At 39.7% G+C, this 144,179-nt stretch overlaps 2 protein-coding genes and 1 long non-coding RNA gene across 4 annotated transcripts in view; 2 read left to right on the top strand and 1 right to left on the bottom strand.

Annotated features, from left to right (window-relative positions):
* The window catches only part of LOC135460147 (uncharacterized), a 7,749-nt gene extending 3,074 nt beyond the window's left edge, over positions 1-4,675 (top strand). Inside the window, exons 2-3 of the long non-coding RNA XR_010443166.1 lie at positions 1,864-2,652; positions 4,516-4,675. This is a non-coding gene — a long non-coding RNA (uncharacterized LOC135460147). The remainder of the gene's footprint in view (positions 1-1,863; positions 2,653-4,515) is intronic.
* A 43,156-nt stretch (positions 4,676-47,831) lies between these two features.
* CHD1 (chromodomain helicase DNA binding protein 1) lies at positions 47,832-102,584 on the top strand. Of its 2 annotated transcripts, XM_064735272.1 has the most exons (37): positions 47,832-48,188; positions 49,989-50,198; positions 64,215-64,419; positions 65,407-65,508; positions 66,786-66,853; positions 69,043-69,192; positions 69,496-69,767; positions 73,404-73,629; positions 74,506-74,606; positions 74,858-75,036; positions 76,066-76,193; positions 76,766-76,982; positions 77,624-77,713; positions 78,563-78,753; positions 79,784-79,972; positions 80,288-80,450; positions 80,862-81,014; positions 81,496-81,567; positions 83,219-83,368; positions 83,944-84,092; positions 84,328-84,424; positions 84,518-84,613; positions 85,547-85,723; positions 85,889-86,049; positions 87,368-87,409; positions 88,125-88,255; positions 88,643-88,781; positions 89,494-89,644; positions 90,554-90,676; positions 91,046-91,183; positions 93,404-93,667; positions 94,055-94,195; positions 96,934-97,112; positions 98,982-99,078; positions 99,308-99,365; positions 100,297-100,507; positions 100,707-102,584. In XM_064735272.1, exons 2-37 carry the CDS (start codon positions 50,146-50,148, stop codon positions 101,065-101,067), a joined length of 5,424 nt encoding a protein of 1,807 aa, XP_064591342.1. In that variant the 5' UTR covers positions 47,832-48,188; positions 49,989-50,145; the 3' UTR covers positions 101,068-102,584. The 2 variants fall into 2 exon arrangements, with proteins under 2 accessions (XP_064591342.1, XP_064591343.1); XM_064735273.1 differs by lacking the exon at positions 93,404-93,667.
* A 29,078-nt stretch (positions 102,585-131,662) lies between these two features.
* Positions 131,663-144,179, bottom strand: part of RGMB (repulsive guidance molecule BMP co-receptor b) — a 14,618-nt gene continuing 2,101 nt past the window's right edge. The window contains exons 2-3 of the mRNA XM_064736006.1: positions 143,373-143,884; positions 131,663-135,123 (exon numbers count right to left, since the gene is read on the bottom strand). Of these exons, the coding sequence (XP_064592076.1) occupies positions 134,425-135,123; positions 143,373-143,884 (1,211 nt within the window). The 3' untranslated portion in view covers positions 131,663-134,424. The remainder of the gene's footprint in view (positions 135,124-143,372; positions 143,885-144,179) is intronic.

Consider the following 144,179-nt stretch of genomic DNA (forward strand, 5'->3'; position numbering starts at 1 on the left):
GGTACCAATACCATTTGACTGGATAAAAGACTGTAAGGAGGTACCACTATTTGTGTAGAGGCACGATGGCAATATGAGCTCTTTTTTGAGTTTAACTGTTAAACTTTTTGAGTTTAACATTCAAATTGTGAATGACAGTACTTAGCAAGATGCTTCCCTTTCCTACATGGAGGGCAAATAGAAAGTTATTTAGGTTGGATTGCTGTTGCAGGGCAATCCCTTTTCATGTGTCCTAGTTTACCACAAGCAAAGCAATAAGACTTTTCATCAGAGTCCAACTGCACAAATTTTTCAAAAATGTTTGTTTTATCAAGCTTTTCCATTTTTTTGTCCCACATTTTCTCCCAAAGTTTTTCCCAAATTATCTCCCAATGTTTTTCTCAACTTTTCTTAAGATTCATCAATCTGCTTTCCAAAAGCATTGACTTGCACATTAGCAATATTGTATGGAGAGGTGAGCTTACTGCAAGTTGCTAGCGTCTGTGTTACAGTGGGAGGCTGATCAGGTAAAGTTAAAATAATTTTTTTAATGTTTAAACTTCCTCTAAGTTCTTTGAGAAAGAATTTCGTATTGTGGATTTACATCATTACGACAATATCTTACAGGTAAAGCAAGGAATTGTTCATTTGAATCCAATTTTTTTTATAAATTTCAATCAATTTAGACCAATGAATTAGTGGAAACTGAGGGTTTACCTCTGCTTTGGACTAGTTTTTGTTCTCTCTCACCATTGCTGTACCTGACACAGAAGAACAGGGAGTGTTTTCAAAGTAACCAGCTGTCCCGGAAGCTCTGCCAAGAAGGTGGGGGAGCAGAGCTCCACATTCTTCATAGCCTCTCTCCTGCTGTGAGGGAGCAGCTGTGGAATGTATTGCCTCAGAAAGGGGAAGAAAGCCAGAGCCCGCTAATTCGTGTCTCAATTCACTAGATTGACTCTTTTCAGAATTATTTTCCAACTTGCACAATTTGGGCTGTTCGCGTGCCACAAAGCCCGAATTTGTGGCACTTCACAGTGAAGTGTTACAAGTTCCACACCATGCCCTTGCCCACAGGGACTCAGCTGGAAAACTCTCAGGTGTGAGCTGCGATCTCGGCATGCTTCCTCTGCCCCCCCCCCCCCCCCCCACCCCCCAACAACGTATGAGACAGGCTTCAAGGCCTCTAAATGAACTGTCTATTGAAATAAACAGGGCCAGGAGACTTCTTCCCCTTTTTAATGCCTTTATTAAAAGTGATCAGCTCAGGATTGGGCGGCTCGGCAGGGCTGCAGTCCCCGTCGCATCTCCCAGGGTGACTCAGAGGAGGAGGATATGCGCAGCTCTGTCCACTAGGGGCAGAGCCGGGGGATCCAGTCCTTGTGGTAGCCTTTAGGGCGTGATGTCCCCGTCAGATGTTGGTCCTTTGAGCTTCTCAGCTGGTTGGTCCCGGCGTTGGGACGACTCTCTGCTCAGGGCGAGAGGGGCTCCGCATCTCTGCAGGCTCAGCAACCGGCTCCTCATGTCCAGACACCACTTTAGTCTCTCAATTCTTATTTGGCTCGTTGTTTTGGGGGTTTTCTTGTTGCATTTTGGAGTCGAGGTCTCAAAGCATGCTGGTCTTGGAGTCACTTTGCATAACCCCCCCCACCCTCTCAGGTGTCTTCCCTATGTTGGAAGAGTGCACTGCCTCGGGGAAGGGCCATCCACCCCACCCAGCCAGGCCTTTTACTAATACAAAAGAGGAGATAAGCCTCAACGACCCGGTATTACAATAACAAAGCACTAAGAACTCTGGCAGAGACAGATCTGGCTGCGTCCCTGTAACTCTTTCTCACAAAAAAAATATTAACCGAATTTTTGTTCATAACATCTATGTCTCTACAGAAACTCGCCTTCTTGACCTCTGGCTGCTGCCCACTGCCTCTGTCCACCCCCTTGACCACTTTCCACAGGCAGAAACAAATCCAACCCCCCTCCCCCACCAGCTGTAATCGGAGGCTGAGGAGCTAAAAGTGGCAAAAACCCTGGAAGAGGCTTGGCAGAGGAATGTATTATGAAGAAAGTCCTCAGAACTGCAAAGCAAACTGCCAGTCTGAGTGCACTCTGAAGGAGTGGCTTCCCATGAAGGGGAAACCGTGGCAGGGGTGACCCCCACAGCCCCTTGGCCCGGCAGAATGGATCCAGAGCCCCCAGGCAGACCCTGCCGACACAGTTTCAGAACATGATCTAGTCTCAACACCAGCAGGAGTAAAGGAGCAGGACAAAGGAACAACAACTCCTGTTATCCAAAACTTCCCCAAATTCTCATCTCCAAGACCCATTTGACTCCCAGCCTGCCCAGAATGCAACTGCTGACCCCCCAGATTCTTGGAACGCAACAAAAATCCCAATTCTGCTTTCCCAGAAACGCTATGGGTAGATGATTCTGCAGAGGAATGGGAAGATGCCCTGTAGCAGCACCAGTGACACAGGCTATCCCAGAAGAAACCAAGGACATAACCAAAGATGGAAGTTGATTTGATTTCCTCTTTTTGGGAACTGGGGCATTGTTTACACTGCCTGGGGAAACCTCAGATATGCCAGGACAAGGGAAGGAACCCTGAACAAAACCCAAAATCCCCTCAGAGGAGGATGAAGGCTTTGTACCACTCTGAATTCGAGTCCCAGAACTAGGTACCTTGTTTCAATGTTCTAGAAAGTCTCTGTTGCAATCATTCTGTTTAAAGCTGTCCTCTAAAACTCTGGAGACAGGCATTAGTTTGACGAAAGTCTCTTCCTATTTAAGAGAGACTAGATTGTAAGTTTTCACGTTTATCTGGTCCCAGAAATCAAAGGCAAAAGGAGACTTCAAGTCTTAATTTGAGAATTCACTTTTACCCAGATTAATAAGTCTTTTAGTTCATGTTTTGAGATGTCTGAATGTCTTTCATCCTGTAAAACTGTCCCAAGCCAACAAAAGACCTCCCATTCTGCTTTAGATAAATTGTTTCCCATCTCATTACCCAGGAGCCCCCAAAGTTACTATTTATTACTTGCAAGTTATATCAGCTACAGAGGATGAGGAGGATAGTTCATTCCCCCTTTTAACAGCCTTGGCCTCTGGCACTGGAACTGTCCATGGTCTTCTTTTCCATTTTTTTATATTCCTCTAATCTATAATTCCTAACACACGAGGAGCACCATTTAATGCCAGCCACAGGTTTATATGCATGATCACAAATGGGATGGGACTGCTGTGGAATGGGTCTCGAGCTGTTTATTTTCCAGCATCAGTCTCATTACATGGTTAGCACAGTGGCAAGATGCCAGCAACTCACATCCTCGCCAGCAGCCAAAGAACTCGATGTTACAACTCACTTTAAAAGTCTTTTGACAAATCACACAAAGCAAAAGCATACTGACAGTAGTTTTATCCAGCCACTATAAGCACATGTACCTTTTGTTAAAACAATGCTTGCTTATTTTGAATACAATACCTGCTTGTAAGCCTTAAAATACACAGAGCTCCATTATTAAAATGCACAGAGCTCCATTATTAAGCTTAGAACTTCCTAATATCCTGTTAGATATACTTTTTGGTAGCTTAGGGAGTTATTCTAGACAAGCATTAATACACAGACCATTGTTCTATTTGTTTTTAGTTTCCTTATTAGTCCTTAGAGCTACCTATGATTTAGCTCTAATCACAGTTCTGCTGCTTCTGAAGCCTGCCTTTTGCAGCCTTCCCAAAACCCTCTGATTTGAACGATTCCCACATAAATGTGTGCCCTTCTCTTCATATCTTAGGGGTAGCAGTGTATACTGTTATCAAGGGCCTTATTGAAGGTATCTTATTAGCATGGATTTGTAATATTAAGTATAGTTTTGACTTTGATGAAGTTGTGCCATTATTATTTAGTGCCATTTTGTAAGCACTTTATCAGCTCCTGTACAAGAGAGTAATATTGGCCTTTTTACAACCCAGGTAAATAGCGGGTCAACATTTTTGACTTGCTATTTGCCATGTTTTTGTGTTACTCACTTGTGAGCCCAAGTAATATACAGAGTCTTCAACTGTGAACAACAAATGACTTGTCAACAGATTCAGCAGGAGAGTATCAATTTTGTTTGAAAGTTTGCTTCTTTCACTCTATAATATCTAAAATGGTTCAGCTTGGCAGGTTAAAATTTTCAGTCACTAACAAAAGAGTGGGGAGAAAAAGCTCAGGCATGGTAGTAGGCAATGTGTTTGGGGCAGTGGGAAGCCTTAGATTTCTTTTATTTTACAGCTTTTTCATTCTTTACTGCAGGGCTCAAGGCAAGCAGGAAATATCAAAAATTGTATTTTATTTTGTCATGGTAAATTTTAATGATAAGCATCTGGAATATGCATAAAGTTGCTTCAGAAAGCCCTTTACCGGAAGTAGCAGCTGAGCAGAAGGCTTTCCTGGCAGCTGGAGTTACGAGAAGGGGACTGGGGTGGATTGGTTAATTTCTAAGATGAACCACAAAAAAACTGTCACCTTTTAACCTTTCTTTACTTTCCTTCTATTTTAGTGAAGAAGAAGGAAGAAAATAGGAGGAGGCAAAGAAATCACGACTTTTTTTTTTTTTTATTGCTCATGAAACCATATGGAAGAGGGTGAGGACTGAAAGAACATACTTTCTACACTTTGCTGTATTTGCAGAATGTATTGCCATAACTTGTGTGACAGAAATAAATGCAGCTGAGATAATTCATAGGAAGACTTGTGCTGTACTGAAGGACCTGATGGTTTTTTTCAGGACCATCCTCAGGATTAGCTTCAAGGCTTCCCTTTTCCTTAAACTGTGGCTATGTGAAATATTCACCTTTATTTTTTTCTCTGATTTAATAAACAAGAGCTTTTTATCAGAGTGATATTTGATATCTGGTTAGTGGAAACAGAAAACCAGAAAATTATTAAAAATAATGTTGTATTTACTACTAGCTTTAACATTCCACCTTCTTTTGGAGGTAATGTCTGAATAACTGGGTTGGTAAAAGCAAGAGACTTCTGTGAGAAACTACTCTCAATTTCAAAATTTCAAAGATTTATTAGACTTTAACAAAATACAACAAATAACTGAATAAGGAAAAAGAACAGCACTGGGAGCATAGAACTAAACCACCATGTGCTCACTCATAAAATGGTTGCTCCACCTTTTATACTCCTGGTGTTGCATCAGGTAACCCTAAACTCTCCCAGAGTCTGTCAGTCAACTCTTCTTTGTCATCCAAAGGTGCCTGCTTTCTTGCAATTTGATTGAAGGTAAGGAGTTGACATGCTGTGCCTCCTAATAACAAGCCTGCCCTCCTCCCAAATGCCCCGACTACCAAGGCCATCCAGTGGCAAAAATACAAGGGAGAGGGGAAAGAGGACTTTGGGGAGAACATATCACAATAACATAACTATACAACAGTAAAACTTCTCTTAACGTACACATAAGGTTTGTCCCCTAATTGTGAGAAGCAACCATCACATTACCCATCTACAAACCCCCTTTTCTATAAGTCACTTGGCTTGAGCAATTAATTCTCATTTTCAATTTCTGTGATCCACTCCTACTTCTCTTGAGTCAAAATTTAATTTTGGATGAGTCACAATAGCATCTGTTGGATGTGAGTGAGGACAGTGGCAACAGGAAAAAACCCCTCAGGTTTTCTTAAGCACAATGATTGGTGGAATTGGTGATATGATCTGGTTGGGGAAGACAAAGGAAATCACAGAGGTCTGGTATGGCTTTTTACCCCCATCTACCATGCCCATGAAGTTGTTACACATAGCAAGATGTGTCTTGGTGGTGAACACATGGCAAGATGTGTCTTGGTGGTGAGTACAAAGGACAATTTGGTCTTTTGTATTCTATTTGTGAATTATATCTGTATTGTATTCTGGGGGGAAAAGACAATTGAGGAATGACAGAAGTCTGGTATAGCTTATGCTCCCACCTTACCATGCCTATGGTGTTGCTGCCTGCAGCAGGGCTATATAATCTTCTCGGTGGCAAGCACAGGGGCCAACCTGGTCTTGCCCTCTAGCTCCTGTCTTAGTCCATGTCTTGGTTTAGAAAGACAGTGTCTTCTGAGGAAGCAGGAGCCTCCCCAGAAATGGAAAATGTAAATTGCTATAAATTTTAAATTAAGGGGCTCTCAGGAAATTTAAAAAAAAAAAAAAAAAAAAAAAAAGGAGCAGGAATAACAGTTCTTTTCTAGGGAAGAAAATAAAAAAAAATAATAAACAATGCAGTAAACTAAAACAGCATTGACAGAGTTAGAACATAACCTGACATGCTGTTGGTCAAGGGTGTTGGTAGCAGTCCTATTGGAATTGTGGCTGCAGTACTCCTGTAGTGTCAGGTGTGGTTCTGTTGGAGCAGGGATCCTGTAGAAAGGTGTAATCTTCCTCTGAAGATCCAGTGGAAGAGGCAGCTGTTCCTCTGGGAAATCCAGTGGAGAAAGAAAGCTGTGCTGGTGTTCCAGAATCTCAAGCTATATCTTGGAAATGCTTGGCTCTTCCCTCTGGGCAAAGCATCACACAATGGGATGCTACAGTTCTTATCAGTCATGCAGTGACATTCAGTAGCCTATTATCAGCAGATGTCTCTCCACAGAGGGAAGAGTGGTTATAGAAGAGATAAAGAAAACTGCCCACTTAACAGAAGACAACTGCCATACAGATGGCAAATAGAATACAATTTGCTTGGCAATCCAGGACACTCCACCTGTCAATTCCTAAGTAAACCACCCCAGCATTTCTCACTGCTCTCCCTGTACTTCCCCTCAACAGATACTAGCAATCCTCATCCATTAAAATAGGACAATTACATCAGTAACCAATATGGTTCAAATTCCCCACCCAAAGTGTTACTTAAAACAGTCTTTGAGCAGGCTGGTGGAAGCTCTACTTTTTGGACATCCTGGTGCTTCTCTGATTATCTCTTGGTCTCTGCTTAAGAGCCAATCTTGTCTCACTGGATATGGATGTTATAGTCCATTCTTTGGGTTTTTTTTCCACTGGACTTCTTAATTCTGTCCTGGAGAGTGTTTTGAAGAGGAGAAGCAGCAGGGGTCAGGCAATCTTCCTGCCAGCCTGGCCAGAACTGCAATGCTGGCTTATGAACCATTGCAGGCAGGTGTCTCTTGGCCCTCACATCTGGCAGAGACATTGCAGTTATCTTAGTTGAGCTTACATGGAAAAATAAATCCATCAGCATAAAAAAACCCGAAAATAATAAACAAGTGTGTTTATCCAGGCTCTGATTTTTCATAGCAGCTATGCTTACTAGCATATATACACCGCCCCCCCCTTCCCTTCCCACTGCTCCCAATCTTTGGTTCTCATCTCTAAGATACTCCAGGCTTGTCTGCATTGGCAAGACCTGATTGTCTGCCACTCTAGGCTGTGGAGATGTGCCAATGACATGGGCTTCTCTTGGGACAAAAGAAAATGCTGAGGTTTTGTGCTGGCAAGTGAAAGGCACAAGCAGCAACTGTCACTCATCTGGTTATTGCTGTCACCAATGGGGGCACTGTTACATTTACACCATGGGCTGCATACAGGATGGAAGAGGGTGACTTTGTGAGAAAGGTGACAAAGAGGACTGGCAACTACTTAAAAAGGCAAAAGAGGTCTCCTTTTCAGTCAAGGTAGAGCAGGTCTAGGGAGGAAGAATATCCTCAGCAGTTACGCACCCAACAGCACAGGGACAGTGACTAGAGGAAGACAACACCACATCAGGATTTGCCATCAGCATGCCCTCAAATTTTCTGGCTTTAGCAAAAGATTTTTGGCCAAGCCTTATTTTCCTGTATCCAGCTAGGTCCTCAGCGGTGCTAGGTTGTCAAGACCTTGAGATCACGGAAAGGACAGTTCTCCTAGAGAAAAGGAACAAAAAGACTGGCTGTGCCTAGGATGCCTCTCCGTCTTTCTAGGGCAGGCAGCCTGCCTTTAACAGTTATAAAAGGGAAATGCAGAGGCAAATTCTTCTTTCTATGAGAACAGAGTGTACACAGCAAGAGGCCACTCTAGCCAGCAGAGTTCAGTAATGACACACACACACAGAGACACACACACAGAGACACGTTTTTCTCGAGTGGGACAGCAGCTGGATGCACAGAGCTGTGTATCCAGAGCCGTGTTTCTGGAGCCATGTCCCTGGACATGCCTAGCTTGTGTGTGCCCTGTCATGGTTTGAGAGGAAGTAAGTTTTCTGGGATATGCTGTAGTCACAAATAGGTGTTCAGATTTTAATATTGGCACCTGGTGTGGCCACTGGGGCATGGATACGCCTCTGAGAACACAGGGGTTAAAAGCAGAGCATTCCCAGGAAACCCTCTCTCAGGTTCCGGTGGGGAAAGAGTTTGGATCTCTCCCTCGTTCAGCTGCTACCGGCTGGGTAGGGGAGGGGAAGCCATACGGCCGGATGAGGTAGGCCAGGGCTTGGACAGAGATAGATAGGAGGTGAAGAGGCCCCGAGGATGGAAGAGTGGGAGAAGCACCAGGAGGCATCAGGCAGCCCTCCCCAGGAGTATAGCCTGCGCTTGTGACTGTGTTACCTTGAAACTTGATAACAGGTGTCAGCAGCACAGCTGAGAAGGAGAAGAAAGGGCAGGGGTGCAGCGAGAAGGCATCCGGCCGCTGTGGGAGATTTGGGCGGGCAGAGCCCAAGCTTTTAACCCTCTTTTGGACAATGAAAGCTTTGCAGAACATTAACCTTTCCTAGAAGAGAGATAGAGATGAAATGGAAGAAGGAAATGTGCAAGTATGAAAGTCTGGGCAAGTAGAAGTTGTTGGAAGAGTAGAGAAGAATCCTAGGTAGAGTGGCCTTAGCTGGACTCTTCCTGTTATAGCCATGGACAGAACCATATTCCTTGTGACACAGAGACTGCATCCAGAGGCAGGCAATGGCTCAGAGCCAAGAGGGTTTAGTGTTAGTACCCCTCGACCCCAGGGGGTGAAATTTAGGGGGGACAGGTGTCCCAAAGGTGTTCTCTTTTTGGAACGGGACAAAGCATCCTTAAAAGGACGACCCTAGAAGCAGCTCTGGTCCATGTGCAGTGGTGAGAGCACTGGACATGGAAGGAAGAGGACATGATGGGAGATGTTCTCCAGGTGGGGCCACGAGTGACATGGAAACACACGAGGTTTCAACGGTGTTTCCTGGGGAAACCTCAGGCACAAGAAGGACTCCTCTCCTCTTGATGAACTGAGAACTGATTATCTAAAGGGTGGTGATGGACCAAGGGTTGATGACTGGGGGGATGGATGTATTGGAAATTTGGTGGGGGGGAGGAGGAAATGTTTTTGGAAGGTTTTCCTTTTCCCTGTGTGTTTCTTTTTACTTAGAGTTGTTGTTTAGTTAAAAAAGTTTTCTTTATTTCTAAGTGGGGGCCTGCTTTGCTTATTCCTGGTCACATCTCACAGCAGAAGGCAGGGAGAATGTATTTTCATGGGAGCACTGGCATTGCACTAGAGTCAAACCATGACATGCATCCAGGGACATGTGCAGAGGTAGTGCATACACTCTGGCACCTGCTCACCTGCACAGAGCCCTGGTACTTGCTAGTAGCACACACTTGCACACACGCATGGAGCTGTGCACTCCTAACTTGCACACACCAGCACATGTTCATATAGAGCTGTGCACATCAATGTGTACACATCAACACAACACATATCTCACACAGGGCTATGCTCACATCTGCAGAGCTCGTGTACACTCAAAAGCAAAGAGCTTTGCACAAACCTGCTTACACTTGAGAGTGTGCAATTCAAGACACACGCACACAGCCACCTATACTGACACACGTGCACCTGAGCACCTGTGTGTGCCCACAGAGCCATGCCCACTGTCACACACATGAACAGCACTCCCCTAGAGCTCTCCTGGCCCTGACTTCTCTGTGAGTCTCTCTCTGTGGTATTATGACACAGTGGGGATGGGGGCAGAGGGGGCTATGGGTGGGACATTGTGGCACAGTCTTACAGATAAGAAAGGCCAGGCCAGTCTTGACATGAGATGAATCACATCTACTGCTTGTTATCCTCTGGGCAATATTTAACTGTTTAGACTCATAGACCTATGCTCTAGCACTCCCAGTGCGATTCTGGAAAGCCACCCTCTGTGCCTTTGGGGTGGGAAACAGACAGTGCTGTCCTAAAGAAAAGGTCGAAGAGTGTGGTAGTGTGTTGTTAAGTTTCTTGTGTTATTCCCCCAATTTGTGTGTTGTTCTCCCCTATTATGTGTGGGGTAGTTTCGTTCCCCCAGTTTTTCCCGCCACTGCTGGCCTGTCAGCTAAGTTGCTATAGCAACTGCTATTCATAGTTGCCGATATATAATTGCTTCTCCCCTGGTTTCCCTTATAAGTGAAAGTTGTTTCCTCCCTGTCCAGTCAATCACTCCCTTCCTCCTCCCAGGTTTCGAGAACCTTCTCTTCTCTAGAGATGGTGGTTAGCTGGGATCCCAGGACACCTCCTTTACCTTTTGATTTTTGGTCTCCATAGAGTGTCAGTTCTGTGAAGTTCATCCCCTCACCTTTCCTGATTAGCTCTGTCTGTACCCACCCCCTTGCTTTATAATCCTGTTTTCACCCCCTTTGAAAAAACTTTTTCCCGGATGGTTTCCCGGTGTTTAGATGCGGCATCACCGTCAATAAACCGATGTTTAACCCCCAGGAAATGGTCAGTTCCGTTCCTCTCCTATACTAGCGAGGTACGCCAGTCCGCAGCCAGCACAGCCCGAGGCCATCAGACGCCGAAAGGGGCTGGCCAGGAAATGCAGAGGGGCGTCGGCCTTTCGCCCTCAGCTAGTCGGATTCTAAACTTCGGGCCACATACGCTCTCCTCTGCAGATGGCGCCCACGCGGGGGCTTTACCGTACCCCGCGGACTGGACTTTAAATCTACTAGCCGTCAGACTTCCTCCGGTATCAGTAGACTAATCCGCCTGAACTTTTCGTTTGCAACGCTCTTTGATCAGGTGAACCCCGGACTCGGTTCCTCCCCTGCCTTTTTAATTTTCCCTGGGAGCTCTACGAGGGGGACTGCCGTCTGCCGCTTTTCGCGCTCGAGGTGTCCCGGCACGGTGGTACGGGCCCAGTAGCGGGGCTCTCGGCGCGGCGCTGACTGGTTGCGGCGGCCTCATTCAGCGCGGGGCGGCTTTTCCGCGCGGTTTGCCGCGGTGGGGTCGCTACACCCCCCACGATCATGGGTGTGGGTCAGAGCAAAACCCAAAAAGGAGTTTTTTTTTGTAGTTAAGGGTTTGTTACTTAGACGAAGTTTTACTGCCCCCAAGAAAGAGTTGATAGTGTTGATTAGATGAGTATTTTCACATTTCCCTGAAGTTTCCCCAGAAGTTGCGAAAGAGCCGCGCTTTTGGGCAGCCGTTGTGGCCAAATTAAACCAACAGGTTAACGCTGGGGAACCCCGGTTGTCTAACGTGGCATACTGGGCAAGCAAAGTATTAACTTCGCTGCGCCCAGCCGAGAGTTCAAGAAACGATCTTTCTTCTTCTTGTTTGTTCCCTAGTTCTCCCAGTTCCCGCATCCTTACCCCCCAGCCCTCTCCCTCTTCACACAGGCAGGAGCCCTCGAAAGAGATTTTAAAGGCCAACAAAAAGCAGGGAAACCATTCTGCCCCTGCTCCCTCTCGACCTGCTCAGCCTCCCCGTCTGAAGAGCCCTACCCAAGTTCCTCCATCCTCCCCTTCTACCCCAGTTCCCAAGTCCCCAGTTTCAATCCCTAAGTTTGTTCCGCTTAGTAATGAAATTCCACAAAGTAGCCCCTTTACTGTCCAAGATGGCGGGGACCACGCGGTCTCTGCCGCCAGAGCTCCTTCTTCTTCCGCTAACCCGTTCCTCCCAAGCACCAACCCCTTCCTTCACCCTGACCACACCCCTTGCCCAGTTACTCCTCTCTCATACCCTCCCTCCGTCCCGCTCACTCCTCAGAACTCCGCCCCACCTTCAGCTCCTCCTCAAACCCCTCCCCCGGTTCAGCCCCCCACTCCCTTCCCCCCCGCTCCGGTTTCGTTTTTCCCTCCGCTTCCTAACGCCGTCCGGAGAGCGGAGAAGAGTACTTTGCCGCGCCCACTCCCTTGCCTTACGTCAGCTCCAAACCCCGCCTCAACCTCCTCCAGTTTCGGTTCCCACGCCACCCCCCCCAGCTCTCGCGCTTTGTGTTCAGAGGAGAGGGGGGGGGAAAGCCGGAAACTGGAGCAAGCTCCCCTATTAGAAGCCGCTCCGGTAACATATTATCTAGGGGAAAGGGGAAATGCACGAGCACAGTGAGTGCCTTTAGCACAAGTCCGAATAAAGGAGCTATGCAAAGCTCAGAAAGATTACTCCCGAGAGTCAGAATTCTTCCGGAGTTTGCTACACAATACCCTTGCTCAGGGAGATTTGGTACCGACAGATTTAAGGTCCCTCTTCTCTAGCCTGCTCAGACCCATAGAATTTAGAGTCTGAGTGAAGGAATGGAAGAGGGAAATAGTAGAAGTACTCCCAAGTTTTTGGGAGAACCTTACACTGTCCCATGACGCAGATGGTCAGTTAATTACCCAAGAACATCTTTTGGGTGAAGGACAGTGGGCTGAAAGGGCAAATCAAGCTAAAGCCTTATTCCCATCCCAGCTAGTAGAGACGGCCCGGGCAGCTGAGCGAGCCTTCTTTAAGTTAGAGGTAGTTACCTCCCAATGGGAAGATGCTGAAGTTTTGCAAGGAGCGCAAGAGCCATACATAGAATTTATCGAACGCCTATACAGATATGTGGAAGCGCAAGCGCTCGGAGAAGATGACAGGAAAAAAATGCTTGAGCAGATGGCTTATAGCAATGCCAACGCTGACTGCCGCAAGGCTATAAAAACTCTCCCTCGAAGTCCTAAGCCCACAGTAGAAGCCATGATAGATGTCGTAGTGCGTCAAGTCTCCCTGACCCCAAAGCCTAAGAGAACATCTGTGCATTTTGCTGAATGCCCCGAGCAAGACTTCATAGAGGCTGAAACTTCCCCCGTGGCCGGTCCTTCTACTTCTGAGTCCGGCAGGAAGACATCAGCAACCCATCCCTGCCATCTCTGTGGCAAGGTGGGGCATTAGATGCCTCAGTGTCCCATGCGCCAAGACTACATAGAATGGAGGCAGAAGCAAGATAAGAAGAAAACAGAGGAAAAAGACCATCCAAATGAGTCAGGCCCCTCATCCCGAAGCAGAAGATGCAGAAGGAAGCTGAGTCACAAGTTCAGACGTGCTCGCGGTGACGGAGAAAACCCTCCCAAACACCATCAGTTTCCTCAGATGTTTACTTCCTCCCCAATGCTGAGACTGCTGCTCCTACCCCTCTCATCACTGAACTACCTCTGGTTTATTAATCCCAACCTCCCTCCCCCATTTCTTCTTCTTCTCCCGAACTGGATTTATTATTTGGGGCAGAACCATCTGTTTAAGTATTTTGCATTTAACTGTTCACCTTTTGTCTTTTAGTACATTTCCCCAACTCACTTTTGATTTTCATCCTCCTAATTTGCAAGCTAGTCCGGAGAAAACTGACTGCGCCGAGTGCCACTGTCCCTTGCAATGTTCAGAAGACAAAGACACTCGTCATGACCAGCTGCGAGTTCCTGCATTCTAAGCTTAATTTGGACTTTTCTCTTCATTTTAATTTTTATTTGGTAAAAAACGGGGAGATGTGGTAGTGTGTTGTTAAGTTTCTTGTGTTATTCCCCCAATTTGTGTGTTGTTCTCCCCTATTATGTGTGGGGTGGTTTCGTTCCCCCAGTTTTTCCCGCCACTGCTGGCCTGTCAGCTAAGTTGCTATAGCAACTGCTATTCATAGTTGCCGATATATAATTGCTTCTCCCCTGGTTTCCCTTATAAGTGAAAGTTGTTTCCTCCCTGTCCAGTCAATCACTCCCTTCCTCCTCCCAGGTTTCGAGAACCTTCTCTTCTCTAGAGATGGTGGTTAGCTGGGATCCCAGGACACCTCCTTTACCTTTTGATTATTGGTCTCCATAGAGTGTCAGTTCTGTGAAGTTCATCCCCTCACCTTTCCTGATTAGCTCTGTCTGTACCCACCCCCTTGCTTTATAATCCTGTTTTCACCCCCTTTGAAAAAACTTTTTCCCGGATGGTTTCCCGGTGTTTAGATGCGGCATCACCGTCAATAAACCGATGTTTAACCCCCAGGAAATGGTCAGTTCCGTTCCTCTCCTATACCAGCGAGGTACGCCAGTCCGCAGCCAGCACAGCCCGAAGCCATGAGACGCCGGAAGGGTGCTGGCCAAGAATTGCAGAGGAGCGTCGGCCTTTCGCCCTCAGCTAGTCAGATTCTAAACTTCGGGCCACATACGCTCTCCTCTGCAGAAGAGAGACCATGCTGGATTCTTGCCTCCTGCCTCTTACCTCACAAGAGCAGGAGGGCACAAAACTGAGCAGCTTTTGCTGTCCTGTCTTCTCCAGGGGCTTGACCAGCACGAAGGAGAGGATTAAAGGGATTTATTGAGGACCACTGCTAGTGCATAGCACACATGGCATTCTTTACTCTTTACATCATGAGATGCTGGAGTAGGAACTAAAACCAGCTCTACCTTACTGCTCTACAAGTCAAAATTTCTATGGAAGCATCTAGTTCTGGCCTCTTTAGAAAGTTATATTCGTACCCCAATCTGCTTCTTTGCAGCAGCCAATTTTTACAGAATCTAGCAGAGTAGATGGGGGTTTATGCCTTGGTTGGTTTCCATTCCAGTCTTGCCCTGGAGTTAGCACAGCAGCAGAAGGGCTCTGGTGAACCTCTCCTCCTCCCATGCACATAGTACTGGCTGTAGGACGGGGGGATGTACTCTAAAGGAGGTAGTTCTTAGGCCTAGCTCTCACCATCCCAGTGGAGCTGTTCAGTGGTTTACGAGAGGAAGGGAAGGGGAAAGTGTAGGTGACAGTAGATAAACTGTTGTGTTTTTTTCAAGGGGTACCTCTTACCCCTTAACTGAGGTGGGTGGTGGGGAGTACCTGTGGTCCTTTTTACCTTCTCCCTTCCCCCTCGCCCCTCGCTGAGTGTGCCGTGTCAATCAGGCTAACATACCAGCAAGGCGTCGTGTGATAGGTGTCCCTAGTACCTTGAGACCCTGCCCCTTCACCTGGTTGGTGACGCACCTGTCCCCTCCCCTTCCCCTGTCCTGAGCTTAAAATGTGAATGAGACCATGCGGCCTCCATTCTGTTACCAGCAGTGGCCCAGTGCAGAGACCTCTGTACTCTTGGAATAAACATCTGGCTACCTTCTAGCAGAATCCATTCCCTTTCTCTCTACCATCGCCAGAAGCTCTCTCCTGAGGAGAACGGAGTCCTGTCTTGTGCCCCGCTGCACTCTGCCTCCAGCCAAGGTATCTCTGGGGTAAAACACCACAGTGCTGCCTGTGGCCCAGCAGCGAAGGTCAGAACTGGCCTGGGCACCATCTAACTGGTTATATTGGGATACATATTCCAATAGTCCTTATGTCTGCGGAGGGCAGCTTACAGTCTCTTGGGGATAAGGCAGACACAGTAAGGAAAGCTCCAGGCCACTCCGTAGGGGTGACAGCGACTTTGAAACAGAGTCCACCAAGATATTATCTTGGACTGAAAGAGGGCAAGGCACTGCACACACATGGAAAAATATCTAAGCCTTTGACACCTAAACTTTACTCTTAACTTGAAAGAGAAGTAGCACATGTTAATGTTAAATTTTAGTGGAGAATGACTGTTCTGTTACACACTTGATTAAAAATCAGTGTTCACAGTGAAAGAAAAAAAGGTAGGAGGTGGCATAAGGAAGGAGGAAAGCAAAGCATACTGCAAACCAGTGTTTTTCTCTAATCCAGGATTTTTTTGTTTGGACAGAGTGGGGTGTAGAGTAGCTTTCTTTTGAGATTCAGGACTGAGAGGCTATAGCTAGAAGGGTTGTTCAGTAAGAAGTCCTTTCTCCCTGTTCTATACCAGGGTTGTTCTTTAATTTTTATATGGATACCTTGACACATCTGCTCTTCCTTTGACTCACATCACAGCCAGCATGCCTGGTTGGACTCAATCTCCCTCTCAGTCCAGTCTATTACACAGTACTGCATAACCTTGTCTTCACTCTTGGTGTTGAGGTCACATCGCCACTAGGTTAGTTTACTTCCTGGGGGGCTGTTTATGGGTATACCTGATATCTCTTCACTTCTCCCCTTGGGGATTCCCTACTTGCTCCTAGTCCCATCTTCAGCAGCCAACTACAGGTCCTCCCAGCAAGGTCCACCTGCCCAATAGGCCCTCCTAACAAGGCCTGTCTTCCCAATCAACTAGAAGGAAAAAGAAAGAAAAAGAAAAGAAGGAAAAAGAGCAAGAGAAAGGAAAGGATGGGGGGGAAAAAGCACCTTACCTTATTTCGGGAAAACAAAAATAAACAACCATCTGCAATCCGGGGAATTTTGCACCATCATGTCTGTTCCACCACTCCTCTTGCTGCCGTGGCTCCACGCCCTGGTGCCTTTAGGTGCAGTGCAGGGCAGCTGCCAAAATCCACTCATGTGGTCCCATGCTTGTGCGGCTTTATGCCGGTGAATACCACAAGGAAGCCAGCATGGTCCAGCACCCCGTGCCTTCTGGTGCAGTGCAGGGCAGCTGCTGAAAGCCACTGAGGTGGTCCCATGCTCACATGGCTTTATGCCAGCAGATGGATACTGCAGGGAAACCGCTGCAGTTTCTGAGACCTTCTATGTTGCAGCGTGTTTTTATTTTGCAGGTTATTGTTTATTATTATTATTCTTTGTTTGAGTTGTTCTTTGGTAGTCCTTTCGGGTTTTTTCTCCCCCTGCTTTTAGAGTGACACAGACCTGCCTTTGTTATTCAACTGAGCCAGGTGCCTTATCTGTTGTTACTTAGCAACTTTCCTGCCAAATTTCAAACCCCCTTCCTCCCATATCCAGTTGTTAACCCCTCCTGTCTCAAGCAGTTTTCTCCTTTGTATTCCCTGCCTTGTGTTCCACCCCCAGTTCTCCTGATTAACTGAACATTGCATCCTCCCTTGAGAACTGCCCCCTTTTATAAGCTGTTGTTTGCCCCCAGTCCGTTGCCTCTTAATTGTGCGGGACTCGGGGAGTTTACCATCAAATAAAGTAACCTAGTGCTACCCAGGCCCATGCTGTGCCTTTTTGTTCCGCGCTGAGCCTCCACTGGTAGCTGGTATTCGGCGGAGCCCTGAAAGAGGGGGACTGTTGTCCCCCCACTGTCACCATCTAGTTGGGACGTGCGACACTCCAACGCAACCAATCTAGCCTCTGACCTTCAGCAGCACGGCACGCAAACTGCGTTCAGCACCAGTGCTGCCTCGGTTGGGTTAGCGAGCGCTATGACTTACTGTGCTGGGGTCCTGCTGCCCACTACCCACATGGGCTCCTGCCTGTGGTTTCCAAGACCCCTCCCCCACAACCGAGCTACCCCCTGACCCTCAGCAGCGTCACGTGTGAGCTGCGTTTCAGCACCGCCACCTCCCCAGTTTAGTCAGCAAGTGCTGCGAGCTACTGCGCTGCGTTCCTGCTGGCCACTACCCATGTCAATCCCTGCAGCCCCTGGTCTGGCAACCGCACAAAACTGGGTCAACCCTGCTGGGTGCTACCATACTCGCTGCCTCCCAGTCTCTGCAACACCTAGTGGCAGTCTCTTGCCGCCCGTGGCCCCTCACCACCTTCACTTTTTCTACTCCTCTTTTGTTTGCATCCCACTGTCCACAGTTCTGCCACTTCTCTCTTACTCCACATCCTGCCCACAGCTTCTCCGCCCTCTTTCACTCACGTCCTGCCTTTTGCAGCTCCCCACCTTCCTCTTACTTAATGTCCCACCCTGTATCAGCCCAACCATCCAGTATCCTTAAGCTCCAAAGGACTTAGGTACAGGTCCTGTGCACTACCATCTGGAGCTGGGGTTAATGCACCTGGATTACGGGTAATTAATCTGGCCCAAATAATATGAGAATGGTACTCACCTTCCCCCTCTTCTTTTTTGTTGTTCAGTCTTTAGTTGTCCCCGGGGTGCTGACCTGAAAATCACAGGTCACCCAAGGAGAAGTTGATTGAGCTACTGAACTCGGTGAGGCACATGCCTCCCTTTTAAAAAGGGCCACAGAGACAAGGTGTTTATCCTGAACTGAGCCCCCATTTGTGAGAAATTACTCTCACTTTCAAAATTTCAAACGCTTATTAAACTTTAACAAAATACAACAAATGCCTGAGTAAGGAGAAAGAACAGCGCTGGGAGCATAGAACTAAAACGCCGTGTGCTCAACCACAAAATGGTTGCTCAACCTTTTATACTCTGGTGTTGCACCAGGTAACCTAACCTCTCCCAAAGTCCTTCTTTGCTGTCCACTGGTGAAGACTGCTTTCTTGCAATTTGATTGAAGGTCAGGTGTTGCCATGCCACACCTCCTAGCAACAAACCTGCCCTCCTCCCAAATGCCCTGACTACCAAGGCCATCCAGTGGCAACAATGCAAGAGGGAGGGGAAAGAGGCTTATGGGGACAGCATATTACAATAACATAACATCAATAAAACTTCTCTTAACATATATATAATACTCTTCTCTTAATTGTGAGAGCCAACTATCACATTACCACCTCCAACGATTTGGAATTCTAGGCTGATTTTCCAAGTACTCCCTACTTTTCAGCCACAATCTATATGAAAGGACAGTGGGACTACATTGTAACCTATGTGTGCTTAAGTCCTATTGTTTCACATAGAAATGCATACAGGGATATTGTGGAGGTACAGGATTCTGTGGGAAGCTTTCTCCTTGTCAGTCTTCTGTAGTAGACTTATCAAAAGCCAGTGCATTGTTTTTGCATGGCCTGGTTTTGGTATTTGGGGGGTGGCTTACAGAGGTGGCTTCTGCAAGAAGCTGATAGAAGCTCCAAAGATCAAAGTGCAATGAACCAAGGCTGGGGCAACTAGAAATACCAATAAAACCTCTGAGATAACATATTTAAGAAGAAATGGAAACAAAAGATGTGGATCTGTAATTTAAGCCAGAGAAGAGTGGAGGGAGAACATGTGAGAAGAACAACTGTGCAGACACCAAGGTCAGTGGGGAAGGAGGGGGAGGAGATGCACCTGTCACCAGAACTGAGATACACTTGCAGCTGTGGTGAAGACCATGGTGAAACAGCTGTCCTCCTGCAGACCATGGAAATCCACAGGGATGATCCACAGAGATCTACCCACAGCCCATGGAGGAGCCCCTGCTGGAGCAGGTGGATGCCTAAGAGGAGGCTGTGACTCTTGTGGGAGACCTGTGGAGAGAGGGGTGTCTCTGCAGCAGCCTGTCCTTGAAGGACTGTGGCCTGTGGAAGAGTGACTTGCACTGCAGCAGTTTTGGAAAGACTGTTCCCCATGGGATGGACTCACGTAGCAGCAGTTCCCAGAGAGCTATTGTTTGTGACATTGACTTACACTGGAGATGTCAGTGGAGAACCCCATGAAGTCATAGGTGATGAACTGACCGTACACCCCTATTCTCTGTCTCCTTGCACGGCTAGGAGGTAGGGTTGGAAGGAGGGAGTGGGGGGGGAAGGTGTTTGTAATGGTTTCATTTTACTTCTCATTATCCTGCTCTGATTTTGTTAAACAATTTCATAAGTTTGCCTGTGACAGTATTTGATGATCTCTCCAGGTCCTTACCTCCACCCATGAATCCACTGGTGTATTTTCTCTCCTCTGTCCAGTGCAGGAGTGGCTTTTGTGGGTGCCTGACACTGGGCCAGTATCAACCCAGAACAGCCAGGTTGAACCACATGGACTCTCCAGGCATAAACCACTCACTCCATGCTTATGGCTGACACTGAGGGGAGTGCTGGTCTTCATTTCCTGGTTACTGGCCTCCTGAGAGGCAGCTAATGCTGACTCATAGGAATTCTAGTGCCCCCTCAAACAATGAGAATTCTCCAGTGAATACTGCGCCCTAAGCTCTGAACAATAAAACAGGCTGTTTGTCGCAAGGACCTCTGGAGTGTGTGTCATCTCTGTCTCCAACCCACACCCCCACCATAACACCATTCTGTTCTCACTGCATGTGTGTATGAGCACACACATCTCACTGATGATGCACAAACTTCTGTCTACATGTTCCATAGCTGGGACATTAGATTTTTCCTTAGACAGGCAGTGTTTGCATGATCTAGCCAGAAAAAGCCTGCTTATGAAGACACTGAAAAACAGTCAAGCTGGAATTTCCTGAGAGAGTTTGAAGAAGTGTGGGAATTGGAAAGATAAAAATCTTCACAGATTTAAGAAGGTTTGATTTACAGCCTTAGAAGATGTCTAGATTGATGTGAAAGCAAGGTACACAGGCATTGAACAGAGAAACCATAAACTTCTGTTTGTATAGTTAGAAGTAAAAATGTGCCTTAAGTAAGAAACTTTATTAGATAAGATGATAAAGGGTTATATAGTATAGTAATGTAGTAATGTGACTTTAATAGAATAAGCTGAGTTTAGATATTATAATAGAGCCATATATGTTACCTGTAATAAGACCTTTTTGGACAAAAGTATCCACATTGCAGTAGAAAGAAGTAGAGGTGATAGGTTAGAAAAACAAAACATACTGAGTGGTGGCTGTCCATTGGATTAGAAAGTTATATATTGTCTTGCAACAAAGAACTTGTGACCATCTTGGATTTTGGCCAACTGCTTGCTGTCTTATAAATCTCATGGCCTTTGAGATTGATGTTATCAAAGCAATAAATTGTTCTTAGTCTGATCGTGGTCCCATCCCTTTGATTAATGCCACAGATCCCTATGCCTCTTCCTACCCCTCTGTGGAAATAATTGCGCCTACATTCATGCACTGAGATCCAGAGAGCACAATGGTAGATGCAGCAGAGAATGTACCGGTAATATGTTGTGGCTTACATGTGGCACACGAAAGGTGCAGTCCTGCACTGGCTTTTAATTCTAGAGCCTTTTTCTATCAGAATAGTTGTAGTGTGATTATCACATCATTATTCCCTTCAAAGGGGTGTTTGCCTCAAGTCTCATTTTTGCTGATTTTCTGCTTGTTCATTTTCATGATGGCAACAGGTGTTTTGTAATGGCAAGTGCACCATCCTATAGCTTGCTTTTCTTTTTATTTGGTCTGTCTAGACAAGGGAATGACTGAATATCTCAGACAGGATTTTCTCTCCACAATTAGTTTCGCTTGACAAGCATGGATTTGCATCTGTAAGATCATCTACCTAGACTCTTGGCACTGAAGAAACTAGTGGTTTGTTCTTGCATATAGGTAAACCTTACAAAAGAAAGGTCTTGTAAAACCATGGCTCAGTCATGTTATTTTGGCTGAGCAGAAAGTGACACAGCTGAATTAGAGATGAGTTGTGCAACCATCATGTGTTCAAGTTGGGGTGTATGGTGGTTGTCTGAATTATGTTTGTTATGATTCAAAATTATGTAACCGAGAATGGCCTGACTGCTTTAAAAGCCTGATTTTTGCAATAAATCAGCTCTGCTTTGAACTTGCTTGGCAACTCTGGGTCATTACAGCCCCTCAATCACAGTTTGCCAAGGAGATAGATGATCAGTAGAAATGTTGCAGAGCTGCTATGTGCATATTAACGGAATGGCAAACAGTGAAGTGGCGGACATTTCTGGGGTTTAGTACAATGCTGCTCCATTGATGCCAGTTTAGTCAGTTTTCCATCAGTGGCACTTGGATCTAAAAGTGCGCTGCCCAGAGTCTTTCTAGCATTTGATGCCATTTCCAGTCTGTCATTTTAATACCCTCCTTCAGTTTAAAGGATGATACAATCTTTACATTTTGAAGCTCCTTCTTAGGAAATGCTACGCCAGAGTAGTCTTGCTCCCTTTTCTTTTGCCTGGTTTGTAATTTTCATAGACTCGTTGCAAATTTCTGCTAATGTCAGTAAGAATACTCACACTACATAACAGGGTTGATGCTCTCAGCTGCTTTCCTCTTTCATACTGCTTCATACTGTGTGTGACCTAATGGCTTCTTTTTGTCATCAGCATTTTGCTGTGGTTTGGTAAGAACTAGCTTACACTGCCAACTCACGACATGTGTGTTGGGATTTCAAGGGCTTTGATGGGTTCCTTTCTGAGGCTGCCATGCACTAGACGTTCACATTCACAAAGACTTCATCTTCCATAGGTCGTTTCAGTACTTAAATACTCTTTCCTGGAATGTAGGTAACAGACCAGCAATTAAGAAATTCCCTGCAAGCCCTGTCTTCCCAAAGGACCATTTAAAAAGATTGTTTTTCTCCTCTCACTAATCTGCCAGTATTTTCATAGAGAATTTGGTACCTCAAGTGAACCTCTTAGAAGGGATCTCATCACAGGCAATAGCTCAGGCTTTCCGGAAATAATTGCTCCTCTGGATCCTAATTCTATTCAGAGTAAATGTAAGAGTTTTTTTCACTGAAGCCACTCAACAATGCCTCTTCTCTTACAAAATGTGATGTGCATGACAAAGATGGATCCCCATGAAAGGTTATAGAAGCTAATTTTAAGAATGGTGGCTCCCTCCTGCAGTTACATTTCTAATTGAATTGATATTCCAAATCTAAATATTCCAGGCCTTTGAACACCAAAGGAAGTCTTTGTCTTTAGCAAAATTTAGCCCTAGGAGGATTTGAGTTAATTTTGATTTCTATGGTGTTAGGCCTGCTGCAGAGAAAAAAGTAGGTCGTACTCTCTTCTTGTGTACTCTCTTCTTGCCCTCTCATTCCTCTCTCTTTGCTTTGTGTGCCCTAGTTAATCTACTGGTATGACTCATTTGGTATCATCTCACAGTGCAAATTCTGCATAATTTCATGGATTTACAAATGCTGGTTGCCAAGCAACATAATCATTCAAAGGGGCAAAGAATTGTAGGGCTGGGCAACTTCAGGTGCTGAAACTGTAAGAGGTTGAAATCTTGCCATATTAAAGTGATAGAGCAGATCTAGGACTTTCAGCTGGACACCTCTGAGAATAGCAGCTTGTCAGCAATGACACAGCCATCTTTCTAGCTATAGTAGAGAAAGAGAAAAGGGACACCTTCAGTGATTAAGCTGTTTAGCATGAGAAAACAGCAAGAAATGTACCACAAAATACTTGAGCCAGATAAATTGCATTTTTCTAGTGAGAGTTTTGTACTTGTTCTTTCTTGTCTGTGCCTTTACTTTTCACAGAAAATGGTGGAGGTTTTGATTATTATTTTTCTATCTAGTTTTCTCTGCCTCCCTCTTTCCACACAAAATTAACAATTTTGCCCTTCTTTTCTGGATTCCCTTTCTTTTCTTATAGAAAGTTGCATGAGGTCATCCAACCCTGTCATAAACGTTCTCATACTGTGGGAAAAAGCGTAAGGTACATTTAAAGGGTTAAAACAAACCCAAAAAATAGATATTTTTTACAGTCTTCTGTGAGAACATCAGCACAAAAGACATCTTTGACCTATGTTAAGCTGTATTGATTTAACTTTTAGTCCACTAATTACTATTAGAAGTGTTTGGCCTTTAGTACATAGCCTTTGAAATCAAGCCCAATATTTTGTCTAGTTTTTTTGTTGTTGTTGGTTTGGGTTTTTTTGTTTTTTTTTTTTTCTCCTAGAGAAAAGGCTTTGTTTCTTAAGTAATATACAGGAGCAAGAGCAATCATGGTAGAGTTATGCAGTCATAATCAGAAATGTCATAAATTCTGGTACAATTTGTGCTGGTAATACATCTAGAAATGAAATATTTTCGATCTTTTTTTACTTCTAAATATACCCATTCTTTGAGATATTTAAGAGTTGAGGTTTCCCGCCCCCCCACATAATACCTCTCTCTGAAATATTTCTCAGGATTTACACATAAAAGACCACCCTGTAAAATATGTTGCTGTTACTCTGCAGCAACTGCAGCTGAGCAACTAGTGATGATAATGTGGGTTAAATGACATTACTCCTGCAGTGATGGAAACTCTGAGACTGTCTTCACAGACATACTCAACAAAGATTACAATGGCTCAGCTCCTGTCCTAAAGTTAATGTGCATTTTAAAACTTCCCAAGAAGGTGAATTCAACCTCCTTCATTGCTCTGCGCTGGAGTCCCAAGAGAATTTCAGTGTGCTTTATGTAATTTACGGCTATCATTGCTTAGCTCTTGAACGTGAGACTCCCTCATGACTGATGCAAGTTGTCTAGTTAAGAGTGGGTCAAAGACATGGTCTTGCTCTAGAAGGAGATGAGAAGGTTTCTGCAGTCTTTGTCATCTCTACTGCTTGTGATTTCTATACAAAACCAGTGGGAAGTTTTCTGAAGGCAGTCCAGAAGCTGGCAATATGGACGGCTTAGAATGGAACACTTGCTGCAGTGCTACCATGGTGATAATAGAAAGGACTTAAAAAATTTAAAAGGGCAAACAAAGCAGTTGGAAGGAAAAGAACATTAACCATTATTCCATTCTTCAAATATATCATTCTTTAAATCATCATTTTCCTGAAGTTTCTCAGCTTGAGTTGGTATCCTTGAAAAGGAATCTGAGACAGAGTAGGCTTTTTAATGAAGTAGATGTGATAAATGCAGGCTAAGTCACCTTTTTTTACATAAAATACGAGTCATGCTTGAGCTACTCTTTGCTTAAGGTATTTATCTCATGCTTGCTCAGAATTTTACTGTCATGATTATCATTGAAACTTTTCAAGGAAAGCTCTGATTAGCAATATTTGTGAAAAAAGAGTAATTTATCTCCTGTATTTGTGCAAAGCAGAAGGGTTTTTTGCCATCCACAGTGCTGCTTAACCTTTTAAGGTCGTACCACTCTTCCATATCCTGCTTAAGGGCTATTAATCTACTTCAGAATTGGCATTTTCTTTTTGAAAGCTCATGCGATTTGACCTACTTACTGCAAATATTTCATCAATTTTAAGTCCACAGCTAGCACATTTTATGCACCTTCTAAATAAGTAACAAAAGCACTCTAAAATACTTTACATTTTTAAGCACAAAAAATGCATCCCTCCTTCACAGTTGGCAACTCTAAAATGAACTACATGTCTGCAGTATTTTGCCATGCGCCAAGTAATACACATTAAAACAAATAAAACATAAAACATTCACATAAAACAAATAAAATTTTCAATCTGAAAATATTTTAAAATTATTTTTGAATGCACAAAATACACCCTAACCTTACACATTACCTGCTGATTTTGATCGTCGTGAAAGCAAATCCAATTTTTATGTTTGGATAGCACACTTTTCCACAGTTTTCCACAACTGTTCTTGGCACAGTTTTCTGCTTACATGACTGTTCAGACACTCTAAGGTACTTCTAAGATACTGTAGTAAGCAGAAAAGGTCATGCCTTTTTTCTGACTTCCTTTGGTTTTCTTTTCTTCTGACTTCCTCTTGTTGTTTTTCATGTCACCTTTCTAAATACTGTAATTTAGATTTAGATTTGCAGTTTACTAAACTACATTTTTTGTCTGGAATTCTTGGAAATTTTAAAAGGAACCCAACCTGTAAATACACATCTTTTTAGGATTTGCTACCTAAATATAAAATCTTCCTGCTGCTCAAAATTGCTTTTATTTGATATGCATTTTGTCATCATTCAAATTAAAAGAGAATAGTTCCTACATTCACTGCTTTTGTACTGGATTCAGTTCAACGTGCACTAACAGTGCAAAAAGGTCCTGATGGAAAAAGGATCTGCATACAAATTGACAAACACACATGGTACAAGGGTCTTGTAAAGTTTAGAAGTTTCTTTACCTTTTTGGCAGTATGTCTTCAAAGCAAGATTTGATTAAGTATTTGGCTAGTATTTATTTGACAGAAGATAGCAGCAAAATGTACATTATCCTGTCTGCTATTTATCATTGTCTAATGTCTATCTTGCTGTATTACATAAAGTCTACTTATGACAGCACCGTAAAGATGTTCTTACAAGTTTGTCCACTCAGATGACAGATGCACCTTAGGTCACTTCAACAGACCAGTTTTCATAAATGTCTTTTTACAGATTCTGTTAGAATTTTAAAAGTGGGAATATTGTTGCAGAGGTTTAAAATACATCTCACGCTCTTTATGCCAGTTTTCTGCCAGACACAAAGCATAAATGCCTGCCTGCACTGCCCATCCCAATTCACTGTCTAGTAGTGCCACTAAAACCTGATGATGTTTCCCTCCAATAGATACATACTGACAAATGCTGGGAAGCACTGGGAGTAGTCCTGACAGTCACCAGCCCATAGTCAAGGGGTCAGTCGTTTCTATGGACAGAAATGTGTCACAACTATTCAGAGTTGTTAGCTTTGCCCAGTTAATTACTTGGCCATTACAAAATATTTACTTGGCCATCAATAATATTTGCAATGTTCTTCCCTATTTTTTAAACAGCAGATGTTAATGGAATATACAATTAATTTTCTGAATGAATGGAGAATATATATATGTGGTCAGTGACTAACAATATTCCAGAGAGATCTCCAATTATTACACTGTGCACAAGTACTGTATTTTTTGTTACTCTGTATTGACAATAGTTTTTTGGTTTTTTTTTTTTAATTTCTGAGCTATATTGCCTTTGTTTTTTCTCTTACTAAGTCTACTTTTAGATTCCATAAGAACGTCATAGTCCCTTAATTGCGGACAAAGGGAGATCCAACTGCATCACAAAAGCTTGGAAACAACAGAGAAAAATTATTTTTCTGTAATATTTAGTGGACAATTAGGCATTTTGAGCAATTTGCTTTATTAAAAATTTAAATATAATTACAACAACACATGAGGCTTAAGTAGTTTTAAAATTGACTAGTTTTTACTAGATTATTTACAACCTAGCTGCTATATGTTACACAATTATTTCATCATCTTCCCTGAATACTACGTATTGTGAAAATCTCACCTGTCAGAATAGGCTTCTTCTGTTGCAAGTTTATGATCAAACTCCAACTTGATTTTAGTTTTCAACTTTCTTCTTTTGTATACTACAATTAACAACTTTTGCATACTGCAAAGCAGCAAATGTAAATTAATACTCAAAGTTCCACTTCCCATAACATTAATTTACTTGTATTGAACTCTTTTGTAAACAGAGTCAGGAAAACCTAGCCCAGTCATTCTGTCTCTGAGGAAAACATTGTCAAGTTCCCAAATCTGCTGTCACACCTTTACTTAAATGGGCCAACTTGTTGTGAACAGTTGAGATCTTAACACAAGTTGCAACATTCTTATAAGCCCTTCTCAAGTTCCTAGTAGAAGAATTAATTTTCTCCTTAAACAAAAAAAAATTCAAAAAATTTGCAGCTAAACAGCAGCCATGGACTCTGGACCTTCTCTTGTGCACAGGCAGTTTCCCATGACGAGGCAATCAGTTCTCTGATAAACCCAGACCTAATTTTTTTCTCTGTCCCAAAGAAAATTCCTGCCTAGACATATTTATTTATTCACTCTTACTCTTGTTCAGCAGGTGAAAAAAAAGTACCTTTCCTGGAATTAGTTCGGTGTGTTCTGCAAAAGCCTGTAGGTAAGGCATCACACTAGGAAGATCTGGGCTTTTCTCCTTGATACATGTTTTTGTGGACTTTTATGCCAGCATTCACTTCCTCTTCCTTTCTCCCTTCTCTAAACATTAATGTATACAAATTCAAGGTAGTTTATTACACTCTAATACATGTATGCTACAAAGGAGTTCAAATTAAACAACAATTTACCTGGATAATATACATAAATTTCCACAACCCCAACCATTAAAGAAGAAACAGAGCACCTACCAAGAAAATGACCATGTCCTTCCTACAATTCAAATAATCATCTGTTGAAATTGATACATGCCTTTGGGACAATTAACAGTACATTAAGGAACTGGATTTACTTGACACGCAACTGAAGGAAATTTAAAAGAACATTCAGACCAGCAATGATTTAAGTCCCTCTTCTCACCCTCCTTCTGTTTACTTTAAAATCTATGTTTCTGAATAATACAACAAAAATGTGTTAGAGATGGCTGATCATTGTATTTGAAAAGAAAGCTTTCTTGTGAAACATTAAGCTTGCCTAAAGTCTTCATTTACTAAATTCTGAATATGTTCAATGAAAAAGAACAGAAAACCCAACAGCTTGTTTTTCCTTGTAGAAAATTTGTAGAAAACATTTGTAGAAAACTTGGGAGTGAAGTTTTTCTTTTCCTGTCTTGCCTTGGAAAAAAGAAAATAAAGGAAAGCAGAATTTTTTTAAAATCTTGACAAATTATGGAAAAGAATAGCCTTTTGCTCAAACAAAATTAATGGTACCTTCTTGTGCCTCTGCCAATTTTTATGATCACTTTAATCAGAGCTGTGTCATCTAGGAGAAATAAATAGCTTAAACCACACCAACAGAGCTTGAGATCTATCTGACAAGCTCTTCTTCAGATGAACATTGTTTGACAATGTTATTGTTTTCTTTTATGTTATTTTGCTATATGCCTTAATTTTCTTCTCTCACTTGGCTGTTCTATCCCTCTCTTAAAAAAAAGAAGAAAATAAAGTTGGTCTAAGGCAGCTAGAAACAGTACAGGGACACTGAGTCCACTTCTCTGCAGAATTGGATCTGTTTTTTTTTAATTCTCCCTTCTTTTTCCCACTCCATCTAACTGTCCATGTCTTTTGAATATTTTTATTAATTTGAGTATTCACAAGTATTTTAATGTAAAAGAAATATCTGTTAAAATTTTAAAACAAACAAAATAAGCACAAACACAAAAACAAAACCCAACCCCTCACACCAACAGCTGCCAATCTTATAGCAGCTTTTCCTTCTATATACTTGTACAGCAATAAATTGTTTAAAACTCCTAAGGAAATTGCAGCATGAGAGTTCTTTTAGCTTAATAAAGATTATCCAGTTCTGACACTTTATGTCAGCCAAGTCCTGCACTGATTACCTTGTGTAGCAGAATAGAGGCCCTGCAGTGCCTTAGTCAAACATCCTTCAATGATTTTCTCATTGTATCTGTATGGGTGAGCCAAACTGCCACATTAATATTGATGCCTTTTTTCACTAGAGGGAGCCAAAATCCATCTATATAATTGTAAATATGGTATTTCCAAGTTTTCAATCCAGTCCTTGTGTTAGCAGTTACTGGGTAAAAGATAAATGTGCTACTCCTGGAATATTATTTTTATTATCAAAAATTTTAATATGTTATTGCAACAGAAAAAGGAGCAAATTCAAAAGATACCGGCTTAGTCCTGCTAGTACAAGTTTACAGAATTTTGGCAGCTGAACATAAAAATCTTGGCTATAGCAACAAAATTTGACTTTGCCTCCTAATACTAGTAAGGAAGTCACTTTACAGTTAATCTTCTCACACTAATTCATGCTCAGAACAGGGCTGTCTCAGTGTCTCTGTTTTCACTGACAGACAATAGTCCAGAAGATATGCTAACTTTAAATATGCTAACTAATTGATAATAATTGCTATGGGACAGGAATATCTGAAGCTTAGTTTTCACAAGGCAAAACAAGGGTAGTGATTATATGGAAGAACAAGAAGTATGAAGGACAGCACAAAAGTAAATCACCACTCAACTTTGGCAGTCCTTCTAAGATGAAGATTTTGTACCAGACCTCAGAGCTGAGGAGGAGTTGTAGAACAGGATCAGCAACATTACTGCAGCTTGGCTTCATGACATGTATGTTGGCAGTAACCAAAGGCAGCATTCACCAAGCAAGCACTTGGAGAAACTACACAACTAAACATGGCTTAACCACAAAATCACAGCTGGAGAACACAGTGCTAATTTTGAGTGTAACAAGGAGAATGCTCAAATGGGTTTTCTGGTCAAAAAACTGATCTTCTCCATTGTTTTGATAATGTGAGAAAGGTCAATTTTTTTCATATGTATGATGATTCCAGTGATGTTGCAATACTGTTGCAATTTCTATTTGGCAAAAGGCTGCATACAAAGAATGAAAGAATTGTATTTGGGGACTTCAAAGTTTGGAGTTCTCTTTCAGGTTTTCTTTTTTTTCTCTTTCCTTTTTTCGCCCCAGTTCCTTAATAGCTTCTGAAAACTATGGCCTTAAGTTACTGAAAATCAAATGTACATTTTCTTAGCTATAAATCCTCTTTAAGCCTCTAAAAACATTTGCACAAGACAGTTTAGTTTTCATTTGTTATCTAGATTACTATTATATTTTGATTTATATCTGGTTTTACCTGTTTAAAAAATTTATTTATGACTAACTACAACTCACATAAATGCCATTATATGCACCATGACACATTGCTGTTTCTTTAGATTATTTATTGCATGAAATGGATGTAAGGGAAAAAATGCTGATACTGTTGGAAAAAGACCCCTACCAACCCAAACCATTCTCTGAATCTATGACATTAGAAAAAAAAATTGTTAATAATAATAATAATAATAAAGATAGCATCTGATCACTTGTTAATCTTGAAAGCAACATGTCTTAGTTTCTAATTGAGAAGGAAATCATCATGCTGTTTTCCAGAAAAATTTTTATTGACCACATCAAAATACCTTTAGAAGATCCTCAATAGAGTTCCCTTGTTTTTAATCTTCATAGTCAATTTCAGTCATTTCACTCAATTTTTTTTCCCAGTAAATTTTTTTACCTAGAAAAGTTTTACCTGTTATCCAATCTCATTGTTTTGGAGGGGGAAAACATGCAAGAGAGTAGGGGAAATAATTACCCTTTACCAGGGCAAAGTAACTCTCATAGATTTGCGAATATAGCAGAAGGACAGCAAAGTCATATTTTGATATCTTTATTGCACTGCATTTGTGCTTTTAACTTACAGACATATACTTGCAAAGGTTTGATGAGATTATAGGCTTGTTTTAAGAAATTACATAAATAATTTGGACACAAAAGTGGAAATTTCTACACATGATAGGAATTAAGGAGAGGTAACATTTTTTATTTTAAAACATCATCTAGGTCTAATCAAAAAACAAAGTGAACAAAACTAAAATATAAGAACATAACATTGGCTTCAGAATCTAAAATCTCTTCAATTTCAGTGGACAGTGTCAGATTGTGAATGCATATCTAGTGTCTACATATTAATGACCACTGCAGCTTCAGCTCTCTATGCTAATGACTCATGACAATCAGTCCTGCCCTCCACTGCGTTAGTGAATTTAAGAGCACTTACAGCTGTATCTGTTAATGACACAGTTTCCTTGTCCATAATATCTCTACAAAGCCCAATAGTCTTCTCTCCTTCACCCTTCACCTCTGCACTGTCCAAGTCTGCTTGCAAACACAATGCACCTGGGGATATTTTTTGAGGAAGCTCTCTTGGGGAACCGTAACGGTGTTCAAACCTTACTTTGCATAACAGAACTGTGCTTGAAAGCCCCTTATAGATCTAATAAAGCTCTCTAAGTACAGAAGAAGGAAGTAGCGGCTAAGCAAATAAAGACTGCCTAATAATAATTTGCACTATAGTAACAGAGTTATGCATTAGCATCTGTATACCTGTATTGTCCCTGCTTAGTATATAGTTATGTTTCTTAATTTCATAGAGCAGGCTTTATGGTGCCCCACTCTGCATCTGTGACCAAAATGTTTTAGTTATTGAACCGGGCTTGCAGAGTCCAGGGCCCCTCTCTTTGTCACTCTGTCCCTGCAGCAATCACGCCAGGGGTGAGCAAGAACCTGGCAAGAGAAGCAGCCAGGACAGGTGACCCCAGCTGAAGAAATGCAAATGCCATATGCCATACAATGACATGCTCAGCAGCCAGATGTCGGGGTGTAGTCTTTCCAAAATAGCCAATCCTCAGACACAAACTGGGCACTGATATGCTGTTTGGAGATGGCAAGTCACTGCCATAACAATAATTGCTCTTTTTCCTTCTCTCTTTTTCATTATCTAACTGTTCTTATCTCAACTTATAACTTCCTCTTAATACAAAAAGCAAGAAGTACCTTTTTAATTATTGTGCCTATTCCGTCCATGGATCACCTTGCAGAATTTTCATACAAGAGGAAGAGGAATGTGGGGGTTGATGTAGAAAATGTATTTACTCTATAGGTCAAATTAGTACGTAGCCTCTTCACATTTTCTCTGAAGGAATAAATTAATTACACAGAAAATAATTTTCCCCATCTTTCATCATATTAAAAAGAAAATAAAATTGTTGAGTAACAAATTCAGTTTTGTTAAGACCAGCAGCAATTTCATGGGTCTTTATACTTCAGTATGTTATAAATCATTAATCGAAAGCTAAATTATAAAAAATGCAAAAATATTTATTTATCTTTTTCTGGGACCAAAATACGGTCCTCAAAACTACCAGGGCCAAAGAGACAGCATCAAGCCCAGGATCGGCGCTGGGTGAACCTGGATCCGACCTCTATCGCATCGAAGCCCCCCCCGCCCCGTTCATGAAGGTCGCTTCTAGCGGTGATGTTTTATACAGTTTATTGTGCCTGAGGTGAAGAGTCCCGGTTTCTTTTGTAACTCTTCACATTCATAGTTGGTTCTTTCACTGTGCAGAGCTGGACAGGCCGTCTCCTGGTTGATAACCAGCGTTGATTGAATCCCGGGAAGTCGTGTATTCACATATATCTTTCTGATGACCTCAGCTATCTTGATCGATGTTATCCGCAGGGCAATGATCGCTCTTACGCGGTTGCCGATTACTCGGGATACTGGTGATCATCGCGTTGGGTGCGTCTATTCTTGAGCTAAATGCCGATTGTTATCTGGCCAACTCAGGAATTTCGGAGTTTGAATAGACACCCGCCTCTCAGGCTGCCTGTGGTAGAGACTCATTTGGATTTCACAATCTTTATAAAATACATTCTTTTATAGCACGAATTATTTCTAACATATATTACAAGTACAAGAATGTCAAGAATCTTAAGTTGAAGTTTTGACCTTATTTTAGAGATCTTGGGAATAGAATCATAGAATCACATAATATGCTGACTTGGAAGGGACCTATCATTGAGTCCAACTCTGGGGCTTACACAGGACACCCCAAGAATCCTACTATAGGTCTGAGAGCATTGTCCAAACACTTCTTGAACTATTTCAGGCTATTTGTTGTGACAATTTCCCTGGGGATCCTGCCCCAATGCCCAACTATCCTGTGAGTTAAAAACATTATTCTGATATCCAACCAAAACTTTCCCTCACCCAACTTCATGCCATTTACTCGTCAGGTCACCACAGACAAAAGATCATTGTCCGTTTGTGACAATGATCACAAGCAGACAATGTGCCTCATAAGCAAGTTGTGGAGTCTGATCAGGTGTCTCCTCAGTCAGATCAAGTGACCTCAGCTGCTTCTCATATGGCTTCCCCTCCAGATCCTTCATCATCCTCATGACCCTCCTTTGGATGCTCTCTAATAGTTTAATGTCTTTCTTATATTGCAGTGCCCAAAACTACCCCCAGTGCTCAAGGTGAGGCTGCCCTACTGCAGAGCAGAGTGGGACAATCCCCTCCCTTGCCCGCTGGCAATGCTGGGGCAGGCTATAGTTGGCCACTTGGGCCGCCAAGACACTGCTGACTCATGTTCAACTTGCCATCCACCAAGACCCCCATGTCCCTTTCCATGGGACTGCTGTCCAGCACCTCATTCCCCATTGTATACACACAGCCATGGTTGCCCTGTCCCAGAAGCAGAATCCAGCATTTGTCCTTGTTAAACTTCATAGTAACATATTCTTGACAAATTAGAGGATTAGGCTAATCCCAATCCTCTACTTTGTCAGGAATGCCTTCTTTTATAAGATTTTCCTGCTGGGTTATCACTATTGGATCATATATTTCTCCATAAGCAACAACTTTCACTATCACTGATTTAAAATTTATGATGCAAAAAAACCAGTGACATATCTTATATTCTATTACAATGATTGATATCTGCTTCTAACAAAATCCTTTTTTCCATAGAGGTTTATGTAACAAATTATGTTTCAAAACATTATAATGAAACTCCTTCCTCTATTTCAGACCTTGTAAAGAACATTAGGCATACTGAGATTCTCTATAGATAACTAATGATTGATTAATGTACAGTCCTAATGCATTTTAACATTCTTTACTATAATCAATTTACCCTGCTTAAAGCAGTAACTTGCCAGAGCTATTCATTCAATCAAGAAAGAGCATGACAACACTCTGAAGGATAGAGTCAGTACAATACTTATTCCAAAATTGACTCACCATTATCTCCTCAGTGACAAGGTATCTGCATTTTTTAAAAATCAAGTAATTTTCTAGTTAGTGATCCGACTAGCCATTTCTTTGTCCCTTTCTAGTGTCCATGTTGTCAAATTAGGTATCAAAAAGATCAGCAATGAGAGATGAAAGATAAAGGTCTCAATTATAATTTAGTATTTTTGCTTTAATATTTCTCAATTATCTGTAGACTTCATCCTCCTAGAAAGGAATAAGATCTTCCAGTTTTTGAGTTAATGTAAGTTACCCTTAACAATCTAGGAAAAAAACCAACCCCAAAACAAACCCAGTAAAATCAAAAGGCAAATCAACAGCAGTGGTTTAGAATTAGCAGACCCACATAGCAGTTTGATAAATATCTTCTGGACAACATCATCATGTGAGTTATTACCACTCAACTATGACTACTTCAGGACTATCAGTTCTGATTAAAGTAATACAAAGATATGTAAAACTAACTAACACTTAAAAACTATACTGAAGATTTAATTGAATAGTTCACTAGGGTCTAGCTGGAATTCTCACTGATGCTTCTTCTATTGCATACTGGCAAATTGTACCAAATTTCACCAAGTTTCAGAATACAAACACAAGAACATGTTACATCATGGTTTTTTTCCATTTAGTCTGAATTAAAGTTAAAGTGCCAGTAGCATCTTGCAGCGGTCAGCGGCCTTAAATTAATGTCTGTCCGGCTAGCAGGGCAGCCACTGCCCTACTGCATAAGTGGGGAGCCAATCCCGGTGGCAGGGCCCCAGGATTACTCCTACGGACACCCCTCAGCGGCTAAAGGCTTCGGGCTGTGTCTGTGGGGATAAGATCTCACTGGATCCAATGCTGAGTTGCGAAGAATGGCAAGACCAAGAGCCAGACACTCTCTGGGGTCAAACAGGTTTATTGTGCCTGACAAAAGACAGCCAGGGAGTGACGAAGATACAGAGGTGTGAGGGAGTTATAAAGGGGGAGGAATCCAGGGGAGGGGATTACAAAAGAACCAATCATGGGAGTGAGGGAGTGAACTTAGGATAATACACATTATAGGAAAGCCAATAAATACATAACAAAGGAGGGGCCCCGGTCCCACAGCCAATCATAACTCCCAAAGTAAGGAACATTCTAGAAAAACAGGTGGAGTAGGGAGTGACTGGCAGGGCCAGGGAGGGAGGAGTATGTTCCCATATAGGGCAACAGGGGGAGGAGAACTGGGAGTCAACTTATATAACCAGGGGACTGACAAAACTAAAGGTGGGCGTAACCATGGCAACTAAATGACAGACATTACTTAGGTGGGAAAAGGAATGGAGGACAGAACCATAATACAAAAAATGGGGGAGCAACTGAACAAACTAACCTAACACACTACAACAGTATCTCCCACTGTAACTCATCAATGTTAAAACACAGATGTAAAAATTATTACAAAACCTATTCCCATTATTATTAAGAATTATAAAATAAAATAGGGCAGATACTTTACTAGTATAAACAGTTCCAACATTACAGAACTAGATCAATTCAATAAATTAATGAATAAAAGACTGTCACTGGAGAACATCCACAATTCTAGTTTTTACAAATGCTGATAATCCCACTTAGGTTTTCCAGAGCTTGTTTCATAACAAAATTGTTTATAATGTGGGGGATTCCCTGGAATTTTAGTGTGTGTTATGAAAAGCTAGTATTTCAAACAAATTAAAATTACTAATACTACTAAAACTACTACTACCAATTGTAAACTGACTGTGAAAGGTGTAGTTACATACTTGGGAAAAAAATGTTTAAATACACAGACAAATTACTTACATTAAATTAGTTTCCAAGTAGAATTTCCAATGAAGAACAGTTTACTTCAAGTAAAAGAGACATCTATTATTAAAAGAAAATTTACTGTACTAAAGAATATTTCATTTCAAAAATCACTAATTTTTACTGATGCAGGGAATTAACACCAACTACATCTCAGATTTCAGCCACACACAAGTACTAGAAGGTACTGAATAAAGACTTTTGCACAACAGCTACACATTAACCCAGAATCTCTAAGTGAAGAGCTACAAGTACTAGAAGGTACTGAACAGAGACTTTTGCACAACGGCTACACAATAACCCAGAATCTCTAAGTGAAGAGCTACTATTTTTCATTTACCAACAGCTTTCCAAAGTGGAACAGCTGCACAGCATATTTCTTTTTCATTTTCTTAATGATGGGTAATGTTGGCCACCATAATAATTCCATTTTCTTCTTAAGAATGACCAACAGGATAGTACAAACCTTAGAATTCAATATAATTTATAGTACAAAGAAAGACATGATACGGCTATGGATCCACCCAGATGGAGGCAACTTCATTTGGAAATGAAACTTCAGAAAGTCATGACCCCATACTTAATTAGCACTTTCATGTAAGCATAAAATAGTCAATTCTTAAGATTTTAAATTACAGCACTACTTTTCTTAACATGTCACAGAATGTTGTCAACTCTTTTCAATTGAATTCTTGAACGTGATTCTCAATAACATAAAAGTGATCATCTGTTTCTTACACAAATATTCACTCCAGCTGAAGGCTGAAGTCTTGTAAGTTTCACTATGCTCATTCTTTTATACCATGTTACATCAACACTTTAACCATAGGCTGAAGTATTCACTTGTTTTCCTTCCATGTCCTGACTTTGAGTCATTGAATTTTCTTGGAAGAAAAAAACCTAACTTTTTGGGATTTCATTCTTTATCCAAAATGAGGTTAAAATCTGACTTCATAATGAAAAAGGTTAAATCTTACAAGAAAAACCTACCAGAACTTAGATTCAACAGTTTAGTTACTAGGTTCCAACACAAGAAAAATGCTTGCGCAAAATCTACTACTGGGTCAGAGACAAAAAAAATTAAACCAATGTTCTAAGTGACAGAGGAGGAGCCAAACAATGGATTTACTACCTTTTCTGATTAGTTTTAACTTTTCCTTTCTTAAACATCCTTTGCTCCTCTGCTGGCTGATTCCCAAAGTTACATGTTTGTAAGGAAGAAACTATACAATCTGCTGTTTCCTTTTTGGTAGAAATATGCTTTGTAAATATAAAGGACAAACACTATTAAAATTATAATTTGCAAGCACCTTTCCCAATCTTCCATTTTGGATAATACAACTACTTCTGAGTCCTAGATCCCTTAAATATATGAAATAATCCGTGTGTACTGAAGGAAGCAACACCTGTTCATATTATAATCCAGGCTTTTCTACCAAAGATAGATACTGTGGCTCTCATTTACAAGCTGTACATGGCCCCTAAGTTTGTTTTTGAAGGGCTGATTTTCAAAACTATTTCAAATACAAATAAACAAACAAATAAAGCCCTGAAAACCACATCACTGCAACAGCAAATATTTCTTAGCTAGTAGAAGAATGGCTTTATGACATATTTATTTAGGGACTAACTGATTCAATTCTTTGTTACAAAACCGTATCTTAATTTTCCAATAGAAGAAATCATGTCTTGGAATTTTAAGAAACTTTTTTCAGGTTTGACTTACCTCATGATTGTAACAGTAAAGAAAAAGTTTTAAAATAGATATTATTTTAAAAATCAGTATGACAAATCCTCAACATGATTTGGAAGGTGTATCTCTATTGTCCACTTATTAAGTATAATCCATTCCTGTGTCTAGGAAAGTTTTGCTTAATTGCCAGAATTGTCTCATACAGCTCTGTGATCTCAAGCAATTCACAATTACTATTTATCTTCCCACTTCCATAAATGCACCTCTGAAATTTTTTCATAGCATTAGTATGCATCAAAGCACTCTGCATGAAAAGCATCCTGTATCTTGAAGCACCCTTTCTCACTTGTCTTTACATTTCTCTTATTTTTGGAGCTCAGGAATAAAATTTAGTAATATACAGCCTAAGTAAGTAGCTTTCTCCCTTTGACTGTGAACTTCCTTAATGCCAACATAGATTTTAAATGATTTATCAAACTGTTTGGTAAACAATGTGAAATAAAAATAAACTAAAGACAGCCCTCATTCCTATTCAACACTCCCTTCATATTTAAAATTATGAAAATATTTTCCTATCTGGTATTCTCAGCAAAGTTAAAAGTTAAAAGCACTATCAGATTTATCTTTCCTAGACTTTTAAAACAGAAAGTGCTATTTTATTTTGATCTAGGACTTCTTTCTTCAATTAAAACTCAGAACTTTGTCTATTTCAAATTCAGTAATTGAATTTAGTTTTTCTTTAAGTTTTGACATTGAAAAGGAGGGAGGTGAAAGCAGAATCTCTTTAAGTCTGTGTTTATAGAAAGATGTGGTAGGACTTCTAGTGTATGAAAGTATCTGCAATCAACAACAACAAAAAAGGAAAGCAGCATTTTAGGGGATCAACTAAATTGAGGTGGCAATTTAACTTGAACACTTTTATTACATCTGCAATACTAGTGAGAATCATCATGACTCCATGGATTGATCAGGAGAACTAACTGATCTCTAGAGATTTATTTGAAATAAAGGCACCTGGTATGGTTCATTGATTTGGTCATATTATTGTATTCTCCATGCCTTCAATTAAAAAAAAAAAAAACAACAAAAAACAACAGTTACATCAATAGTGAAGTTTTGGAGATTAGGAGTTTTGGGAGTTTTTTTCTGTTTTAAATGGGTATTCTAAAAACATGTATTGATGTATTTTTGCAGCAAGATTTCTAATTTATGTATCTAGAAATGTATTTCAAACTAAAAAGTTAAATTAAGACTCTCCAGATACACTTGTCTTGGTTTGAAAAGACAAGTGTCTGCTAAGGAAGGCAGGAGCCTCCCCTGAAAATGCAAATCCACTCCCTCCGAATTGTTGTAACTTTGAAATTGAGGAGGCTCTCAGGGAAAGATGCCTGGCAAAGTTGGGAGCAGGAATAACGGTTCTTCATTTGGGAAGGAAATTTCAAAAAAACCAAACATACCAAACAATGCAGTAATACAAAACAACACTGACAGAGTCTGAATATGACCTGACACCCTGTTGGTCAGGGTGTCGGTAGCAGTCCAATTGAAATGGTGGCTTCGGTCCTCCTGGAATGACAGATGGGGTTCTGTTGAAGCAGTGATCCTGCAGAAGGGTGTAATCTTTTGTTGTATTTTGTTCTTATTTGTTTTACTTGCATTAAATTAAATTGTACTTCGGTTCATCCCAGTTCCCCCCTGTTCCTGGTTCTGCTCCTACTGCCTCCCCCCTTCTTTTTAATCTCGCTGCCTCCTCCCCCTGTTCCCCAAATGTGGCTCAATCCTTCCCTTAACCCCTCCCCGGTGTCCTGTCCTTCACTTGGCAGCCCAAACCTCCCTCTAGAAACTTCTACCAAGTGCGTCAAGCGATAGGTTCAAGGTATTGAGGCCCCTTTCTCAGGTGGACCTTATTGGTCCCCCTACCTGCTTGTTTGGCTTATCCCCACACCCTCCTATATCCCCATTGGCAGGTGGGCAAACCCCTCCCTGGTTTACTCCCCCCTTTATAACACCCTGCAGACCCCATTTTGGTTGTCTTTATTTGGCTGGATTCCCTGGGTTAGGGACCTCGTTTGAGTTCCAGAATAAATCTGGACTGTGCCCTCAACTGGAGTCCGCTCTCCTTCTTCTACCTACGTCATGCCACTGTCTCATGTGAAAGGTGAAAGCCTTAGCTGTTCTCCTGAGCTCCTGAGGAACGGGAGAGTGTCCCCCGCTGCTCGCTGTGCCAGAGCAAGCCGGGGTGACTCCCAGCACACACTCAGAGAGGCACTGGGACAGTCTTCCTCTGAAGATCCAGCCCCTTGACCAATATGACCCATCCTCTCCAGCCCCCTTACCCCAACTGGCCCCAGACGCTCATTCCTCCCCTGAGGATTCCCTATTGGTAAGCTGTTGGTATCCACTCCCTGACTTGTATCCGTAGAAGACCCCTTGGGAATACAGCTAGGGGCTTTTTGTCCTGCTCCCTTCAGCTGGAATAAACCATTCCTTGTGGAACCTCAAGACAGGGAGCCTCTTCCTTTCTTCTCTGTCTGGTCTCTGTCATGGCTTGTGTCTAGCATCTTGGAGCAAGTGGCCCTTAAGGTTCTGCCTCTGGTAAATCCTCACACCGAGGCAGTTCCCCATTCCTGGTGTGGCACTGGAGTTCTAAGAGCTAGCCCAGGTTCCAGCAGTCACTTCACAGTCCCACATTCAAATTATATGATACTGTTGCTTTACCAAGTAGTTTGGTATCCATATCACTGAATGTTCTCAGTTTAGAAACACAGAATGGCCAAATACAGTCCTGCCAAGTATTAATTTCCTGTGATGCTTTTCTTTAGGAAACAATATTATTGCATTTTCCTGCTTCATAATAATTTACTAAGTTGAAGAAATATCTCTGACTTACAGCAGTGCTTTTACTTCCTATCTCCACCTAAAGGGCCATACCATTTAAAGTTCAATGCTGCACAGCCGCTGAGAGAGAGGAGTGAGGAATATGTGAAACCAAGATCAGAGAACAAGGGGATGAGGCGCTCCAGGCACTGGTCAAGCGCTTTCCATACAGCCCATGCTGGAGTAAGTTTATCTTGATAAAACTGTGGCCCATGTTCAAGCAGTTTGGGAAGGACTGTATCCACAGAAAGGACCCACTTGGGAGTACTGGAAGAGTGTGATAAGGAAAAAGGGACAGTGAGGAGCTGCTACAGGTTGATCCCAGCAGCCATTTCCTCTGTCCTGGCACCACTCAGGGAGAGGAGTCAGGATTGAAGGACTGAAGCTGGGCCTGAGAAAAAGCAGGAGGATGAAGGGAAGGCAGTATAGATATTTTAAATTTGTTTTTCCCCATCCAGTTCTATTTTAATTGACAATAAATTAAATTATTTCTCCCATGTCTGGTCTGTTTCCCCTGTGATGTTACTTAGTAGGTTTTTTCTCTGTCTTTATCTTGACCCATGAATTTATTCTATATTTCTCTCCATGCTGCTGATGTTCAGGAATGAGAAAACAGCTCTGTGTGTGTCTTGCAGGCAGCCAAAATCAACCCACCTCATGTAGTGGAATTTGTCACAAAGAGGAAAAGGAAAAATCAGACAATTAGTTTCATAATAATAATCAGTTTCATTGACAGACAAGCTATAAGAACAAAAATAACCTGCTCACTTAAAATTGCAAACTGTAGCAGAAACAAAAAGGAAAATGTTAAAACTCACATTAGAATTTCTTGTTACTCATGCTACCTTCTAAGAAAGTCTGACACTTTATAACTTCACAGTTACCAGCTCCCAAGAATTCACAGAACTTTATCTTTTTTGCTCCAGCCCTCGCATACAGCTTCATATTTTCTAGCACATGATCTAAACCCTCTTATATTTCCTTGCCTTGTATGATTGGACAATGGAGTCTTACATGCTAGTCTGACAGCAAAGATATTTCTCCTACATTTCTTTAAGTTTTAGGGTTGACTTAGCTCTCTTCTGTCTCAAGTAACAAATCCCTGTCTCTAAGGTGTTCCTTCCTACTAAACTGAGTTCTCAGCTCTACTTCTAAAGTTAAATCATTAACTTCCTTAATAATCCTTTGGAAGAATTAAGGCTTGGTATCAATAATTTCAGAATTTTTATCCAATCTTGTTGGTAAAACCTGGAGACAGAGATCTATATTTTAATACATTAATGATCAGTCTTAGACAAGACCTCAGAAATCTGAGGCCCCATTGCCCTTCTTTTATTTACATTAGCAGGAAATGAATTTTGTAATTAGTTTAAAAATCAACCTGAGAAAATAGAGACACTGTTACATCTTCAGTGTCTTGCTGTAAAGTACATGCAGTTAACACTTTGTAGCCATTTTTTCTTCCAATGCTATTGTATCCTTTTAATTCTTATTTACTGTGTCTTGCAGGAATATTTTGAGGATTAAATTCTGAATGACAGTACAAACACTTTGAAGGAATAAATATATTCTGCATTTTTGCAACTCTTCTCAGCTTCAAAATCACTGCTTTCCATCACTCTATCAAAGAATTGATTGGTTTTGTTGTACAGAGCAATATAGTGCAGGTCTTTTCCAAACACACCTTCATATTTTATATGTTACATGTTAGGTACAGAAGCACGATTCCTCTTTCAGACAGCACTCCTGCTTATCCTCCATTTAGTAACTGGAATAAACTGTTCACATATGATTCCTTCAAATTCTTAGTATATTTTTCCTAACAGCATTAGGATTAAGTAACAAATCTTAGCTTTGAGCTGAATTCTGCACACTCAAATAGCTCTTCTCAGAAAAAGACTCAGACACTGAAAACTGTTACTCTTTATAAACTTATTTGTACCTAGAAGTACTGAAGTACCAAAAGACTACTCATTACTTCTAGTATGACCTTCCCATTATACCGCCACAACTCAGAGAGAAAAAAAGTCAACTTGCACTAAGTATAATGTAATACATGTTTTCAGTTAGTCCAGTTAGAGAATTGCATTACTCCAGTACAAAGGGCATAGTTTTCAAGGTTTTGGCCAAATGTAACCGATATACCAGTATAAAATATGTTGGTTTGCTAGAACTGATGCCTAAGATTGGCATTCCTGTAGCAGAGCGGAAGCTCCAAACATCTGCATTTGTAAACACTTGCAGTGTAAGCTCTGTCAGATTGGAATATAAGCAGCGGAAGCTTGTGAATGAAACATGCATGCAAATAAAATTTCCAGGTATAAATAGAGTGTTATATATAGTAGCATACAGTTATGCCACTTTATGCTTTTTAACTTCAGTAAATTAGAAAAACTAAGGCTACAGTGACACGTTACAAAAAATTGGCATTATATGCACTAGGCTACATAACAATGCTTATCAAATGAAAAAGAGGTTCCTGCTAACACATGGTCACAGAGGAGGTCCTACAGCACAAGAAATGCCTTATGATAGGAGCTCATTAAGCATGGGTGCAAGTTCCAACAGACCTGCCCAGTATAATGCCTTTTGCTGTGATATTCTACCTGCCAAGTGTACCTGATCAACGCTTTACAAACCAGGCCAGCTGGCCAGCCATGTGAATTTGGGAAGACAAATCATGAATGAGATCTCTACAAGTTCATGATACACCACCAAGCAAACAAGGAAAGAGAGAAAGGTGCCAGATGAACGAGACTTGGATGATATGACTGTTGCAAACCCTGAAAAAGACAGTCTGCCCTAGAAATAGTATAACAGATCTCTAAAGGAGAGTTATGGCATATTAAACCTACCAACATGTAGAACCTGACATATTTTGATTGTTCAGGTTAATATCTAAGAAGAGAAAGAAAAGTACAGTTTACACTCAATTTATACTTTTGTTAGCTAAACATTGAGAAGGAAACAGTAATAGACATAATGCTTATTTGACATCTATGGTCTACACCCTGCAGCTGTTTTTGGAGAGAATTAATGCTTCCAACAAATCTGTGGTGAATTAGACCAAACAAAACAGTACTTCAAAGAAAAGTGTGAACTTTTCTCAGATGTCCTGATGCATATTAACTTTAAAGGCTTATTATAACCATATAAATGCCCCTGTTTATATTAGTCGTTTCAGCTTTTCAGCAAGATATTCAGCCAATGCAGAGATACAATGTTTCTGTAGAGGTCCAATTGTGTACAGATACTCTGTTCAGACAAGGTAGCAATCTGTTAAAACTTTAGTTGATTGCAATGTGCAGTTTTAAGTGAAGCAATAGTCATGCTTGTCCAGCGATCAGTTTGTTGTTCTATTTAATTAAATCCATATAGTTAAGAAATTTTATGCATACATTTGTACCAGCCAAAGGTGTTATTTTAAAACTGAAAATAATTTAAATTATGTACTGACATATTTTTTATGAATCGCACAAATATTGTAAGAAATTTATAATTAAGTAATGAAAAAAAATCTCTGTGGTTAGTTGGTCAAACTTAAGCAATATATCTAACTACTCACTCTTTCTTTTTTCTTCCATAATTCCAGTTTCTGTGCACTGCAGTTGACAAATCTACTTGCACTTTAAGTATTGGCAGATAATTGATATTTAAATTTAACAAGACTTTGCATATTACATAAAATTCTTTTGGAGTAACCACTTCTGATCAACCGTTTGTGAAGACCTAAGCAAGTCACAGATCTAAACTAAACTGATTTCTAACAAGAGTAATCTGAAAGAGGCCCACAGACTAAACTGATAAAAAAATTCAGACTAGCTTTTTCCCTCTAGACCAGAATGCACTGAATCAATTTTTTTTCAACTAATTCTATAAAATAACTGGAGTTTTTGTCACCGTTGTTTTTCTCTAAATCTTATCTCTCTAGTCTTTAGCACTTTGCAGCTGGCTGGTTGGTTAGGCCCAAGTGAGGACAGGATTCTGCGTATTGTAAAAATAAAAGGAGTGTGAGAGGCAAAGAAGGCAAGAAAGACTCAAGTCACAGGATAATGACTGTGTTACTTACATAAATTGCTGCTTAGTAGAGGAGAGAATGTAAAATTAAATGGAGTAACAGTAGGGATACAAAATGAATGAAAATGAAAAGAAGCAAACTAGACTATACCTGCTGCATTTAACAGCTACTCAAGAGAAAGAAAATCTTTGCTACGAAATTATATCTCAAGTTGTGGTCTTTAAGATCTTCAGGACATGTTTTAGAGCTACCTGAAGGGTAGAAGCAGAAGAATCAAAGTAACTAAGTGTGGTGAAGGAGTTGTTTAGAAAGAAGAGAACAAATAGCGAAGAAACTAGAACATAATTTAGTGCATAGTGAAATCTTAAGGCTATTTCTTGCATCTATCTTACCTCACTAAAACTGCTAGGTACAGTATTGAAGGCTTCAGTACTTTAAAAAGAAAAAGCTTCTTTATCCAGAATTTCTAAATGTTAAGAATAGAACAGTGGTAAGTCCTTTCTTAAACAAAAGTTGCTGTGATAAACATGAACCTCTAGCAGTGTTAGAAGGATAAATAATCTGAAAACATAGACTTTGAAAGTGATTCTGTTCATGCATAACAGTGCAGCTGTGTTGTACAGCACATTGATTATCTCTTGTTTATAAGCAAAAATCCAACTCACAAACTGCTGGGGTGGGGTAAATCAGTGACTCCTTAGGCACAATAAATATTCTCACCCACACCCTGGTGAGGTGTCAGAAACTTGCAATACAGCTTCACAAAAAACCAATTTAATTATTTTTTTTATATTTAATTATAATTTATTCCACAGGTGGTAGCTTTCTGTAATAAGAAAAAGCTTTGTCCATATGTCCCTAAAATGTTGTGCATTATGTGTATTTCTTTCTTGATGCAGACTGAAAGATATGTGTACCAGAAGTCAGTTTTACTTACAGTATAAAATGCTGCTAAGATAGCAATGTCATCTATACTTTGCTAAGGCATCTGGGAAAGAAGGAATTGGTTAAAGACGCAAAATGAAGAAAGAAAAGTGAAAGAAAAGTCCTTCTCACATGGAAGTGGAGAAAGATCTCCAGACAATGTTTTGGCAATTTTCAAGCACTCTAAGTAACAACTGCTACTACTATCACACTGCACAGGGATCATTGCATGTGCAGCTGCATGGTGACCTAGTTCAGACAGTTAACTGGATATTTTTTGGCTCGTAGCAGATGAGGTTGGTATCACAGCAGTTCTGACTCCAGTTATTTAAATCATTGTAAAAATATACCTTCAAAAGGGATTTCCAAGGCTCAGAACTGAGAACTCTATAAACATAGAGTTTCTAGGGTAAAGAAAACTGAAAAAGCCAAGAAGATTATTAAGTAAAATACAACAAACATGTAGGTGTGCTAGTTTTGGCTGGGATAAAATTAGTTTTATTTACAATAGCTGGAATGGGGCTATGTTTTGGATTTGCGCTAGAAATAGTGTTGATAAAAGAAGTATGTTTTAATTACTGCTGAGCAGGGGTTATGCAGAGTCAGGGCTTTTCATGCTCCTCATCCCATCCCACCAGTGAGGAGGCTAGAGGTGCACAAGGAGTGGAAGCCAGGACAGTGGAGCCCAAATGACCACAGGGTCAGACTATATGGTGTCATGCTCAGTATATAAAACTGAGGGGAAAAGAAGGATGGTGGGATAGGTGACAGGGCACTGCTCCCCTAGGGATGGCTGAACAACCACCTGCCCATGGGAAGGGGTTAGGTATTTTTTTTAAAATTTACCTTAATTTAAAAGTTATTTTTATTTTGATACTCTTCAATTTAAACTTGAGTCCATTCCTCTTCGCAGCACTCTATCACAAAATATTCTCTGTTAAGATGACTTAGGCAAACTTTAGTGCTTCAGTAAGGAGCATAGTATAATTATCCCCTTGTTGTAAACTTTCAGGCTATTTTCTTGTCCAAGCAATTCCTAAATGCATCTTTTTTAACTCCAGCGGGAAAATTTTTTTCTCTTCCATCCATCACTGAGATTTTGTCGTAATCTCCTATACAGTGCTTGAGAACTGAGACAATGTATGTGCCTCATCTGGCCTCTGCAGTTCCTCAGACAGGGAACTAAGTGTGACAGCCAACACCACATCATGCTTGGCACACTGGAGGTTCCTTGGTAGGCTCCAGGAAACCTAACCAACTCAGCTGCAGGGTGCTGTGTGCAACAGCTGTCCCACACATCAGTGAGCACCAAGGCAGTCAGCATTGCTCACTCTGGAAGAGTAACCATGAGTTAAGGCCTCCAGCTGAGTGACTGTGGCTCACATGTGGGTTCGAGCCAACACAACTCTTCAAGCCTGAATTAATTTGACAGCTGCTGTGACTGTCTTCCTCTCATATACCCACAGCGTGAGTAGCTTCCTTCAAGATCTCCTTCACTGATGACGGAACTGTTTTCCTGCTGATCTGACCTCTTTCACCCTTGCAGGGTGTTCAAAGGTCTGGTGCTAGATGTCAGTTAGTAATGCCCCAACAATCCTCTTGCAGAGTGACAGAGCCTTACAGCGCAGGTGTGCTTGCATGGGGAAGAAGGCAGGTAAGCTGCTTCCACTTTCCAGCGCCGTGTTATGTTTTTTACAGCACTCTCTCACACAGCTGCTACTTTCCTTTGCCACTCACTCTGGGAACATTTGGACACACAAAATACTTTTTTGGTTGTCTGTTGTTTTTTTCGGGGTTGAGTTGTTCGGTTTTTTCCAATAACGAACATGCGTCTCGTTAAACCATACTGATCACTGGCACGGAGCGGATACTTGGATTCAAGGAGTAAGGCCAGCTCCTTGCCTGGGAACAGTCCAAACCTCTTTAAGCATGCTTCATCACCGCTTGTGACCACGTGAAGTGAGAAACGCGGTTACATTTGTCGTCGGGCCGCGATTTTACACCGAAAACCGCAAACAAAACCCCTGCGCCGCGCAGGGCAGTATCAGGCGACCCGCTCCGGGCTGCGGCCGCGGCGCTCAGCTCATGGCGCTCCTCGGGCAGCGTCGGTGCGCCGCACATCGGGATGGGAGTATTCCCAGCGCTAGGCAGAAGCGAGGTAAGGGCAGATGGCGGGCGGGAGCTGCAGCGAGCCCGCCGGCTCCCAGAGCGACCGCACGGCTTCCCTGGGGCAGTGCGAGGCCGGGCTACAGGGCTGCTGCTCATCGTCCCCGCCCGAAGCTCCTCCTCCCGCTGCCGGTCGGTCCCAGGGCGCAGGGCTGACATCACGCCCGGGGTTTCCATCCGACCGCGGGAGGGGGAGGCTGAACGGAGCGACGGCGTGATGGCGGCGGTCGCCAGGACTTAGGAGTCGGCGGCGGAGCAGAGCTGCGCCCACCCCGGTTCTCCCTGCGCCCCTCCCAGCGTGGTCCTGACCCCATTGTTCGAGCGATAGAGCGAGCGAGCCCGCGGCGCGGGCAGCGCGGAGCCAGCAAGAGCAGCGGCGGCCGTCCAGGCCCGGCCGCGGCCGCGGGAGCCGCCCGCGACCCGGGGCTGCGGTACGAGCGGCAGTACGCCCCGCGGGGCGCATCGAGACCTCGGGCCTTGGGGGTCCCGGGGTGGGTTGGGCCGGTCGGGCCCCACGCACTGCAGGTAGGCAAAGGCCGCTATGGCTCCCTTCGCCGGCCGGGAGATGAAAGCCAGAGGGGGGCGGGCGGTGCGGAGGAAATGCGGGCCCGCTGCCGGTCTCGAGGGGGGTCGATGCCCGGCGCCGGGCTGGCTCGTCGGGCCCTCTGCCTGTTCTCTGTGGAGAAGAGGGAGGGATTCTCTGGGACCGAGGTGGGCAGTGTGGCCGAGGTGCTCCCGCGCGCTCCTGCGGGGGGAGCCACTGCGGAGCCACCCGGGCGGCCCGAGAGCGGTTCCGCTCCGGGCTGTGGGGGGCGGCGGGGAAAGCGATCGTGGAGGGCGGCGGCGATGGCCTTGGAAGCGCTGCCAGAGAGCGGCGCCCGTGCAGGCCGCGCCGATTGCGGTGCGAGCGGGCGGCGCTGCCCGCGCTCCCTGTGGGCGGGCAGCGAGAGAGCGGCGCGGGCGGTGGAGGATGAGGGTCGAGATCGGATGAGATCGGATCGGCCCGGGGCAGAGAGCAGGCGGCGGGGAGAAAGTTTTGCCGCCGCCCGCGATGTTTCCTGGGTGCCCAAGGCGCGGCGGTTCGTGCCGTCGCGGGATCTCCCGGCGCCCCCCGACTTCCCCGCGGGGTCCCCAGTTGTTCTTCGCGGCCCCGCTGTGGCTGCGGGTTTCCTTCCGATCTCGCTGCCGTTCCTCATCGCCATTGTTCGCGGTCCGGAGCGGCCCGGTGGTGTCAGCGGAGGGCAGTGTCCGCCTCAGGGCGAGAGTTCCCTCACCACCGCCTCCATGGGCTCGGGTTTGGGCTGTAGCTTGTTCTTGGGGAGCACGCCGGGGCAGGCAAGACCCTAATCGCCTTCACACCACTAAGTCCATGAGGGCGCGAGTTGATCTGATTATCACTGAGCTTGTACTTGCGGCCTATTTACCGTGAGCCTAAACTTTCTCTGGCTTCATCGAATACAGTACGAATACTCCTACACTCCTACGACTGCGTAGTAACCAGGCGTAGGAGACTAATGTATACGGAATAATGGTCATTCCATCTCTGGGACCTTGCTAATTTGATTTTGTGGAAGCTCATGTACAGTCTTTTATCTTCCTGCTCCTGCCCACAGCTGTAAGTGGGTCGCATTACGTGTGTTCCTGGAAATACTTGCACTATGTTTTGTGTATGAAATACATTTTACTAAGAAGATCCTAGCAGAACATTAATATTTACCTACCTCATTTAGTAGGCATTTTTTCTTTAATATTTAGATCTGTTTTGTTCTGCATTCAAAGTTGCAGGACAAAAGTTATGCCCAAAGTTAAGACATGAAGTATGGTGCAGATAGGCAGTAAATTGTTCTCAGCCCACAGTACTAATGCAAATGTAATTTCTGTAATTTTTCTTATTCTGGAGCTAGTAGTTCAGCAGAAATTTCCATCTTTATAGCACCATCAATGAAAAGTTGCATAAAGAAGCATAATGGCAAAAAGAAGTGCACTAGACAAACAAAAAGCAAAACAATTTTCCCCCTGCATTTTGTGTATTTTATTTACATGTTCCAGTTTTTAAAAAATAATTAATATGAAGACCTGTTGTTATCTGGCATTATTTTTTCTTGTTTTCACAGTTAGCAAGAATTTTTTTTTTCCTCAGAAAAGGAAATAGTGATAAAATGATCAGCCATGAACAGGTAACACACGCACAAAAAAAAAGCTTTTTTTGAGTTACAGACATGATGTCAAACATGCCCCTTTCACTGTTAGTGGGAAAAAAAAAGTTTATTTTTTAATTGCAAACATACTTTAAAATTGTGTTAATGTTTTCCTTTCCTGTTTTAGGTGTTTTGAGAGAAATCTTGAATACCTGCTGACAACACTAAAGCAAACCCGTACAGTGTCTGGAAAACATACAGAGTAGCAAGAAGTGGATTCCTGATATCCACCTTGTACCTTGAGTGGACTTCTATTTATTTTTTTAAACTTTTTAATATTTACAATGAATGGGCACAGTGATGAAGAAAGTGTAGGAAACAGCAGTGGAGAGTCAAGGTAAGCACTTGTTTATTTCAGTTATCCTTGGCTATGCATTTTCTTACATTTTATTTACTAAAACTAATTTATATGTGAACTGAATGCTGAAATGTGGTTAGAAGGCAGATCATCTTTAGGAAGACTGGCTTTGCTTTCCTACAGGTGCTTAATCTGCTTATTACATTCACATCATTTCAGCTAAGAATGGGAGTGATCATGTATACGTCTTACATAATAAAGCTGAAGTAGCATTAAAGCCATGTCAGCATCCAGCAGCTTAATATCTCTCTTGAGGAAAAAAAGTGCCTGAAAAAACAAATTCAAAACCACTGGATTAAAGTGTTAAAGCTATCCTCTATAAAGTGCAAGGCACACATGCATAATATATGTTGTATAAAACCCTAATTAGGGTGTCATTAAAAAAGCAGTGGTTCACGTCAATTTTTGATATGAAATACTTCATGATTCTGTCATTCTCAGAGCTGTCAGACTTGTGTAGCTGAAAGTGTTAACTTAGTTTTTGGAAGTGAAAGAACTGTTGTCCAGCTGTGTTCTTAACTAAAACAAAACCTAAAATCAGTTCTGTAATGTCAAATTACAGTCTTCTATGAAGTGCAGAATGTTAAGATGTATGGAGAAGGATTAGAATGTCCTTGTGTTTATGCAGGGTGACAGCCAGTTTGTAGGGTGTGGAATTAAGTTCACTTACTAAAACAGTTCTAAGTTCAAAAAGCCCCTCCTGTGCTACAAAGTTCAGATTTCTAAAACTGGAAGTATGATAAACCTAGATGTTTAAAAATCAGTTTACCAATAAAAGGTGAGCATTAGACTTCTCCTCTAAGAGGTGGTTTGTGACTGTGCTGTTTTTCTGCCCCTCTTCCTGTCAGATTACAGCCTGTTCAACTGGTTAGCTAATTCTTTCAGTCAGAGGGCCATAAAGAAAACTACGTTCTGCAGACTATGAAACTTCCAGCTGGGTAGAGAGAGATCTGAATTATTGCCTCAAGAGAAGAAATGCAAGAACAACATATAACTGCCAGCTAATCAGACAGCCTGTGCTGGCCATCAAACTTCTGCAGTGTATGATGGACTGGGAAGACAGGGAAGAGAGAATTGTTTAGGAGACCCTGGGTACAAATCACAAGGAGATTTATGAACAGTGAAACTAAAGAGACTTTAATTATTGTGTATTTTTATGTCAAGATTCTGGTTATATGCAGAAGTTTTCAAATTTGTGAATAATTTGTAAGTTCTTAACACACAGTAATTTTTGAAGATTTCTGCTTCTTATAAAGTTGATAATGTTACAGTTAAAAAACAAGTATGAAGTCTCTTATGGGAAATAATATTGCTTGTTGCTTAAAAAAAAAGGCAAAACAAAACCTTCAAGGAACATGAACCTACCTGGGACAAGTTAGCATGTGGATTTTGTTACTGCTTTAAAGAAACCACCTTGCTAAAGGTCTATGGAGAAGCTATTTTGTATTGAACTGTGATTGCTCATAACTATCTGTGTATCAAAGTTACTTAAAAGCCATAGCAGTTCATAAGACTAAAGTAATTAAATGTCATAAAGTTCCCATGAATTTAATGAAAAATAAGTATCAGGAGGATGCACAGTGCTCAAAACTTCGTTTTGCCTGGATAGTGAGACTTTATTCTTCCTCTTAAATGTCCTGCTGAGCACATTTTAAAACTTTAAAATTTTAAAATCCAAACAACTCTTTTTCCTAGACTTGTGTCACTTGATAACCTTGTAGTCTAATTCACAGGCCTTGGAAAGTTTATTTTTATGTTCATTATCAGAAAGCTGTTTGTATAAGTGAAGCAAGAAAACTTGGCATTTAAAATGATGGAACTCTCTTCTATCTAACCTAGTTCCATTATTAAAATAATGCAAAATATTTTTATATGACTTAGCCTTGGTTTATAGCTGAGCATTTTTTACTTTAATGTGTAGATTTCGAGTACTCGAGATGATTTTCACCCTGAGGTACCTTAGCAAGCTGCAGCTGTAGACAGATACTTTACTGTAACTTGGGATTTGTTGCTGTAATTATCCTTCTGATCTGGATGTGTGATTTTAGAGAATGAAGGTAAAAATTGGCAACAGAATATGTTTCCTAAGCTTGTAGTGATCTCATTCTGTTCAGAATGCTAGGGGTGGAAATGAAATAAGTGAAGAAAGCAATTGAGAACTGCTGCTGGGAGTGAATTGCAAAGAAGATCAAATTCAAGAATTAGCAGGAAAAAAGAAGAGGTGAAGATGAGTACAGTGATCATCTAAGACGCAGCATTGGTGTTAAGTAGGAGAAGTCTGAAAATTTGTGTCAGTTTGCAAATTTGATACTTCAAAAGTGCAGTAAAGCAGTTCACTTGCCTTTGGTATATGATGTCAAGTTCCATTCCTGTGTTGTTTTATTTTCATTCATTTCAAATTTTCATTCATTTTATGGAAACACCATGACTTGAAAAAGTTGTTGAAAGCTTGTAGTATTCTCAGCAGTAGGAGGGCTGGAGAAGGAACTGACCTTTGACTTGGTGCACTGTGGTACGGGATTGTAGCTTGCCTTTATTCACCGTGTCTAGCTATGAAGGTGATTATTTTTTCTTAAGTGAGAAGAATGAACAGTTTGCCACACTGCTTCATACCTTTCCAGCATTGCATCTATTAATCTGTCTGCTAGATCACTAGAAAACTTTCCCTGGTTGCAGGTATTCATCCTGAAGTTCTCTTTTGCTACAGGTGGAAAAGTGCATGGCCATACCATTTGGACTTTCTTTGGCTATTTCAGCCTCTGAAGCTCTAAATCACTACTAAAACTGAGCATGATGGAAATTGTTGTAAACATTGTTAATTAGTCTTGTTTCTTTGTGTTCCAGTTTCTGTCCAGTAATCACAATGGAGTCTAGTTTCCAGTTTCTTGTTTACTAGAAATAACTATTCTGTAATGTTTTATGTAGCTCAAGGTAAAATATCACAGATACTATTCATCTGGATAGCAAGTGGGTGTAGACGCAGACTTATTAGTAATATGCTGAGAAGCTTACTCAAGCAGAGGATCTTCATATAGTGTTCTTGATGTCCTTCAGTACAATTCATCATATAAACTTCAATATGAATACATACATTCAAATTACATAGCAATAAGAAAGCTTAATCAGCAAGGAAGGGCAGTTGTACCTGAACTGCAAGACAAGTGCCAGGTAGAACAAGGACTGCAGCAATGAAATGTTTGCACTATTTGAATAACAATCTGATTTCCTATCTCTTTGCTGTTATGTGTTTCTGCAGAACAAGGTATAGAGGACTTGTGCATACCTTTCTTTCCTAGGTAAAAAGGCATGTGCTCAGTGTTGCTTGAGTGGAAGGTAGCTGGCCATTTTTGCAGTAAGCAGGAAGCAGCTGTTTACACCAAAGGCTTCTACAAGTTTTTACACCTGAAAGTGGATGTTAAAATAAGAGAGGAATTTCAGTGGGTTTAATTTGTTTTGTGGACTGCACAATCTGTGAACCACATAATTAAGTAAACAGTAAAGACATGGTCAACAGGCTTCAATTTACTATAAATGCATACCTTCCATCGAAAGTAAAGAAGATTTGTTTAAAGCCGTGACTTTAGGTTCTCGCTTTCCTGAAATCTAAGTGGGAGTTAAAATAGAAATTGACCAAGCATATTTGCAGAATTACTTGTATGCACTGACTTCTTTTTAGTAGGAGTTTAATAGATGGTATTAGTAAAAGTGTATACAGCAAGAGAGAGCCTATAAATAAAACTGTATATATTTAGATACATATTTACTGCACAGGAATTCTCAGATCAATGAAAGTACGTGAATGGTAAAGAAAACTGTTGGTAGCATGAACTGTAAAGAGCTAGTGGATAAAGCAAACTCTTTGCAGTATTTTTCTCCTTAATTAACAAATGGTTATTTTATCAGGAACAATCTCTTAAAAAATTAAGCATACTAAAGTATGATAAGATGTCCAAATCCAAGTTAAAAGCATCTTTCCCCTTCTTTTTGGAAGAGTTCAGAGAGAACATGTATCCAAGCCCAAGTATTTTTTTCCTAGAAACCTTTCTAACTAAAAGAAAAAAATAAAAATTCATGGTCTGGCTCTTGATCTGCATGTGATCTTAACTTTGGTTTTGTAACTCTTGCTGAATTTATCCCTGTGTTCAACTGGATGTCACATACCTGTACCACATATTTTAAATTAAATTCCTTTACTCTAGAAGTTCCAGGATTTTAGCTGATGCAAGCTTTTCATGTTCCTCCAAACTAAGTGTTATGATACCAGCAGTGTATACATCAGACCTGTCCAGATGTGGTCCCTCAGCTGTCTTCAACTGTTTTCTTTGTTTGGTTGGGTTTTTTTTTTTGTTTGTTTGTTTGGGTTTTTAAAGGTTTGTTTTGTTTGTTTGTTAAATTCCATGTAATTCTTTTTGCTGGTAGTCTCTAAGGAGTTTCCAGTAAAGACATCATTGTGTTGCTGCTGGATCCAGCTATGTGTTGAAGGTTTCTCAGATTACAGAACAAAGTAGTAGACCCCTGGTAATCACTCATACCTCCTGCCTGTGAAGGGTTCCTGGAACAACTTTGTGCTCTTAAGATGCGTGACTTGCATCTTTCAAATAAAGACTGTAGTTCATACGTTCATTAAAGTTGGTAGGTATCAGTTTAATTTTGATAACATTGCTTTGCTTACAGTAGTAGCAGCAAATAATTAGTCTGCAGGACAGGAAACACAATATGGGTGAATGTTAGCCCATACCAGGAAAATTCAGTGCAGTTCATACTCTGTAATAGCTGAGAACAGGAAATAACATTTGGCAGATTGAACATTATATTCTTGTGCCCTCTGTTCTTTACTGGCAGTGATGAATAAGATAAATCTGCCTTATGCATTGTAATTAAGTTAAATACTTAAGATTTCTGGAAGAAATAAAACTATTTACATGACATTTGCATATAGAAACTTACTTGTAATTTTATGAGTTTGGCATTTAGTATCTATTACTTCTGCATATTTTGAATAGGTTCTTCAAATACCTATGCTTTTCTTCCTTCAGCTTTTTTTAAAAAACCCAGCAACCAAGCATCAAAGGAGGCAGTCCATTGTCATCTCAGTTAAGTTTCAAAGACTTTGCAGATAGTAATCTCTACTTCTTAGTGTGTTGAGCTTTGGTTTGCTTAAATTGTTACACTCTGATTTACTAGCCTTGAAACAGAAGGTAACTAAGGTAACATTGTCTAATGAATGCACTTGAAATCAGTGATGTTAAATTAGCTGTTATTGGATCAGTTACTGTCCTAGACAGGAGTCTAAATTTTCTGTCAGTTCTTCCAGAATGTGACTTGTTTAGCTTTCCATTTTAGGATTTATATTCCTAGTGCCTAGTTTCTCATTGTATGATCCTCTCAGGGGCATCTTGTTCTAAAGAATCAACTAGTGAAGCTGAACTTTAGACTGTGGCAGCTAAACTAATGGCTGTGTGGCAGGATACTTGTTTTGAGCATTTCAGCAGATGAAGAAAATGTCAGCTAAGCTACTAAAAATCTGTCTGAAACTTCTGTATGTGTTTTCCTATGACTTTCAGAAACTGAAGCAATTGCATTTCAAAAACTGGTAAATGGGCTCTAAATTTGCAGTGATGCTGCTAGACACTGCAGTGTGGTTTGAGTTCTCTATACTGTTGCCTGTTTAATCAGTCACATCTGCAGTTCCATGTGCAGGAATGGAGAGGTGTTACACCATGTAGTAGATGTGCTAAAATTGAATAATACTAAAGATGCCTTTTTCATTTGAAATTGGTTTCGTGTTTTTTCCTAGATTCTATGTTGATTTCCACTGGTTTATGCCTTGGTTTCAGGACAGCAGTCTCAAGAAATACTGCGTGATTGTTCCTACTTGTTTCTTCAACATTTTCATAGATGCTTAAGGATGTTTATGAGAACAGAAGTAGCTTTGAAAAGCTTTGTCTTCTCTTTGACACCATAGGGGACATTGGAGAGGGCAAAAATATCAGTGTCAGAAAAAGTGGTTTTTATATATCCTCACCAATAGATGAATGTATTGGTGAGGACTGAATGTGTTTTCAAAGTGTGGCAGGGCATACTGTTCCCAGTATGAATTGTGTAAATATTTCTGTAACTCAGAGCAAAGGTAGGAGCAGTTAAAGAGAAGCTTTACAGTTCTGTTTCTCGTTTCTGTGTTCCCCTTTTACTATGAGGAGATGACAGATGTAAATGCTCACTTTGAATCCATGTGTGTAAATGTATATCCCTCTTCTTAAGTAATTCCATTTCTACTCTTAAGTTTAGCATCTAGCATACTAGGATTTAATCTGAATTACTGCTCATGTGGAAGAGTGTCATAGTTAATTTTGCAAAATGGACTACAGACTGATGTTTGTTTTTAATAACCAAGGCTTGCTCCTTCTCTGGGTGAAGGAGGACATCTCTCCTTTACCTTTTTTGTTTAATGCCTTGGTGCAGTGGTCTCCAAAATTGTTGTTTGTGCATTCCTGTCAATATTTCGGCATGCATCTCAATGTATATATATTTTATTTATGAAGTATATAAATGTAGTAATGCTTGTACTAAAATCTACCTTTATAAAACATATACAAGAATTAGAAAACTTCAAATTATGAGATAAATATTTAATATTTGAAAATATTAGATTTTTATTGGTAAAATAACTATTTTAGCACTTAATAAAAATATTAAGAATATTCTTGTTTAGTAATATCTTGGTTTAACATTTTGTGACACAGTGTCTTGAAGGTATGGTTCCTCATTAAGTTTATTTTGTTACCTTATTTTAATGACTAGTACATCTAAGAAGATACCCAGCAGAGATACATGGCTTCATATGGAAGAAGTGCATTGTCTACTGCACTTACTAAGCTGTAGTACTATTTTTTTCAATCCCATCAACTAATTATGTGAAGGTTTTTATTGTATTTTGTCTAGTAAATTTCCAAGTACCCTGTCAGTCATTTCATGCATGTTAATCTGAAGGGGTTGCAGTTTTCATGTTTTTAACAAATGGGTTCAAAACCCACTGAAACTTCTTGGAAGATTTTCATAAAGGCTTGAAATTTTTATCCCCCAGCTTTTAATGTGTATAAATACAATAGTTTTGTTAGGGAACATGCATTGGTTTTAGTAATATGATCATATAATTATGGAAACATTTCCAAACATCTGTTTTCAAAACGCTATCTCTATGGCATGAGTTTCTTTTGAAAAGCACCTGCTTTTTAACTGTTAAAATGTCACCTTCACTTGGAAGGGATATATAAAGTCTGTTTATTATTTTCAAAAATATCTGCTAGGTAGCATACTACTGGTAACAAATTATTTCCACAGAAATGGTCAATATATTTGAAGCACTCTTCTTTTTAAAACAAACAAATATTCCTTGTTGACAGTGCTTCTTAGCAGTTAAACCTCTTATGGCATAAATAGTTTCTTAAGTTAATTTCCTATCTTGTCACAAAATACGGTAAATATTTTACTATTTAATAGACTTATATTCTTAAAATTGAGAACGTCAGTGACTTCCTACATTCTTCTGGCTCCAGATTCTTTGCTGCAATAGCTTGCCGGTTGTTGATGGAGTGGATGAATTTATTTTGTCTGCAATCTCTTACCACCCTTACTAGACTCTGTTTTTTATTCCAATCAAAGCAACCACACATTCCCAGTTATATTTGCATAGTTTTTTCATAAAACTTTTTTTTCACTTTTTTTAATTAAAGAAGTAGTTTACTGTTGATAAAGTAATTTCTCTAATGCTTTTCCTTTAGTGGCTTAGGAAAAGTAATTTTTAATGTACCTCATTATTGAAATTCCTGAATTTGAGACATGTTAGAAACATCTGTACTTTCATCCAATTGTAGAGCAAACCTTCTGAAACTGATGATTTGTTCTAGTACTTGTTTTTTCAAATCTGCAGCAATGTTTTCTATGTGTCTTTGAACAGCATTTGCTGTCAAAGAAATGAGCTTCAGTTTGTCACTGCAGTTTTCCATGCATTATTTTACCTGTTTTTAAGTCACAAAAAATCAATTCTCAGATGGCATGATGGTTTTTTCCCCCTTGCTCTTAGGTAAGAAAACCTCAGAGTAGGCTGCTACTTTAATTTATCATTAAAAAAAGGGACATTTTTTAAAGTACAAGATTTGCTATTATTGCATTACTTGAAACATTGCTGGAAAAAATGAAAGTTTATCTTTGTGTTTTGGATGGTTAGTTTTCAGGTGTCTTGTTAATTGTGATGGTTTCATGCTACCATTGGCTAATATCTCAAGATATACACATTTAGGGTACGAGTAATTGTTAACAATGGTAAGCAGTATTTTGAATAGTCTTGATAACTGAAATTTTCTTTAATCCAAATTCTTGTCAGATGTCATTAATTGTCATTGTTTGTTACCTTGGGAGTGTGGCTTATGAAGAGCTTGTACTGTAATAGGAGTGTAGTGCTGCCATTTTCTTTTCACATGCACCCACAGTACTTTGAGTCCATTGTTTCCTTACAGGACTCTTTTTAAACTACTCCATTCTGTAAGGGTTAATTTGGTTAAAACTAAGTAATACTATCCAGGAATCCACCTCATCGGGCAGAGATAAGCTGCGCACAGGTCTCTCTCACTTGCTCTCACTTGCGCACAGAAGGAATGGAGTGATTGCGCCACTGTCACCCCTCTGGGTTGTGGAGCAGATACTTACCCCAGGGCCCCTCAACTGCCTTAAGTGACACCGGGCCATCAGACAGACATACGGGCTGAGTGAGCTTACAGGTGTCAAACTGTTGGCGATGGAGAGAGACTGGGAAGACTGATTCATTGATCAATATCCAATTTTAATGTTGGATACAAACGCTTATATACTATTTCAGAGAGACTAGTAATGTGTACTACAGTGATTAAGTTAAAATCACATACACAAACTTAAGCATATAACATTTCTTGCTTGCAGAGTTTAATGGGATTTTTTTTCTGATAAACGTGTCTGATTTAGTCTTCTTGCAATCTAGGTCTAATTTTCAAAGTTCCATTCGCTTTTGCCAAGTCATCCTGTAATCAAATCTCTTATGTTAACCAGGTCCAAAGTCCATTATCTGTCTTGTGTCCCCCAACATTCCAGCATCAAATCATTTATTAAATAGTTGAATATTTGTAGAGTTTAGTTTGTGTTTTGGGGTCTCCTTGCCTCCCCTTCCTTCCTTTTTGTCCCTTGCTGTCCTTCCCATCCTTTCCTTTCTTGCATTTCATAGGTTGTTACTTGGTTTGGGTGGGGTTTTTTGCTTTGTTTGTTTGTTTTAGATAAAAATTAAATCTTTCAGTTCCAATGTATTCTTTACATACCCCCACTGATTGTTTTGTCTGCTTATGTGCACTCCTCTTTGATAACCATTGTCTTCATGTGCCAGTTTTCACTCATCAGTGAAGTGTTGGTGAGGCTGGGAGAAGGGGAAGCTGTTTCTCATTCATAAAGCACCTTAGTGCAAATACTGCAGCTCCAAGGCTGAGCTCCTTGGAGCATGATAAAGCCTTTAGGTAAATCCTGGCATTCCTCACATCAGTTTGAAGTATGGATTGTCTTTATCACTAGGAAGGCTGTCTTTAAGAGATAGTTTCTCAGCTAAGTCCTGAGGCAGGGTCAGTCTGGCTCATGCAATAATGTGAAGCAACGACTCATTGTTTTGTTCTACGTGTGAAACAAAAGTAGAAGTACAGATAATGTCCCAGTGATGTTACATCTGCAGAGGCAAAGTGCTAGAAATCATTGGTCTCTGTGTGTTAAATTGATATGATATAGTAACTGCTAGTATCTATGCCTAATAGAAGTTGAAATGGAAAACTGCTGCTGCACTGGGTTTTCAGTAAGACTTAATTTTTACTGCCCCATTTTTTCATTATGGACATTGTTTAAGAGATATGGCTACAAAATGCCATGGATATATTTAACTTTTCCATTTGTTGTAAGGGAAAACGTATTTCTTTATTCTCCTCTTTACATAATTCTTTTCCCTTTGTCCCAAATAAGTCTGTGCACATTTTGGTGGATTTGTTCATTGTTAGAAAAAGTTACATAGGTCTATGCTTTTACTTCATTGCTGCTGCTTTTTTACAGGTGTTTTGTAAAAAACAAATAAGGTGCTTCTTTATATCGAAAGTGGATTGTTAGTTGAATCTGATATCGGTGTAAAACTGCTTTGCATGAGATATGTGAAGAAATAAAAAAAAAAACAGTTGATAATCAACTATTCTTTCTGTCTGTCTTGCAGATACAGAACTTTATAGCTAATTAATAACTAATTCTTGGAATGAAAAATTATATTCAATTTCTGTTTGAATAGATACCTAGTCCTGTTAGACAACAGAGGTTTTGTTGTTGTTGTATTTCTACAAAAATGTTTTCTTTAAACTGCTGTATTACACAAAATATTATCATTAAAAATGCTAGACAAATACTTTATTTTTCTTAAGTACGGGAAAAGCAAAAGGACAGTATGCATCCAGAAGAGTATAAAATTTTGATCTTGGCATAAACATGCTCTCTTTTGGGTCTTTGACTTATAGAAAGAAAATTTTTTCTCTAATATTGAAAATATTTTGCACGCTGAAAACTGAGCCCTAAACCTGTAGTTCTTCCTGTAGATGTGTTTTTTGCCTTATGTGCCGCATCTCTGTTACTGTTGCTTCAAATCCTTCATGTTTCTGTGGAGGGAAGTTCTTTGAAGTATGGAGTGTTGCAGCTGTCGGGGATTTGTAATGTTCTATCTCATGCCATGCTGCTTGTCTATACTGTCTTAAAGATCTGCAATTTGTCGTTATGCAGAGCTTATATATTATTCGACTCTCTATCTCCTTTGAAAACAAGAGCTTTAGGTTTCTGACTTATAGTGCTATCTTTGTAAGTTTGTGCCTATAAGTTTCAGGCTGAAAGAGTGTATGACAGTACATGATAAAAGAAACATTGCTTTGGTAGCCCTCAAGAGAGCCTGTCAGTTACTTGTTCTGTGGTAAGTCAATCAGGAAGAAATCAACAGGCAAGTCAACCTTAGAAGTGAAAACCTATTTGTTATTCTTACCTAATTTTCTTAATACATGCTGTAGTTCTGTGAAGATATCTGGGACTATGTGGTGCACAGGCAGAACTTGTAATTCACACAAGTTTCACGCAACTGCATTAATTTGGATGATTATTGAAGTAGGCTTTTCCCAACATAGAGTAGCCTTGTGTGTTTGAACATCTGTAGTGCTTTTTGTGAGTTTATTTCAAATGTTTCATGCATGTATGTAAACTGTCATGGATTACTAAGCTTTGATAAATATTTCAGCAAGTTGTTGCTGTTACCCTGGTTGTAAAATTATTTCAGGCTACTCACTTTGTCTTTTCCCCTTTCCTTGTTCTGATTTGATACTGTGGCATAAGAAAGCCTAGTAAGTTATTATTGGTGCTATAGTGTTTGAATTTCATTTGACTATTTTTTGCTGTTCTGTGTACCATATGTTAATCTCTGGTAGGGATCCTACATTGTGCTTCATGCATGGTATCGTTAGGGAAGCTCTAAATCAGTTGTGGTGAACTTTATTATTTGTTTTTTTCTTCTTGTAATTTCTTATAATTTTCTTGTAATTTCTCTCCCCATTTCTTTTACTTCTGCGTGTAGGTTTGTTTTCTGGTCTTGCATTTATTAGTAATGTGGTTGAATTAAGATTTTTTACTCTTTGTCAGATGTTACTGTGTGTTGTGATGTGAGTTCTGTTAGGCTGCCTTTGTCCAAATCAGGCCAATTTATTTTGAGAAACAAGGATTATGGAATAGCTCTTACATTGCTGGTCCTTCTTGTAAGCCTAATGGAAATTCATTACCAGACTCAGAGCTTCGATGGGAGCTAGCTGGCAAGATAAGGAGCCCATGTTCTTGTCTTCGAATACTGTATGATCTACATCAAAATCCACATGTTGACATGTTGCTATTGTTAACAGAGACCTTAGATGATAGGTAGCTGATCTCTTAGTAAATTATAAAATCTGGTATTAGCTGATTTTTTTGCATTGAACTCTACAGCAAATAGCATTACCCACTACAGTTTTATTTTCCCTATTTCAGTCCCCTTTGGTTTTAAACTTACACTCAGTTTCTGGGAAGAACATAAAACAACTTAAAATTTCCCATCAATTGTTTATCCCTGGAGATGTCCAAGAGGCATTTGGTCTGGTGCTGGGTGATGTGGTTTAGGAGTTACAGTGATAGTGCTGGGTTCACTGGATGTTCTTGAAAAGTCTCTTCCAATCCTGATGATTCTGTGATTCTATCTAATCAGTGTAATTCTTGCTTACTTATCTGAGTAAACTGGACTTTTTTTTTGTATTTTCTTTTATCTCTCCACCATTCTCTTCTGTATCTGGTTTAGATGTTTCTTACAGTGTTAGGAAGTTGATGAAGATGTTTTATTCCAGTGTTAGTTTCCCCATGCTACCTTAGAAAGCAGGCACTTCATCTTGGTTGCCTCTGTCTGTGTATGCAGTTAAACCTATGGTTAGCACTGTATTAGTATGTGTGAACAATTTTACTGCTATATGGAAAGCTAACTTAATTACCATCCATATGGTGTAGTGTTTTGCATAAGTTTTTGATTTGGGAATCCATGTTATTGTCCTCTTCAAGCAAGCCTTGTCCTGCATAAAGGTACTTGATTCCCCTCCTTCAAGGTTCTGTAGGATTTACATACTTTTGTTAGCTTTTTATGACTAGAACTTTGTCTGGTATTTTTTTGTGTCTCTCCATGCTGAGTTTTCTTCCATATATCTTCATTTACAGTTAGTAAATGCCTTCTGTAGTCTCTCTGGCTTGTAGCAACATGTTTCTCCACATCTTGCCCTCCCGAGCAAGGAAGCTTCACTGTGTTTACTTTGCCCCTCTTTATTTTCCTGGTTGCTGGTTGCAGATGGCTGATGGAGGTGCATTCTGCAGGGATCTGTTAATGAATAGCTTCATTTCTTCTTTTCTGGCACAGTTTTGTTGGTTGCAGCAAAAGCAGAGGAGTGATTTTGCTTTGTTCTGCAGTTGTAAAATAGTCAGTTAAGTATATTCTGGGGCAAATGATCAATCTTCCCTCTCCCCCACCTCACCTCCAGCTATCAGCCAGAATTGTGCTGGCAGAGACCAGCTGGGCTTTGATATGGTTTTGGCTTTAACATTTTCAGTTCCAGCTTCATGTGTACTCTGGTTTTTTAGCATTTTTGTCAGTGTGTACATAATTTGAAAAAATTTTGCCATGCGGTGTTTCTTTCTCATGATATCTTTGAAATGTAGTTTTAATCTAGTAAGGAATTTTACTAAAGTTTCAAACTCATCTACTCAATGAAAAAGAAATGCTAAAATTATAAAAAAAGTATCTTTAATTAATGCGTGTTCTAATTATGTTAAATGTGGTGTAAAATGAATATACAGATGAAGTAATTTAGACAGCTCAAATGTATGCCAAAGAAAGTGCTTTGGCGTAAGTCATACCACCTCTGATAAATTCAGAGTTGCCTGTGTGGGGAAAGTTTGTGCTTTTAACAGAAGACCATGGTCTGTGTAGCTTTCTGTTTTGTTTTAAGGACTGCCATGGCTTTATTGAAAACAATATTGGATAGTCTTTTGTGAAGTAGTCTAAACCATTAGCTAGTATGGCATTTGATGGCCCTAAAGGCAGGGATTTTGAAGGGAGTGAAGCTTGTTTGTATGGCTACAAATCATTTCTACCACTTTTAATTTCCCTGTATGACACTGCTGTAATAATTTGAATGGTTTTGCTTTATCTTATTTTGGCTTCACATAAAGTATCTAATTACACTTTAAATTCTTATTCCCTGTTTATTTTTACCATTTTTCAACTCTGCTTATGTAGTATGGTCTGACTTAGCAGTTGAGTTATAGGTAAAGCTAAGGTGTCTTATTTTTTCTTTTAATCCTGTTACTTTGGCACTTGTGTAATATCCTACTAACTTGTCATTGCAGCCGATCAGATGATGATTCTGGGTCAGCATCAGCTTCTGGATCTGGTTCAAGTTCTGGAAGCAGTAGTGACGGAAGCAGCAGCCAGTCAGGCAGCAGTGACTCTGACTCTGGTTCAGAGTCAGGGACTCGGTCAGAATCAGAGTCTGACACATCTAGAGAGAAGAAACAAATTCAATCTAAACCAACAAAAGTTGACGGATCTGAGGTAAACAAGATATGTAAATGAATTCTTTGTCAAGGAAATGGCAAAGGAAATACTAAAAAAGTGGAAAGGGAATAGTAAAAAAATATTTTAAAATTAGTTTAAAGAGCAGTGCTCATTTAAAAAAAAAGAGGTAATGAAATGTTCTTAATTAGATTTTAACTTGATTGGGCTAGTGAAAGCATGTACTTTGCTGCCTTAAACATTGAGCAGGTTTCTCATAAATTTGTACTTTTAAAATTCCCACATTTGTAAGTATTTTCAGTTAAAAGGCTACCTAAATTTCATCATACAGAAGCATGTGCTAATTTACTGGAACTTATGTAAGAGAAAGATAACATATACTGTTGTTCCTGAATTCTGTTTTTGCATTGTTTCTCAAATGCTTGGTTTCATTGTATGTATAAATAATTACGTAAAAATTTCAGGCTTACATATGGTTAGCTTTCTTTATCAACAAGTCTGCTAAGAGCAGGAAAAAAGTGATGTTGAGAAATCTCTTCAATCCAGTGGGCCGGAATTACATGCACTCTCCCATGTTTATGGAGTGGTATACCGTATTTATGAAGGTAGTTATGGATGAATCACACCAAGAACTGAAGACAGTTAAGGATTCTCTGTTAAATTTTTTTCCATATGTTTAACTATTACTGTATGAAACAAAATCATAGCAGTTGAGCAATCTGAAAGAATTTATCTGTGTGAATTTAAAAATGTACTTTATGAAGTTTTGCTTTAACAATTACCTACACAACTATGGTTAAACAAGTTTCAGTAATCATCCTATGATTAGCATATAACATTCTGTTTTGTAGAAATCTTACGACTTTAAAAAGCTGTCTGATATTAGTTAGTGTTTTGTAGTGAATTGTTTTGTAGTGAAATGATTAAATTGCTAAAATTAAGATGCTACTTAGGAAAAGTAAATATGTGGTAAACTGGAGATTTTCAGTATGTTTAACTGACTCTTGCATGTCTATTCCTGTTTAGTTTTGGAAGTCTAGTCCAAGTATACTTGCCGTGCAAAGATCAGGAGTACTCAAGAAGCAGCAACAACAAAAGGCAGCCTCATCAGACAGTGTTTCAGAAGAGGTGATTAATGTAATTTTTAAAATGTACACATTGCAATAAAATTACATTGAGCAAATATATATTCTCTGAGTGAGCATAGAAGCCTGGGGTTAGTCTATACAATTAACATTCAAATAACTGACATTTTTATGCAGAAAAGTAAAGATACCTCTGGTTACTTGTTTCCAAGTGAGTTGTCCCAAAATTATAGCAATGCTATTCTGTGCTTTTTTTTATGTAGCTATTCTGTGTTGTCTAGACAAAATTTTCAAGCCACACAGTGCTGACTTACACTGTATTTCTGGCTTCTTGAGTTTATTGTAAAGACAAATAAAAATGCTAAATTATTTTTTCAACGTGTTTTTGGAAAAGATGTCTGCTAGAGTTTTAAGAAATTTCATATGAAGTAGAAAACTAATTTTTACAAGTCTAGTAGTAGTTACCACAGAAGAATTCTTATATTTTAAGTATGAGACCTGTATTCCAGGTATTTCAAAACCTAAATCTTAGGCTAAAGAAATACTGACTTTTTGCAGTAGGAATATCTTTTAAGAACAGTAATCGGAACCATGAAATGTAATTTATTTGTAAAGCTGTCTTTTTGTCCTGTATTACAAAGACTTTGTACTGTAGTCACACTCATTTGGTTGAATTTCTGGTTTTGTCTGATTTAGGAGCTCATCTTTTAAACAGAAAACTTAATCATGTATCATTAAAATTTTAATTTACACCTGTTAAGCACTGTCTTGAAGAAAGATGCTTTTCAGGATAAAAGTTATTCTAAACTAAGTTTAAGACAATGAGACTGGTCTTAAGAAAACCTAGCGTTAAGAGGGTTCTTGTTTTTACTTTTATTGTAAAGAAAGAAGGGATGTGCTATTCTCAAAATTTTCTTGAACTGGTGTTTTAATGTGAACAGATATGAAAAGTGAAAAAGCTCTTGAGGGTAGGAGATTTCATTAGGATTTTTATAGAGACGCCATCTTGAGTAATGTGGAGCGGCTTACACCATGACTGTTTTTATGTAGGCACAATGTTGATTTTTTAAGCTGGGAGTTTTATGTGGTGTTCTCCAGAGCAGTACTGGCATAATGTATTCATAGATGGAAAAGTACAAAAACAATACCAGGATTCAAGCAGCTAAATTGGAAGGCATTGGAGGGTAAAATTTGACAGTGGAAACTGATATATCGTTTCAAAATCTACTTGTTAGAAGATTTTTTACATAATTGTTTTTGTTAAAATGAGTTGTCTTTGGTTTATGTTCTTTGGCTTTGGTTTATTTTCTACCTCTTCAGGACTCCTCAAGTAGTGAAGATTCAGCAGATGACTCATCCAGTGAAACCAAGAAAAAAACACATAAAGAGTAAGCTATTTTCCTAAGTAATAGCACACATTTTTTATCATAGAGACAGATGCTTATGTTTCATTTCCTCAATCTTAAAATGCTTCTCTTCTTAATTTATCTTGATCTTTCATTTCTAATTTTGTAATTTTAAAATGAACTGTCAAATGAGCATCTCTATTGCACTACTTTCTCAGTATGAGTCTGCAATATGTTTGAAAACATTCATCAGTGCTTTTATTTCTAAAATACTTTGTTGAGTTTAACTTTGTTGCAGTTTAATAGTAAGTTGTTATTTAAGGTATTAAGATTGAATTTTCCTGTATGAAGTCAGAGTTTGAATCAAGATACTGTACATCATCTTTCGTGTCATGAACTAAAACATTTCAGTTAAGCAGAAACCAGCGAATCCTGCTACTCGGAGTTCTGGGTTGAAAGCAAAACCAGTGAGAGACTCCCAAGTCAGAAATACAGTTTATTAGGAAAAGGTAATAAAACCTGAAGCGACCAGCTGGAGAAGGATTGTCCTTCTTGGATGTCCCTGCTAGCAATCCAGCACAGCTAGCAGTAGGGGGGCACTATCCTGATTTCAGTGATCCAGGACAGCACCTAAGGCAATCGCCCTGTGCTATGACAGCAATGATAGCCTTGTTGAAGGACGTGGCTTACAGCTATAATCAGCAGAGGAAGAGAGCGGACTCCAGCTGTGGTGAATCCACGTTTATTGAATCCCAGGGGAACCAACACCCAAAGACAGTTTCAGAGAGGTTACAAAAGCTTATAAGGGAGAAAGGAGACAGGGGAGGGGTCAGTCCTTGGGCAAATAGAATTTCAGGGAGGAATGAGATACAAAAGATTGACTTAGGGAAAGCACCAATGGGGATAACTTGAGGGTGGGCCCCCAGTTCCTGAGCCAATCACTTGACGCTCTAGCTAGAAGTTTCTGGGAGTGCTTAGTGATGGATAGGACACTGGGGTGGGATTTGAGATAGGATACATTGGTTGCCATGGCAACTGGGAAGGAGTTGGGATAACTGGCAGCACAAGGGAGGGAGGAGAGAACCAGTGCAGAGCCATTACAAGAAAGGGGGAAACGGTACACTCCAACTTAAACAGACACAACACAACAAAAACCAAATACATGCAATAGTACAAAAGAAGAAAACCATTGACAGAGTCAGAATACAACCTGACACCCTGCTAGTTAGGGTGGTGGTAGCAGTCTAGATAAAATGGTCTTGTTGAAGTGGTGATCCTGTGAAAAAGATCTGGAAGCTCTTGTCCTCTGGAAACAGGTAAAGGCTGCCAGTTCTGTCCCAAAGCCCAGATTATATCCAGGTGGTGATGCTTAGCTGCTCCCCCTTGGGTGGAGCATCTCACGATGGGCTGATATCATTCTGAGTCATGCAGTGGGTTCTTGATTACCCATTAAATAGAAATGGCCTCTGGAGGGAGTTATCTCTGAGTCATGTGGCAAGGCGTTATTGGGCCCATTAATGGGAGATGAGGAAAAAACAATACTCCTCCTGGTTTCAGCAGCTCTTGAAGATGGGAATAGAATACATCTTTATATTGTAACCTAGGACACTCAGTCACAAGTATCTTACTCATAGTACCTTGCCTGGCTGTGAAGCACTGATTTGATAGTTTAGTGGAAGCTTTTGGGAGCCAGTGCCACTCACTAGTTGTTGCAGTTCAGGTTTTCAGGTTTTTCTGCATTTCTCAAATCTGCCTCTGTTATTTTTCATTTCTCGTGCCAAAGTTGCTGATTCTTCACATGGGCCACAGAGACCGCAGACATTAGACAATATGAGAAATATGAGACTCTGCAGAGTACAGTATGATAGAACTTTATGTTTTGAACATGTCTAATTTCTGATGAATATGTATCTTACCAGGTAGACTTGTTTTCTTAATGTCTTGTTCACTCATTTCTTCATGCTGAAATTTATATAGAAATCCAGATTTTTGTTGGTATTTTAGATTTTAAATCTACCTCTTAGTCCAAATCCTTTTGATGCCATTGGACATTTTTTAACTTACCTAGTATTCACTGAGGACAAATTTCTGTCTCATCAATTGAAATAACTGTTACAAGATTTTTATTTCTGTGAAGAGTCTTGAAATAACAGCAGATCCCTCATGGGTGAATAACTGTTCTAAAAAATGTAACAATATGAAATTACTGTTTTTTCTTTCATCATATACAGTGAAGACTGGCAAATGTCAGGATCAGGGTCAATGTCGGGAACAGGTTCAGATTCTGAATCAGAGGAAGACAGAGAGAAAAGCAGCTGTGAGGAGAGTGAATCTGACTATGAGCCGAAAAACAAGGTCAAAAGCCGTAAACCTCCAACCAGGTAAGAGGTTGGGCATTTGAATGCTCTATTCTAAACTATTTCTTAAAACCAACTGAGTATTTATGACTACTATGCATTCGACTGAAAATGGTAGTACTTACTGACAAAAAAAGGGGTTTTTTTTAATGTACATAGTATGATAATATATTAATGCTTTCTAGTGACTACTTTTTCCTGTCTGCTTTAAATGAAAGGAGAGTAATTGAACATGCATTAAATACTTGTATTCAGAAAAAAATGCAGAAAATTAATTGTTGCCTCCATTGAAACATCATTTTTGTGTCATACATTATTGTCTTGAAGAATTAAGCCAAAAAGTGGGAAGAAGAATGCAGGACCAAAAAAGAGGCAACTTGATTCTTCAGAGGATGATGATGAGGAGGATGATGATGATTATGATAAGAGGGGATCTCGTCGTCAGGCGACAGTCAACATTAGTTACAAGGAAGCTGAAGAAACCAAGACAGATTCTGATGATTTGCTAGAAGTTTGTGGAGAAGATGTTCCACAACCTGAAGAAGATGAATTTGAAACTATAGAGAAATTTATGGATAGTCGAGTTGGCCGTAAAGGAGGTATATTTTTTCAGTATTTTTAAAATCCTTGTTAAGATCACGGTGCAACTTCAATGCATATTCTCGTCTATAGGGTTAAAAAGCAATAATTTTATAATTTTAAAGTTACTGTCATGGTTTAGGCCTGGCGCAAAGCCAGTGCCCCCATGAGAATACCCTCTCCCTGGTGTCTGCTGTGAGATGTGACCAGGAATAAGCAAAGTTGGCCCCAGCTTAGAAATAAAGAAAACTTTATTAACTAAACTACAAGAAAAGAAGGAAAAAAACTATAAGGGAAAAATTGAAAACCTTACAAAAAGCACTTTCCTCCTCCCCCCCCACCAAATTCTGCAGTCCAATACATTCCCCCAAATCACCAACTCTCAGTCCGGCACCACCCTTTAGAATACTCAATCTTCAGTTCATGAAGAGGAGAGGAGTCCTTCTTGCACCATAAGCTTCCCCTGGAAACACGCTGAAACCTCGTGTGCTTCCATGTCACCCAGCACCGCCCGGAAAGTCCTTTTGCCATCGTGACATCATCTTTCCCTGCCCAGTGCTCTCACCACTGTGCATGGACCAGAGCTGCTTCTAGGGTTGTCTTTCAAGGATGCCTTGTCTCACTCCAAAAAGGCACAATCTCTCTTTCGGGACATCTGTCCCCCCCAGTTTTTCACCCCCTGGGGCTGAGGGCTCCCAACACTGAACCCTCCCGGTTCTGAGGCACTGCTTCTCCCTAAATGCAGTCTCTGTGTCACAGGAAAAAAGAAATGGTTCTATGGCCACACAAGAAAAGTCTAGCCAAAAGGCCACTCCGTGATCTCTCCCCCACTCAAAAGTCTTCTGCACTTCCCTCGTGGCCCATTCCCTCTTACCTCTTATCTCTCTTCTCATTCAGCACCAGGAGGATCAGCATTTTGCAAGGTCTCAATCGTGCAAGGAAAGGGTTAAAAATTTCAGTCTCTGCCTGCCCCAGAGCTCTGGAACTCCCACGCTGCCCTCGAACTCCCCCCCCTTCTCCTGGGCCAGCACCGCTATCAAATTCAGACGCCATCGAATTCAGACGCCGGCTCTCTCTCTCTCTTCCATGGGGGGCTGCCTGATGTCTCTTGGTGCTCTTCCACCCTCCCATCCTTGGGCTGGGCCTACCTCATGGCCGCGAGGCTTCCCCCCCCCCTCCCCCCCCAGCCGGCAGCTGGGACGGGGGGAGATCCAAAGCCTCTCCCGACAGAAGTCCCAAGAGACTCCTGGGGCTCTGGTTTTTAACCCCTGTGTTTTTCTCAGAGGCGGTCCTACAATCTGAGCATCCATTGGCCTGATGGTAGTGACCACAGCATCCCAGAAATCCCATTTCCGGTCCAACCACCACAGTTACATAGAAGTCATACTGTTGTACCTTTTATATTCGTAAGAATGTTTCTGTTCCTTTTTAAGTATTGTAGAATACAGAAAAATTGCATACCTGAGTAGAGTGGAAAAATCAGGTGGAAGATAACTCTCTATTGCATAAATGCACACCATGTTGTTGTTATGCTGTTTGTACAGTGCATTGGTCTTGATCAGTGCAAATTATGTATGTGCAGAAAGTAGACTACATGGGAGAGCTGACTAATAGTCTGAACATTGAAAGACAGTGTTGGTAAGGCTGAACCACTGAAATAATAATTTCAGGTACTGCAGTACAAATACAGAACAATGTGTGGAATGGCTACAGAAAATGCATCTAAAATTGCAATGGTATCTAGAATTCTGCTTTGTATTTGAGTCTGCAAGTTAAAATCATAGACTCACAGAATGGTTTTGGTTGGAAGGGACCTTAAAGATCAGCTAATTCCAACTCCTCTGCCATTGGCAGGTATACATTTCACTACACCAGATTGGTCAAAGACTCATGCAACTGGTCCTGAACACTTACTTCCTGGGTTACAGCTTCTCTGGGTGTAGCCAGGCAACCAGTTATGGTGCCTCACCCCCTCTTTGCAAAGAATTCTTCCTGATACCTAATATAAGTCTCCCTCAGTTTAAAGTCATTACCTCTTGTCTTGCTACTATGTGCCCTTGTCTGAAGTCCCTCTCCAGCCTTCTTGTAGTCTCCTTTAGGTACTAGAAGGTGCTGCAAGGTCTCCCCAGAGGCTTCTCTTCTCCTGGCATAGCAACCTCAACTGTCAGCCTTGTTTTCATACCAAAGCTGTTCCAGCCCACTTTACTGTGTTGTTGGCCTCCTCTGGATCTACTCCAGAAAGCCCACATCCTTGTTACAGTGGGGACCCCAGAGCCTAGGGTCTTCCTTTTTCTTCTTTCTCGAAAATGAAGTTTATATTTCTCCTTTTCTAGTTAGTATTAACTTCCCTGGACCACCATGACCTCAAAGATTATGGTTGTGGCTTAGCTATTTCATCTGTCAGTTCCCTCGGGACCTGTAGATGCATCTTACCTGGTCCCACGGACTTGAAACTTTGAGTTTCCTTAATTGGTCTCAAACCTGATATTTTCCTGGAGTGGGTGATTCCTCCTTCTCCCATTCCCTCCCTGCCTTTGCTTTCTCTGGTGTGGCTTAGTCACTTGGCAGTGAAGACTGAGGCAAAGCAGTTATCATGTATCTCAGCCTGCTCCTTGTCCCAAGTAACCAGTTCTCCCATACTACTCTTAGATATCTAAACAAACACATGAAAAAACCCCACCCAAATGCTAAGCCTCTTGCACTGCAGGGCTACCTTTCTCCATTAGTTATACGTACTGTCTTAAATGATTGACCCTTGTCACAACTAGTACTCTTCTCTCAAATTCTCTCTCCCATATCCTGCTCTAGTGTATGGTGTTACTACTGTAGTCAAAGCCTTAGGAACAAAGCTTCTTTCATTCTTCCTGCACAGATGATGTTGCTGTTTTTTTGGCATTGCCTCTCTGGGCAGAGTTTATCTGCCCCAGCAGCTTGCTGGTCTCATTTCCTTATAAACACCACTGAGATTAGCTAACTTGGTTAGAGCTGGATGGTAATAATGCCAGGGTTATCCCTGTACAAGTTGAAGAGTTGGACTCCATGATCCTTGTGGGTCCCTCCCATCTCAGAATATTCTGTGATTCTGTACCCTGTCCTCACGAAAATGAGCTGTTACCTGCTGCTAGTGTGCTGCAGCTACAATACAGTCTGTGCTTAATCTGTACTTTATAATTTTTACCTCGTAAAATAACAGAGTCAGGACAAGCAACAAACTTGTTTAGGAATAAGGAGATTTATAGTGTCCCTGTTAGTAGGTTTTTCATGTCTTGAGGCTGATCAGATATAACATCAGATGTCTTTTTTATGCTCGGAGATAAGACTAGTGTAACAGAAGATAACAAGCATTGTAAGTGTGGAGCATTCCCTAGTGACTACTTTAAAAACCAGGAATGCAAATAAAATTTTCATGAGTAAAGATAAGATATTGCAGGGTAGGTGTAGAAATTTTGGTTGCTCTTTTATTCTCTTGACTACTTGTGCATGTCTTAGTATATCTACATCATAATCTTTCAAATAATAGTAATGACATGAGTGCAGTAGGCACTGGTCAAGTATATGCTCATCTAAAATTACCACCAACTACTTTGCTACATTTTTAACTGTTAACTTACAACAACACACGCTTACTCAAGGCACATGGTGTGGTTCTTTCTCAGCCACAGGTGCTGCAACCACAATATATGCAGTTGAGGCCGATGGTGATCCAAATGCTGGGTTTGAAAAATCAAAGGAGCCGGCAGAAGTACAGTATCTCATTAAATGGAAAGGTTGGTCACACATCCACAACACTTGGGAAACTGAGGAAACACTGAAGCAACAAAATGTTAAAGGAATGAAGAAACTGGACAATTACAAGAAAAAGGATCAGGAAACAAAACGATGGTGAATGTATTTTTTTAATTATACTTATTTTGAAACACTGTAGGTATTCTATTTTGTTTCTGAGACCTGTTACCTGGTTTTGAGAAGGTAACTGTTTTTTGTCTTTTTGGGAAGACAAAAACTTTGAAAGCCAAAGCCCCTTTAGCATGTTCCAGTAACATAATTCTCTGAATCTGGTGTGTGCATGTGTGTGTGTGTGTGTGTATATGTCTGTATGGTATAAATGGAATTTTAACAAGATGGGTAATATTTAAAAATTAGTAGTAAATTGTAGCTTTTGGTAATTTTTCCATTATACTTTGATTGGAGTTCTTCAAGAATTGCTTCAAGGATCAATGCTTTCTTGGTGCATTAGCCATTTCAGGTGACTTTGCAGAATTCAGCTTTCTTTGCTGAAACCTGAGGTTGAAGCTTGAGAATAAAAACCATGAAGAAATACATACATTTTAAAGTCATCTCTTTGGTGTCCAGTTTTATTAGAATGTTCAATATAATCAGCGAATGCTGGTGGGATTTTTAGCCACTGATCATTAGATGGATTCTTACAGAGTGAGCCACCCTGTGTACTATTCCATGAAAATAACCTATAAAGTGTACTGCTTATCTGGAGAGATAGCTACTACAGCTATCAGTTGTACTAGTCAAGCAACTAATGGAGAATACTAATTTTCAGCGATAAGTATTTTTAGTCATTAATGGTGAGGCACTTAGGCCAGACACAGCCATTTTGTAGTAGGGATTTTTAGGTTGTTCCTTCAAAAAACTTTCCAGGCAAGATTCATGGGATGCTTACATTCAGAGCTGTAGAATTGCTGAATTTTCTTAGTTTTAGAAGTATATGGTGTAATAAGTGTTGTGAATTAATTCCTGCTCCAGGCTGAAAAATGCTTCTCCAGAAGATGTGGAATATTACAACTGCCAGCAGGAGCTTACAGATGATCTACATAAACAATACCAGATAGTGGAAAGAATAATTGGTATGTTACAAACTTGTGGACAGAAATCAATATTAGGGATTCTGTATGTTCTCAGTGCTCTTGTTTTTATAGTTAAGAAATGTCAAATATTGATACCACAAAATTTTAATCCAAAACAAAACTTTGGGTGAAGAGAAAAGCTGTCAGGCTGTCTGTATTGGTCTAGCTTCTGTTGTATTATTATGTAAAGTGAATGTTTTCCTACAGTACAGAAGTAAAATGCTGATCAGAATTCTGATGCATTTTTGCAGCTCATTCAAATCAGAAATCAGCTGCTGGTTATCCAGACTACTATTGTAAGTGGCAGGGTCTACCTTATTCTGAATGTAGCTGGGAAGATGGAGCTCTCATTGCCAAAAAGTTTCAGGCACGCATTGATGAGTACTTCAGCAGAAATCAATCCAAGACCACTCCCTTTAAAGATTGCAAGGTGAGTAGGTAATTTGAAATAGATTTATAATCAGCTGTACTGGGTCTGACTAGGATAGGGCTAATTTTCTTCGTAGCAGGCTCTGCAGTCTGTGGTTTATTTTTGTGACCTAAATGGTTTTGGTAACACATATTGGCTGTTACTGAACAGTGCTTACGCAGTGCCTTCTCTGTATCCTGTGTACACGTTCCCCACTATGAGTAGGTTAGGAGGGAGCACACCAGTAGCAGCTGAACCACCAGCTGACCAAAGAGGTGCTTGTTGCCGTTTAATGTCTTACTCAACAATAAATTAGTGGGCTGAGTAGGGGCTGCCTGTTGCCTGGAAATTTCTTGGGCATCAGTCTGCTGGTGAATTGATGTGTGACTCATTCTGTCCCTTGTGGGATTTTTTTTTCTATATGTTTTTTGTTTTGATTGGTTGGGTGTTTTTCCTTCACCCAGTAGACTCCTTATTTTGACCCAAATTTTTTTCCCACTTTTTACCTTTTCATTTCTCTCTCTTGTCCCTCTAGGGTGGTAAGTGAGTAAGCAGTTGGGTAGCAGCTTGGCTCCTGGCCAAATTCAAGCTACCACATCACTTGCAATAGTAAAAATGAGATTTTTTTTTTTTTTTAATCTACATATCAAATACACATTGTGAGTTTTTTTGGAAGTTTTTTCAGAATACCAGTAATGATGTATAGTAGGATGTCTGGACAGTAGCACTACTGAGAATAGGTTTTGTAGATGCTGGTCCTCTGCATTTTTACTAGCATTCAGAAATGGATTTGTTTGGTATTGCAGTTTGTTTTAAAAGGAAACTTTGAGTGAGTTAATGTCATTCATGTTGTGACATTTAGGTTGTCAATCAAACTAGTTTCAATTTGCCAATTACTTGGTGTTTTTTTATGGCCTGGCTTACACTGATAGATAAAAACTGGAGTTGATGAGTTAGTAAATACTTCCTGTTACTTTTTCTATAGGAAGATCTTTTGGTAATTTCAGTTGCAGTTCAATCATTGACCGATGATCAATTTGCTTTTCACAGGTTCTAAAACAAAGGCCACGATTCGTTGCACTAAAAAAACAACCATCTTACATTGGAGGACACGAAAGTTTAGAGTTAAGAGATTATCAGTTAAATGGGTTGAATTGGCTTGCTCACTCATGGTGCAAGTAAGGACTCAATTTTGTTTGTGAATTGCAAGCATTTGTAACATATTGAAATGTTTTTTTCTGTTGGGTGGGTTTTTTTTAAAGTTGGAAACTTTCATACTGTAAGCTCAAAACAGACATCTGAAGGGACTGGTTTTGCTCTAAGTAGTACAAAAATTATAATTTTATTTCTGTTCTCAACAAAAAGCAGCTAAGATATGTCATTACTTTGCTTTTAGTTTCAATGGAATAAGTAATATTTTTAAATCAACCAACAGACCTAAACCAGTAATATTAGCAAAGCCGAACAACCATTTATAGAATGTCAATATTACTGTTAAAATTTAAAAATTAGACTCAGGAGAACTACTTAAAACCTTTTTGTTAATTCAGGGGGGTAGGAGCGGTTGGAGATCTTGCGATGGAAAAACAATGTAAATAAATGTCTTCAAAATGTGTAGTAGTAAAATCTTGAAAACTGTTATGATTGGATTTTATATTCAAAAGATAATGATTTCTTTTAATCCAAACCTTCCCAATCTCCACACACCCCCTAAATAATTTTGTTTCCTTTTTTTCTTCTTTTTTTTTAGAGGGAATAGCTGTATTCTTGCAGATGAAATGGGTCTAGGTAAAACAATACAAACAATTTCTTTTCTGAACTATCTGTTTCACGAACATCAATTGTATGGGCCTTTCTTGTTGGTTGTGCCACTTTCTACCTTGACGTCTTGGCAAAGAGAGATTCAAACCTGGGCTCCTCAGATGAATGCTGTAGTTTACTTAGGAGATATAACTAGTAGAAATATGGTGAGTATTTCTCCTTGTCATTGAAAAGTCTTGTTCATAAACAAGACATACTTAATATTTTTATCATCTGCATATCTCAGATTTTTTGGTTGGGACTGAGGAAATATTTGCTGAAGCCCTATGTCTTTAAAATGTGAATTGAAGACTTGGATTTTGATCTCATGTAAATGTGTATGAGAAGTTTCCTTTCTACTTAATAGTGGACAGAATTAAGAATTTTGCATTTGAAAACCAGTTATCTTCTCTCATGTGATTGTTTAGGTGGATATAGTGAAAATAAGTATATCAGAAAGCCAGTCATGATCTTACTTTCCTGAAAGGTTGTTGGTTTGTTAATGTTATTAATCTTACCCGTTAAAGTAAAGAGTCCTTGTCTGTTATAAAATGTGTATGTGTGTGTGTGTGTGTGTGTGTATAGCGTGCATATGCGTGTACATATTTATGTATAAAATATATATATGTTCATATATATATTTATATGTTATATACATATTAATATTATATATATGTGTGTCGTCCTTCTGTTCCATTATCATATTGTTTTATGCTAGTAAATATCTACATTGTTGCAGTATTTCAGTTGATTCCAGTGAGCAAGACCTTTTTTCTGCAGCTTATAGTTTACTTGTTTCTTTTTGTAGATAAGAACTCATGAATGGATGCATCCACAGACCAAACGATTGAAATTTAACATACTCTTAACAACATATGAAATTTTGCTAAAGGATAAGGTAATTGCCCTTCTTTGGGGAGGCAAAAATAATTCCCCAGTATAGAATAATTCTGTTTAGACTTGCACATATTTGATTTATGTCCCATTAAATTCATGGAGAGTCTGATAGTTGTGCTACAACAGTGTGTAGTTTGGGGTTTTTGTTTTTGTTTCTTGGGAGTCTTTTCTTATTTTAAGCACTTCTGGATTTTACATACATGTGGTCAGGCTTTCAGGCTTTTCCCATTTTATGAGGTGGGTAACACTTAATTTTCTTCCGTTTGCTCGAGAGTCTCATTGCTGTAATGATCTCCTCTCAGCTTCTTGCTCTGCTTCTTTGCAGACCACCATCAAGGAACTGAAGCAGAACCTAACAGAACCTTAATCCCAAATTTGATGCAAAACTAGGAAATCCCAAATTATTTTTCTGTGATATTCTTGCATATGTATGTGCACATGTATTAATACTGTCTCTGAAGTGATAGCACACAGAGTTATTGTTAATACCTCTAACAGTATGTGGAAATTGATACAGTTATTAAAGAAGCACTGGACTTTGTTTACTTCATTGTTTGTATGGGAAGAAATCTATAATGATTTTTTTTTCCTGCCATGTAAAAAAATGCGGGTCAGAGTTCTGGGCATTTTTTTAAATAAGAAATTGAATTTATGTTTTCTTAGGATGACTACACAGCTTTTCATTGAACCTGAAAATGTAAAAGCCATAATTATTACTAAAAACATATAGCTGTTATTTTATTGAAATAAACCAAGAAGTGATCAGGTTGAGCTTGTTTATATTATGTGGAAAATAATGTAATTTGTTGATTTCAATAATGTTTTCCCCCATCTCCATTTCCTTTTCAAGTCATTCCTTGGTGGTCTGAATTGGGCATTCATAGGAGTTGACGAAGCTCATCGTTTAAAAAATGATGACTCTCTTCTGTACAAAACTTTAATAGACTTTAAGTCTAACCATCGTCTTCTTATTACTGGAACACCTCTGCAAAACTCTCTCAAAGAGCTTTGGTCTTTACTCCACTTCATCATGCCAGAAAAGTAAGAAAGATTTTTCTTTTTAAGTTTTTTATTGTGAAGTAGTGTAGTGATGTGAGAATCTTAGAAATAGAGAATTGTACTGAAAGATAGCTTAAATATTCTACAGAAAGTATCTTTTGATGCTGCTTTAGGTAAGTAATGCTGGTAGCAGATGTTACCTTTTCCCATTTTAGCAGTGTGCAAAAATGATGGATTGATGTATGGATCAGAACCTGGGAAAAGGCTTCATCTTCACCTAAAAGAAAAACCATATAGATTTGCTCTGGGAGAAGAAGAATGAAATTTTTCATATGTTAATACTATTGATAAAAACAAATTCGTGTCAAGATGCCACATGTACTGTAATTCAATCAGATAGCTGGTTTTCCCATGTGTTTTGAATACAGTAAACTTATTGCATTGACCTGACTGTGTACTGACTTGTTTAAACCTAAGGTAAACTAGAGGTCGTGTGTGAAAGTGCATGTTCCTGTTAGACGTCTTGTAAATCCCAAGCACTATAGCTCTGTTTAAGTTGAGCTATGGATTATACAGAACTGTACAAGCAAAGCCACTGAGGTTGGGTAGCCATTATTCATTTGTTCAATCGTAAACTCCATTCTCCAAGTCTATTAGTACTGACAATAGCTACACATTAGCTAGACCATACAATCTGCAAGACATATTTTAAGTCTATTCTTATTCTCTTGCACACCCTCTGGACATGGAGCTGGTTTTTTATGCTGTCTTGATAAAATATAATAATGGACTTTTCTGCAACCATCTAGACAAGTGTCCTTGCAGAGAAGCATTGCATTTCCATTGTGGAATCAGAGGTTTTCATTCTGTAGACATTTTTTGAAAATTCCATTCTATTATTTATAGGCACGGTATCTGGGATTTCTTGGGAGATGAAAATTCAAAAATGGGATGAAACAGAAGGGAGTGGGGAAGAAATCTGAATGTATAAGTGTTTTTGTGGTATATGGTCTGTGTCTGTGTTACCTTTATTCCTGAATTTTGCTTCATCAGGGTGTTTTTTATCTTGAAGGTTCTCTTCATGGGAAGATTTTGAAGAGGAGCATGGCAAAGGGAGAGAATGTGGTTATGCAAGTCTTCACAAAGAACTTGAACCATTTCTGCTGAGAAGAGTTAAAAAAGATGTAGAAAAGTCCTTACCTGCTAAAGTTGAGCAAATTCTGAGGATGGAAATGAGTGCATTGCAGAAGCAATACTACAAGTAGGTACCCCCTCTTTGCGTATTCTGCTGTTTCAGTGATTATGTCTATGTACAATTTACTGAATTACAGTGATTTGTATACTGTATGGAAGTTGGGGCTTTGGTAGAGTTTCACAGCAATAAAATCCTGTGAAGCAACGGCTCAGGAATTGCATTGGTTTAATGTCTATTTATGTAGTTTCTTTTATTCAGCATATTAATATACTCTTTTGGGAGATGCTTTTAATCTTTAGCTTGTTCATATTTTGACAGCTACATCTGTTTTACTTCCACATACGGTTAGAAGTTACTAATATTGTACATTTTATTTCATAGGTGGATTTTAACCAGGAATTATAAAGCCCTTAGCAAAGGTTCAAAAGGCAGTACCTCAGGCTTTTTGAACATCATGATGGAACTCAAGAAGTGTTGCAACCATTGCTACCTCATTAAACCACCAGATGATAATGAATTCTATAATAAACAGGAGGCCTTACAGGTAGTGTCACTTTTTAATTAAAAGAAGAAAAAGAGAGATTTTACATCTGTAGTTTTTCACAGAATTATATAGTTTCTTGGCAGCTCATTACTTCTTATTGAAGTATATTAAGGAAAAGCAGGTTTTCCATTAAATGTGCATCCTGTGTTTTTACATTGGAGTATTTTTTTATTCTTAATTGAAATTGAATAATTGAAAGAGAATTGAGTAAATAAATATGCCCAGATTTAATTACATACTATTGAATGGATATTTTAAATTGTAAAATTCTTCAGGAATGTAATAAATTTTATTTTTCTGCCCACAGTAATAGAAAGAAAGGCAAACCTCAGATGGATGTCAAACATACCCCAGTGTGTATTAGTGTTGAGATTAATTTATTTTGCAATGTGTGTTTCTTGGTTTTTGTAGCATTTAATACGTAGCAGTGGGAAGCTAATCCTTCTTGACAAGCTACTGATTCGTCTGCGAGAACGTGGCAACAGAGTCCTGATTTTTTCACAGATGGTAAGGATGCTGGACATCCTGGCAGAATATCTGAAATATCGTCAGTTTCCATTTCAGGTAAGAAACTTGCTAATAGTAGCAGCTAAGAAGCTTTGATCTTGAATATTAATTTTTTTTTTCTTTACTGTGAGGGTGTCAAAGCACTGGAACAGGTTTTCCAGAGGTTATGAAATTTCTATTTCTTGTTGAGGTACAAAAGCTACTTGGACATGACCTTGGGCTGCATGCTTTAGCTGTCCCGGTCCCAGTAGGGGATTTAGACAAGATGACTCTCAGCAGTCCCCTTGAGCTTTGTTTGTGATTATGTAGCCTTTACCCCTTTGATTAAAAAAAAAAGGATGAAAATGTCTTCTTTTTCCAGGAGGGGACTGGCTCTATGATGAATGTTATTTCGAAGTGAAACAGATGAATTAAAAATTATGTGAGCTGTTTAATTACTTTTTTCCCCTTCGCGTAATAAGCAGCTGGCAGTTGAAATTGTTCTGATGTTGAGTACAATATAAAATTACTTTTTAACTGTAGTTCTCAATCTCTCTAGAGACTTGATGGATCAATAAAAGGGGAATTGAGGAAACAAGCACTGGATCATTTTAATGCAGAAGGATCAGAGGTAAAGGTTTTTTTCCCTGGGGAGTCTGTCTTAATTTTTCCCAAGTACCAAAAGACATTGCACAAAAAAGAAGAGAAGAAAAAAGTCAGGAATATATCAATAAGGTTGGAAATTCATTGCTACTGCCTAGAGTATAAGGTTTATGTAATATTTTTTTAAGATGTTAAGTAGATAACACATAAATTAGGAAAGTGGTAGCTGATTGCTCTATAAATGCTGCAAAATTTTAACTCCAGCTTTGTTCCTCTGTAGAAATTAGTAATATTTACAAAAGTACTGAACTTTAGCAGTTAGTATTCGAAAGTCCTTTGGCAATGGGTAGAACTAACTTCATATATCCTTGCACAAACAATCATATTTTACTTGTTTCAAATACGATTCCCGTTGTCTTCATTTGTTGACACCTGTTACATGCCATGGAAGAAATAGTAAAGTACTAATTTCTGGCAATTCTTTGTGAGTAACTTGTGAGTACGTAGGCATCTGTCACAAGTCTTTCGATTCTGAACTGGAATATTTGTACCTTATTTAGCACTCCTATTAGGCATGTCATTCCATACTGTTGGATTGGTTTAAATCTTTTGTCCTACACTCTCAGATTTGAGGGAGGGGAGGTTGGTTGGTCATTGATTTTGGTTTAGTTCAATTTGTATATGAAGACAGCATTTCTTACTTGCTGCTGAGCTTGTTTCTGCTTTGTATAGGGAGAAGGACCAAATTCCATGTTAAATACAAAAGCTAACTCTCTTTCAAATTTCTTTCATAGACATTGTTGACATTTTCTGAAATCTTAGCAGTAACACTGTATATTTTTTGAGATGAAGAAGACTTTATGCATTTCTAAAATTTATGCAAACTCTGCATTTGTGCAGCAAGAAGAAGAATGCTCTTAGTTTTATTTTTTATTTCCTAAAATTTCATAATATTTTTGGGTGGATTTTGTAGAGTGTTAGTGTTATTGAGCTACAGGCTACCTGAAAATCTTTAACACAATTTTCAGGACTCTTTCCTTATTGTAATGATTGCTGTTTCCTGTAACTGTACTAAAAATTTGGTTTGGTTGGAGTTTTATAACCTGCTTTACTTTAGCTTGGATTTCATATCTTGTTTTTTGCATGTCTCAATATCTTTCTACAGGATCATCCTTCTCAATAAGTTTATATTGCCTACAGGGTTTTTTCTCCTTGCTGCTTACCATTTTCATATTGTTCGTGAATATGCTGAACAGCATTGAACTTGAAAGAAGGTTTTTGCTTCTGTCTCTTAATCAGTTATGTGTAGGCTCAAGTGCTTTCCCTGCTCTGATATGACTGTTTAGTCTTCCAGGGCTTGGGGCAGGGAGGGTGGGAGAGGGTTTTTGTACCGCTAAAGGCTTTGACAGTAAGATTTGGTAACTTTTTGGCCAGTCTGGTTTTGTTGGGATGTCTTGCTCAGTGATTGTCATCTAGGACACTGCTTCCTTTAAACTGACTTGAGAAGTCAGTAACTTCATGAAAGAAATTGGTAATCAGCGTTTGCTTTATATTTAAAGATGCTTTAAGCATAGAACAATTATGGATTTGGTAGCACCACTTTACTGCATAAAGTATATACTCCTTTAGGAATATTACTAGTATTGTATATAAAACTATTTCCTACCTTATGATTTCAGGACTTCTGCTTTTTACTGTCTACCAGAGCTGGAGGATTAGGTATCAACTTGGCATCTGCTGATACAGTGGTTATATTTGATTCTGACTGGAATCCACAGAACGATCTGCAAGCACAGGCTAGAGCGCATAGAATTGGACAGAAGAAACAGGTAAACACACTCAGTTTAAGCTCCAGACCTGAAAGACAGTTCTGTACATTAGCTGTCCACTCTCTGTCTGCACCATTCAGTCCTCATGTATTTTTGAGAATAACTAATACTTTCTGCATATCTCCAGAAATGTTAGTAATGCTAATTTCTTTTTTCCTAAGTCGCCATACAGGAAGAAATAATATGGCAGCTGTGGTATTTGGGTGGGAGAGGGAGAAGAGTTGTCAACTTGTCTGTCTTATGTTCATTGGTATGATGTCATTTTACAAAATAACTGCTACATCAGGCACATCCCCAATGCTTAAATATTCTAGTTCTCAAGATGATTCTTTCCTTCTTACTGAAGACATACAGTAACAGTTAGAAATATGACATTATTGCCTCTGGCAAAGCCTTTGCTTTGAAGTTTGTAAAGAAAGGTCTACGATGACTTTATATAAAACATTTCTGTAAAGACTGTGGTAATGTGATTAAATTAGTATTTCATATTTGAAACCCATTAAAAAGTTCAGAAATCAAGTAATGAAGACTGAGATTTCTGCTTTTAAATTTTTTTATTTTTTAAATACACATAGGTTAATATTTATCGACTAGTCACAAAAGGATCAGTAGAAGAAGATATTCTTGAACGAGCCAAGAAAAAAATGGTGTTAGATCATTTAGTAATTCAGAGAATGGACACTACAGGGAAAACTGTGTTACATACAGGCTCTACTCCTTCAAGGTACCTTTATGTTTGTTTCTCTACCAGCTTACCTTAAGAATATTTCAGTTGTAAATGAAAGGCAAACCAGAAGATGCGAGGTCTTTGTAGATTTTTATTTGCATAATAAATGCGTATTGCAAATATATGAAAAGTTTATATTTAACAGTAAGAAGAATGCTTAATTGACTCATGATTATAGAAAACTGCAAGTTTATAAGTTAAAATGTTTTTCCTAAAACATCATTTATTTCAGCTCAACACCTTTTAATAAGGAGGAGTTGTCAGCAATTTTAAAGTTTGGTGCTGAGGAACTTTTTAAAGAACCTGAAGGGGAAGAACAGGAGCCTCAAGTAAGTGGTGCTTCTGGACTAGGTAGATAGATCAGCCCAAAATATGTATGAATTATGTAATTGTAAAGAGAAACTTCTTTTTTTTACCCTCAGGAAATGGATATAGATGAAATATTGAAGAGGGCTGAAACTCGGGAAAATGAGCCAGGTCCATTAACTGTAGGAGATGAGTTGCTTTCGCAGTTCAAGGTAGGCTCTGTTCCCTCTTTCCTGCCATAATTATACTTTCCCTTTTAAACAGTATTATTTCTCTTCTATGTATCTAACTCTTGATTCTTCAGAAATAGATGCCTCAATAAGTCAACTCTGTATCGCTTCCTAGTAAAATGGTTTTTTGCCTCTACATGATATCTTACTGTCATTATAAACAATAGGAATATATTATGTATTTTGTATTTATGAATGTGTTAATGCTTAGAATTTAAGTTAGTGTTTTATTTACTGTCTTTGTTATTAAGCAGCTATAGTATCAATAAATGCAATGTGTTCTTTGTGTTTCTTAACTGATAATTTCTCCAAGTTGCTTTTAGCCCCAAAGTAAAGTTGGAATATCATGTATTTTTAAGTGTTATGAGTTAAACATATTATGTGTGCAAGAAAAAAAAATGCAGAGCATGATATGTTGATGTGTAGTTCAGGAGATTATTAAATAACTCACCTGCTAATCACTCATATAAAATATAAAAATATAAATAAACCATATTTTTATATCAGCATTGTATGAATGTTTGATTAATTTTATATTATTATAGTTTCACATTAAATCAGACATTTAAATGTTGTTAGCCCTATTTTGAACGAAGTTAAACCACAATCATACAGGTGTGAGTGGTATGATTCTCCTTGTGTCTCTTCTTAGCCCATGCTGAAAGGAATCTATCTTTCCTAAATTATTAAAAGTACTCTCATTAGAGTCTGTTTCATGAAACATTTTGAATTCATAAATTTAATATATATCTTATAAAACAATAGCATATATAGAGATAAAATATGTGTTATGTGTATGAATTCATAAAATATGGGCTCTGTAACCTTGTTTTCCTTAAATAGTAGTTGATCAGGTTTTTTTAAATTGTGTCATGTATTGACTTGATGAGAATGTATATATTTTGATGTTACAAGGTGGCCAACTTCTCCAATATGGATGAAGATGATATTGAGTTGGAGCCAGAAAGAAATTCAAGAAATTGGGAAGAAATCATTCCGGAGGTCCAGAGGCGAAGAATAGAAGAGGAGGAAAGACAAAAAGAACTTGAAGAAATATACATGCTTCCAAGAATGAGAAACTGTGCAAAACAGGTATCTCTTGGCTTTGACTGAATTACAGTTCTGTGTTGCTTTTGGTGTAGTTTGTTGCTTTTGGGGTTTGGGGTTTTTTTTCTTTTTCTGAACACTTTTTTTTTTGACAGAGCAGGTAAAACTTGCTTATATTTGTTACTTACATAGCTTGCTCTGGAATTCCAGATTAGCTTCAATGGCAGTGAAGGGAGACGCAATAGGAGTAGAAGATACTCTGGATCTGATAGTGACTCCATCTCAGAAAGAAAAAGGCCAAAAAAACGTGGAAGACCACGAACTATTCCTCGAGAAAATATTAAAGGATTTAGTGATGCAGAGATAAGGCGGTAAGATATGGGAGTACATGCATATTTAAAGGAACAAGAAATTACGATTATTTTTATTAATAATAATATTGTTATCAGTCTGGAAACTACAGCTGGTAATCTGGTTTTCCTGAAGTTGTTTGACATCTTTTTATTCTAGACATTTATTGTTTTTACCTTGTGGTGCTGACATAGTTAACTGTTATAGCAAGAATCTGAACCCATTTTAATGAGGTGTAAAATTAGGTTTTAAAAATATGTATGATTGGTTTAAATGTTTTAGTTCCTGCAGCCTGTGAAGACAGTCATTTCACTGAATAATTACTGACAGTGATTTACAAGGGGTGCTTTCCTTTAAAAATTAACAAGCAAAATAATCTGGTTTCCACCAATTTATCTAAAACTTGCAGTGTTCAAAGACTGTGTCACATCTCTTTGGTGACAAATGAAACAGTTTGATTGGATTTTATTTTCATTTTAAACTTCTTGGCACTATAATTGAATTGTTACATCCTGCTTTTTTAAAACTAAGAAAATATAAAATCCTATTTGAAACTCGTATTATCATTGATCCCTTCTGTATATGCTAAATATTTGCTGAAGTATTGTTTTGGTAGGAGGAGGAGGAATTCTTTTTGTTAACATTTTTGGGTTTGTGAAATGCTACTTTGCTTCTGAAATTTTTCCCTAAATTGCTGTAAAGTCTTCAGAGTATTTGTTTTAGAGGAATAACTTCAAAGATCCTTTTTGGCTTTCTATCTCATCTAACAATGAGGCAAATTGGTACTTTTTTTAAGGCTATTCTTGTGCATGAACAAGAAGTTGTTGAGGAAGTCTTCTTTCTTCTTCTTCTTTTTTTTTAATTTTTTAAAAATTATTTCTATTCAATTTCTTTTCTCCTCCAAATATCTCCAGTTTTTTTCCATTGCTTATATATTTGAACAGAGAGTATCTTTCATGTAATTTTCCTAAATCTTTCAGTTACCTGTTGGAATTATTGCTCTTTTTAATAACCATACATAATATGATGTCTGAAATCTTCATTTACTGTAAATCCACATTCCGTTTTGATTTTTAGATACGTACAGCTGCGGAATCCTCAGTCTTGTGAAATTAATAAAGTGATTTCTGAAATAAATTATATCTTCTATCATTTTATTTGTATCAGTTCTTAAACCCATAAAACTGATTTTATCTGAATATATGAGGCTGCTCTACTTTTTTTCCCTCTATTGCACATAGCATTATAGTAAGATTAACAATTGTATCAATGCAACTTTAAAACAAATGTTATTTGTTAAGTGTATATTTAAATGGTAACATTATTTTCTGTTACTAGGTTTATCAAGAGTTACAAGAAATTTGGTGGCCCTCTTGAGAGGTAAAGTTGTTTGATTATTATTTGTGCGGCAGCTTGAAATCTATTTTTTTATAGATATTAGAATGTACCATGAAACTTTTGGCAGTAGGGGAAATACATAATCTTGAATATAGAGTGACTATAGTGTAGTATCTTCCTTTTCTTCATGTATGGTATGTGTGCAGACAGCCACACAACGGACTTTGCCATTTGGAGGAGCACTTCCTTTTTATGTATCTGCTGACTTGTTTACTCTTCATTGGTGATAATCATTCACTTTTCATGTTTGATAAGCCTGTTGAAAGCCTATCAGTTTATCCACTCTGTCAAAGTTAGTTTTGCATTTTACATATTGCCAATTGTCATTTTTGAGCTTCTTTCATTATTCCTATTTTAAGAAAAACTTCCCATCCTAAAAAATGTTAATCCTTACAAATATTTATAGTGCATATGATCATATGATACATATATGTGTGTATGATTTAATGATTCATTCTCTAAAGAAATGTGAAATAATTTAACACTAGGGTTACGGTTCTTTACAGTTCTTGTTTTATTGTCCTCATACCTCAGTAATGTAGAGGTTTTTTTCTTGGATCAAAATTGTACACCAAACAGAAACCACAGCTGACTACTAACTTACGTGATCATATATTTTGTTTTCAAGTCTGAAGAAACCATTCACAACTGCCAAATTTTCAAACTTACAAAAATTAGTCTTTTTTTTTTATTACAGGTTAGATGCTGTAGCTAGAGATGCTGAGCTAGTTGATAAATCAGAGACAGACCTCAGACGTTTGGGAGAGCTTGTACATAATGGATGCATTAAAGCCTTAAAGGACAATTCATCTGGACAAGAAAGAGCAGGTACAATATTCAGGGGGCTTGAGAGTACAGTGAAAATTGACAAGAAAAATTAGTCACTCTTGCACTCTGATTATAACAGAAAACAGTTTTGTTGGGAAATACAAACAAAACTGTTAGGGTGCATACTGGATAATTTAAATAAACCCAGAGTTACAGTAAGGTGACTTTTTCCCCTTTCTGTGTGACTTACCACTGAAAAAGGAAATAGATTTTTGATTTGCTATGAAATTTAGATGTATTCCTGTTAAGTAGGGACTTTTCAATTCTGAAGCATTTAATTCAAGCATTTGATCAAGAAAAGGTGATGTGATATAATTGTTTTCTGTACGTTTTTCTCATGTTATTTGTAAAGGTAAATATTTTAATAGCATTGTCATTTATTTTAAGGAGGTAGACTTGGGAAGGTTAAAGGCCCAACATTCCGAATCTCAGGAGTGCAAGTAAATGCAAAGTTAGTCATCTCTCATGAAGAAGAGTTGGCACCATTGCACAAATCCATTCCTTCAGATCCAGAAGAAAGAAAAAGGTACTGATTTTTGCATATTTCTAAGGGAGTAGTAATGCAGAAAACTTCTCAAGTTTTTTTTTTTTTGCAACTTTGATTCAAACATTTTGTTAAAAGCATTGTCCCTCTATTCCTCTGTTTCCTTGAAGAACTGGCAGCAGTAACCTGCTCCACAGCTGTACTTTGTTTTTTCTTCCTTTGCCACAGAAGCCAGTAAGAGCCTTAATTTGTCAATTGTATTCACTATGAACTGTGTTCAATTACTAATAATAATTAGGACTAGAATTCAGGCTTGAGGAGGAGCTAAATGTGTCACCTCTGCTTGAGAGGAGTATCAAAGTGCAGCAGTAGTTGTTCCTACCCTCTAAACTTGCCACCTTGTGTATTGCAGTTCCTAAGCTATCCACTTTGTTAGAACACTTGGATGTTAATTTTTGCTTTTATTCGTGGCTAACCGATCCTATCACAAAGCTCATGGCTGCAGACAGATATCTGTTCTTCATATTTTAGTCTTAATAAGCTTTGAAACACATTCCAGTGCTGATTTCAATAACTGTGATATAGAAATACTAAGAAAATATTATTATAAATATTTGGATTAATTTCTTAAATTTACCAGCATCTCAGCAGAGAAAATAAATCTAGTTACATTACCTTCAGTATGTTCTCTTTCCCCTCACTAAATTTCAGATGTAAAAATCATGTATTTTTCTTTCTAATACATTTCTTCTAGATATGTCATCCCATGCCACACTAAGGCGGCTCATTTTGATATAGACTGGGGTAAGGAAGATGACTCCAATTTGTTGATAGGCATCTATGAATATGGTTATGGCAGCTGGGAAATGATAAAAATGGATCCTGATCTCAGTTTGACACAGAAGGTATGTCGTCTACAATAGTTCATCAAGGACTGTTTGCTTAGGTTTTGATGCTGCTAAGTAGTGTTACTGAAAGAACTTATTTTATGATAAATGAAATTGCAAAAATGTACGTCAGTTGTACTTCATATGTAATTCATATCCTTCTCATAGTATAGTACTAAATTTTGGGGTCTTGAGTATTTATTTTGAAGCATGCCTTCTTGCAGTCAGTGTGTGTTTTCATATTCTCATGTGGTTGGTTCTGTGTAATTTGATTTTTTTCAGTCTTTTCTTTCTTTACTTCAGATGTTCTGGTTTTGTTTCTCCATCCTGGCTTAATCCCCAGGTTCTTCAGTTGAAGCTGTCTTCCACTCCCAATTGAGAGTAGCTATACTAGAATTAGTGCAGTAACTTCTTAGCAATAGTGAGCAGCAGATACTGAGGAAAAGCCTGGGGTGAAGTAAACTTTGTGACAGTGACAACAACCTATAGGTTTGGGATTTGAGAAGACAGGTTTGTGTCCAAATTTGCTTAGTCATGATTCCTACACCTGCTTTTCATTAATTTGTCTGGTTTTTGAAACCATGTATTTGTGTTCTTGGCACCTGCATTTAGAAGATGAATGAGTCAGACACTGGAGTTCTGTGACTGGCTGGTACAGGTGGCTGTAATTTCTTAGATGAAACATCAGAGTGGAGATAGAAATATGAGGCTGGTTTCTTGAGCTGCTTTTAAACTCTGATGCAATTTCCAAAACTGCATTGGTCACTTGCATTGGTTTCATGGGAGAGAAATGAAAACTTACATGAAATTCTCCTTCACTTTAAACATTCTGATATATTTACTGAGTATAGCTGGAATGTGCTCTAGGCTACCACCTGAAGTTGATAATCTGTACTCACAGCTGTGATGCTACCATTTTCTCCTCAGATTTTGCCTGATGATCCAGATAAAAAACCCCAGGCAAAGCAGTTACAGACCCGTGCAGACTACCTCATTAAATTACTGAATAAAGACCTTGCGAGGAAGGAAGCACAAAGGCTTGCTGGAGCAGTAAGTAAAATGTGGCATTCATTAATAAGGTAAAACAATATGCTGATTGGCATGTCACCTGATCCTTTTAATTTTTCAGTTCGACACTTTTTATTTGTGTAGTATTACTCTATTCCTAATTTTAGAATGTAAGACAAACTCAGGATATTAATTGCAAGTTTCATATAGTATTAGTCTCTTATTATTTGTGTGTATTCTCTACTGTTGCACTAAGCTCTGTCTGCAGTCCTGAGTAAAGTGGTGGTCATTAGTGGCAATAAATAAAGTAAAAGGAACTCTCTCTTTGATGTAAAACCAAATCTTACTTTGCAAATATAGTGCTGGAATGCCTGTCAGTTGACATGATTAAAGAGATCAATTTACATTCAGGGCAATTCAAAGAGGAGGAAAACAAGAACTAAGAAGAATAAGGTGCTAAAGGCTGCAAAATTAAAAGAAGAAATAAAAAGTGATTCTTCACCACAACCGTCAGAAAAATCTGATGAAGATGATGATGAGAATAACAAGGTGAGTATCTTTCACACAGTAAAGATACTTACCATACATTCAATTCTTCCTGTTAGTATCAATTTGTATTTCATCTTCTGCTTGGTTTAATAAAATTAAAACACCTGAATGTCATTCTTTTCCTGTGGCCACTACAGCTGATGTTGCATCAGTACAAGCACATGGAAGACTATCTATTTCAGTTTAATCATAAATAAATAAATAAGGAATTACGAGTTTTCCAAATAGTTATTAAAATATTATAGTCTAAATAATAGTGACATCGCTCCGTTTCAACTTTTTTTTTTTAAGCATTAGCCCTGTATTTGCAAGAATTGCAAATCACAGTTGTAAAACTACTGGATGTTGCTCATGTGTTACTACTGCTGGTAATGATTCTTAAGGTAAAGACTTTTTTATTGAGGATGAGAAAAATGTCACCAAGCTCCACTGGAATGCACAGCATAAAAAATTGTATTTCAAGGCTTGCATATGAAAGCTCATGTATACATCATGGCTCTCATTTTTCAGAAAAACTAACCTTGTTGGGTTTTTTTACTTATGATTATTAATCTTGGTATTGTGCTTTTGTTGTGTCTTTTTATTTTTGTTCTTCATCACATAGCAAAATCACTAGACATAAAAATTTGGATAGAATTTAGAATCATGTCACAGATGATTTGAAAGCAGTTGAATTAAGTAACTGCAATTCTATAATCCATAAAATACTGTACTTTGTTTAAAGCAAACAGTTACAAGCTTGTTGTAATTGTCAGCTTGTTCTAAAAGAAAAACTACTTATGGAATACATAGTTAAAATTAGCATTAGAAAAGCCATTATAAATCTATGAAAAAATAGTAATTTTTAATCACTCTTTCAGTGTATGTATTTAAATTGTACTATAAAGAATAAAATGTGAAGCCAGCAATTAAAAAAAAAAATCAATGTAGACTGCCCTGTGTTTATAGCTAGAATAATCTGCCTGGAATGTAAGACTAAGACCTGCAAATGTTGCCACAGTTGCCAGTACATTAATGGGGACAACTGGACCCTAAAACTAAGCAAATTAATTGTTCAGACTGCTTTAAAAATGAGTGTTAGTCTTCATCTCCACTCAAAAGAAAAGACACTGCCATCAGCTGATGGACTTAACTGTGTTTTGCGAAACTGCCTAGAATGCTGTCCTCTCTGTTAATAACAGGTACTCATCGCTTCAGTACTTTTGGGCACTGAATAACAATTCCATTTCTGAATACTGGACTGTATACTGCAACCTTTCTAAACTACTGGCTTTAGCTACCTAGATTCCATACTGTGTGCAGTATCTAAAACTTACCTGTTTTACTGCCAGAATTAACAAAAAAGTTATCAAATCATTGGATTTTTGCTAGAAAGTAGTTCCCATGATACCTAAACACTAAAACTTAGCCCTGATTGAGCTCATAACTTCATACATGTTCTAAGTAACTGGTTCAGTTCAAGTACTAGACAGTCTTTCATCTGTTTTCATGCAACAGATAAGCAGTTTCTGTATGTGCCTTTCTGGTATGTTCAAATAAATTCAAACATGATAATGATTCTTTCATCTGTGTTATAATAATACTTTATTTATAGTATTTTTCTGTGTCTGAAAGGATATTAGTTTTTATCCTAGACCTTTTCAGTGAGTATTATAAAGAGCAGTGAGTAATACTTTGTTCACCTCCAAAACAGGTTAAATGGGCACATAACAGAGAGTCTGTAATTAAAGATTTTTTTAAAGCCTAGTGAAATTACCAGTTCTGGAAAAGAGAAAGTTGGGATTCTGTTACCTTCTTCTGTGAGTGTTTAATATGGGATTGGGACAAAGCTAATTAGATCAGAGGTCTTCTAACATCACCCATCACTTGACTAGCTTGACTGACCAGGTCAGTTTTGCAAAACCATACTTCCTTTTAGATTTCAGGTCTTCAGTCTAACAGCCTTTAAAGGGATCAAATTCAAATTTTATTCCAAGTTAACTGGATACAATTTCTCATGCCCACTGCCTCCACCAATCAGTACTTGCTTTGTCACATCAAGGAAGTGAGTGCATAGCGCTCGTATTTCTTGACCAACTGCATTCAGTTCTATTTAGAGGTGATACGATAAATCTATGTCCAGAAATAAAAAAATTCACAGATAAAAAGTGTTTTAATCTATGCAAAACTTGTATAGATAGGAACCCAATTTGATGTGACATATATGCTTGCATATTGCAGGATGAGATTGTTTCAGTGAAACATCTGCATAAAAAATTTAAAGCAGAAAAAGAAAATGAAGAAAAGCCTGAGCCAGATACTGGTATAAAGAAGGAGGCTGAAGAAAAGAGAGAGACAAAAGAAAAGGAAAATAAGAGGGATTTGAAAAGGGACAAAAAAGAAAAAGAGGATAAGAAAGAATTAAAAGAAAAGGATATTAAAGAAAAGAGAGAAAACAAAGTAAAAGAATCCACACAGAAAGAAAAAGAAGTAAAGGAAGAGAAGGTAACTAGGTTTACTTATCTTACATAGTGCTAGAGAAGGCCACCAGGTTTTTGTAAATTATTTTGAAAAAATGTTGTGGATCTGATTAGTTGTCATTTCAGTAAAGTATTTTATGTTATTTGAAGCTTTATTTTTACTACCTGAAATCAGTAGGACAGGCATTTGAAATGGGGAAGTTCAGTGATACAGCTCTTAATTGGACTGAATGTGTGCAAAAAATTCTATTTTACCATTTCACAGAGAAAGTAAAATGTGCTGTAATTGAATGTCAGCATAGATTTTATTCTTATATATTGAAGAGAATGCAGTGGTTATGGGTATTGTCATCTGTTATAATTGCAGAACCAAAATAAAATGTAGTTAAATATTTTTGTATCTTGTTCTTAGGTAAATGAAATCAAATCCGAAAATAAGGAAAAAACTAAAAAAATTCCATTGCTGGATACTCCAGTTCATATTACTGCTTCTAGTGAACCAGTTCCAATATCAGAAGAATCTGAAGAGCTAGATCAGAAAACTTTCAGTGTGGTAAGTCACCTTTTAATAAATTATTGTGTATACTTAATAGTCTAAATGAGGACAATTACTGATATTCTTGATACTGTTACTTGGCACAGTAACACAGGTGATCTTTTGCAATGTCTTGGGTCAATGAATGTTATTGACAGTGTACCAAAGTGATTTTTGACTCTGTTCTAGGAGTTTTATTTTGGATTTTTGTGGTATATATGCAAGATAATAGAAAAACCCAACAGTTTGTAGGATTAATAGGTTGAGAATATTAACTATAGATTTATCCATGAGAATCACCTGTATATCCTGCTTCTTAAGAGCAGATTGGAATGAATGTTAATGGAATTCATGGAGTCTTTGGCTTCACCATATAATATATGCTTTTCTTCTTTGTAAGATAGCAAGAAAAACTAGGATTCAGCACTTCTCTTCTGAAGTATTGCAAACTTTAGTTAGTAAACACAGGAAGAAACAATGCTAAAGCACTTAGAAATATCTTGCTGAGGTAGTGTCTCTGACACCAAAAGAATTCTGTTTAATCACTACTGCTTACAAGAATATAATTAACATTTGAGAAAAATGTATATGCACAATTTATATGAAGTTTTATAGGTTGGCTGAGGCCTGTGGAAAAGTATCAGCGAGGTACTTTCACAGCTGTGGTTGTTTTGTCATTCAGATTTCAACACCTGTGTTTTTGCCAGCTAGGTCTGTTCGGTGTATTGTGGTACTGGCCGTGAGAACACCAGTAGGATTCTTGTGATTATGGCTTTAATCATGGGTTTATTCTTAACTCACCTGTGATTTTCAGCATGGCCCTTGAGTGATTCAAGTGGATATGTCAGTGTGGCTAATGACAGAAAATAATTTGATTTCAATATGCAGTTACGTATTTCTGATCACTTCTCTATTTAAGAATTGCACTCTGTAAGCTGTCTTTTAAAAAGCTACTTTAATCTGTGGCAAGTTTAATATGTAAACCAAATGGATTCCTTAGTGGCATGAGATGGCAATGGAACAGCTTCCCCAGTTTTTCCGAGTTGTCCCTAGATGCTTACCTGGTAATGGTGATATTCCATTTCATTCCATTCCAGGTATTTGTTTGGTTTTTCTAGGTTTGGTATCATATAGTGGGGAAGAATGGGGGAAAGAGATGATTGGTGTTTATTATTATGCCATGGTCAGGTGCAGTCTAAACATACTAGTTAAGTGCACTTTCAAATGGAAATGTTCAGGCTTAACTGACAGTGACCTTGATGACAAGGAGGATATTCTTTTGGTCATGGGTACCATGCTATTGGAGTTTGATGTATGATTAAGCAAGTGTCTGCAATTTAAACCATGCCAACTGGATTTGTCTGGATTTATTATTAAAACACTGGATTCAGAATATGAAAATTCAAGAATGCATGACCTTTATCTGTGGCTAGTCTAAGCATTCCCTGCGGCCACATCTCAAGTGCTGTGTTCAGTTCTGGGCCCCTCAGTTCAAAAAGGACATTTTGATGCAGAAGCCGGTCTAGAGAAGGGAATGGAGCTGGGGAAGGGTCTGGAGCACAAGTCTTATGAGGAGTTGCTGAGAGAGCTGGAGTTTTTGAGCCCAAGGGAGAATCAGGGGAGACTTTGCCACACCCTACAGTTGCCTGATAGCAGGTTGTAGCCAGGTGAGGATCAGGTCTTTTCCCAGGGAACCAGTGACAGGACAAGGAGAAACAGCCACAAGCTATTTCAGGGAAGGTTTATGTTGGATGTAAGGAAAGATTTCTTCAGTGAAAGAGTGGTTAAACAGTGAACAGTCTGCTCAAGGAGGAGATAGAATCAGTATGCCTGGAAGTGTTCAAAAGAACAATGATGTGGAACTTGATATAGTCCAGTTGGGATGGTGGTGTTCAGTCAGAGTTTGGATTTAATGATCTTGGAGGTTGTTTCCACCCTTTATGATCCTATACCCAAACTAGCTTTCTTCTAAGTAGCTTAACTTCTGCTAATATCTGCAAAGGAGTGAGGTTTGAAAAATGCTCAAGAGAAGCAATTTTGATCCTTTGTTGAATGTGTAATGGTGGCAGAAAGTATTTGTTTGAAATGTACTGAACACTCTCATATTTAATTTTGACATTGAGTTTGTATAGCTTTTTAGGCGGTAAGTCTTGCCCTACATGATTATGCTCAGAGTTGTAATTGCAAAATACGGTTGTAGTAAGTCCTTTTCCTCACAAATCCTATATATTAAATTAGTGCTTTCCCATATCCTAGTGGTGTCCTACCTTTAAGGGGAAGACATCACCCTAGCTTCCTGGAAGCTTGCAAGAGAAAGGAACTTCAAAAGTGAGCAGGTCTGCAAAAGCTTAGAAGGTTTTATTAGTAGATTACACACTTTGAATGAAAATCAGTATGTTAGTCCCTGACCTGCCATATAAGTCCACAGCAGTGGGTTTTGAACAGAAAAAAATGTGGCTTCACAGCTATCCGGCTGCTGATGTTTGAGATATACACATTGGCACCTTCTACAGCTGGATACACATATTTTATACAATCTGATGCTTTCATAGAGAAGTGAATTTCCAATTGGATTGATAATCTTCCAAAGGGAACATGTAAAACATTTTTTAGACCTCTGAGACAGCCTTGTGTTTCATTTGACTTCTAACAATCCTGTCTTCACCTGTGGTTATATATCACAGTAAAAGGTGAGTCATGCTTGAGAATTAATTTTTTTCTTTTGGATTGATACATTCCTTTTTTCCATTTTACAGTGCAAAGAAAGAATGAGACCTGTCAAGGCAGCATTGAAACAGCTTGATCGACCAGAGAAAGGCCTTTCTGAAAGAGAACAGCTGGAACATACTAGACAGTGTCTTATCAAAATTGGGGATCATATTACTGAGTGTCTAAAGGAGTACACAAGTCCCGAACAAATTAAACAGTGGAGAAAGTAAGTTATTTTCTTGGGTTTTACTTGAAAAAGGGAAGTCTGCAATTGGTTCCTTTGAGAAGAGCAGGTTTTAGTTATTTCTCCTGTTTATTTTTCCCCTTTTCTTGTATCTTTCTGCTGTTTTAAATAGGAGTCTATTAAAAGGTAATTATACATTGTTCTGACTTGTAATGGATTGACTTTAAGCATTGATGCAGAGCCCTGTATTTTGTCCAGAAGGTGGAGACATCTCTCTCTTTAACACTGACAGCAAATGCTAGGGACTAGTCACTGCCACTGTGTTCAGTGAAAACCATTCTTACCTTTAACGATCTGGTTTTTCAACTTCAGGTCATTTTGGTTTTTTAATAATTCAAGTTGAAAATACAGTTCTAAAATTGTGTTGAATGTATGATTCCAAGTTATAGGATTCTTTCTTTTTTTTTTTTTTTAATGTACTCTAAAATGAAATTGTATAATGTGTATTAACTGTTACTTGATGACAAGTATTTATTATAATGTACTCAGATGCACTTGAAAAGTGAGGGAAGAGTTTACATCTATATCAGATGACAATATAAAAAGAACTAAGAAAAAAATACTGGTCTTGTATTTCATTGATATATTCTTAATGCAATTTGACTTACTTTTGTCAGAATGTTCAGTTAACGTCTCTATGCTTGAAAATACATCCTCTGATTATATATATATATATCAAATTTTAAGTCTTGCATTTTCTTGAAGAATTCTGTTAGTGTAATTTGCTTCTGCTGATTTTACTTCCTTTACTTGAAAATAGTAAGGTGATCTGAGATACAAAAGCAAGATCCGTGTCTTAGGTTTTGGAAGTTTTTTTTTTTATCATTTTAAGTGGAAACTTGTAATAGAGCTGTTATTGAGAATAATGCTATGATGTTATGTGTAGATAAATAAAATTATTTTTGCTACATTTGATAAGAAGTATTGTAGTTTATATTAAGTTAGAATGATCTCATTAGGCACAGCATTGACTGGCTGCATACGTAGTCAAACTTGTGGACAGAAATTATCATGTTTAAATAATCACAGTGAAGGAAAATCCTGCTGCTTTGTGAACCCCCATACTTCAAATATTTCTGAACACTGTACTCTGTAGACTTTTCTAAGCATTCCACCTGCAAATTTCACTAAAAAAATAAGTATCTGATAAAAAAACTTCACCTGTGATCATGGAAGAAAAAGCTTTCTTCAGAATTTTGGCATCTTGACAGCGAAAAACTGTCTTTGCTCTTCTTCAGTTCCTTCAAGCACAGATTTGGCACAGATTTATTACCCTATGACTTCTGTCCTCTTTCACATCTCTTACTTGGTTTCCAAAAACCTTGACTAGACTTTCAGAAGTCTGTGGAAAATTTCTCTTGCTGATGGTTTAATACAATAAGGTTTGTTGTGTCAAGTGTGTTATCCTGTAAGAAATTTCACATTTGAAAGAATTTTTACTTCCTTTAGGTACTTAAATTTTTAATTCACACACTGGTAAATACTCACAATTCAAACAAATTTTTAGAAGATATATATATATATCAACTGATAGCTATGTTTTAAATAAGAATTTTACAAAAATTTAACAATTCTTATTAGTACTATTGTCCTTGCACTTCACACTCTGAAGTACTTACAATAAATATTAAAAAGTGAAAAATTTTTAAAGGGATCAGTCTTTCAGATATTTAATTTACAACCGCATAACATTTCTTGTGCAATTTGGCAATATTGTGTAGCTTATATACCATTTCCAGTTTACTGAAGTACTGTTCAAATAATTTCAGTCAAATCCATGTTCTGCTACGTAATAAAGGGCAAAGAAATTTAAAGAAGACTTACAACTTTTCTTTTTTTCTTCTTCCTCAGAAATTTGTGGATTTTTGTCTCTAAGTTTACAGAATTCGATGCCAGAAAGCTGCACAAACTGTATAAACATGCAATCAAAAAACGTCAAGAGTCTCAGGTAATATTTTTAAATAGTTTTGAAATACACATATATATATTTTAATTATTATAACTTTTATTAGATTTAGACGATTATGAAGAACATGGAAATACACTTCAAGTGGCTATTTGTGTTTGCAGTATAATAGTCTCTTTTGATAGAGTATTTTTCTAATGTATTCAAATGAACTTTGGGATTTACTAATAAGTACATTTACCAGTGTAAAAAGTGTACTTGTCTTTTTTAGCAACACAGCGATCAGAATATTAGCGGTCATGTGAATACACATGTAATTAGAAATCCAGGTAAGAAACTTTCAAGTATATTCTTGTGTTAAATACCTTAAGTATTCATGTTTATTTCATTTCACATGTCTTCTGGTTCTGTTTTCCACATGGTTAAGTACCACAGTAATAGACTAATTCGAAAACCTTCACTAATTTGCTCTTGAAATCCAGCAGAGTGCAGAGTGAAGCTGGTACTTACTAGGTTATTTGATCATCCTTTAAAAAAAACCTATTTTCGTGTTAAATTTTGGAGAGAGCAAGAGGTCTACTTAAAACCTGTAAACTTATCAGAAATTCTGAGACTGTAGCTGTCACAGTGTCACTATGATGAAAGACTATAGTCTCATAGTCTGACTGGATGTCACAGTTGTTAGTTACAGGGGCTGTCTTTTATTGTTGTCATTAGCACTCATTTTTTTCCCCACATGTTTCCACACCTGCCTTTTTGTATGTAGTGCTTTATTTAATCTTGTGTTACTGAACTTCCAAGTATATTGTCATGGACTTAAAATCAACAATCACAAATTTTAGGAATACCACTGAAATTTTTTTGCTAACAAGGTGTTTCTTTAAACTATTACTCATACTAAGTCTATGCCTTCTTAGAGAGGAAGTTGCTGCCATTCTATCTAAAATTGCTCTACTGAAGGTACTCTCTACTCACTGCCCATTTGGACACTCAGCTTCATAGACTGGAGAGGTTGAGAAGTTCTGTGCATCTACATTTCCAAGTCCTATGCATCTACATTCTAGCTTGATTTCCTCTTAAATCTGAGATTTTTTGTGTTCACTGGCATTATTGCATTTGATTTTCAGCTATTTAGGTCTTCTTTCTTTTAAATTATGTCCATTTCATACTGGTTTACAGCTGACAGATAGAAGTGCTGTTTGAATTAGGTGAAGTAAAAATGTTATGGTATTTCCTTTTAACCTCTGCTTTATTAAACAGATGTGGAAAGGTTGAAGGAGAATACAAACCATGATGATAGTAGCAGGGACAGCTATTCCTCTGACAGACATCTGTCACAATACCATGATCATCATAAGGACAGGCATCAGGGAGATGCTTACAAGAAAAATGATTCCAGGAAAAGGCCTTATTCAGCCTTCAGCAATGGAAAAGATCACAGAGACTGGGATCACTACAAACAAGACAGCAGGTGAGTTTCTTTAGCAATTTTGAAACCTGGTCAGAATTCCCTTTGTGTTTTTGTAGTTATGTTTGTAGGAAGTGCCAGTCTTCTGAGTAACACAAAATTGCAACAGTGATCTTTCTCTAATGCAGTTCTGTCAATTTTACATGATTGTGGCTCTTGATGTGTTACCAGTAACTAATACAAATAAGTTCCTGTTTTTTAGGTACTACAGTGATAGTAAACACAGGAAGTTAGATGACTACAGGAGCAGAGACCACAGGTCAAGCCTGGAAGGGAGTCTAAAAGACAGCCGGGTTCATTTGGATCACCGTTCCCATTCAGACCACAGGACACATTCAGATCACCGTTCCTCTTCAGAGTACAGCCATCATAAATCTAGAGATTATAGGTACCACTCAGACTGGCAAATGGACCATAGAGCTTCAGGTAGTGCCCCAAGGTCACCCCTGGATCAGAGATCTCCTTATGGTTCAAGATCTCCCCTCGGTCACAGATCTCCGTTTGAACATTCATCAGATCACAAAAGTACACCTGAACATACATGGAGTAGTCGGAAAACATAACAAAGACTGATATTTTCTGGACCTTCTTTTAGCCATATACAGTAAATTAACACAGTAATTGCCTTACATGACTTGAAAGATACAGACGGGATATTCTATCAGTAGCAGTATTGTTACTTCTTTCCAGGATGCAAGGTCTATTATCCCAACAGAAGAAAAATATTTTTGTATTTAAAGTTTATGCTGCACTGTGCTGCAAATGCTGTGGCACTTTTTTTAAGAAATTGAAGATGTTTACTTTTACAGGGACCTCAACACTGCCCATTTCAGACTGGATCTTAGTATGACGCTCTTCATGTCAAAGTGGTTTGAGGCTGATAATGTTTTAAGTTATGTTTGTAAATGAACTTTTAAACACTGACCTGTGCTCATATTTCAGGAGGGAATGGGGAGAATATTTTTTTTTTCTTAGTAAAGAATTCTCAAGGACTTTGTTCACTTTCCAAAGCTACTTGTTTACATTGTACACTGCGACCACCTTGCCGCTTTTCATCACAAGCTTGAATATTTAAATTCTGTACCTATAACTGTAAAATAGTCAGGATTTCTCCTGTTTGTGATCAGTTACAATGCCTTTTTACAAAACAAACAAAAAAATAAAAGCAAAACACAAACTAATGGCTGTAAATTGTTGTAAATTTATTAAATGAGCTTTTTCCCCCCCCTCAGGCTTTTTTTGACTGTTCCTTTCCTCACCAACTCAGGACTTCTTGTCACAGTTATGAAACAAAATCAGTGTACGTACATGTTTCAGTAAAAAACTTTGATGGAGTCACTGTTCAGAATGTAAAAATGGGGAAAGGAAACTATTGCATTTAGTGCTCCCTTTTTTTGATACTTTAGATACATGTTTTGTTTTGTGGTTTTGGGGGGGTTTATGTTTGTTTTGGTTGGTTTTTGTTTGTTTTGGTTTTTTGTTGGGGTCGATTTGTTTTTGTGGTTTTTTTTTTGTTGTTGTTTGGAGGTTTTTTTGGGGGGGGTCTTTTTTCTGTATTAAGCTGTTGATGTTGTGATTGTTTGTAATGAAATGGTAAGAAATTTCTAGCTAAACTGTGCTCTGGAAAGCTTTTCAGGTGCATTGGTTTTAAAGGAGGTGTGTCAAATACCTGAACATTCAGTATCCAAATCAATCAAAATTAATTGTAAATTCATATGTTCCCTCTTCAACATGGGCAATAATGTCAAATGTGCTATGCAGGTAGTTAGTATTTTAGAAGATTTGAATTATGACTTTACTGACAGAATTGTTACAATGCACACTGATTGTACATAGATAACTTCTATCTGACAAATTAAATTTAAAGTAAAAGGACATGTGGGTCTTGTAGTTTTCTGCTGTGTTTTTCTATACTGCGTTACTTTTCCCCAGGGTTACTGAATTTTATTCCTGGTGATAAATAGAGAAGGTACCTAGCCTGGCATCAGGTGGCTGATGCCAGGAGCTGCATCTGCTGCTGCAGTTTTTCTCTGCTCCGCTATGTTTTCCCCTGTTTTGATCCTTCATGCATATGTTGTGGTGTCTGATCAGCATTCAGACAGTTGCTGGTTTCTGAGAGTCTTTCACCACAATCAACAGGACTTGCAAAAGATTTGGGCATCTCTCACTGAAGGATTGGCAGTGGTGTTAACATAAGCCCTGACCTCCCTTTGAGACTCCCTAGGATAAGTACCTTTGATGCCCTTTTGAAGCTTGATTGCTTGTTTTGTCCCTGTGAGATAGTTTGTCATCCACAGACATATCTTTGTGAGTTTCACAGCCCTAATTGGGTAGCTGCAGGGCTCCACTCACAATGTAAGATCCCAGGGAAGTACTCTGGTAGCAAAGCAGTTTTAAGGAGCTGTTTCCATCTCCAGTGTTGCACCTAGTGTTGTGTTTAGTGACAATAGCTCTTTTCGGTAGGAAATTACCTCACCATTACTTAGGAATTATACAGAAATCAATGTAGAAAAATTATTGTTTCTGTTACAGAGTAGTAAATAATGTTAAAATAATAATACCTGGTATGAGTTATCCATTTGTACCAAACAAGGTTTGTTTTAGTAAACTGTGTTAGGACAAGTGTGTGCTGGCACTTTGTCATTATTCTTCCAACAAACTAGTGTGGCTGCAGCTGAAATTTCAGTTTTGTTCTTAAAATTTTACACTGAATCTTTTATTCAGTGAAACAGTCTAGAAGCAGTAGCTATGGAACACAATTTTGTGGGATGCTGATAGGAGCAGAATGAAGAGAAGGCTAATGGAATTAGTTGTTTCTTAAGCTTTTGTTTAACTCTCTATTCCATTTACTTAAGATATAAGTGGAGAACACCTGAGTAATGATAAGTACCTTCTGGTCCACCTATCCTTAAACGCCCATGGTGTATTTGGATATGGCCAACACAAAACCAATCTTTCTAGCATGTATTTTCCAGGCCCATAGCCCTACCAATTTATTGGTAATTTTTTTTTTTTTTGTATTTTTAAAGCTTTTAAAAATGAAAAGTTTTTCATAAAAGATTAAATTTAGTGATGATTGTTAATTTGCATTAAAAAGTAAGAATTTCTGTGTAATTGTCCTGATTAAAAGAAAATTAACTATTTCTGAACCTTGCATAACAAAATAATTTTGATTTGTAAATTATTTTTAGCATCTTCATAAACCTATTCAAAAACTACTCTTGAGATTGAGGCATTACCACAGTTGATCCCATTTTTGCAGTAACAAAAAGAAGGGCTTTGCTGGAAGGCTGACAGTCTCAGCTGTGTTAGGATGCCTGTGAGGGAGTCAGGTGAGTGCAAGTTTCTTGTATGCCAGATAGGTGACTGTGAAAGAAATGGTGCCCCAGGGTGCTGCAAGTCCCTCTGATGCCTGCTATTCCAGTGTGTCCAAAGTGTCCAAACCCAGCCTGATACTGAGTAAAACTATTTTTACACCCCAAATTCCCACCCCACTTCTTCACCCTTAGTGTTTCTTGAAGACTTTGGTAATTGCAGCTGCAAGACTTCTGAGACATTTTGACGTATAAACTTTATATTCTAGTTCAAGAACTAAGACCGAAGCCTGAATAACATACTTGAACATTACACATTATTTATTTCACACATTTTTTTCATTAGACAAGTCTGTCTTCTCTGAAAATAAACACACAGATATCATGGAAGAAAATCATGTGACACTGATCCCATGAGAGTAAATAATCAGAGAGCTTTTATTACTGCTATAATAGCTTTTTTATACTGCTATTATATTTATTAGAGCTTTTTATTACTTTTATCCACTGTGTTTTATTTGCATCAGAACTAGTATTTGCTGCCGTAACTGAAGCATTTGGAAAGTAATCTCATTCATCACTTAAAATTAGCTACCAGATTTGGGTTTCCCTAATCTAGCATTGGTAAGTGGCTACCTGTATTGGATAGACCAAATGACACTTTGACATTCTTTTTAATCACTAAGAAGCACAGCAAACTTCAAAGTTTTGTATAAGCATACTAGCTCATCATTCTTTTCCAGTCTTGGCACTGTGAAAAGTGTTCAATGACTAAGCAATGTCTTAGTTTGAAAGACAGGTGTCTGTTATAAATACAAAATCTGCCAAATTTTTTGGGAAAAAAAAAAAAAGTTGTAAACCAGTCAAGCCAGTTGTTGCTGCTGCAGTTACACCTGTTAGCTATAATCACAAGTCGTCGTAGTTAATGGCTCCTTTTGTACCAGTAAAGGCCCTGGCTAGGGCTAAGTTAATGGCTCTTCTACCCAGACAGTGAGGGGAGGGGAGGGGATGAGACGTGGGAGGGGGCATCAGAAGATGCAAAAAAATAACTTCGGGACCAGCATGCCATGGGAAATGTCAAACTTACCGAAAAGACCCCAAAAACAACGAGCCAATACAGAATTAAGAAATTAGAGTGATGCCTGGACGTGAAGAACAGAGTGCTGAGCCTGCAGAGATGCTGAAAACGTTTGTCCCTCACACCCTGAGCACGACATCATCTGAAACCAAGACCCCGAGCCGGGAGTCAGTGGAGAGTCAAGATTGGGGTTACGCCCAAGGCTCCCACGAGGACGGGACCCCCAGCTCTGCCCTTTAGTGGACAAAGCTGTACATATCCTCCTCTTCCGAGTCACCCTGGGAGAGACGATGGAGACTGCAGACCCGTTGGGCTTCCCAATCTTGAGCTGTTTCCTTTTAATAAAGGCATTAAAAGGAGAAAAATCTCCTGTTTATTTCAGTCTCCCTCCAAATTATTATAATACTGAAATTAAGGGACTCTCGGGCAAATATATGAAGATAGTGTTATAAATGATCAATTGAAAAGCCAATTTATCAAAAATGTGGAAAGATTTTATTTTTCTTTTTACGCGACAAAAATACGGTCCTCAAAACCACCACAGCCAAAGAGACAGCGTCGAGCCCTAGGTTGGCGCTGAGTGAACCTAGATCCGACCTCTACAGCATCAGATCAACCCCCGTTCATGTGCACTGCTTTTTGCGGGGCTGTTAGATACGGTTTTTATGCCTGAGGCAGAGGAGTTCTTTTGTAACTGTATATTCAAGACCGTTTCTTTCACTGTGCTGGACAATCGCTGTTTCCTGGTCGATAGCCAGTGTTAATCGTGTCCGGGGAAGTCATGTATTCAGATATATCTTTCTGACAACTCCTGCTATCTCACTCGGGATAGCGGTGACTGGGTAAGTCTATTCATAAGTTAACTGAGTATTGTTCTCCTGCTGCCTCCAGGAATCTCAGAATTCAAGCAGACGTCTGTCTTTGGGCTGCTTGTGGTCAGAGACTCGTTTGGATTTCACAATCTTATACATTCTCTCTATAAGCATTTCATAACATATATTACAATAGGAATAACAGTTCTTTACTAGTATGTGTAACAAGGCAAACAAACAACAAACAGAACCAGGAACCCCATGACAGCCTTCTCGGCCAAGACGGGAAGGGATGGAGGAGCAGCTCTGCTTCACTAAACCCTGCAGCAGTCAATTCTCAGTGCCCCTGCAGGACTCTGAGGTGCACCAGGCTGGAAAATAACAGAAATGAGCAAAAAAATCCCAGAGTGGTGGATGGGATGTATCAGAAGCTCGGCGGCGGTAGCTGGAACTGCAGGACGTTCTGGCAGGGCAGAAGGGTGCGAATTACAGCATAGGGAAACCGAGAGCAGTACAGAAAAAACAGCGGGGACAGAGGAGCGGCCTGCCGGCTCTGAGCAGGGCCGGGAGAGGCGAAGATCAGGATTCCTGGGACACGCAAGCAGATGGTAATTGGTCCCTCAGGGCTGAACTCTAGCAGTGCCAGTGAATTCTCCCCACAGTAAGTGACGGCCTGATCGTCCTTCTCTGGACGCTAAAGAATGAGAGGGAGCATCTGGCCCAGCCCCTCTCTTTTACCTGCCTCTATTCTAGAAGAGTCTCTCCAAGAGAAACTTCCTTAGAAAAAAGTAGACAGATGCCACACTCTTCTCCTGACTTCAGCCACTTCTTTTGTCTTTAAGTACCCATAAGTACTCAGTAGTTAGTTTCCTAGCAATTTGTTGGAAAAAATTCTGTAAGTAAAAGAAAAAAGAAAGAAAAAAGAAAGAAAAAAGAAAGAAAAAAGGAAGAAAAAAGAAAGAAACCCAACCCCCAACAGCATAAAAATACCGTGGCACCAAGTATCCATAATAAAGTTGTTACATGTCCACAACCTTAAATGTCCTTTAGTCTTTTACTCTGGAATTTACAGTTAAATCTCTTTTTAGTACTGCTTGCAAAGAAGCTGTTAATAAGAGAGGTAGCTTTCTAGTTTAAATTTTAACTAAATTTCACTTGGGATTATTATAGATGAGTAATGAGATGGTTGGCTCTTGTTATGAACAAGAATTCTGCAAATTTTTTCTGTGAGACAAAGGTTACCACTGTTGCTGCTGGGCTGCTGCTTGTATTATGGTAATTACAGGTCGTTGTTGTTAATAGTTGTTTATGTATCAGTAAAAGCCCTGGCTGGGGCGAGTTAATGGCCCCTCTCTGAGACAGTGAAGGGTGGGGTACCACCCGAACAGTGAGGAGAAGAGACTTTGGAGGGGAGGGATATGCAAAATAACTAATGACCAGCAAGCTGTGTGGGACCCCTACTCCAAACATACTGAGAAAACCCCCAAAACAACGAGCCACATAAGAGTTGAGAGATTGGAGTGATGTCTGGACGAGAGGAGCAGAGTGCTGGGCCTGCAGAGATGCGGAACACCTTCATAGTCCCTCTCACCCTGACCACGGGAGTCGTCCCCAGCGCTGAGAGCCGTGTAAGAGAGCTAGCAGCAGTAACATTGGAAGGAATCACCACGCCCTTAAAGGCTCCCACGAGGACCTGATCCTCAGCTCTGCTCCTAGTGGACAAAGCTGCGCATATCCTCTTCCTCCTCTGAGTCGCCCTGGGAGAGACGACGGGAGACTGCAGCCCTGCCGAGCTGCCCAATCCTGAGCTGATCCCTTATAATAAAGGCATTAAAAAGGAGAAGAAGTCTCCTGGCCCTGTTTATTTCAGCTCTCACAATTAACGGGTAAACATTGTTAATGTTCAGAGTATGTTAAGAGAAGTTATGTAGATGTGTAGTTATGTTACCGGCAATATGTCCTTTTCTTCCCCACACTGTTATCACAGGATGGCCCTGGTAGTCGGGGCACTTGGGGAGGGTTGGCTTGTTACTATACTGACACCTGACTTCCAATCAAGATGTAAGAAAGTGATCTCCACCACTGGACTGACAAGACTCTAGGAGGGGCTAAAGTTATAGAAGGAGGAGCATCCATTTTGAAGAGGTGCACGTGGCTGGTAGTTGCAGCAGCTCCCAGATTTTCCCTTATTTAGTCCTTTTCCTTGTAGTTTTCATTAAAGTTTCATTATTTTTTTTAAAAGTGAACACTCATTTCTCAAAGGAGGGTTGATGATATTCCTTTTGTAATGAAATCTGCAGGTGAAACCTCTATCCAGAATACAATAAGCAGGAGGTCAGTTTTGAAATACCTAGACTACAACATTGTAATTCTACCTCACAGAACTCTATCAAAGCTATAAAATCTGGAAGGGTAAGGTCTAACTCATTTTTTTTTTCCTTGTCATGTAAGAAAACAGGGCTGGAGAACTACTTTCCAAGTGTTCAATAAGTCATGTCAAATTCCAAATAAACACATCTGAAGAGTTAAGTTGGAGTTATGCATTAATCATAATGCTGGAGGGAAACATGCACAGGAGTATGCACCATGTGCTTTAATGAAAAAGAAAAAGCACATGAAGCATAACACTCTCCAGTATGATGTTTTAAAACTATTCTTTCTTTTAAATGCCTCTGCTAATGACTGAAGAAAGGTGAACTACCACAACAAATCATCTTCTAGCATGTTCTGGTCAAGTTTTTAAAATACAGCTTCCATCTGATGTATTACCTCTGACAGTGCAGGCTTCCTCATTTTTGTTTTAATTAAATGAATACATCGTAAATGACTGGACTTTATCTTTGGGATAAATAGATATCTTTGGGATGAATGCTGGACCTCAAATTGCCTTCCTTATGATTGCTCTAAATATTGAGGCAGATGGAATCACATGCACATTAAGCTCACTAATGGTACCTGGGTAAAGTGATCCTACCACATTTATCTCAGGGATTTTGAAGGCTGTAAAGCACTAGAGAGGGACAGTTTTCTGACTACCTATTTTATAAGTAAGACATATGTCCATGATAATCAGTGGAAGTGGTAACATCAGAATAGAACTTGAACCCTTTTTAATGAATTCTGGTCCAAATCCAACAAGCAGCTTGGGATGCAATTGTAAATGGAAACTCCATTTAGGAGCTTGGAAATGGAAATACTGTGGCTTTTATGGTGGGGCAAGTACTGTTGGAATACCGTTAGGCCCAGGAAATAAGCTACATTTTGACCCACCAGTTGACGAAAAGTGAGAAGGCCCCTTTGCCAACAGAATATGGAACTTGAAAGGACATTTTTGGATTTGTGGCCAACATGATTATCCCAAGTTACCTCCAAACTGGTCAAGGATATGTTTTATATCCTATATTAGACTGCTGGAGTATTTTTGCTACCACAAATTCAGGGAAATCAGGGATCAAAGCATATGATTATTTAAGTAGAGAAAAGCAGCCAATTGACACATCCCCAGCTGGAGGAATTGCCCCAAAGCAGGGAGAAGATGAATGGCCACCAGAACAGATTATACAGCACAGCACACCAGCCACCTGGAATCCTAACAAGTTAGGTACCAGAGAACCCATTTATAATTGGAATTAGATAATTAGGTTACAAGCTATCTTTTAAAGACTAATCAACCAGACAAGTAAAAGTCTATAACAAGTACAAGTACAGCTCTGAATCTTCTTGCTGATAAATCCACTCAGTTGAGGAATGCAATATTTAAACATCGGATGGTGTTAGATTATTAGCAGAAAAAGGAAGAATTTGTGGAAAGATAAGTGACTCAAACTACTGTTTTCAAATGCATGACAACAGAAAAGTGGTCAAGCAGATAGCAAAGGAAATAAGACAATTAACTCATGTACCAGCCCAAACATGAAAAGGATGGTAATGGGACATTTTTCATGGTTACCTGGTGGACTACAGGTTAAACAAATGCTATTTTTCCTTTTATGTGCTATAGCAACTTAAATCTTTTTTTTACCCTGCATGATACCCTGCTTAGTGTAGCTCATTCAGCATGTAATCAAGGGGATGCAGGTGGTAGCTGTTGTGAATATGAACGAGGCCAAACCTTCTCTGGACAAAGAGGTTCTCGTTTATTAAAATAGCTGCAAGGAACAGACAACCTAGGATAAGCCCAAACACCCACACAGCAAGCCAAAAACAGAACAGTGCACTACCTCCAAGTGCACTGGGTTCTTCCCAGAAAATAAGTTTCCAAAAAGAAGCACCCAGACCCATCAGAACTCCCCCCCCATTTATAGCTCCCTTCAAGTCCAGGATTTGTCCATTGTGGATCTGGATGATGATTGGTCCATTTCCAGGCTTCTCATTGGTCTTTAATGCCATTCATTCCATACCAATCATTTCTGCAGGGCTTTGAATGATTGGTCAGATCTTCCATCCAATCCCTCTTTGACCTCGCCTTGCCCCACCAGATCACCCTTCCACCAAATCCTGGACCCTTCTCCTAGAACATTCTAATAACCTCCCCAGTCTTAACATAATGCAATGAATATAGCATAATTAATGCCATATAATTGAACTATACCCTAATTTAACATAACTTAACGTTTACTTATAACATCTCCCCCCCTAAAACTTTGATCGGGCTTTAGTCCACATCAACCTCTTAACAGTCTCTTGACAGTTATTTTATTAGTTTATTAACCAGTCTTTTAATCAGTGCTTTAACATGTTTCCTCTTCAGTTGTGTATAGTTGTCTCAATGTCCAGTAAATCTGGTTCATAAGCCGCATGTCTCACTTCTCTTTTTAATCTGCTTCCTTTCTGAATAGATCCATTTTTCTTTCATGGGGCATTCCCCCAACAATTTCTGTTTAAAAATTCCCTATATTTTCGAATAGCCAATACACTTTGCCATCCTCTATAGAAGTGGTTAATGATAAAAAGTTGATACAACTGAGGCTTGGATTCAAGTGTGTTCTGAGGACAGCAGTCCGAGACTCTCCTGCATACAGAGGATGATAGCATTTTTCACACGGTTGTATCTCCCCCTTATTGATGCTGATAAGTAGGAGGATCAACAGAACAGGCTACTCTCTCATTGATGTCTCCCTCCCGAAGAGGATAAGTGACTCCTTTTGCCAAGAGTATATCCTGATCCGGTCTTGCCCCCCTCCCCCCTTCTCTTTCCTTGCTACTGTGCTGTTCTTACCGGTTACTGTTGCAGGAGTCTACTTCCCCTTTTGTATCAACCTGTTCTTCCTTTCTTTTAGTGCCAGATTGCTAGGTGTCTGGGAGAATGCTCTATCACTTCTCGGATCACCAGGGAATACCAGAGATTAACACATGTTTTTGATAATTCATATAATCTCACTCCCTTATATAAATACCATTTCCTTGAGTTAAAAGAATGTTAAAAACTTTTCAATTAAATATAACAAATCTAACAGAGTTCTTATTATACCTTATAGCTTGTGTGGTTCTTATGGTGTTCCTGATGTCTTCTTTAACTTATCTGTAGTGGGAGATCATCTCTCAGAAGCAGAAACTGGCCCTTTTACTCTGGTGACATGTGTCCATCCACGTTCTTGCGTCCTAATGGCTATTTCTGTGATGAGTAAAACTTGAAATAGACCTTCCCATTTTGGACTTAGTGGTTGTTCTTTCCAGGTCTTAATTAACACCCAGTCACCAGGCTGGAATTTGTGGATTTTAAAATCAATAGGAGTAGTTTGAGGAAGGTATCCCTTGTTCCTTAACTCCTCTAAAGTGCAGGTTATGGTCTTTATATATTTTCTCATGCCTAATTCTCCTTCTTCATATGTTCCTGTATTACCTGGAGTAGTTAAGAAAGGTAAGCCAAACATCATCTCATATGGAGAAATCCCAATATCCTTATTGTCAATAATGCCAGAGGGAGATGTCTTAACCAATTCATTTTTGTTGCTTTTGTTAATTTTGTGAGAGTTATCTTAAGAGTCTCGTTCATTTTCTGTACTCTTCTGGAACTTTGAGGTCTCCAGGGGGTATGAAATCTTCAGATGATATTTAAGGCCTCTGTTATTTGTTGTAATATCTTGGTGGTAAAATGAGGACCTCTATCAGAGTCAATAGTATTAATCATTCCATATTGGGGTATGATTTCTTCTAATAAGATTTTACTTACAGTCTTGGCCATTGCTTTTGTGGTTGGGTATGCCTCCACCCAATGAGTTAGATGATCTATTATCACCAGTAAATACTTATATCTCTGTACTTGTGGTAATTCTGTAAAGTCTGTATGTACACATTGAAATGGACTTTTCGCTAATTCTCTAATTTTCTCATTACTTTTTCTATTTATCTTCTGACATACCATGCATTCTCAAGTTATTATCTTGGCAATTTCCCACACCCCGATACACATGTAAGTTCTCATAAAGTGATCATGTAAAGCTTGAGTACCCCAATTGGTTGAGGCATGTAGGTCCTGTAGTATCTTTCTGGTTAATGTCTTGTTTAATACTTGTCTACCATCTGGCATCCTCCATTCTCCTTTTCTGTTTTGGACTGCACCATGTTTTAGTAACTCCTCTTGTTCTTTTTCATTAAATATAAGGATCTCCTCCTATTCTTGATCTTCCTCATTCCCATCTCCTACTTCATTTAACCTGAAGACCTTTTCAGAATCTTCTAGAGGGGCCTTTTCTGCAATCACATCTGCCAAGTTGCTCCCTTTTATTTCTGTAGTATTGCCTTTTTGATGTCCCTTTATATGTACCACTGCAATTTATTTTGGTCCTTTCAAGGCTTCTAACACTGCCTTTATGAGGCCTTCATGAATTAGGGTTATTCCCTTTGAGTCAACAAATCATCTGTCTGCCCAGATCTTCCCAAAAGTATATACTACCCCATAGGCATATTTAGAGTCAGTGAATATGGTCCCACTCCTTTGATCAAGCCATTTTAGCCCTTTCAGTAACGCATATAGCTCACAGCATTGTGCAGATTAACTATTGGGAAGCTTTTTCTATGACTGTCATCGTACGTCCATTTACAATAGCATACCCTGAAACTTGCTTACCATCCACTACTGGTGATGAACCATCTATAAACAGTATATCTGCTTCAGGTAAAGGTAGTTCTCATAAATCTTCTCTAACTTTTATCTGCAAATCTATGGTTTCAAGACAGTGATGTTCCAATTCTTCTTTTGATTCTCCATATAAAAATTGTGCAGGATTTTGGATCCTTGTTGTTGTCAATTCTATATTTTCACTTTTGTTTAATAATTCATATTCATATTTTTTAAATAATTCATATTCATTAAAATATGAACTCATATTTTTAAAAGTCTGGTATCTGAAATCCATTGATAGACTTTCTTACTTAGTATACCTTTTATATCATGGGGAGTAAACACCTTGGTCTTGTTTCCTAATGTCAACTTGTAACCTTCCTCCACAAGAGTTACAGTTCCAGCCACTGCCTGGAGACAAATGGGCCAGCCTCTAACTACGGGATCCAGCAATTTGGAGAGATAAGCAATGGGTTTTCCACCCTACACCATTCTTGTACAATAACTCCATAAGCTATTCCTTCTTCTACATTGACAAGTAGTTCGAACAGTCTATTTAAATCTGATAAACTTAGTACTGGAGCATTTGCCAGCTTTTCTTTTAGGTCTTCTAACTTTTTCTCATCATTTTCATCCCAACATATGGGCTCATTTTCAATTTAATTTATCATATAGAAACTTAACTAATTTTGTGTGTCCATCTATCCATAATTTTCAATACCTAATTAATCCTGGTAATTTTCTCACATCTGCTTTTGGTTTTGGTGCTGGCAATGACAGTATTCTCTGAATTCGGTCAGCATCTAATCTCTTATATCCTTTCCCAGTTATACGGCCTAGATACTTTACTTCTGATTCCACAAATTGTAACTTTCTTTTAGATACTTTTAACCCCTTTTCCCCTAGGAAGTTCAGTAAATTATCAGTTGCTGTTTGTACGTCTTCTTTCTGTTCCCCAGAAATTAATAGATCATCTACATACTGTAGGGTTTGAGATCCTTCTTCAGGTATAAACTCTTTCATTAGTTCTTCTAGGGTTTGGCCAAATAGGTTTGGTGACTCTGTGAATCCCTGAAGCAACCTTGTCCATTTTAATTGTTTTGTCCCAGTTTCCTCATCTTCCCATTCAAACACAATCCATTTTCTGCTTTCTTTCTCAAGCAGACAGGACCAAAAAGCATCTTTTAAATCTATTACACTAAACCATACATGTCTCAATGGTACTTTGCTCAATGAATTATACAGGTTGGCTACTACTGGATATTGAGCAACAGTTTGCTTATTTACTTCTCGTAAATCTTGGACTAATCGGTATGTACCATCGGGTTTCTTTAGGGGTAATATTGGGGTGTTATGTGGAGACATGCATGGTTCTAAAATTCTTTCTTCAATTAAGTCTTTAATTACAGGTATTAATCCCTCATTCCCTTCTACAGAAATTGGACATTGTTTAACTCTTACTGGGAGAATGTCAGGTTTCATTTTGATTTCTATGGGTGGATTCAAACAGTCCATGACCCCCTCCTTCTGTCCACCCTCTCGGATCTATCTCTCTCTCATCTTCTTCTTTTAAAACCATCATTTTCACTACCATACGTTTTCCTTCAGGGACTACTCCTATTCTTAACTGCACTTGTAAATCCCTAAAGCCTAAGACGTTAAAGTCTAAATCAGGCATATACAGCAGGTCAGCACAGCCTTCTCTGAAACTTCCTTTTATAGGTACTTCTTCAATAATGGGTACTTCAAAAGGGTTATTCTCAGCACCTTTAACTTTACAGGTTCCGTTCCTTAATTTGCATCCCTTGGGAAAATTTGAAATACTTGAACAATCTGCTCCAGTATCCACTAAAAATTCCATTTCCTCACTCTGAGGGCCAATTTCTAGGTTTACAAGGGGCTCCTTTTGATGTCCAATATCATCCCTCAGAGAGTAGAGCCCTTGATACCCCTAGTCCTCTTCTTTCAGCCTTCTCCCTAAGGTGTCTTGTTCCTGAGCAATAGCCTCATCCATCTTTCTTTTTCTGCAGAACTTTCTGGTATGTCCTTTCTTACCACAATAAAAGCATATGATTTCTGCCCAAGGTAGTCTTCTCTTGGGCCAAGGTTACTTATTATCTCTGTCTGGCTCATACCTTCTACTTGGCTGATCTTTAAACCCACTTATTCTTGGACCTGTGCACTCGCTTTTCCCATCTCCTGGTGACTCACTATTCTCAAATCTAGCACGCTCTCTAGCTACTGCTACCATAATTTTTGCTTTTGTCCTGGTTTTCTCCCTGTCCCTACTTAGATATACTTCTTGCACCTCTCTTAATAAGTCGTTCATTCCTTTTTCCTGCCAATCATCTAACTTTTCCAATTTTCTTCATATATCCACCCAGGCCCTAGTAACAAATTGAATTTTAACTAAAATTTGTCCTTCTGGACGATCTGGATCCACACTTGAGTATAACTGAAAGTTTCTTTTTAATCTTTCTAACCAGGTGCTGGATGATTCATCTTGCTCTTGTTGACTATCAAATGTCAATCTTGCATTATTTGTTCTTGGGACTGCCTCTGTTATCCCTCTTACAATTAGTGTCCTATATTCCTCATGCTCGCTCTTCCCTCTTCCTGGTTTGGATCCCAGTTAAGTGGGTTAATAGGCATTTTATCTTCCCCTCTAGGACCCTGACTATTTTCTCTTTCCCAGATCCTCATACCTGCGGTATGAATTATTTGTCTTTCTTTGGAAGAGAACAATATTTCGAGGATATAATTTAATTCCTCCCACATAAAGATGTTAGGCCCTAAGAATTGGTCTAATTGTTTGGAGATGCCTATTGGGTCTTCTAATACAGTTTTAATTTCTTTCTTAAAATTTCTAACTTCAGAGGCGGTTAATGGGGCATTCACAAAACCAACACCACCTCTGCCCCCCCCAAAGGCACTTCCCTTAGAGGAAACAAATTTTCAGTTCTCCCACATTCATCTTGAATTTTCTTTGCTTGGAACCTTGTATTATATTGATAGCTTGCTACATGCTCATCTAGTTCAATTAACTCTTTTCCTCTATATAACAACAGGTCTTTTTCACTCCCTGACCTTTTGTTCGCAAACTTTGCTACTGCTTTTGACTCTCAGTATGTTGGGGTATGGGAGATAAATAAAAAGGAATGTTTTGTGATGTTCCAGGAATAAGAATAGGGGAAGAGGTACTTTGGGTTATTGGTTGAAGTATGGGGGAAAAATAAAGAGGGGTATTTTGGAAAGTTTTGGGAGCCAAGATTGGGGTATGGACACTGAGTGGTACTAGAGACCAGTGTCTGGGTACTTGAGGAACTGGAGGGAATCTGCAAAGCTGAAGGACTACTGGAATGGGCAGGTTCTGGTATATTTGGGAAGGGAGGTGATACAGAAGACAGGATGCCAGGAGCAGGACAACTTGAATTAAAATCTTGAGGTGATTTTAAAACTTCTGTGGGAGTAGATACTAAAATTACATCCACCTCGTGAGATGGTACCAAGGGGTACAAGGTTGGAGGGGGAGGAGGAAGGTGGTCTATAGGAGGAGTTGGAGGAGGAGGTAATGGGAGGTAATCTAAGGGATGAGGAGGGGCAGGCGAAGAAAGATGGTCTAAAGGATCCCACCTCCTTTCTGGTAGCTTAGTTTCTTCTTTTTCTTCTTCTCTGGATACTTCATATAATTTTATTTCCTCTTCCTGTTTCTCCCTTTCTAACCAACATTTAGCATATCTAATGTCTTCATCGCAAGGTTCTACTCGGATATTGACATATCTATTTAATTCTATATGTAGCCATCTTTCTTTTGTCCCGTACCAGGGTCAGAAAATAGGTCCTTCAGCAGTACTCTCTTTAGGCCATATTTCTGTAAAGCATCTTATCATTTTTATCTTATCTAGATCCTTCATTCCCTCATTAGTATCCCAATTATTTAAAAGTTCACCTAAAGGACTACTAGGAGGTATTTTCTTAAAAACTTCCTTCCCTTTTCTCTTCCTCCTGGCACTTTTGCCAGCACACTGTACCATCTTTCACTAGCAATTGGTATCCAAATACAATTTTTTTTTTCTAATAAGGTATATGTATTAGTTATAAATGAGGAAGAGAAAATAAATATTCTAAATTTCTAAAGTTTTTGTTAGAGGCAGTTGAACACTTTAACTTTCAAACCTTAATTTTCTAAGAGGCAATTGAGAAACATTCCTTACTTTTTACTCATTCCCTACACCAGGCAAGACCTGGAGCAAAGCACGAATAAGTGTGAGGCTGTGCAAGTGAGGACCAAGAGTGCCAGGACCCAGTGGTGCCCTGCCCTTTCACTTGCCAGTGAAAGGAGGAACTTGAGGAGGAGTAGATTGATGGTGCAGGTCAACAACCACTGTTGCAGCTGGTCTTGATTAAAACTTCAGCTTCTATGACCACAGGGCCATTTTGAAAGATGAAGGATGGTTAGTTGGTCCAACATGACTATGACAAAAGAGCTTCTCATGTCTGTCAAGTTTGGGCAAGATAGTGAGAAGGGTTTTGAACTAGAAACAGTCTTTTAGGCAAAGATGTAGCTAGCATGAGCCTAGGCTGCTTCAGTGTGGGGTGGGGTGGGGTAGGAAAAGGGGAGTTAACCAGTGCTTGGTACTTAGAGGTATAGAAAGTGGGGGGGGGAGGGAAGGGAGCACTTTGGGCATTCAAAAAGAATGTGAGGAATGTGAGTTCCTGATACCCAGCCAATGGGATAATAGGACAGAGACAACAATGGTTGAGGAAGAGTGTAAAAGTTTGTGCATTTTAGAGAGATATATACCTCCTCAGTGAGATGCACCTGAACTCAGAAGACTTGTTATCAGTAAGTAAGTGATGCTTTGATGACTTTGTTCTCTTTCAACTTGTTACAGATGGATAGTGAGATGATTGGCTCTTGCAATTGAGGGATGAATACTGTGTGAATATTAAGAGAATCTTTATTGAGGCATAGTTATGTTATTGTAGTTTAGATGTCCTCTGTCCTCTCCATAGTTCCCTTTCCTCCTCTCCCCCTCTGTATTGTTGCCATTAGGCAGCCTGGGTTGTCTAGGACAGGTAGAAAGAAGGTGGGCACATGTGCCCCTTCCATGGGGCAGTTGGGAATGGAAAAGCTTGTTTCTAAGGGGCATGACAACACGTGGCCCTCCAATCAAGTGACAAGAAAGCAGTCTCCACTGATAAATGGCAAAGAAGAGTCGACTGACAGACCTTGGGGAGGGGCCAGGGTTGGCTGATGCAATTCCTAGGGGTATAAAACACTGAGCATCCATCTTGAAGATGAACCTGCCACATGGTAGGCAGCCATGAAGGCTGTTCCCAGCGCTGCAATTTTTCCTTATTTAGTCCTTTTGTTGTATTTTTGTTAAGGTTTAATAAACTTTTTAAAAATTTTAAAGTAAGCAGGTGTCTACCACAAACTTTTTCCACAAGAGAGTATTCCTCACAAGCATCAAGAGAGAAAGTTGTGATTTGGACTAACGTGCAAAGTGCTCAGGCTGATGTGGAAGGGGAAACCCTGTCAGTAAAACAGGGTAGAAGGGGGCCCAGCTCACAGGAACAAGGATGTGCAAAGAGCACTTTGTGCATTGTGGTGAAAGTTATCACACCTTTTACACAGGATCATCATAACTGAGTGCATCTCTACATGCATGGAACATATAGTCATTATAGACTTCACCTGACAGTCATGGCTTTTCAAATACAAAGGATGAGAATGTTGAGATGCAGCTCACTAGGTCCTAGGATTTTTGGATATTCAAAATTAAAGCTCATCTGCAAAAACTAGAGTTTGTTAATTTGCAGGGATAACAGGCTTTTGAAAGGCTATTCTTGACATAATCCCAGAAATGGGTTTACCCGTGTGTAGAAGGTTATGTTGTAGATTTTTTTCTGTCTTGGTAAAAAATCAAAATGAGAAGAAAAGTGAGAACACAAGGTTCTGTTAACTTCACACATGAAATTTTTCTTGTAGGATGCTTATTTGCTTGTTAAAATTACATTTATGTGTGCAGACTGCTGGATACTAGAGATGAAACGGTAACTGTAACTCGGCTGCTCCTTGGTAGCATAAGACAATCAGTGTAAGGAAGTGACAAGCATTGTTTTGTCCCTTTGTAGAAAAATGCAGCTAACAGTGAGTGCTATGAGTTTGAAAAAAAGCTTTGGAAGTTACATGCAGAGGAAAGAGTCTGTCTGAGATTCTAAGATGCAGTGCTTTAACGAAAGGTGATACACAATAATCCCTATATTTGAAGTTATGTGTAAGGGTGAAAGAAATTAATAATGGAAGAATTGTATTCCCTCTTTAGGAATGCTGACTCTATGCATAAGCAAAGCGGTGAAAAGGCAAGATAGAGAAAGACTCTATGCATAAGAAACAGCGGTGAAAAGGCAAGATAGAGAAATTCCTAATTGTCTTAGTCTCTGAAACACCAAATACTCTGGCACAAAAGAAAACTGTATCTGGAATCCAAAAATCAAGGAGACTGTCTGTATACATAGTGGTTCACACATAAATTAAAGAACTCCACTAGGCAAAATTAGTGGTAAAAAATCCTGCTTAAATTGTTACCTTGGGAAACTTCATTAATGACTGTCAGTGTAATGCAATGTAATGTAATACAATTCTATTGTGCACAATTACACTGCAGTTAATAGCCCTTAATTTAAAGCCTCCACCAGAGGCCAATATATTGCCATTTAACTACTGGCACTTTGCTCAGAGGATATTTTTACTGGCTAGTTAAAGTTGAAATTGGAAAGGTTTTTTTCGTCATTATACTAATGAACTGCTTTTATATTGCAGGGTTCTGGTTGTTATTTTTTTATGCGGAGATATTACATAGAATATTGATTTTGAAGGTTTGCATTATAATTACCAGACAACTGACCTTTTCTTAATATTGAAAGAGCTGGTGAGATTTTCACTTTTGAAGAGAACCTCCTTATTTCTTCCTCCATCTTACCCTGTTTTTGATGCATATCTCTGACTGAGGGAAATGGATCCTTCCTGGTAGAACTAAATGGAAAGAAATGTTTAGAAGATTATGTAATGCACTCCAGCTGCTGACAGCTGTTTGCTTTGCTTGAGCTAGTGTAGAAGAAACTTGTAGCAAAATCGCCTCAACTGTGCAGAACTAAAGATTTCCCCACACATTTTGCTCCCAGCAGACAATGTAGGAGCAACATCTTAACACATTTATGAAAAGAGCTCTATTTGGCTTCATTTTTATTATTGTGAAATTTGGATTTTTATCCGAGTCTAAACCCTGAAGTAAAACGTGTTTTCACTTTTAAGGGCCTTCTATTTCTGTCCACAAAACAGCAACATCAAGATTGTCAGATTTTATGATCAGAATAAAACAATACAAAAAATGTATCCAGAGGAAGTCAAAAAGTAATCCACTGACTTAAAAGAGTTATCTGATGGTCTGCTGAGACAGAAGAAACTCTCAGCATTTCTATCAATGAACAGACAGGTCTGATTGCGGAAAGCTCTCAAGGACTCAAACACAGAGGGCCATCTCTGCAGGATTTAACATTTTTTAGCCAAGAAGCCTAAACTAATTGCGGAGAGAGGGCAGAAGACTCTGATTGCCATAGACACAGGCACATCTGAAATTATTTTTTACCAATTATTCTTATTATAGAGAAGTATCTGTCTGTGGTTTCCCAATGGGACTATTTATCGATCTCTTTAACATAGATAAAGCTCAGTTCATTTGCAAGAAGGTGAGACTTTGACTTTTTTATATGTGCATTTAAAAAAATCACTCTGAAATGGTAGCATTCCAAAGAAACTCAAACACTACTGTGCATGGCACAATTTAATGATTAGGGCCTTTTTACAGGATTTGCTAAAGTCCAGCATCCCATGAACTCCCCCCACCCCAGCCAATTCCCAAGGGCACTGTACCATAGAGTTTATTTCTCCTGCTAGAAAGATAACACTCCCCCATGAACCTCTGTCTCACTGATCCCTATATTTCACAATCTCCCCTGGTTTCTCCTTTCCCTGTTTCCACATTGGTTGAGTGCCCCGGCAGGCTGCTCCCTCTCTCCTGGAGACTAATCCCCTTCGCCATGCCCTTAGCTCAGCCCCCAATCCCTTCCCCTTCTTAAGCCATCCAGCCCATATGCTCTTCCTCTTTTGCCTGGATTTCTTTCAGCCTCCATGTAATAAACCTCTGCTGGAACATACCGTCAAAAGAGCCTTCTGCCTCTCTCGCTGAGCCAGCTGTGGCGAGTGTTGTGTTGTGGATCTGACTGCATTGCCTGAATGTTAACCCAACCCGCGTTTCTACAGGAGAGGTTTGTTGGGCAAGAAGGTAAGAGTTTGACTTTTTTACATGCACATTAAAAAAAAAATCACTCTGAAATGGTAGCATTCCAAAGAATCCCAAACACTACTGTGCAAGGCACAATTTAATGATTAGGGCCTTTTATAGGATTTATAATTGCTAAAGCATTGTAATTCCACCCCCCCCCCCAAAAAAAAAAGCCTGTTCTGGTAACAGTTCTCGATTATGGCTGAGTATCAGTTTACTTATTTTTACAGAGAATTTGTTCATGGTGTTTTAGGCAAGTTGGTGAGTGATGACTGGCAGCACCTGAAGGAAGAACTAGATGAAGGCAGGTCATGCCAAACCACTGGCACTACAAAGGTCAGAAGTAAGGGATTAGAGATGGCATGACAGATGGTGATGTACGTGATTTTTTAACTTGACCTGCCCACAAGGGTTTGCCACTGCTGAGATGTCTCTACAGACAGTGTTAGAGAAAGTTATTCCTGTGACATACCCCACCTATAGAAAGTGGGAGTAGTTTCAATCCAACATACTCTTTGAATGCAGGTCTCATACACTTCCAAGCAGAGCATTTTCCCTGAGAAAGGACAGCAACTTGCTCTTTTATCAGATAAAAATGGTAAGCCTAGTAGAATAACTATTGCAGTCACCCAAGCAGGCAAGAAACCTTTGTTTACACATCTCCTTCACACAGTTTGGAGTGGCGATTCAAACAAACACCTCTTAGTCAAATACATTAATAATATGGCTGCAGGGTATGTAAGGGTTTTGCCAGTCTCAGCTGTTGAAACAGTTTTGCTTTCTGTAAAACACTTGTATGGTAATGGCAGCAAGGATACATCCAAGAAAAGCCTAAAAGATAAAATTCTCTAATTAGAAAATGCAGCCCTTGTTCCTCTGCAGATTTGTTATATATTGTATGGTTATATACAATTCACTAGAAAATGTAAACAGTTTGGGATTTAAACACCGCTAAGATCTTACCCACATGGTCCACTCTCCTCTTTACCCTCTGACTTCAGCTTCTTTGTTTCTCTTTTCCACCCTACCCCTGACCCACAGAGTGCTTTTGGAGAATGGGCTAGTACAAGCATGGGGTGGCCTTGTTACCTTCTTCACTTCTACTTTCAAGATAATCAAACATTGAAAGTTTCAGACTACAGGCAAGACCTAGGTCTGATGTGAGACTTTTGCAGGGCAAGTTGTCTCCATCATCCAAGTCTGGAAGACAAGGAGCTGTGCAGGAAGTGCTGGATCAGGTGGCTTGTCTCTAGTGAACTTAGGTTGTCCCTGGGTGTGAACCTAGGCTGGAATTTAAAATGTACCCATCAGGACTGGAATAATTTCACCTGACTTCAGCTACTTAAAATAGCTGTTTCCTCCTCTCCTGGACAATAGCAATAGGCATTTCCAGAAGATAATTTGATCCATCTAAAATGTTGCCATTCACTCCACCAACCACAGAAGTAGTTTACAGTTTGCTGAATTTAGATGAAATACCTCTCAAGTGCTGAAGTATGCCTCCATCTCTTTTGAGGCACTTAGGACCTCTGGACCTAAGTCTGGATAAAGCTATCCCCCTGTAATACCACAAAATTATGTTTATTCAATAATAGCTCCCAGCTATTACTCACAAGATGTGAAGGACCAAGGCAGAAGAGGAATTTCAACTTGCCTCTTCCAAACTCCAGCAGAATGCTCATCACCGCTATACTCTAAACAACTCCACCATTACCTGCCAAACATGAGTGAGCAAGTCAAACCTGCCCAAAAGGTCCTGCAAGTAAACCAGGCAAATGACCAACATATGACTCTGGCTGGGGTGTAGGTACAACTCTGAAGACTGCTTTCATTTTCTCTGCTCAGCAGCAAAACACAGATTCTTTAAGGGGGCTCACTGGACTAAGAAAAGAATTAGAGATCCCAGACGTTGTGTTGTGTCTGTATAAGTTGGACTGTTCTGTTCCCCCCTATCATGTAATGGTTCTGCCCTGGTTCTCCCTTCCCTCCCTTGTGCTGCCTGTTATCCCAACTCCTCCCCAGTTGCCTTGGAGATTAATGTACCCTCTCTCAAATCCCTCCCCGGTGCCCTGTCTGTCACTCAACGCTCCCACCCTTCTCTCTAGAACTCTCTAGAAACTTCTAGCTAGAGCGTTGAGTGATTGGTTCAGAGGCCAGGGCCCCACCCTCAAGTTATCCCCATTGGTGTTCTCCCTAAGTCAATCTTTTGTATCCCACTCCCCTCTGAAACCCTATTAGTCCAAGGACTGACTCCTCCCTTGTTTCCCTCCCTCCTTATAAGCTCTTGCAACTTCCCCCTCTTTCTATTTGGCTGTCGGTTCCCCCTAGGACCCAATAAACCTGGATTCACCATAACTGGAGAGCGCTCTCTTCTTTTTCTGCTGACTTGGCCATAAGCCAAGCCATGTCCTACCACAAGGTAGTGCTGCTGTCATAGCACAGAGTGGTTATCTTAGGGGCTGTCCCAAACCATGGAGATCGGGATAGTGCCCTCCTACTGCTAGCGGTGCTGGATAGCTAGCCGGGATGTCTGAGAAGGACAGTCGTTCTCCAGCTGGACCGCTTCAGTTTTGGCACCCAACGTGGGGCTTGAGGGCATCTCTAGACTCCGTGGACGAGGCTGTAAGTCTCATTGGCCGTCAAATTACCTCCAGAAGAGTCAACTCCTTTTTGGTGAGTGGTGCTCTGAGGGATTGGGAATGGCAGCTCCTCACACCCAAGGAGTCGTTCCCCCAGCAGAAACCACTGCTCTCAGATTTCTTTTGGTCCTCGCCAGATTGCAAGTATTTCTCTGTTTCTCTCCTTGTCTTTCTATTCTGTCTATCCCCGGGCACTGCGCAGCATTTTCCTCTGCCCTTTTTCACGCGCACGGTTTTGCAGCCGTGGCACGTTCTCTCCCTGCCCCTCCTCTACCTGGTGGTGCGATGCTGGCTCGGTTTTTGGGCTCTCTTGGTGCAGCACAGGCCTGTTCCTGCTCCTGCTTTTCGGTGCAGCTGGTTCCTGCTGCTGCAGCGGGACACTGGCATGGGTGGCTCCAAGCTCCTGCATGGCGACCACATGGCGCAGAGGAGCTGGCAGCTGTCACCCACCATTTTAAGAGCCGTGTGGCATGGTATGGGGGAGCCCGCAGCTGCCATTTGCCGTTTTCCGTGCAGTGTGGCGGGGGGCTTCACTTTGCTGTGCAGCTTTCTCTTTTTTCTGACAGGGGCTGGTGTGGGGCTCTTTGTTCCTTTTCTTAAAGTTTTTCTGGGGCGGTGGGTGGACTGAGTCGCACCACATAATATCTTTATCATGGGTGCTTTCTTTTCTGTGAGAGCTTTTACCCAAGTTGCGGGAATCCTTGGGGGGGGGGGGGGTTAAGGTTCAGAAATAAGAGTTTAGAAAACTAGTAAAATGGCTGTTTTCCCAATTTCCAGCAATTTCCCCCAACCAAATTTATGACCCCGGTTTCTGGGATGTTGTTAATTGTAAATTACAAGATTCTGTTAAGTCGGGGGACTCTTCTTTGATAAAAATCCTATGTTGGACTTCTCAAATTAAATCGGTGTTAAAATCCAGCTCAATTGGGAAAACAGTTGTCTTTACAGAGCTTAATGCCCAATTCTCCCTGTTCCTCTGCTCCTAGCCCTTCTTCCTCCCCTGTTTGCCCTAAAAGTGGGATTTTGAGAGGAGCAGCCCGCTTCAGCACAACACAGGGTGTCCACCATTCCCCTGGCTCCCCTCAATGCTCCCTATCCCCCCGCCCGAGGAGTCCTGGCCAGACTCTTCAGCGTTCTTTTCCTTCCCTCTCTCACGCAGTTAATAAATCCCCAGTTTCTAAATCCTCAGTTCGGTTTTATCTCCCTCCCCAAGGTGGCTCCCATGGAGCACAAGATGGAGGGAGCCACATGGTTTTTCCCGCCCTTTCTCCTTCCTTATCCCACAATCCTTTTTGTTCCCCAAAAAACCCCTTCCTGTCCCTAGACTCCTCCCAACTTCCTTCTGCCCCTCCTCCCTTGGCAGCTCCTCCCATTTCTCCTCCCTCCTATGAAGCTCTGCCCTTTGACTCCTCCCTTGGGGCAGAGACCCAAACATCTGACATCCCCATCCAGTCCTCCAGCCAGTCCCCTTCCCTTCTCAGTTCCGGTTCCCATGCCCTGCCTTCTGGTTCCCATGCTCCGGTGCCCTGGGGGAGAGGGGTGGAGACCCGGGACCCGGAGCCGGTTTCCATCCCTTCAGTGGCTCCGGTCCATATCACCCAGAGATGGAGGGGAGAGCCCAGGCCCAGTGGAACCCATTCCCCCACAATGTTATCAAAGACCTGTGCAAGGCCCAAAAGGATTTCTCCTGGGAGAGCCAGTACTTCTGGGGAATCCTGAGGGCCATGTTGACAGAATCAGAAGTCACCTCCTCTGACTTGTGGCACCTTTTTTCATGCCTGCTAAACCCCACGGAGTTTGTCATGTGGGAGGCATCATTGAAAAAGGAGGTGGTGGGAATCCTACCCTCCCTTTGGGACAATCCCCACACTGGTATTGATTTTGATGGTGATATCATCTCAAATGAACATCTGTGCGGGATGGGAAATTGGGCAGATGGTCATTCCCAAGCTAGGTCCATTCCCCTGGAGGCATTGAAAGAAACTGCCAGGGCAGCAGAAAGGGCTTTCTTGTGGTTGGGGTCAGCAGTGTTTCACCTATTCTAGAATTTTCCAGCATGCAGATGAATCATTTATGTCCTTTGTTGACTGCCTTCACAAGGCAGTTTGATTTGCAGGCGCAGAGTGAGGAGGCCAGGATGGAGATTCTCAAGGAGGTAGCGTCTGCAAATGCTAACCTGGATTGCAAAGCTGCCATTTTCAGTTTACCCCGGACCCTCCTCCTACTCTGCAGCACATGCTGGAAGTTCGTGCACACAAAGTCTCGCTGTCACCAGGAGACCTCATCTACAAAACCTGACTGCAACCCCGAAGGATTGCTGCCGCTGACACCATGGAGATCACACCTGTAGATCCAGCCCTGCCTTCGGCCGATTGTCCATCACGTCCCCGCACCACAGGACCGTTCCAAAGGAGAACTGCTCCCTGCCATCTCTGTGGGAAGCTTGGACACTGGATGCCTGACTGCCCCCAGAGATTCCAGTTTTTAGAATTTAGGAAAGGGCAGGAACCTCAGGGAAACCCCCAACAAAAAAACTAGTTTCTGAGTGCAGTCCCTCCTTGTGTGAAGAAACAAATGAGGCAGGTTTAAAAACATCTTGTTGGGAGGAGAAAGGAGGAGAGAATTCTAAACCAGGCCTGCCTGTGTCCACAACCGAAACTGACTTTGTTAAACTGGACTTGACTTGTCTAGACTGCATTCAACCTAGTCCCATTTTAACCACACTTTCTAAAACTATCCCTTTCAGGTTGCAGCTGCCCGGACCACTCCATCTAAGAGACTTCAACTTCCATCTGGTAACTGTTTTCTTTGAGTGCCCAGGTAACTGGAGACAGATCGGATGTAAGTATGTCGTCGTCGGAGACACAAAGTTTACACTGCTTGAATTAAATATAGTCCCGGGTCTCTTAACATCAGACCCAGGGAAGTTTTCTATGGGACTGTACTGTGTCCGCCCTCCCCTCTTCCTGCCTGAAGGCCAGGTTGTAGCTCAGGCCATCCCAGTGCCTGAGCTGACCTGGAGTTCAGAGCTGCCTTGCATACCTCAGCAAGATGTCCCTTACATGGCAGCCTGGACCCAGGTTTTGGGGAGAGAAAAACCCCAGATCACCTGCTGCCTTTTGAGGGGTGGAGATCACAAATCTGTCCAGGGGCTTTTGAACACAGGGGCAGATGTGACAATCATTCCTTCTCGAGAATGGCCGTCACATTGGGAGTTGCAGGATGTGGCTGGTCGCGTTCAAGGTGTTAGGGGCATGCAATTGGCGAGACAATCCAAGAGTATTGTGCAAATTAAGGGGCTGGATAGGCAATTGGCATCTATAGGCCCATTTGTTTTAGAATATATGGAACCCCAGTGGGAGAGAGACCTTCTTGCCCAGTGGGGAGCCAGAATTGACCTCCCAGCAGCTCCCCAAGTTTTTTGGGCTGCGGTCACGGAAGAGCGTCCTACCCAGAAGCTGCATTGGAAGACCGATAAACCAGGATGGGTAGAACAGTGGCCACTCAATAAACAAAAGTTGAAGGTGCTCAATGAGCTCGTCCAGGAGCAGCTGCTTAAAGGTAATCTGGTAGAGACCATGTCGGAATGGAACTCCCCAGTTTTTGTCATCAAAAAACCCAACAAAGATAAGTGGTGGATCCTCCATGACCTCCTCCAAATTAATAATGTTATCAAGGACATGGGTCCTCTCCAACCAGGGATGCCGTCCCCAACGATGCTCCCCCAAAATTGGGATTTGGCAATTGTAGATGTAAAAGACTGGTTTTTTTAAATTCCCCTACACCTTGACAATGCCCCATGTTTTGCCTTCATGGTCCCCACCATCAATCATGAAGCCCCAGGGAAGTGCTACCATTGGCATGTTTTAACACAGGGAATGAAAAACAGCCCTGATATCTGCCAGTGGTACGTGGCTTCCTTGTTGTCCCCAGTACATACAGCCGCAAAAGACGCTATAATTTTCCATTATATGGACGACACACTTGTTTGCTCCAATGGATGACATACTTACTCACGCACTTGACCTGACAATCAATGCATTGATTGCTGCAGGCTTTGAGCTTCAGCAGGACAAAATTCAGTGGATGCCACCTTGGAAGTACCTGGGTTTGGAGATTAGCAGGTGGACCATTGTGCTGCAAAAATTGGTTATAAAGAGTAATGTTAAGACCTTGGCAGATGTCCACCAGTTGTGTGGGTCTTTGAATTGGGTAAGGCCTTGGCTAGGAATTCCAACCAACAACCTAGCCCCCTTTTCAATTTATTGAAAGGGGGAGTGGAGCTCAGTTCTCCTAGGTCACTTATCCAGGAGGCAGAGACAGCACTGGAGAAAATCCAAAAGTCTACTTCGGCCAGGCAGGCCCACAGATATCAGCCGGGTCTGCTGTTCAAATTTATTATTCTAGGAAAGTTGCCACACCTCCATGGGGTGATTTTGCAGTGGGACGAGTCCCCCAAGGACAACGACTGAGGCTCGAGAGACCCTCTCTTAATTATAGAGTGGGTCTTCCTCGGCCACCATAGGTCCAAGAGGATGACACAGCCACAAGAGCTGGTGGCAGAACTGATCCACGAGGCAAGATTACAGGTCAGGGAGCTTGCAGGTTGTGATTTTGACTGCATTCACATCTCCATCCAATTGAAATCGGGCCAATTCAAAAAGGACACATCTGACAAACTGCTCAGAGAGAATGAGATGTTACAATTTGCACTGGACAGCTACACTGGCCAAATCGCTGTTGATTGGCCGGCCCACAAAAATTTTAATCAGGATGTTCAATTTTCCTTGTCTTATTTTTTTTTTTTTTGGCTCTGGGTTCAGAGACGAACCCCTCTGAAGGCACTGACCGTGTTTACTCATGTGTCCAGAGCATCTCACAAGTCTGTAATGACTTGGAAGAATCCTCAAACCCAGCGGTGGGAGGCTGATGTTACCGAGGTGGAAGGATCACCTCAAGAATTGGACACAGTCATCAGGGCTTTCAAGAGGCTCTCTGAACCGTTCAATTTGGTCACAAATTCGTCTTACATTGCAGGTGTAGTGTCCAGAGCAGAAAATGCAGTATTGCAGGAAGTGTCCAACATTCCCTTATTCAACTTGCTCTCAAGATCAGTCATGCTGGTCTCCCACTGAGAGCAACCTTTTTTCGTAATGCATACCGACCTGCTGGGGTGCATTGCAGGGGGCAATCAAAGAGCTGATGCCCTTGCCATTTCAGTCCAGATGGCTCCCACTCCCAGATGTGTGCAGCCAAGCTAAGATTAGCCACCAGCTATTCCACCAAAACGCCCCTGGCCTTGTTCGAAAATTTCAGATCACTCGAGAACAGGCCAAGGTGATTGTGGCTACTTGCTCTCAGTGCCAGTCCCATCAACTCCCATCCATCAGCTCTGGTATCAACCCCAGAGGCTTGTCTAGTTGTGAGGTGTGGCAAATGGACGTGACACGTGTCCCATCTTTTGGCCGGTTGAATTACGTCCATGTTTCCATGGATGCCTTCTCTGGTGCAGTCTATGCTTCTGCCCATACAGGGCAAAAAGCAGCCAAAACAGAAAAACATCTTGTGCAGGCTTTCTGTGTGGTGGGCAACCCCAAGGTCATCAAAACTGACAAAGGCCCAGCGTACAAATCCAGGGAACTCAAGAGCTTCCTGCAGCAATGGGGAATAGAGCACAAGACCGGCATCCCCTATTCCCCGACAGGCCAAGCCGTGGTGGAGAGGACCTACCAGAGCCTAAAAAAGGTTCTGAAACAACAATGCACGGCAGTGGAGTCCCCACATGTCCGACTGTCCAAGGCACTTTTTATGATTAATTTTTTAAATTGCTCCTTTGACAACCTTAATCCCTCTATAGTGAGGCACTTTGGTCACCACATACAGCTGCACCTGCAAGCCAGGCCTCCAGTCCTAGTCAAGGATCCGGAGACCTGGAAGACAGAAGGGCCCTTTGACCTGGTAACCTGGGGAAGTGGATACGCATGTGTGTCCACTCCCTCAGGTTTGAAATGGGCTCCATCCAAATGGGTCAGGCCCTTTCTTCCAAGGAAAGCACTGGTAGTCGGGGTTGTGGCACAGGTCGAGGAGGCCTGTTGGAGGAGGAAGCACAAACCCTTCAGTCTAGATCTAGACCTCCTCCTGGGGCAGAACCAAGGTTTTAAAACTTGTTTCTCAATTTTGTTTCTCTGTTGTTTCAGCGACCCCAACCTGATGGCTCCCTCTCAAGCTGCTATTATCCTATAGGGTCTCTCAGGTCGGGTGGGGCCGATTTTCTGTGCTTTTAGTTCTTTTAATTTTAGTTGTAGTTTCAATTGTCTCCTCCATCATTTGGAGATTACCTTTCATTATTTTTTTAAAAAATAAAGGGGGAGATGTTGTGTTGTGTCTATATAAGTTGGACTGTTCTGTTCCCCTCTATCATGTAATGGTTCTGCCCTGGTTCTCCCTTCCCTCCCTTGTGCTGCCTGTTATCCCAACTCCTCCCCAGTTGCCTTGGAGATTAATGTACCCTTTCTCAAATCCCTCCCCGGTGCCCTGTCTGTCACTCAACGCTCCCACCCTTCTCTCTAGAACTCTCTAGAAACTTGAGCGTTGAGTGATTAGTTCAGAGGCCAGGGCCCCACCCTCAAGTTATCCCCATTGGTGTTCTCCCTAAGTCAATCTTTTGTATCCCACTCCCCTCTGAAACCCTATTCGTCCAAGGACTGACTCCTCCCTTGTTTCCCTTCCTCCTTATAAGCTGTTGCAACTTCCCCCTCTTTCTCTTTGGCTGTCGGTTCCCCCTAGGACCCAATAAACCTGGATTCACCATAACTGGAGAGCGCTCTCTTCCTTTTCTGCTGACTTGGCCATAAGCCAAGCCATGTCCTACCACAAGGTAGTGCTGCTGTCATAGCACAGAGTGGTTATCTTAGGGGTTGTCCCAAAGCACGGAGATCAGGTGTTGGATTCATAAAATTAGAGGGTTTTGAGAAAGTGGTAAAAAACCAGGCCTCAGACAGCAGATTTGTGAACATTGCTAATACAGCGAAAAGTTTTCTAAGCAGTAGAGCACATGTGAGAAATAGAACAATAAGCCCCTGTGATTTGCCCTTTTAGGTTGCAACAAGTTTATTTAATGTATATCTCTGGAAGGTTAGTATGAATGAGTCTCTGTGCTTTGTCTCTCATAAACGAGCCATTGTGTTAGAAAATAAGTCTCTATTGTGTTAACTATGATTACGTGTGTTTCATATGATTGGATAGAATTATTGTCAATATGTTTTGCTCTATGTATGATTGGCTGAAACCTAGGCTGAGATGCCTTTATGCTACCCTGTAATATGACGTTTCCTTGGCATTCCATTTGAATCAGAGAGCTGTAAACATACTCTGTCTCCATTGTCCTAACAATGTACTGAGACTGAAGTGTGAAATAAACAGCTCACGCCACTGATTCCGATTGTCCCGTTCTGTTCATGTCTGTATATAGTTTGCCAATAGCAATTGGGATAGTGCCCCCCTATTGCTAGTGGTGCTGGATAGCTAGCCAGGGCGTCCTAGAAGAACAATCATTCTCCAGTTGGACTGCTTCACCCAGAGAAACATCTGGGTTCAAGATGAAAAGGCTTTACTGTGTGCCTCAGTTTTGGATTTAGATACTTCACACACTAACTAGATATACAGAACTTCTGTAGATACAGCCTTCACCACATGCTAAATCAATGACATGTACATATTTTGTGTACATACATAAATATTCTTCGATTGTTACAGTGTAGACAGATGTGTACATTAAGCTTTAAAATAATTGTAAAATAATGTAATAATGTAACTGTAAAATAAGTGTAAAATAATTCCTATAAATAAGGCATTGGCACACCTCGTATGACATACTTTTTTTATATCTAGTTAATGAGTTCTTATATATACCTCTCCACAAAGATTTTAATCAATCTTACTGTTCACAGTCAATTTAGTAATAGCAGCTTTTAATGTCAACAAAGTTCATTTACAAACATAAAGAATTCTGAATCAGATCAGACGCAGTTGTTTTACATCAGCATCACAAATTCACCTGCATACTTGTACTCAATCTGTAGCTATGTTGCTCAACACTGATCCCCACAATCCCTGTTTGTTTTGAATACAATTGAAGAGAAGTAGCAGCACAGTACAGAGAATACTTACCTTGTAAAAAACACAGAATACCTGCTAAAAAAAAGGGAATTGCTACTAGTCCCATTTGGATATTGTATACTGGAACAGGGAAAGATACGAAATAATTTATATCAGACAAGACACAGATGGGCATTAAATAACCAGAGCATGAAATTTTCAGACAATAGCTGTACCTTTATGACAAAATGAATGCAAGATTGTAAACTGTGCTCTGTGTCTCTTCTCAGAAGTGAAGAAAGCCATAATGCTCCTAGGCTTTTTTTCAAAACATGTCCAGTAATGAAACTCTCATTAGGTAGTACAAAGCTTGCAGAATTGCTTGCTTCACTTTGGAGTATATATAAGTAAACAGACACTGGCACAGCCTCAAAACTCATAAAACAAAGGCATAGTAGTCATAATGCTAAAGTAGGAGAATGTAAATAATTGGTATCCTATTTTCTGGCAGTACAGCAGTAGTCTGAAAGGAAATGGAATACTGAAGGTCTGTAACTTGACCCATAAGAACAAAAGGTTGTACTTTCCGGTTGTATTCCACTTAACAGATGCTCTATGCACATTCTTCTTCCAGACATGTTTCCCAGGAAGAAAAAAATAATCTTTGGTTTGACACGCAATTGAGCCTACTATTTCTTTTTATAATACCCTTATTTAGGAGCTTTCTGTACACACAAAATAAAGGATTAGGCATACAGTCTGCCAGTCCTGCAACATGCTCACTAAGGAAGTCATCAGACTCCACAACTACAGAGAACTATAATCACCTGTTATTAGAAGCTCTGTTAGCATATGATTAGGACAGTTAAGATACTCAAAACCCCTTTTGAGTGATAATATCCAAAGTAGCTTAAGAGAACGCCCAGCAAACAGCATCAGTAACGGCCGACTGGTTGTTGCATTACAATACCAATGGATCACATTACATAGCCTTCTCCAGAGCTTGTGGTGTTAGACTGACACCTGTGAGAAAATTCCCACAGATATGACAGCTGCCTTCTGTGTACAGTAAACATATACATATTTAAAGCACCTTTTGCCTTCTATGGCAATTTCCACAACTCGTTTGACTCATTCATCTTCCAGATAAGATTATTTCTCACACACTTCAACTTCCAGTTGTAATACAAGCTTAGTGAAGCAACATTCACAGTTGTGATTAGGTTTATTAGGTCTGTATTTCTTTGTATGTATCTGACTGAACTTCTTTTAAGTTTTGGCACTTTACCTATACACTGTGTGATTAGTCTTGCAGCTGAAATACTCCATAAATATTTAACAGATCATCTTGTTACACTAAGTTCTGTAATATTGTTGACTTTTCTGTATAATTTATTCAAATTTCCCCACCTCTTCTTCAGTTTAACAGAAAATAATTTTCTGTTCTGGGGTTCTTCTGGTCTGAGAGTTCTCCAATAACTTGAAAAGAGGATTTTTATAATGTCTCTCAGGAGGGATGCAGAAGTAAGACAGATCCCTGTGTTAAAATTCTTGTATCTCTGCAAACACCACAAAGGAACTGTACAACTGTGAGCTGTTGATCTTGAGGGAATGGTTCCTCATCTTAGCTTCCTCATCTCTTTCAATAAACTCATCTTTTTCAATAAACTGGCCTGTTTTGCAGCTGCTGGTCATAAATTTACATATCCTATATAACAGAGAGAAACCAGCATCTGCAAGAAGCGTAACAACTGTATTTGGCACATAGCTATCCAGTATCCTATCCATCCTGTTTGGCTAGGAGACAAACTGAGAGTTTGTTTATCGATTACCTGCCCAGTACATGGTCTATGTATCCAATTTCTGTGCACCTCACCAGGGGTCACTTACACCACCTTACTGACATTCCCCAGCAGGGGCAGGGATGGGACACGTCAACTGTTCTTCTATTATAATAATTTAAAATATTTACACGCTGCGCAGCCACTCTATTACACACACACACAAATACTTACTGGTATACTAATGAATCACACCTACAACTTTTTGCAAAGATTGATACATTGTGGGGTTTCCAAGCATGAAAAAACCATAAATCTGTAGCCTTCTAGAATACAGACAACTGGAGGGCCTGTGGAGAGAATAAAAAAAAAAAAAAAAAGGTGTTCCCTCTAAGTTTAAGCTCTCTCCAGAGACCATTCACTAACTTCAAAAGATACATGTTTGGCATTAACTAAAGGTCTCTTGGGAAAACGGTTTAAAAAATGTGTTAAACCAAGTAGTACTTAGAGAAAAGAGAGCACTGTGTAACACATAGTTACTGAGGTACACACTTATATATTTAATGTGTGAAAAATAAAGTGCTTTTTATCAGGTCTCAATGCAGGGACACTATAAAACTTTTCAACAACTGTAAAACAAATAGATACATAGAATACTGAATCAAACATACATGAAAACAGTGAACATCCTATCTGATTGATGCCGCAAGACAAAACATTCCTTCATATACATGGTATATACATATATATTCCTCTTTACTCAATATATTATGACAATATATATTTCAGAATTTTGTTAAGAGTCTAAAAAAATCGTACAAATATGGAACAAGGATCAAGCATAGAAGTCCAAGACTGACAAAGAATTTGCTATCCCTGCCCACACCATCATTTCCACTCCTGGGAAAGATATGCCAGTGCTCTCTGCTGGGGTGCAGTGCCTCCACATCCTGCAAGGCGCTGTGAGCAGCAGCTGTGAAGTTGTCATCGCCAGTGGTGAGTAGATCAAATACACATGAGTAAAAATAGATGTCCTTCACAAGCATCTTCTCATGGCATTTGGTGGTGGCTGTTTCCAGTGTGTACCCTGATTGGGGATGGGATGCAGTACCCCAAGGAAGCAGCTTTCCCATCACAGGCAATGGCAAGTAGCCACTCTGATCAATACGTTCACTGGAAGGGCAGCCGTTCAGACACAGCTGCAGATCCTGGCTCTCCTCAAAGGCCATGATCAACTCCTGGGGCATGCGAATGGCCAGGGTCAGGTAGTGCCCAAGCTGGCGGATATACACTGTGGTTCCGATGTACCTTGCATGCATCTCAATATATTTGCCACTGACTTTCTCCACAATGTGCAAGCCCCTGGTGTTCTCATCTCCTCCACTTGTTGTACCATCAACAAAAGCTGCAGGCAAATCATCAGTCATTGCCTGATATACTTTCTGATCTGTACAGTCTTGGTATGATCTGAAGATAATAGTTATCTGTGGGGGAGGGGGAAAAGAGGGCAAAGTTAGTGGAAAGAAATCATCACCTCAATCCCTTTTCCATTTTTTAACTGAATATGTCTGGAACTGCCCACTACCTTAAAACCTGACAGTTGTCCACAACTCTCGCCTAAGGAAAGCAGCCTGTACACATGCTTAAAGCAGTACTTTACTGGATGGCATATGTTAGATTGTTGGTCTGGAAGTAAGACTATTAGCATGTGGCAACAGCCTTGCGGTCAGGAGAGGAAAACACTTCACATTTAATTAAGCATAACAACTACCTCCTGCCTCACACTTCCTTAACACTTTGGAATGCATCCTGCAATGACAGAGAAGCATAAAGACCGAGTAATTCCCACAATGCTGGCAACTATGGCAAAACCAGAATGAGACCACGCAAATCAGGCAAAGGTATAATCAGGACCAAGAACAACAACTAGTCAAATAACAGCTTAGGGATCCTGGATACAGTAGTCCTAGGAACTGGGAGATTTGACTTTAGAGGCCACTGTGCTAGAAAATGTGCCCACAAGAGAAACAATGCAAGACTGAAAGACACCCAGAGATGTGCCTTTGAAGAGTGAGTGACATCCAACATCAAAATCATAAGCATAAAGCAATTAATTTTTTTTTTTTTAAGATTAGAACTAGCCTTTTAAACCTTTCTATTTATTGGAGTAGGTCACAAAAAAAGAAAAAGCAGGTCCTCCATTCTTACTTGAAGGGAATAACTAGGCTATATGGCAGATCAAGTTCAGAGTGTCTAGCAGCTTTCCTAAAACAAAAATTAGAATTCACATCCAAGTATTACAAACAGATATGCTACTCCCTTTAGAGGAAGAATAACTAGAGGGGAATGACTTCTTGAAAAGCTCAAAAGACATTTTGCACCAAGAATAGATATTTTATAAATTATTTTCATAATTGATGGATTATATCAAATGATTTACAGTCTATGATTTAAGTAGTCTGCCATGAGACTCACATTACTTCAAAACATATCAGAAGGGATTTTTAAACTAAGGTTAAACTTAAAATCTGTTCCACAGCAACTTCACATTTTAATTTCAATTAACCATCACACTTCTGCACAACTTTTATTTCTGCCTCTCTGTTTTAAAGTAAAAGGAAAAGGTTAAATCAAGAGCCAGTTAAAAACAATTTGAATAAAACCTCTGCCCTCATTAGCGTCACCTCTCTACACCACTTGTATAAGACACAAGTCTTCCCACCTCTCTCCTTCCATTGCAACAATTTCTTCTTTGGAGTCTGCAGACGTATCCTAAGCAATATTACATTTATTTTCAATATTAGGTTAATCTCAGGTGGTTGATGCTTTGTCAGTGTTTGTCTCACAGCATGGACATTACTTACCATTTTGACTTCATATATTCTCACTAGTGCTGACTGGATTTTTCCAATGGTTCTTCCTTGCATTAATTAGTTATACAGCATAAGATGTATCAGCTATATACCTTGTGACCATCTGTAGTCAAGTAATTTGGTAAAGTGACGACTGTGAACCACAGCTGAGCTGGAATGCTTACGCCCAAAATCCAGAAAACACACAAGTGCCCCTGTTGCTGTAAAGATGATCACACAGCTTGGTTCTTAGTAAAGTAAGCTCAGCAACCTACAGAAGAGAAACTTGAGGTCTCTCAAATGATTAATATTTCTGCATATAATCCAGGCCATAGTGCAGTAAAAGGCCTTTTATTTTGTGTAACACAGTTTGAATGAAACAGACTTCAATCTCAGCCTGCTCAGACAAAGAAGCATTGCTATTTCCTTGAGCACATTTGCACTGTTCTGCCAGGAAAGAATAATTTACACATCTACAGAAGTAAAGCTCTAAGTCTCCTTAGCCTGGAGCCAAAAACAAGTCGCATTGTTTTAATGAGACACTGAACTGGCTGCTTGATTAAATATTTAAGCAAGGCACCTGGCAAAATTTATCAGGAAGCAGCTATCACATTGCTCTCTCCAGAACTCCCTCATTTACAAGAATGAAATGCACACAATTTCAGAACACAGAGAAGGAACAAGAAGCCTTTATCCTAATTTAAGATTAGCAATAACAATCGATGCTGAATGACAGCTGAAATACTATTAAATGAATAAAGGCCTCCATGGTGCAAGGACTCTCTAAACAGAGAATCAACAGAGACCATTAAGATTTTCCAAGGACATAACTGTATTTAAACATTGCAGCACAAGACACTGATTTTTAATATTCTATTGTATGTTGGGTGGCATCCATCTAATCCATAGGCCAGATTAGTAAAACCAGAGTGCTGCATGGGCTTTGCCTTATCACACATTCCTATCTCAGTATCATGCCCTGGTACTATAGATACTTCAGAACCTGTTGTGAAGGGAGATGAAGCACAAGGTCATTGCAGAGCTTTCTCTCTAAATTCCCAAGGTATCAGAGAGCATTAAAAAGTGAGAATGGTTATTTCTAACAAACTCATGTTATATATATTTATGTACCTACAGTACTTTTTATATTCTGTCTGGTTCCCAAGAACACCTTCACAAAGCTGCTTATGCAGTACTGTTTACAGACTAGATTAGCTGCTCTTTCTAAACTTAGGATGGAAAAACCCAAATGCCAAAATCTTTACATGAATAAAGATCTTTGAAATTATCAGTGTATCAGCCTTGTTCTTTGGGCACATACAGAGGTCTTCCGCAGTGAGGCACCCTGAAAGATGAAAGTAAAGGTTTCCAGAGGTTTGTTTATTGTATCTGAGGATACTATAAACAAACATCAGCTACAGAAAGATTACTAAACCAAAGAAATCCCACACATAAAATTTACACATTTCATTTTGGACTTCATCCTCCAACTCCTACTGATGCCAGTACTGATGAGTACACTGCTCAAAAAGCTTTCTTAAATTCCACTGCACATACAAAACCTTTCAAAGATGGTGTTACTGAGCTGTAAAACTACCATTTCTAGAGAAGACCCTAATGTGTTTGCAGAAGGTTTAAACAAAAAACACGCCTTAAACACGCCTTAAACAAAAACAACACTTTCAACTCTTGAATTCTTGTACTTATCTTCCTGTGGGAATCAGACATGGAAGGGTTTGATCTGCAGCCTCAGCACTGACTGCTGAGGTGACACCTCAAAACCTGTGTTGAGTTTTGCACCTCTCATAACCAGAAAGACACTGAGGTGCTGGAGCAAGTCCAGAGGAGGGAAAAGGAGCGGGGGGGAAGGATCTGAAGCACAAGACTGATGAATACAGGCTGAGGGCACTGGGGGCGTTCAGCCTGGGGAAAAGGAAGCTCAAGGGAGACGTCACTACTCTCTACAAGTCTCTGGAAAGAGGTTCTAGCCAGGAAAGAGTCAGTCTCTCCTTTCAAACAGCAAGTGACAGGATGAGAAGAAATGGCCTTAAGCTGTCCTGTGAAGATTTAGATTGAATATTAGAGAAAATTTCTTCACTGAAAGAGTTGTCAAGTGCTGGAGCAGGCTTCTCAGCCTCTTGCATCATTATCCCCAAAAATGTTTTAAAGGTATGTAGACACGGCACTCACAGATTACATTTAGTGGTGGAATAGACAGTTTCCAACTGGACTCAATGATCTTAAAGGTCTTCTCCAACCTAAATGATTCTACTGCAGCCTCCAATGACACTGTAGTATAAAGCTACTTCTACCTAATAAGACAAATTAATCTCTGCCTTAAGCAAAATGTCCATAAAGATGAAAAGAATAATGATGTGACAAGTCACCTGATCCTTCTATTTCTTAAAACATTTAGAACATTTATTTTCCAATTACCTTTTAATTATTTTTCTATTACACTGTACTCACTCTGCAACAATTTCCTGCAAAAATGAAACCATGCTACAAAAGAGACATTTAAGGTTTTTTGACTCTGGGTAAAATAACATTTATCCTCAAAATTCCTTTACCCTGTTGATAGCACCAATTCCCAGGTTCCAAGGTTTATACCCAATAAATCACTACAGTGAAAAGCTCTGTCGTTTTTTTCCTTCTTTGTGTCATTAAATTCACTCTCTCACCCTCAAGCTATCTATTATAAAATACCTGGACAGGAAAACCCCCATTTCTAATTCATGCAAACAAGAAGACACCTCCAAACAAGAAGGGAAGCTTTCCATTGGCAAGCCTAAGCATCCCTGCCTCAGTTTCTATTCAGGGACAATAACTTTAGTGATATCCAGAATACCTGTCACAGGTGCAAAAGGCTATAAAGACTTTGTACTCCTCCAAATAAAGCACACAATAAATAAAAATTAAAAACCTCAATGTACTATTTCATGCACTATACAATACCCTTCCTACCTGCTCCCTGTAATAGACATTTATTCTCAGGGAATTCAAAACTCCCTCCAAGATAGGGGGAAGCTCTTTATCTACAGCTGCAGAAATCAAACATGAATAATGCCAGTGATCTACTCAAAACACGTGCAGGAAGTCTGTCAGAAAAAAAAAAAAAAAAGAAAGAAGAGCTTAAATTTAAACTCAGTTTCCCAGTTATCTGCTGATGATCTTCCTTTTCCATCTGAAAGGCCCTAGGATCCTATGCCAAGGGGCATAAGCACATCAGGCAAGCTCAAAAAACTGGAGTTTCAAAGTTTCAGCTAGACCACAGAACACAGAATAGCTCTGCTCATGGTGAAAGATACATGTTACTATGAGTAACACAAATGTGCAAAAGATCTACAAACAAATTGTGAAGAGCATTTTTGTAAGTACACAACTCTCACAAGATGTGGTCTTCCAATTAAGGGATTCAAGAGAAATTTTTCCTGCTTTTCATACTTTCATGCCAGATGCAAGTTGAGGGGTAGGGGAGAGGCAACATCCGTTTATTCCTCACATTCTTACTTGAAGCGTCGTCCTGGCATTCTCTTGTCCTTTATGAACTTACTGGATAGTCCTCAGGCTGCTGGGGTTCCCATAGTCTCTTAGGTTTTGGAGAGAGAAGAAAACTTCACTTATAAAGTTGCCTTCATTATCAAGTCCCTCAAAGATTGGTACAGCAGAAAGCTACCATAAAAGTGAAAAGTACTAACTCCCTACAAGGGCAAGGGAAAGTTTGCACCTTTCAAAAGGAGAATAGGCTGAAGATTAACCATTCTGTTTCTACGGCTTCTTAAACCACTTCCCTGAAAAATACATTCAGGAAAAATTAAATCTTCTACACTTGTTGTACTTCTTTTCATTAAACCTCTTTAGACAGGATTAATTAGGTTAGTATTTGCTTGGGCTTCTGTACAATTTAAGCTCAGCATATACCTTTGTTTTTATTTCCCATTAAACATCTATTTCAAATACGTGCAATGAAAAAACAGCCAAACTAACAAAAAGGAATAGTATGAAAACTTTTCATATGGTGAAGGTAGATGACCTATTGGATGCTCTCAGGTAGGGATTACTCTATGTAGATAAATGTCACTGAAGTGTAGCTCTTTAGAAGTCCTTTAAGCTATCCGGTGACCAAAATAATTTAGCACATCCAACATCAGATAGCCAACCACAGTTAAAATGGAATACTTGCAGAGGAAAATGTTACTGGAGTGAATGAAGCAGTGGTAGTGTAGCTTAACAGGCCTTTTCTATTTCATTATAGTAGTATTTCTGCTCCTACTAGAGCATGTATCAGAGATATTAAAGCTTATCTTCTAAGTCACTTGTACATTCAAACAACCTTCCTTGCCTACAACAGGTGTGGTAAATTCTGTTATCTGTCAAAAAAAAGGAAAAAAGTTCAAGAACTACGCAACTGTGGTGGTGTGGTTTTCAGCTTTATTGTTTTTAGTTCTGTGCTTCAACATGTTTGCGATGTTCTGTTCCATGTACCCCTACATTATTCCCTAGCTGGTTTCACCCTACATTGTACCAACCCTCTCTATCAATCACCCTTGTTCCTGCCTCTTTTTCCAGACACTTTGATGTCAATCCCTGTAATTCTGCCCCTACAGCCTGTCAATCTTGGTAATCCTCACCCCTTTGTCTAGATTCTTCCATGTCAGTTACGTAATTTTCCTCCTCTTATTAGTCGGTTACATCTGCTCTCCTCCCCTCTCCTATTCCATTGGTTATATGATAGTTTAGTCCCCCCTTATGCCCCTCCCCAGTTGTTAACCATTGGTTGTTAGGCTGACTCCTCCCTGCAGTCAGCCCCCCTATATAAATTAATGTATCTACATACTCCTTGCATCCCTGTTGGTTTGCTTCTTTGTTATCATCTGTGGTCTCCTCTCCAGGAAGGAATAAAAGCAACTTGGAAACTGCAGCCAGAGAGTCCCTCTCTTTCTCCTTAACCACTCCCGCTCGACGAGGACGCCGGTTGCCTGCTCGGCCAGGTCACGAGAAGGGGTTCCTACCAGTGGCCAAACTGCTACCCTTGGCCCTAGCCTGTGGCTCAAGGTGGGGAGCAGCCACTTAAAGGCACGTGCCGAGGAAGGGGGTTGGAGCTAGCTGGCAGCCAGCGTCACCTCCTCTCCCAAGATCAGGGCGCAGCATCGTGCAACATGCAAGATATATCAGCATTAGAAATGTTTCTAGTATTGTAAATAATAGATCTTGTTTCATTTGATTGCTTCTGCACACTTAGCTGCACTTGGGCAAATGACAGGGACTAGTGGAAGAGAAGAAAAAAATACCCAAATCAAAGAAAAAAACCCCTCTTATCAAGAATATAAAGACAGAAGGCACACTTTTTAAAATCATACTTTCCCTCAGTATGTGCGTACATTTACTCCTGGTGTTCTCCTCTTTATTTCTTTGAAAAGACAAATACCAGCATAATGTGCTACCATAATCAATAATTTTCAGAATGGGGATAAACTTATGATCACCTATCTACTATAACCACACCCTAGCCATCCATACATTTTGTACACAAGAATCTCAACTTTTTCCTCTACTACTATCAGGAACAAGAAAATGAAGAAAATTCAGCGAGAGTTTAGTAAAACTGAGGATAAAAGCTTACTGCAGATTATGAAATGCAACTTTTTCTTCCACTTTAGAAAAAGCCACTGGAGGAGACTGCAGGAGATAAAAGTCTCTTTTGCAAAGCACACTCATATTACTCTCATTCCTTATTTTATACACCTTCAGAACTCATTCACAATGAAGACTGGTTTTGAAACTAGTATAAATTAAGAACATGTAATTCTGAACTTTGGTCCAATCTCTGTTCATTCATCCAAGCATTGCCATTACTTCAATACTTCAGAACCCAGCACAAACTTAATAGTAAAACTGATTTTTCTATATTAATACTACTGCCCAGCCAACTCCACAGAAGATGCTCCACCCTACTGTGACAGACAACTCCTGCTCCTGAGTCCAGCAATTAAGAAAACCTACTTCCAGGTTTAACACAGTGAAAATTCTCTAGTGTAAATGTCTTGAGGCTGTGTACACATAGCCTGATGTAGCTTGACAATACAAGAGCTACGCTACCACAATTTTTAAAAAAGCTCTTTCCCTCCAAAAGATCTTCAAATGCTTGATTAAGTAATTGATGGACACACTTGTTACCCACATCCAGCAGGAAGAAACATGGACTCTTCTTAAGTTAAAGAAATAGCATCAGTTATTAAATACTAGTGGACGTATTCCTACTCAACACTCCTCAAAGTATCTGAGAGGTATACAATCCTAAGTCTTGCCTGTCTCAACAAAAGTTTAATATTCTTGGCACAATTTTAAGGCCACTGCTTGTTTAGTAAAGCTGAAGTACTAAGACCTTGTCACAAACATTTAGCTTGCTACCTCCTCTCAGTCCTCTTGTTTTGGCTCTGAGTAATCAGCATTTCGGTAACCAGTTTTGTTTTAGCTGTGAAGTTTAGAAAATTAATAAAAAGAAGACACATATATTCTTTCCATCTTTAAATTCCCTTCCAATCCAAAGCATTGTATGGTTTTTTAAAACTTCTAATTAGTGCAGAGGCAGTCACAGATGTTCAATAATCAATAACTGTTTAAAGCGTTACATCAGTATAATTACAGGCTTGTGTGGTGATATGCACAGGTTTTCTTGTCTTAAGCAGGAGCAAAGGGAAGAAACGAACCTGTTTTGTTTGCTCACTAAAGAAGATGCTACGAGTTTTACTTTTTTATACTCCTGCATAGAAGATTCTGAAGCTAATACACTTCTTCACTGTTAAGAGCTAAATGACTTACTTAACTGTCTTGACCTTTTACTTCTGGATGCATGCACAGTGCAGAAAAATAATCTGTACCTTGTTTGTAGCAGTAGCGCGGGATCCTGGGACCACAGGCACATTGGTCACTTGCACTGATAAGTATTTATTGTCTATGAGGGGCCAAGCGCCTTCCACTTTGCATGTCTGGAAGTGATCCTTAAAAGTCCTCAGATGAGGATCCCCAAACAAACCACAAAACAGGTAAGTAGGAGGAGGTATCTCCTCTCCCCCCTGATGTTCTCTTGCTTCTGTGTGGCCACTGTAGTTGCAAAGATCACGGGTCATTTCAGAGTTGGTGGAGGATGTGGGTCCATTTTTGGTACAGTTTCTCTGGGTCATGAGATCACCAATCCCAAGCACTGCAGAATGGTAGACTAGGTTTCCACGGCATACTTTGGCATTGCGATAGGTACACACAGAGTATGCCCGCAGGGCCTTGCAGAATTCCAAATCAAAGTCCTCAAGAGCTGCGTTTAGATGTGAGGTAAAGGATACAAAATCAGTGGTGCACTTCTGGATTCCACAAGATGTGTGCAGCTCACAGTCACCTAAGCACAAAATAGACAGCAGAAAGACATAAAGCAAACCTCCTCAGTGGCAATCCCCCTTTCCACTCCCACAAGTACCATAGAAAACTACTTAAAAGAAACTTAAAAGTGCTCACCCATTAGGGAATCATTGCATTTTAGAAAAAAGAAAGGTTGAAAGATAGAAAGATAACAATGGAGCCTATCTCAGATGACAGGACTCATGATGTCTTAATCCATTACTTCATATTGTCCAGACGAAAATTAAGAGCACTGAGTCCTATCAAGTACAAGCCAAATATTTTTTATAGATACT

This window comes from Zonotrichia leucophrys, chromosome Z (genome assembly GCF_028769735.1).
Source record: "Zonotrichia leucophrys gambelii isolate GWCS_2022_RI chromosome Z, RI_Zleu_2.0, whole genome shotgun sequence".
Taxonomy (NCBI): domain Eukaryota; kingdom Metazoa; phylum Chordata; class Aves; order Passeriformes; family Passerellidae; genus Zonotrichia; species Zonotrichia leucophrys.

Bases quoted from the DNA above. Each gene is read 5' to 3' on its own strand.
- CHD1 (XM_064735272.1), top strand. From the start codon at position 50,146: ATGAATGGGCACAGTGATGAAGAAAGTGTAGGAAACAGCAGTGGAGAG. The intron at 84,614-85,546 runs GTAGGCTCTGTT...TGATGTTACAAG, and splicing joins AGTTGCTTTCGCAGTTCAAG to GTGGCCAACTTCTCCAATAT. The intron at 97,113-98,981 runs GTAAGTTATTTT...CTTCTTCCTCAG, and splicing joins CAAATTAAACAGTGGAGAAA to AAATTTGTGGATTTTTGTCT.